This window comes from Phyllobates terribilis, unplaced genomic scaffold (assembly GCF_046119375.1).
Source record: "Phyllobates terribilis strain yellow unplaced genomic scaffold, ASM4611937v1 Scaffold_1__5_contigs__length_1240528914, whole genome shotgun sequence".
Lineage (NCBI taxonomy): Eukaryota > Metazoa > Chordata > Amphibia > Anura > Dendrobatidae > Phyllobates > Phyllobates terribilis.
In genome coordinates this window covers 389,037,425-389,181,603 of record NW_027362761.1, presented here as the reverse complement: position 1 = coordinate 389,181,603, position 144,179 = coordinate 389,037,425, and positions in this window count along the sequence as shown.

Here is a 144,179-nt window from a genome sequence, read left to right as displayed (position 1 = left end):
AGTAATTCGGTCAAGAAGTGGGAGCGAGAAGATGTGGCTGTTGCTTGTGGCACATTTTCACCTTGGCCACGGCCCCGTCTTCTGCACGCACCATCACCAGAACGTCCAGTTCCACGTCCCTTGCCACGCGCCTTGCCCATTGTAAAGGAAGTAAAATAGGTTACACTCGCACTATCAATGGAAAAAGGGTAATAAAAAGTAGATTAGAACCGTGGAAGAGGAAAACCACAGTTCTATTTCTCTGGCCTACACCCGACTCTTTTAAACAATCCGAACAATCAGGGAGAAACTATTACTGTTTTTCTTTACGGAAAAAATAACAAAAGCAGGATAATAGAGATTTTTTACCGTGGAACAGCAAAACCACAGTTGTAATTTACTGGTGTATACCAGACTCTTTTAAATATATATATTTGCGGCTGAACAGTGAGCGACACACTCAAACTGTTTTTTTTTACATACAAATGGCCCAAAAGTGGATAATACAGAGGTTTGAACTGTGGAACTGTAAAACCACACTTCTGTTTCTCTGGCCTACGCCAGACTCTTTTCAACACATATATTTGTGTCTGAAAAATCAGGGAGACACTATTCGTTTTTTTTTTACGGCAAAAAATGCCAAAAGCAGGATAATAGAGATTTTTTACCGTGGAACAGCAAAACTACAGTTATCATCTACTGGTGTACCAGACTTTTTTAAATATATGTATTTGCGGCTGAACAGTGAGCGACACACTCAAACTGTGTTTTTTTAGATACAAATGGCCCAAAAGTGGATAATACAGAGGTTTTAACTGTGGAACAGCAAAACCACACTTCTGTTTCTCTGGCCTACAACAGACTATTTTCAACAGATATACAGTGGTGGCCAAAAGTATTGGCACCCCTGCAATTCTGTCAGATAATACTCAGTTTCTTCCTGAAAATGATTGCAATCACAAATTCTTTGTCTTATTATCTTCATTTAATTTGCTTGCAAGGAACAAACACAAAAGAGAATGAAGCAAAAATCAAATCATTGATCATTTCACACAAAACTCCAAAAATGGGCCAGACAAAAGTATTGGCACCCTCAGCCTAATACTTGGTTGCACAACCTTTAGCCAAAATAACTGCGAACAACCGCTTCCGGTAACCATCAATGAGTTTCTTACAATGCTCTGCTGGAATTGTAGACCATTCTTCTTTGGCAAACTGCTCCAGGTCCCTGATATTTGAAGGGTGCCTTCTCCAAACTGCCATTTTGAGATCTCTCCACAGGTGTTCTATGGGATTCAGGTCTGGACTCATTGCTGGCCATCTTAGAAGTCTCCAGTGCTTTCTCTCAAACCATTTTATAGTGCTTTTGGAAGTGTGTTTTGGGTCATTGTCCTCCTGGAAGACCCATGACCTCTGAGGGAGACCCAGCTTTCTCACACTGGGCCCTACATTTTGCTGCAAAATTTTTTGGTAGTCTTCAGACTTCATAATGCCATGCACACGGTCAAGCAGTCCAGTGCCAGAGGCAGCAAAGCAACCCCAAAACATCAGGGAACCTCCGCTATGTTTGACTGTAGGGACCGTGTTCTTTTCTTTGAATGCCTCTTTTTTTTTCCTGTACACTCTATGTTGATGCTTTTTCCCAAAAAGTTCTACTTTTGTCTCATCTGACCAGAGAACATTCTTCCAAAACATTTTAGGCTCTCAGATAAGTTTTGGCAAACTCCAGCCTGGCTTTTTTATGTCTTGGGGTAAGAAGTGGGGTCTTCCTGGGTATCCTACCATACAGTCCCTTTTCATTCAGACGCCGACGGACAGTACGGGTTGACACTGTTGTACCCTCGGACTGCAGGGCAGCTTGAACTTGTTTGGATGTTAGTCGAGGTTCTTTATCCACCATCCGCACAATCTTGCGTTGAAATCTCTCGTCAATTTTTCTTTTCCGTCCACATCTAGGGAGGTTAGCCACCGTGCCATGGGCTTTAAACTTCTTGATGACACTGCGCACGGAAGACACAGGAACATTCAGGTCTTTGGAGATGGACTTGTAGCCTTGAGATTGCTCATGCTTCCTCACAATTTGGTTTCTCAAGTCCTCAGACAGTTCTTTGGTCTTCTTTCTTTTCTCCATGCTCAATGTGGTACACACAAGGACACAGGACAGAGGTTAAGTCAACTTTAATCCATGTTAACTGGCTGCAAGTGTGTTTTAGTTATTGCCAACACCTGTTAGGTGCCACAGGTAAGTTACAGGTGCTGTTAATTACACGAATTAGAGAAGCATCACATGATTTTTCAAACAGTGCCAATACTTTTGTCCACACCCTTTTTTAGGTTTGGTGAGGAATTATATCCAATTTGGCATTAGGACAATTCTTTTTGTGTTTTTTCATTGAAGACAAATTAAATGAAGATAATAATACCAAAGAATTTGTGATTGCAATCATTTTCAGGAAGAAACTGAGTATTATCTGACAGAATTGCAGGGGTGCCAATACTTTTGGCCACCACTGTATTTGTGTCTGAAAAATCAGGGAGACACTATTATTTTTTTTTTTACGGCAAAAAATGCCAAAAGCAGGATAATAGAGATTTTTTACCGTGGAACAGCAAAACCACAGTTATAATTTACTGGTGTACCAGACTTTTTTAAATATATATATTTGCGGCTGAGCAGTGAGCGGCACACTCAAACTGTTTTTTTTTAGATACAAATGGCCCAAAAGTGGATAATACAGAGGTTTAAACCGTGGAACTACAAAACCACACTTCTGTTTCTCTGGCCTACACCAGACTATTTTCAACAGATATATTTGTGTCTGAACTGTCACAGACACACTTTTGTTTGGGGGGGGGAGGGGGATACCAAAAGGTTAATAAGACGGGTATTTGTACAGTGTGAAGGAGGAAAAAAAAAGAGGATTTAGATGAAAAAAAAGGATTTTTCCTGGCCCCCGAGACCTGGAGCTAAGTCCAGCAATTTCAGCAACAGGAGCACACAGGACTGTAATGCCGCGTTTGCTGGTATAACCACTGCGTCTCCAATACAGTCTGCCTGCCTGCCTGCCTGATATCTGGGATGGATATTAGTCCTGAGAAGGACTGTTTGTTTGATCTGGCAGCCTTTACAGACCCTACACTAACTATTTTGCAGGATATATCTCTCCCTAAATCAGCAGTGCTGTCCCTACACTGTCTGATCCCAGCCGTGTGTGTCCAAGATGGCGGCGCCCGGTTTTAAATACTCGAGGTGACGTAGTGCGGCCAGCCAGCCAATGTAATGCCCACAACCAACATGGCCTTACAGTGACTGGCTGGCAATCCCTGCATGTTCATTGGCTCTGTAAAGAGCGCCAAACATGCAGGGCGGAGACCCGAGCTCCAGCCCGAGTAACCCGGAAATGCTCGGTGCTCGCCGACCATCCCGAGTAGCGTGATGCTCGGGCGAGTACTGAGCAGTGTCGAGCATGTTCGCTCAACACTAGTGGGCACCCTTGTGCCCTGGATGTAGGAGTTTTCCTGTAATGGATTTTTCTGTTAAATCTGGACCTTTGGTAAAGTTATTTAGGTTTTTGTCATTCACGATTGTCAGGTAGTGATATGTCGGGGGAATTATTTCTTTAGGAGACCATGTTGTACCCTGAATCTAAATTTATCTCTACGCACCTTCCCTTTTTCACAAGCATGGTTCCAATGTTTATCCTAAGGAGTAATTGTGTATAATATCTTCTGTCCCATTCTATATGTATCACTCAGGCACTGCTGTAAAGGAGGAGTGGCTGGTTCCAGGTAAAAAAGGTTTATTGAACTACACGGTTCAGGAACGATCATCAGATATAACAAACAGGATGTCATTCCCGACCCACATGCCGGACGGAAATGCCATAGCAATTACATCAAGGGCATTAACCCCTTATTTGCCGGGATAAATTATCCAATACGATATCTCACAGAATTATACTCCACTACAGGAAGGAGCTATCGCATATACATAGACACGTATTGGTGAGATATCTATATGGAATAGCTGGTCCCTTTTGTGGGGTATAATTCTGATGTAATTTCATGTACGACCGGCATATGGGTCGGGAATTACATCCTGTTTGTTATACTGTACCTGATGAAGGGAGTGGACCGTCCATGAAATACGCAGTTCAATAAACCTTGTTTTCCTGGCCTCGTCCTCTCCTCCTTCACGGCAGCGCCCAAGTGATATCACACTTTCTTCTTGGTTCTAGTCATGGTTCCGTGCTGAAGCATTATAACTGGCGATCGGTGCACAAGCCTACGTGGAATCTTAGCTATTTCTAGTGTTGTGCCTGATTCAGGAATGAAATCCTAAATTGTATGCTAGGTAATTGAAATTGGTTCACTCAAGGAGCGCTGTGTTCTTTTCTTTGCTGCATTCTATATGCATGATACTGTATTAGGGCTTTCACGCTTATTCCAACTGCCCTCCTTTTTCTTATCTTTTGTTAATGCATATTCTCACCTGTATTTTACAGTATATGTGGTAGTTTTGTTCTGATTTAAACTTTCATTTAATAAAGTTTTGTAATAGGTCATAGTAGCTGTTTATCATTCATAGAGGTATTATTGTATATTTGTAGGTTATAGATGACGTACCCACATAGTAACATTTCCACTTGCCAATATGGAGCCTATAAGTCTAAAATATAAGTATTATTGGGGAACCAGAACTTACAAGGAACGTCTGTTTTCCTTTTCCAAAAAAGTTCTGCCTTTCCTATGGGCTATATCAGGAGTCCTGGGAATGTGACTTAACTGCAATACCAGAGACAGCCTGTGTACAATGGTGTTGCTGTTTCTGAAAAAAACAAAAACAGGAGACTGTTTTGTCTAATCTCATGCAATCACTTTATCAGAAGGAATTTTCATTATGAGTAACGGATTAATCCGTAACAACTAGTGTTGAGCGAACATGCTCGACACTGCTCGGTACTCGCCCGAGCATCGCGCTACTCGGGATGGTCGGCGAGCACCGAGCATTTCCGGGTTACTCGGGCGGGAGCTCGGGTCTCCGCCCTGAATGTTTGGCTCTCTTTACAGAGCCAATGAACATGCAGGGATTGCCAACCAGTCACTGTAATGCCGCAGCTATGTTGTTTGTGGGCATTACAGTGATTGGCTGGCCGCACAGCGTCACCTCGAGTATTTAAAACCGGGCGCCGCCATCTTGGACACAGTCGCTCCGGATCAGACAGTGTAGGGACAGCGCTGCTGATTTAGGGAGAGATATATCCTGCGAAATAGTTAGTGTAGGGTCTGTAAAGGCTGCCGAAACAAACAAACAGTCCTTCTCAGGACTAATATCCATCCCAGATATCAGGCAGGCAGGCAGGCTGTATAGGAGACGCAGTGGTTATACCAGCAAACGCTGCATTACAGTCCTGTGTGCTCCTGTTGCTGAAATTGCTTGACTTAGCTCCAGGTCTCGGGGGCCAGGAAAAATCCATTTTTTTTCATCTAAATCCTCTTTTTTTTTTTCTCCTTCACACTGTACAAATACCCATCTTATTAACCTTTTGGTGCCCCCCCCCCAAAAAAAAAGGTTGTCTCTGATTTTTCAGACACAAATATATCTGTTGAAAATAGTCTGGTGTAGGTCAGAGAAACAGAAGTGTGGTATATTATAACTGTGCTTTTGCTGTTCCACGGTAAAAAATCTCTATTATCCTGCTTTTGGCATTTTTTGCTGTAAAAAAAAAACTAATAGTGTCTCCCTGAGTTTTCAGACACAAATATATCTGTTGAAAATAGTGTGGTGTAGGCCAGAGAAACAGAAGTGTGGTTTTGCAGTTCCACGGTTCAAACCTCTGTATTATCCACTTTTGGCCGTTTGTATCTAAAAAAAACCAGTTTGAGTGTGTCGCTCACTGTTCAGCCGCAAACATATATATTTAAAAAAGTCTGGTATACAACAGTAAATTATAAATGTGGTTTTGTTGTTCCATGGTAAAAAATCTCTATTATCCTGCTTTTGGCATCTTTTGCCGTAAAAAAAAAAAAGATTGTCTCCTGAATGTTCAGAAACAAATATATCTGTTGAAAATAGTCTGGTGTAGGCCCGAGAAATACAAGTGTGGTTTTGCAGTTCCACGGGTCAAATCTCTGTATTATCCTGCTTTTTTGCAATTTTTGCCGTAAAGAAAAACAGTAGTGTCTCCTGATTGTTCAGACACAAATATATCTGTTGAAAATAGTCTGGTGTAGGCCCGAGAAATACAAGTGTGGTTTTGCAGTTCCACGGGTCAAATCTCTGTATTATCCTTCTTTTTTGCATTTTTTGCCGTAAAGAAAACAGTAGTGTCTCCTGATTGTTCAGACACAAATATATCTGTTGAAAATAGTCTGGTGTATGCCCGAGAAATAAAGTGTGGTTTTGCAGTTCCACGGGTCAAATCTCTGTATTATCCTGCTTTTTTGCATTTTTTGCCGTAAAGAAAAACAGTAGTGTCTCCTGATTGTTCAGACACAAATATATCTGTTGAAAATAGTCTGGTGTATGCCCGAGAAATAAAAGTGTGGTTTTGCAGTTCCACGGGTCAAATCTCTGTATTATCCTGCTTTTTTGCATTTTTTGCCGTAAAGAAAAACAGTAGTGTCTCCTGATTGTTCAGACACAAATATATCTGTTGAAAATAGTCTGGTGTAAGCCCAAGAAATACAAGTGTGGTTTTGCAGTTCCACGGGTCAAATCTCTGTATTATCCTGCTTTTTTGCATTTTTTGCCGTAAAGAAAAACAGTAGTGTCTCCTGATTGTTCAGACACAAATATATCTGTTGAAAATAGTCTGGTGTAGGCCCAAGAAATACAAGTGTGGATTTGCAGTTCCACGGGTCAAATCTCTGTATTATCCTGCTTTTTTGCATTTTTTGCCGTAAAGAAAAACAGTAGTGTCTCCTGATTGTTCAGACACAAATATATCTGTTGAAAATAGCCTGGTGTAGGCCCGAGAAATACAAGTGTGGTTTTGCAGTTCTACTGGTCAAATCTCTGTATTATCCTGTTTTTTTGCATTTTTTGCCGTAAAGAAAAACAGTAGTGTCTCCTGATTGTTCAGACACAAGCATATCGGTTGAAAATAGTCTGGTGTAGGCCCGAGAAATACAAGTGTGGTTTTGCAGTTCCACGGGTCAAATCTCTGTATTATCCTGCTTTTTTGCATTTTTTGCCATAAAGAAAAACAGTAGTGTCTCCTGAATGTTCAGACACAAATATATCTGTTGAAAATAGTCTGGTGTAGGCCCGAGAAATGCAAGTGTGGTTTTGCAGTTCCACGGGTGAAACCTCTGTTTTATCCTGCTCTTTTCCATTTTTTGCTGTAAAAAAACAGTAGTGTCTCCTGATTGTTCAGACACAAGTATATCTGTTGAAAATAGTCTGGTGTAGGCCCGAGAAATATAAGTGTGGTTTTCTAGTTCCACGGGTCAAATCTCTGTATTATCCTGCTTTTTCGCATTTTTTGCCGTAAATAAAAACAGTATTGTCTTCTGATTGTTCAGACACAAATATATCTGTTGAAAATAGTCTGGTGTAGGCTCGAGAATTACAAGTGTGGTTTTGCAGTTCCACGGGTCAAATCTCTGTATTATCCTGCTTTTTTGCATTTTTTGCCATAAAGAAAAACAGTAGTGTCTCCTGATTGTTCATACACAAACATATCTGTTGAAAATAGTCTGGTGTAGGCCCGAGAAATACAAGTGTGGTTTTGCAGTTCCACGGGTAAAATCTCTGTATTATCCTGCTTTTTTGCATTTTTTGCCGTAAAGAAAAACAGTAGTGTCTCCTGATTGTTCAGACACAAATATATCTGTTGAAAATAGTCTGGTGTAGGCCCAAGAAATACAAGTGTGGTTTTGCAGTTCCACGGGTCAAATCTCTGTATTATCCTGCTTTTTTGCATTTTTTGCCGTAAAGAAAAACACTAGTGTCTCCTGATTGTTCAGACACAAATATATCTGTTGAAAATAGTCTGGTGTAGGCCCAAGAAATACAAGTGTGGTTTTGCAGTTCCACGGGTCAAATCTCTGTATTATCCTGCTTTTTTGAATTTTTTGCCATAAAGAAAAACAGTAGTGTCTCCTGATTGTTCAGACACAAATATATCTGTTGAAAATAGCCTGGTGTAGGCCCGAGAAATACAAGTGTGGTTTTGCAGTTCTACGGGTCAAATCTCTGTATTATCCTGTTTTTTTGCATTTTTTGCCGTAAAGAAAAACAGTAGTGTCTCCTGATTGTTCAGACACAAGCATATCGGTTGAAAATAGTCTGGTGTAGGCCCGAGAAATACAAGTGTCGTTTTGCAGTTCCACGGGTCAAATCTCTGTATTATCCTCCTTTTTTGCATTTTTTGCCATAAAGAAAAACAGTAGTGTCTCCTGAATGTTCAGACACAAATATATCTGTTGAAAATAGTCTGGTGTAGGCCCGAGAAATGCAAGTGTGGTTTTGCAGTTCCACGGGTCAAACCTCTGTTTTATCCTGCTCTTTTGCATTTTTTGCTGTAAAAAAAACAGTAGTGTCTCCTGATTGTTCAGACACAAATATATCTGTTGAAAATAGTCTGGTGTAGGCCTGAGAAATATAAGTGTGGTTTTGCAGTTCCACGGGTCAAATCTCTGTATTATCCTGCTTTTTTGCATTTTTTGCCATAAAGAAAAACAGTAGTGTCTCCTGATTGTTCATACACAAACATATCTGTTGAAAATAGTCTGGTGTAGGCCCGAGAAATACAAGTGTGGTTTTGCAGTTCCACGGGTAAAATCTCTGTATTATCCTGCTTTTTTGCATTTTTTGCCGTAAAGAGAAACAGTAGTGTCTCCTGATTGTTCAGACTCAAATATGTCTGTTGAAAATAGTCTGGTGTAGGCCCGAGAAATACAAGTGAGGTTTTGCAGTTCCACGGGTCAAATCTCTGTATTATCCTGCTTTTTTGCATTTTTTGCCGTAAAGAAAAACAGTAGTGTCTCCTGATTGTTCAGACACAAATATATCTGTTAAAAATAGTCTGGTGTAGGCCTGAGAAATACAAGTGTGGTTTTGCAGTTCCACGGATAAAATCTCTGTATTATCCTGCTTTTTTGTATTTTTTGTCGTAAAGAAAAACAGTAGTGTCTCCTGATTGTTCAGACACAAATATATCTGTTGAAAATAGTCTGGTGTAGGCCCGAGAAATACAAGTGAGGTTTTGCAGTTCCACGGGTCAAATCTCTGTATTATCCTGCTTTTTTGCATTTTTTGCCGTAAAGAAAAAGAGTAGTGTCTCCTGATTGTTCAGACACAAATATATCTGTTGAAAATAGTCTGGTGTAGGCCTGAGAAATACAAGTGTTGTTTTGCAGTTCCACGGGTCAAATCTCTGTATTATCCTGCTTTTTTGCATTTTTTGCCGTAAAGAAAAACAGTAGTGTCTCCTGATTGTTCAGACACAAATATATCTGTTGAAAATAGTCTGGTGTAGGCTCGAGAAATACAAGTGTGGTTTTGCATTTCCACGGGTCAAACCTGTATTATCCACTTTTGGGCCATTTTTACCTAAAAAAAAACAGTTTGAGTGTGCCGCTCACTGTTCAGGCACAAATATATCTATTTAAAATTTTCTGGTATACCCCAGTAAACAATAACTGTGGTTTTGCCATTCCACGGTAAAAATCTCTATTATTCAGCTTTTGGTATTTTTTCCGTAAGGAAAAACAGTAATAGTTTCTCCCTAATTGCTCAGATTGTTTAAAAGAGTCGGGTGTAGGCCAGAGAAATAGAACTGTGGTTTTCCTCTTCCACGGTTCTAATCTACTTTTTATTACCCTTTTTCCATTGATAGTGCGAGTGTAACCTATTTTACTTCCTTTACAATGGGCAAGGCGCATGGCAAGGGACGTGTAACTGGACGTTCTAGTGATGGTGCGTGCAGAGGACGGGGCCGTGGCCAAGGTGAAAATGTGCCACAACCAACAGCCACATCTTCTCGCTCCTACTTCTTGACCAAATTACTAGGGAAGAACAGTAAAACACCAGTATTGCGAACTGATCAGTGTGAACAGGTTATTAATTGGATAGCAGATAATACTTCTAGTTACCTGGGCACCACCACCTCCGGTCTGTATTCCACACGGTCAAATCTTAGTAGCCGTGAGTCTCGACCGCATACTCCTCCTCACCCTGATGCTCCTTCCTCCAACCATGCCGAGTGTCGTCAGACAGCAACTGATCCCACACTTGGACACTCTGAAGATCTGTTCACTGGTCCATTTCCAGATTTGTGCCCCTCGCCTGCTCCGCTTGAAGTGGTGGAAGAGGAGATCCCATGTAGCAATGCCCAAATATTTGAACAGCCACGGCCACAGGAAGTCGACGCTGGCAATTTGTCACAAGAGGTGGACGATGACGAGACACAATTGCCAGGAAGTGAGGAGAAGGATCGTGGTGCGCAAGTGGAAGAGGAGGAGGTGGTGGATGATCTAGTAACTGACCCAACGTGGCAGGAGGACATGCAGAGCGAGGCCAGCAGCATACAGGGTTAGGGAGGCAGAGTACCCCAACAGGCAGGAAGAAGCAGTGTGGTGGCCGCACACAGAAGGCGGGCAACAGTTCCCCATAACACCAACACGAGGGACGTTGCCAGTACAACCTGTAGGTCTTCCAGAGTCTGGAATTTTTTTAAAGACTCTGCTGATAACCCCAAAAAGGCCATTTGTACCACCTGCCATGCCAGCATCAGCAGGGGTTACAAAACTACCAGCCTGAGCACCACCAGCATGATCAGGCACATTGCAGCAAAGCACGCAACTTTGTGGGGCGAACCCCAGGGTCCACGACCAGTGTCAGCGGGTGTCACCACTGCTTCTTCCACTGTTGTGCGTGCAATAGAACCTCCTGTTGTGTGTGCAAGACAATCCTCTGTCCATACTGCATGCAAATATGCCACCACCTCTCAGTCTTCACTTGTTATGGCAGTTTCTCAAGAAACAGCATCAACGTCCACGTCCCACCGCAGTGTTCAATTGTCCATATCCCAGACCTTTGAACGAAAGCGGAAATTTGCAGCTAACGCCCCACAGGCCTCAGTCCTAAATTCGCATATTTCACGACTGCTTGCGTTGGAAATGCTGCCTTTTAGGCTGGTGGAGATGGAATCCTTCCGCAACCTTATGGCGGCGGCCGTCCCTCGGTACTCGGTCCCCAGCCGACACTATTTTGCCGGGTGTGCCATAGTGGAAGCCGGGACCCCGTCGGACCATGGGACGGAACACATCCTCCCCACACCGAGGATTGCGGGCCCTATGTCAGTCAGAGATGCCCCCACAGTGTACAGCTCCTGCGCATCATCCTCCTCCTCCTCATGTTCAGCCTCCATCTCAGATATCACCACATCAGTAACAAGCTGGAAGCACTGCAGTACTGCCTCCACCAAGCGGCAACAGGCTGTGCTGAAATTCATAAGCTTAGGTGAGGAACCTCACACTGCTTGTGAGTTGTGGGCAGCTGTGAAAGAGCAGGCAGATCTGTGGCTGAGACCGCTGAACCTACATCCAGGCATGGTCATGTGTGACAATGGCCGTAAGCTGGTGGCGGCTCTTAGGCGAGGCGAGATCACACATGTACCATGCCTGGCTCATGTGCTTAACCTCGTGGTTCAGCTTTTTCTTAAATCGTACCCCAAGTTGCCAGATCTGCTCGTCAAAGTACGCCACCTGTCAGCTCATTTTCGCAAGTTGGCTACAGCTTCCGCCGCCCTTGCTGTGTTGCAGCAGCGTTTGCAGCTTCCGTCTCACCGACTGGTGTGTGATGTCCCCACACATTGGAACTCTACCCTCCACATGTTGTAAAGGATTTGTGAGCAGAAGAGAGCAGTTGTGGAGTACCAGCTAAAACAAGGCCGTCGATATTCAGGTCAGACTCCACACATAAGAGCTCAGGAGTCTGACATTTTGTACCATCTTGACAAACTTTGAGGAGTTCACCAAGATGGTGAGTGGCGATGACGCCATAATTAGTGTCAGCATTCCACTTGTTTGCCTTTTGCAATGCTCTCTGCAGATAATTAAAGAGGAGGCATTGCAGCCAGAGTATGATGAGATGGATCAAGAAGCTGTAGCGGTCGATTACACACAGCCCAGCCTCATCTCATCCCAATGTGCATTGGGGGACAATGAGGGAGAGGAGGAGGAAGAACAGGAGCTTGTATCATGCGCTGAAGAACGTAGTACCTGTACAACAGTCATACCTTTGGTTCAGCGTGGGTGGCCTGAGGACAGGGGGGGAGGAGGAGGAGGAGGAGAGCATAGTCAGTCATCATCTTGGTGAGGACACGGAAGTCTTGCCCATTACCACTCTGGCACGCATGGCTGACTTTATGTTATGCTGCCTTAACCGTGGCCCTCGCGTTGTCAAAATGTTGGGTGACAGTCATTACTGGTTGGTGACACTTTTAGACCCCCACTACAAGGAGAACTTTCACTCTCTTATTCCTGAGGTGGAGAGGTCTACAAAAATGGGGCAGTACCAGAAGGCCCTTGCTGCAGAACTGTTAAAAAAATTCCCATCTGAACACGCTAGCGGCAGAGGTCACAGTTCGTTGCCCAACCAAGGCGTACATGCGAGAGAGATGCAACTCCAATCCAGCAGAGGCAGGGGAACACTGTCAACGTTCTTGGACAGTTTTCTCAGACCCTCCCTTCGGACAGACACTGAGGCGCGGCGTATTCTCACAAGGAGTGGAAAGTTTCAAAAGATGTTGAGGGAGTACCTTGCCGACCGTACCAGCGTCCTCCGTGGTTCCTCTGTGCCTTTTAATTATTGGGTATCCAAGCTGGACACTTGGAATGAACTCGCTCTGTACGCCTTGGAGGTCCTGGCCTGCCCTGCCGCTAGCGTGTTATCGGAGCGTGTTTTTAGTGCCGCTGGGGGGAATTATAACTGATATGCACACTCGCCTGTCAACTGACAATGCTGACAAGCTGACCCTTATCAAAATGAACAAGGAATGGATTGGGCCAGACTTCTCATCACCACCAAATGACAGCAGAGTAACATAAAGTCAAATCCACTGTGTTATTTTGGGAGGTGTATTCACATGCACCGCTTCACACCCACACATGGGTATACGCTTCCTCATTTCAGCTATTTTATGTTCTTCTCCTTATCCTCAGCCTCCACCACCACTATACCACCAGGGTGACCGTAGTCTGTGTTGCCATTATTGACAGTTAATCCGTCCTTATTTTTGTCAGTTTTTGCTTGAAAGGCATAAGCATAGACTGTAGGAGACCCACTCCCCAATAATGGGAATAATATTTTTAAGATGCTGTACTGTATGGCTCTTGTAAGGGGCATTAAAAGCGTCTTGTTAAGCTACTGTGACCTCCACCACTTTTCCGAGGGGCATTAAAACCGACTTGTTAAGCTACTGTGACCTCCACCACTTTTCCGAGGGGCATTAAAAGCGTCTTTTTAAGCTACTGGGACCTCCACCACTTTTCCGAGGGGCATTAAAATCATCTTGTTAAGCTACTGGGACCTGCACGTCTCTTCTGAGGGGCATTAAAAGCATCGCGTTAAACCACTCTGAACTCCACAGCTCTTCCAAGGGGCATTGAAATGTTGTTTTTTATTAACTCTAACCTCCACGACTCTTCAAACGGGCATTGCATTTCCTCCTAATTTTTTGGCAGCTTTTGCTTGGAAGGCATAAGCAAATAGTATGGGAGACCCACTCCCCAATAATGGGAATAATGTTTGTAATATGCTGTACCGCATGGCTCTTTTAAGGGGCATTGCAAGTTCCTCCGTCCTAATTTTTGGCAGCTTTTGCTTGGAAAGCATAAGCAAAGACTATGGGAGACACACTCCCCAATAATGGGAATAATGTTTGTAATATGCTGTATTGCATGGCTCTTGTAAGGGGCATTGCAAGTTCCTCCATCCTAATTTTGGGCAGCTTTTGCTTGGAAGGCATAAGCAATGACTATGGGGTACACACTCCCCAATAATGGGAATAATGTTTGTAATATGCTGTACTGCATGGCTCTTGTAAGGGGCATTGCAAATTCCTCCCTCCTAATTTTTGGCAGCTTTTGCTTGGAAGGTATTATCAAAAACTATGGGAGACCCACTCCCCAATAATGGGATTAATGTTTGTAATATGCTGTACTGCTTGGCTCTTTTAAGGGGCATTGCAAGTTCCTCCATCTTAATTTTTGGCAGCTTTTGCTTGGAAGGCATAAGCAAAGACTATGGGAGACACACTCCCCAATAATGGTAATAATGTTTGTAATATGCTGTATTGCATGGCTCTTGTAAGGGGCATTACAAGTTCCTCCATCCTAATTTTTGGCAGCTTTTGCTTGGAAGGCATAAGCAAAGACTATGGGGTACACACTCCCCAATAATGGGAATAATGTTTGTAATATGGTGTACTGCATGGCTCTTGTAAGGGGCATTGCAAGTTCCTCCGTCCTAATTTTTGGCATCTTTTGCTTGGAAGGCATAAGCAAATACTATGGGAGACCCACTCCCCAATAATGGGAATAATGTTTGTAATATACTGTACTGCATGGCTCTTGTAAGGGGCATTGCGAGTTTCTCCGTCCTAATTTTTGGCAGCTTTTGCTTGGAAGGCATAAGCAAAGACTATGGGAGACACACTCCCCAATAATGGGAATAATGTTTGTAATATGCTGTATTGCATGGCTCTTGTAAGGAGCATTGCAAGTTCCTCCGTCCTAATTTTTTGCAGCTTTTGCTTGGAAGGCATAAGCAAAGACTATGGGAGACACACTCCCCAATAATGGGAATAATGTTTTCAAGATGCTGTACTGTATGGCTCTTGTAAGGGGCATTAAAACCGTCCTGTTAAGCTACTGCGACCTCCACCACTTTTCCGAGGGGCATTAAAACCGTCTTGTTAAGCTACTGTGACCTCCACCACTTTTCCGAGGAGCCTTAAAACCATCTTGTTAAGCTACTGGGACCTACACCACTTTTCCGAGGGGCATTAAAACCATCTTGTTAAGCTACTGGGACCTCCACGTCTCTTCTGAGGGGCATTAAAAGCGTCTTGTTAAGCTACTGTGACCTTCACCACTTTTCCAAGGAGCATTAAATGCGTCTTGTTAAGCTACTAGGACCTCCACCACTTTTCCCAGGGGCATTAAGAGCGTCTTGTTAAGCTACTGTGACCTCCACCACTTTTCCAAGGGGCATTAAAAGCGTCTTGTTAAGCTACTGGGACCACCACCACTTTTCCAAGGGGCATTAAAACCGTCTTGTTAACTACTGGGACCCCCACGTCTCTTCTGAGGGGCATTAAAAGCGTCTTGTTGAGCTACTGTGACCTCCACCACTTTTCCGAGGGGCATTAAAAGCGTCTTGTTAAGCTACTGGGACCTCCACCACTTTTCCGAGGGGCATTAAAACCGTCTTGCTAAGCTACTGGGACCTCCACGTCTCTTCTGAGGGGCATTAAAAGCGTCTTGTTAAACCATTCTGAACTCCACAGCTCCTCCAAGGGGCATTGAAATGTTGCTTTTAATTAACTCTAACCTCCACGACTCTTTGAACGGGCATTGCATTTCCTCCTAATTTTTGGCAGCTTTTGCTTGGAAGGCATAAGCAAATACTATGGGAGACCCACTCCCCAATAATGGGAATAATGTTTGTAATATGCTGTACTGCATGGCTCTTGTAAGGGGCATTGCAAGTTCCTCCGTCCTAATTTTTGGCAGCTTTTGCTTGGAAGGCATAAGCAAAGACTATGGGAGACACACTCCCCAATAATGGGAATAATGTTTTCAGGTGCTGTACTGTATGGTTCTTGTAAGGGGCATTAAAACCATCTTGTTAAGCTACTGGGACCTACACCACTTTTCCGAGGGGCATTAAAACCATCTTGTTAAGCTACTGGGACCTCCACGTCTCTTCTGAGGGGCATTAAAAGTGTCTTGTTAAGCTACTGTGACCTTCACCACTTTTCCGAGGAGCATTAAATGCGTCTTGTTAAGCTACTAGGACCTCCACCACTTTTTCCAGGGGCATTAAAAGCGTCTTGTTAAGCTACTGTGACCTCCACCACTTTTCCAAGGGGCATTAAAAGCGTCTTGTTAAGCTACTGTGACCTCCACGTCTCTTCAAAGGGGCATTAAAAGCGTCTTCTTAAGCCACTCTGAACTCCACAGCTCTTCCAAGGGGCATTGAAATGTTGTTTTTAATTACCTCTAACCTCCACGACTCTTCCAACGGGCATTGCATTTCCTCCTAATTTTAGTCAGCTTTTGCTTTTCAATGGAAAGGTGAAAACTAAGGGAGTCCCACTCCCCAATAATGGGTAGAAGGTTTTTAGTACGCTGTAATCCACGTCTGTTTCAAGGGGCATTGCAGTTCCTCATAATTTTTGGAAAGCCTTCCATTCACTGCTTAGGCCTACAGTGTACAGGAGACCCAGTTGCTATAAATGGAAAAAACGGTTTAGTTAAGGCCCTCTGACCTCCATGTCATTTCCAAGGGGCATTGGAGTGCCTCAAAATTTTTGGAAGGTATTGCGCTCACTGTATGCCCTATAACTGTGTAGCCGAACCGCTCCTTTTGGTACAGAAACATATCCTACAAGACATATGTGGTTGACTGGCCTAATATTGATGTGAATGGTCCCTGTTCCTCCTGCTCTTTCTCCTTTGCCACTACCTCATCCATCATTTATCACCTGAAGCTTTGTTTTAACGGGAGTCATAGAACTGGCATAGTAGCAGGAAAACATCCAGCAATCCTCGGAGGAGGTAGGATATGCGCCAAAATGCTGACCATCTCAGGCCTAGCTGCTACTACATACATGCGCTTGCATTCCAAGAAAACAAACTAGATGCTAACTTCTATCATCATCATCATGCTCCTCACCTTGGCACTCTCAACTCCCCTGATGGAGAAGCCAGGGTACACCGGAGGAGTCTGGTTCTCTGGTGGGCTCATCCAATGCTGCCCTAAAGCAGGCCGGGCTAAGAAAAGTGTGTGGGGGAAAGTTGACTGGAGAAATAGGGGTGGCTGGGGACCGTTTATGGACACCCGGCTGCCCCCAGGCGGCTGGGGACCGTGTGTGGACACCCGGCCGTCGGGCGTCTGGGGATCGAGTATGGACACCCGGCCACCCCCTGGGGGCTGGGGACCGAGTGTGGACACCCGGCCGCTGGGCGGCTGGGGACTGAGTATGGATACCAGGCCGCCAACGCAGCCATGACGTGGTGGCCAGATTCCGCCTCCACATGCCTAAAAGGCCCAATTTCAAGTGCAAGCATGCAGTATGGTATTGCAGCCTGGGGGTGGGTGGGTGGCAGGCTGCATACTTGTGCTTGCATTGCACGGAATGGGAGAGGTACAGTTGAACACTGCCCTGGGACAAGGACTTGAACGGGGATCGTTGCAAGTCTGCAACGACAGGTGCAGGGTGGGAGCCATCTTCGCATGTACCATGAACAGGGGTTTGGCATGCACACACTACAGCGGAAAAGGCTGTCCTTCCCACTAAACGCACTGGGGAGGGCACAGGTAATGTTTTGGTATGCACGCTTAATCTTATGTATAAGGCACACTGGGACAAATAGGGGCGGCTGGGGACTGAGTATGGATACCTCGCTGCCGAAGCAGCCATGAGGTAGTGTCCAGCTTTGGCCTCCTCCAAACTAAAAGGCCCCATTTCAAGTGCAAGCTAGCAGTATGGAATTGCAGCCTGGGGGTGGGTGGGTGGCAGGCTGCACACTTACGCTTGCATTAAAAGAAAACAAAGCAGATGCTAACTTCTATCATCATCATCATGCTCCTCACCTTGGCACTCTCAACTCACCTGATGGAGAAGCCAGGGCCCACCGGAGGAGTCTGGTTCTCTGGTGGGCTCGTCTAATGCTGCCCTAAAGCAGGCCGGGCTAAGAAAAGTGTGTGGGGGGAAGTTGACAGGAGAAATAGGGGTGGCTGGGGACCGTTTATGGACATCCGGCTGCCCCCAGCTGGCTGGGGACTGTGTGCGGACACCCGGCCGCCGGGCGGCTGGGGACTGAGTATGGATACCAGGCCCCCAACGCAGCCATGACGTGGTGGCCAGATTCCACCTCCACATGCCAAAAAGGCCCAATTTCAAGTGCAATCAAGCAGTATGGTATTGCAGCCTGGGGGTGGGTGGGTGGTTGGCTGCATATTTGCGCTTTCATTGCAAGGAATGGGGGAGGTACAATTGAACACTGCCCTGGGACAAGAACTTGCACGGGGATAGTTGCAAGTCTGCATCTTCTGATGCGGCAAGGATGACTTCTGAAGGGCACACTTTTAGGCAGTGACCTGGGTGTCAGAGATGCTTCAAGGGATCTTCCCCATGCTGTTCCCATGTCTTTTCAGCACTGTATGCATGTGTCACACAGCACATGTCCAGATAAGGTTGTAAAATGTTAAAATGACATTTCCCGGTGAATGCATTTGTCACGGTTGAAAGCAATACAAAAGTGCAAAAACGCATAAAAAATGTTACTTGTGAACATAGCCCAAGGTGTGGAGGAGTATTTTTTCGGAGGGGGTCTTTATTTTACCTTATACACAAGTCTTTACCCTGGAAAGGAACTTCCTTAACATATTTCACAGGAAAGCAGTTTCAGTTTCGTTTTTGAACGTTTTATTGTGAGCCCTTAAAAGTGGCTTAATACCTCTGACAACGTTGTTGACAGCAGTGACCTGTGGGTCAGAGATGCTTCCTTGGGAGATCCCCATGCTGTCCCCATGTCATTTGAGCACTGTCTCTATCGTTTTGGGCACTTGTTAGGCTTTTAAATGACTGCCGGGGGTGCCGCCGCAAAAATGCTCGGGTCTCCCATAGACTAACATTGGGCTCATTGCTCGGGTCGAGCACCCGAGTATCACTGCAAGCTCCGCCCGAGCTTCGAGCACCCGAGCATTTTAGTGCTCGGTCAACACTAGTAACAACCATTCCAAAAGATGCACAGAAAAATATACTTTTCTTATAAAATGATATTTTTAAGAAATGCCATATGAATGGAGTGAAAATTGTATTGCTTTCTACATTAAAGTAGCTCCTTCTTCTAACTCCAGCATAAACTATGTAAAACTGATGGTAAACTATTGAGTGAAATCATATTACAGTGTGACCTTTTCTTTACAAGGCAGGAATGGGATAATAGTTATCCTTCATTTTTTCAGATTTACACTTCTGTGCAGGAAACTTGTCATTATTCTGACGTGGGTTCGACACAAATACCTCATGGGAATGTGGCGGCCTATGTGTGGCTAATTGCACACACTGAGATAGCTTTTAGAGATCCCCACTGAACTGTAATACATTTTTGACAGTATGTTTCTCATTACCTTTTTGGAAAACACATGGCTGTACAATGAATTTCTGTATTTATTCCCACACGCCATAGGATAAACACATTGCAGCTTAGCCATTATTATTATGCAGTTGTGTATAGGACTACAACTTTTTCAATCTGTAAAGTCTCTTATTCCTAATAACATAGAGCTTAGCTTGCCTTTAAACTCACAGTAAATTAAATATATCAATCCCACCATATGTGGTAGGATTGAAAAAAGATTTGCACTGTTTTTTTCCTACATTTCCAGTAGACCTCACAATATACTAATGTTCATTTATTAAAATTCAGAACTGTAATGGAGCCGAGAGCAGGGTCAGCATCAGCAACAGGCAAGTGCTGGGGCTCACTACTACTCAGATTTCTATTTTCAGCTTCTGCCACACATGTACGATGGATGTGTGCAGTGCATGTATGGAGTGGGGTAAGGTGTGCCGTGGGGTGTGCTGATGGCATTGCCATGGCCAACAAATGCCTAGTGAATGTCCCTGTTTTTGCCATGTTTGTACATCTATGAAGCCTAGCCCGTGTCTGTGCTTCATAGATTGGTAATTTTACAATACACTGCAGTATTAGTGTATTATATAAGTAATCAAAGGATCGCAGGTTCAAGACTGATAAAAAAAAGCGTAAAAAAAACAAAAATATTTAAAAAATAAATAAGACATATTTTGTTTTATGGCACAAATAACTATCTAAACAAAGGCAAATATTAGCAAGAATATCACACTACATAGTGATTGATAACACCAGCATATGGTTGCTGAATAAAAACCAATCTGCAAATTCCAGCTATACAGTGGCGTTATAGTGGTAGACACCAGCTCTACAGCTCTAGTAAAGTAATGTAGTAATGCAGTACAATAAAATCCTATGACTGAAAGATGATGCCTTCTTTTATTGTAGTCACTCACTTTTGTCGTTTTTTCCACTTGCAATAAAAGGGGTGATCTAAAATGAATATTGATTTTCATCCTACATGCTTCTGTATTTAGTTTAATAATACAATAGTTTTCTAACGTGTTTTAACAAAAAAGTGAGAGGTGAAGAAGAAATTGTTCAGCTCCACAATGGGGGAAAATAGTTTATTCAGTGGAAGAGTACAAAAATAGTTATATACTAGGTACAATTAAAATGTGCAAGGAAAAAATAAAATTAAAAACATTGTATCAATGCTTTTCTGGTGCAATAGCACCCGTAATCATTTAAGTGGGTGAGCTGGATTTTCTTTTTATATTTAATTAAAAAGCTCCTACCCTGCCCTCTATAATCTATGTGCTTTATGGAAATTTTTAATCTATTTTTATTTCACTTTCAGAATACCCAGAACATACTGGGATACTCAAACGGGACATCATCAGGGGGGCAAAGGCTGTGGTCACTGCCAAATCCTCTGTCCCCACCCTGAAACGAAGCATCATCAGTGACATCCGTTTAAAGGCTGGGCTACTCCCTGCTGTACTGATCATGCATCGGTTGTCAATTCCAACATATGCTCAGTACAAGCTCCAATCTTCTCAGTGCAGAGAGAGTGCACTTCCTCACTGGCTCAAATGAGAAGTGACAAGCCGGCAAGAGAGTGCACTGTCAGTGTGCATTGTAAAGAGATAACCCAGTGAGCAGGGAGAACAGAGACAATCCCCGTCCTCAAAAGTAACATCCAGTATAATTATTAGTACATCTCCTGTTTACACAGGATAATGTGTTATCGATAACCGTAATTTTAATGCTGAGAAGAACAATCCAATCATCCAACAAACTGGCATTTTGTTAGTACATAGTTTATATAAACATACTAGCAATCACCCTAACAAACACTTTTTTCCAATTATTAACTCGTTAAAGTGGACCTTTAGTTGTAACTCTGTAGAGTTTGTGGTCCAGATATCTTTGGCTCCTCACTTTTCCAGCACCTTCCCATCTATTATTTAGCTGAACAAACTCCACATCCTGCTGCTACCACTAAACCTGTGCGGGCTGCTGTTACATTTGCCCCTATTGCTGTAACTGCTTTGTTGTAGAATGCCTTGAAATACTGTACTTAGTAAATAAAGTTGCCATAACTATAATTACCTCTAAAAATTTTAGACCAAAAAAGTACCATTCTAGTAGCATATACTGTAGATAGTGACCAAATTGTACCCATGACAGTACTGGGGATTCAGATAGTTATAGTGCACCAATCAGTAAAAGAGTCATTGTTGATTTTGATTTTTCTCACTATATCCACAAAGATAGCGCCAGATATATCCACCAACACCAATTAATACTCCTTTTATTACACCGAACAGTAATAGTGCCCTATTTATGATCCCATACAGCAATTGTCCCTTTTCAGAAAGCACAAAGTAATAATGTCCCCTTAATGACAACAGAATAAAAATTAGCTCTTTCTGATCCATTTAAAGTAATAATGTCCCCCTGTGCTCCCTAAAAAGTAATAATACCCCTGAGTGCCCTTTGATGGTAAAAATGTCCTCTTAAAGAAAAAAGAATGCAAATAAGGCTTCCTTCACAAGTCCGTATAAAACACGTACGTGAAAAACTGGTACCGGTGTCATCAATGTTTTCCATCAGTGTGTCCGCTTTGGTCCGGTATGGATAAAGAAATAATTAAACTGCAAAGCTTCTCCTACTCTTTGCAATGTTAAACACGAACGTCACACTGATGCCATCCGTGTGCTGTATGTGTTTTTCACGGATCCATGGGCTTGTATTGGCTCTTGTCGTCTGTGCGGCCGGTAATAAACAGACATGTCACCAAGTGGTTTGCACGGACACACGGTCCATGTAAAAACACAGAGAAATTCATAGCAGCATAGGTTATAATGGGTATGTATGGCATCCATGAAAAAGATGGATACCACACGTACAGCAAACATGTGAAGGAAGCCTAAAATGTAGTTATGCATGGCAACATGGGCTCCACACACAATAAAAATTTCCACTTGACACCTACTCCTCCCTTCCAATTGTTACACCTATAAACAAATAATGTGGTAGATATACAGGATGCCACTGCACCATGTCCAATGTCATATCAATATCATTATCGATATCAAAACAATCTTTGTATTCCATATCCATGAGAATAATATATAGAGTAAAATATAGGCAACATTATGAACAGCAAGAGACCTTTCTTAAGTTAAAGGGGTTGTCCGGTCCAAATCACACTCTGTGTGACTGCTAACTTATGAATCCCCCTCCTAGCACATGCACTGTGCACTGCGGAGATTCACCGGTTTCTGACCCAGGACTGGAGGGTATCACTGAGTTATACATACTCCCGGCCAGTGGGCATGGCCTTGTTCCATACTCTTGTATGGAGCGAGGCATTGCCATTTAGTTGGCCATTCTCACTCGATGGCCGTGTCACTAGACAGGACGCGGCCTCACTCCATACAAGGGTATGGAGTGAGGCCATGCCCACTAGACGGTCCCTAGCCGGGAGTATGTATAAGGCATACATACCCTCCAGTTCCGGGTCAGAAACCGGCGAATCCCCGCAGTGCACAGTGCATGTGCTTGGGGGATTCATAATTCTGCAGTCAGCCAGAGTGACTGCAGACTTATCAATTTAGACCGGAAAACCCCTTTTGAAGGCTTGAGAAAAGCCACTTGCTGGCCAAATTGTTGTCCATTTTTCACTCAATGTAATCTGATACTGATGTAATCTTATGACAACTTGTTATATATAATAAAACTAGGGTATGTTTAGCATAGATAAGCAGATCTGAAAGTAACATTAATACACAGTACAAATAGAAGAATTTCTACTACGGTGTAAGCAGCAAATTATACTGGTTCCAACAAACTTTCAACCAGTTTGAGAATAACCAGCTCTTTGACAAAACCATTTTATATAGGTCAACATACTGTATGTGACCCATGGATCCCATCTTTTAATCGAACTTGCTTTCTCATGTAAAAGTAGATTATGGAGTTACTCTTTATTAAAATTTATATTCACCTTTTATTTAATTTAGAAGTCATTCACCATCCTCTTCAATATTTAAACTATGGCTTATACAAGCTGCCAAAAAATTATAAGAAATTAAATGGGTCCAACTAAAAAGAAAATATCTTTGTGTTTAAAGCTGAAATATATACAACATACTCAAAAGCTGTCAAATGTCCACAGATGTCCTCCTGTCTGCAGTCCTGGGTCTCTGCTATTTGACAGCACAGGGCTGTATAGGTTTTAATTCTAGGAAAAACTGAATAGAAAAGAGGAAGAAAAGAAACCATAATAAGATGGATGGAATCCTGAAGAATTAAACAGGAAGCGAGAAATTTGGGCCAAATATTATTCATAAGGTCATGTGAAGAAGTCAACCTTGATTAAATGTCACTTTTTAATAATAATAATATGCTTGCTCCTTTTCGCTGAATGGGTGTTTTGCCTGCCATGTGATAAAGTGACATTATTTTGCTTAAGAAAATCTATATATTTAAAATACATCCTCAAATCAAACACTCCACATTTTCTTATTGCTGCTATTTTGTTATTATGTTCTAGTTCTTTTATATCTGTAATGTATTTAACTTTCTGAATTGAAAAGATGCCAAAAAACAAGTGTAGATTACAAGATTTGACTGCATAGCCCTCCAAAAGACTGCATAACAGGAAGAAATACCATCCTAATACTACACAGATGTGCTGTGCATTCTTGCAAATCTTAGGACAAAAGAGGAAATGCTAGTTACATCCCCCTCTGAGTCTTGGGTGAAAAAAATATCATGTACTTCTATAAAAGCTGCATGTGAACACAATAAAGAGAATTGTAAATGTGAGCCTCCAGAAGAGTGCTTTCCCTACTAAGTTATCACAATACAGTTTACATTCAGTTTAGTGGGCATAACTAAAGTAATTTTATAAAAGCCCATGGTCCTTTTTGGACCTTTCAGGCAGGTGCAGAGTGGATCTGCTATGAAACCCGCTTGAAATAACACTATCAAGAGGCTCAAAATAATGAACTCATACAAATTCATGTAAAAAAAGACTTGTTGTTCACATGTTGAAGCTTTTGAGTGTCTTTTAAAGGGAATCTATCAGTGAGATCAGTCGTCCTAAGCCATCTACTGTATATGGGCATGTAGATCATAGGAAATTGAATAAAATGATACCTTGATATCTGCGATCTGATGTTATACTCTAGAGAAATCTATGTTTTTCTCAAAATGTAAATAAGCTATTAAGATCTATGAGCCGGACACTGGTCTCCCTGACAATCTGCCTCCAGAGCTTATTTTAAATGAAAGAGGGCGTTACCTGAGTGAGACATGTAATAACTGACAGTCTGCTCTCCTAGTCTACATGTCTCACACTGGTAACACCCCCTTTCATTTTTAATAAGCTCTAGAGGCAGATTCTCATGCACATCAGTGTCTGGCCCATAGTTCTGGACAGCTCATTTACATATGAAGAAAAACATGGATTTCTCAGGAATAAGACATCATGTTGCAGATATAAAGATATTCAGCTTCCTTTGACTTGCATGCCAATATAGACAGCTTAGCAGAATTGACCCTAAAGCCCCCGTCTCACATAGCGAGATCGCTAGCGAGATCGCTGCTGTGTCACGGTTTTGGTGACGCAACAGCGACCTCACCAGCGATGTCGCTATGTGTGACACTTTGCAGCGATCAGGCCCCTGCTGTGAGGTCGCTGATCGCTGCAAAGTGTCCTGGACCATTTTTTGGTCGTTGGCCTCCCGCTGGCCAGCACACATCGCTGTGTGTGACCAGCGGGACCAACGATCAGGCTGGTATCCATGGTAAACATCGGGTTACTAGGGGCACGCACGCACTTAGTAACCCGCTGTTTACCATGGATACCACTCTGCTACGGTGCACGGGAGGTTACCGTTCACCTCCCTACTCTGTGGTGGAAACCCCACTTTAAGGGGTTAAAGGATGCATTCATCAGCTACAGATTTTATTTTCAGGGATATGTATGCAACAATCTGGCTAATAAATTTAATATCTTTAAATAAATTAATGGATGAAAGATAAGTCAGAATCAGATTTCCCATGCCCATTTTTTTTGCATGCCCATATAGATGGTTTAGGAGGGTTGATCCTACCGACAGAATATTTTTAACCCCTTTACCCCGAGGGTGGTTAGCACGGTGATGACCAGGCAAATTTTTACAATTCTGACCACTTTATGAGGTAATAACTAGTGTTGAGCCACCCCCGTAGTGTTCGAGTTCGGTTCGGTTCGTCGAACACCCGCATGTTCGCCAAACTGTTCATCGAACTGTTCGTCGAACACCTTCGAACACCGCTAAAACCAATGGCAGGTAAACAAAAACACATAGAAACACATAGAAAACACATAGAAAACACTTCAAAGGTGTCCAAAAACTGACAAACTGCTCAGAAGACACAACTAACACATGGAAAAGTGACAAGTACATATAGTCATGCGAAAAGAAAAGAGGTGGAGGAGTAAAAGGAGGGGGAGACACAGATATAGGCATGCCATGCCCTTCTAAGATGAAAAAAGTGCAAAGCCGACACGGCCAGTCCGTTTCTGCCTGTATGACCTCCGTGTCGCCGGGTTTGTGCCAGAGCCGCGGTGGACCCTGACGGCCAGCCCCCCTCTCCCAATACTGGTGCCTGTCCGCTGGTGGGTCGAGCGAGCCCCCCTGCCGTGGAGGCAGGTCTAATATTTTTAATTTAAATTGTCTCTCTAATTTGAATGAGTACACTTTAAATCCTTTTATAAGGATCTATTGGAGGGCAAGTCTGATGCCACACCCACGGTAATTCCGGGGCGTGGTCTGTGCTGTCGGCGTAAGGAGTGGTGGTGTGGAGCTCTGGTGTGTTTCCAGTTCCAGAGGACGCTTGTTTCCTGCCCCTCTTTCCCCAGAGAGGGGTAGGTTTCCCGGGGGGACCCGGGCCTGCCCCCACCCCGGTTGATACTAGCGGAGGTCAGACCGCACCATGGAGCCACTGGAGGGGACTGTCCGGAGATCAGGAAGGCTAGCAGTGGCCTCGACCCCAGGGGAGAAAGTGCCATCTCACCCCTACAGTGAAGGGAGCACCCTGGGAGAGTCACAGGAGAGGAGAGAGGAGGTGTCGTGGGCTTCCCAGTCCCCAGGGGAGTCAGCGGCTACCTTCACTACCCGAGTGACGGACACGCTACGGAAGCGTGAGGAAGTAAAGGCATCCTTGGTGAAGCTGAAGGAACAACTTCGCCAGGCCCGGACCAGCTATAACAGTGCCTCTAAAGGCAATCGTCATGTCACGTTAGGGAAGCTAAACTTTGTAAAGGCCAAAATTTTAGAGGCAGAGGCCCTCTTGGTGGACATAGAGAAAAACGCGGGCCCTTTCCAGGAAAAATTCCGGAATGACAGATGTTTTTCTAAGCAAGGAGAGGAAGATCGTTTCATGGGTAGGAGAGGGTTAACCCTGGAGGAAGAGGATGAGGATGGTGAGGAGGGGGAGGGGAGTGTCCAGTGCGGTGCCCCACAGGCCAGCGCCCAATCCCAGCCCAGTGACCAGTCTGGAGCCCCACCCAGTGCCTCATGTGGGGGGGGAAGTGGGCGGAGCCTCACCTCCGGCGAGTTCTCCGGCAGTCCAGGAAGCGTGGTGCACAGCAGCATGGAAGTCCCAGTGAACCAGCAAAGAAAACAATCAGGGAGAATCAAGACGGGATCTGATTCCTCAGGAGAAGAATCATCTGGTGAATCTGGCTGCCTCCTGACGGCGATCAGGCATTTGGAGTCCCTAGTGAGCCTGCAGCACTTTAATTTTGGTGACGAGAAGCCAGGTCCGGAGGAGGAGAGGAAGAGCAAGTCGGGGAAAAAGAGTAAGAAGAAGGCGCAGGAGGTGGTGAGTTTCAAATTTGTAGGCATTCCTGGTTTACCTTGTATGCCGGTGGTGGCTCCCACCTCCTGCGTAACCCCCATTGGTCAGGATTGCCCGAGCCCGTCAGTGGCTCCGGTGCCTATGACAGGTAGGGAGAGTAAAGGAGGGAGTAGAAGGTGCAGGACTAGGGCCCCTGCGGGCGACAGCAGGGGTCAGAGTGCTGCGGTACTGGCAGGTGTGCCGGACATCTTAAGTAAAGAGGAGTACCCCTCTCTGCCCTGTACCCCGAAGGCGCCGGCTAAAACCGGAGCGGCGGGGGGCGGGGTGGGGGGGCGGAGTCTCCCACGGAAGTCGCAGCCTGTGGTGTTTACTGGTCATGCTGCTGCGGCGGAGGGGCAGCGGGTTCACGTGAATGCAGCTCCGGCGGGGCCGGTGGAGGTGTACCCGTCACTGTCTGAGTCCCATGTGGGGTTGAATGAGGTCGGGTCTGTGGAAAGAGCGGAGGGGGCGGGGCATAGCGGGACGCCACTGAAGGGGCGGGGCTTAGGCTCCTCTCAGCTCAAAAGTGGTGTTATAATAACAGAAAATAGCAGGGAACTGTATGGTGATGGGCTAAAGAATGTGTCACGGGATAAACAGGCTTCAGTGCCGGCCAGTGAAGCTGAGGGGCGGAGCAAAGGGGGAAGGGGCGGGCACTTTGGCGGGCTGATGCCTGTAGTGCTCGTATCCCCAATCCTCCCAAGGCGGAACCCCAGTGAAGCTAAGGCGGCAGTGCTTGTGCAGTCTGACATGGCGGAGGGAGGAGCGGGTAAAGGTGCTGCTGTGAAGGGTGGAAGCCCGGGGTCAGCCCAGAAAGCTCCTCCCAGTGATGCTGGTGGGAAAATATATGTGAACAGAAATGCGGGGGATGGGAAAAATTCAAATAATAGGAATAATGTTACGGAAATGGAATGTGCTCCACCTGTCCTGGCAGGAGTGAGTGTGGTGAATGAGGAGGATGGGTCTATGGAGGTTGTAAACTCCGGGCCGGGTTCTGGACCAGGGGATGGTAGGGAGAGCACTAATGCAGTAAGTGGTAATGCAAGTGTTAGTGCAAATGGTGCAGGAGTGAAGGAGGCTGGGGCGAATAGTGTTGGATTGAAAGGGGTGAATGGTGCTGGCTCCACTGCACCCCCGGCAGTGGCAGGGTCCCGTACTCAGGGTCTGAGTTATGCGGGGGCTGCTGGGGGTGGAGTTTCGTCCCTGTCGGGTGGACCTGGGGGAGTGGTTTTACAGCGGCATCTCCTGGAGGCTCTGGCAAGGGGCTAGAAAGCCATCACCATAGGGGATAAGGTAGTGGATGTGTCGGGTATGGCAGTCTTCCAAAAGAAAGAGGCAGAGAGAGTGACATGGTCTCTGCCAACAGCGGGGCGAGGTGGTGGCCGTAGGAATGTAGCCCGGCTCAGGTGGTCGAGCAGTGAAGCGTGTCCTTCCAGAGAGAAGGTAGCAGAGCTCCTGCTTGGGGCGGGCTTTCAGGCAAATGACATCTATGCCCTGATTCATCCCTACGGCACCACCTATTTTGATGTCAACTTTGTGAGACCGGAGGGCCTGGAGCTCTTCTGGTCTTATTATGAGCAGACTCAGGATCGCCCCGAGTGGCGGGGGCTGGTGGCAGAGGCAATCTCCCGTCAGAATGGTGTGAAGAAGGTGACCGTACTTACAGGAAACGAGTCACTTTCTGGGGTGGACATAATGACGTGGATTAGTCGTTATGGTGAAGTGGTCCAGCCCCCCAAAAAGAATATGGACAAATACGGCATCTGGTCTGGCGCCTGGACCTTCATGGTCAAATTGAAGGTTTCAGGACATGTTGTTTCTCACATCCCCACCTCGGCATACCTGGGAAGAGACTGAATCCTGATTTTCTACCAGGGGCAGCCGAAGGTTTGTCACAGGTGTGGCAGTGCCTCACACTTTAGCGCAGGGTGTAAGGAGGTTAAGTGCGCGATGTGTGGAGGGTTGGGACATCTTGCAGCATCCTGTGACAAGGTTCGGTGTAACCTGTGTGATGGTTTAGGCCATCCTTTCAGTCGTTGCCCGCTGGCCTATGCCAATACAGCCTTGATCCCGGTGGAGTCAGATAAGGAGGAGGAGGGGGTGACTGCTTCTGCCGGGGAAGGGTCTAGTGGAGGTATGGGTGGTAAGGGACCGGTGAAGAGCAGGGTTTTGGCACCATCAAAACAGAGGAGGCAAGAGCAGCGCCAGAAGAACAGGGAGGGGGGACAGGGTGTGATGTCCTTCCCCCCGGACCCTGGTCCGAGGGCACCTGCAGCTGAGGTCCCGGCGGGCACGCTGAAGGAGGAAGTCAGGAGGCTGGTAAGGGAGGGAAAGAAGGAGGAAGCCGCAGGTCCTCAATCTTCATCCAGTGACAGTGTGGGTGAGGAAGAGGAAGGGTGGCAAACGAAAAAGAAAAAGACCAGTGGCAGGGGCCGGAGGAGAGCAAGAGGGTTTCCCCAAGGCCAGCCCCTGGAGTGGGATCCTTTGGAGATGCCCGTGCTAGGCCAGGTGTCCAAGGAAGGTCCATCTACCTTACCCCTGATGGATCTTGCCAATCGATACGGTGCTTTAGGTGGCCTTCCCTCCTCTTCGGTGGATGAGGGGGAAGGGGCGGGAGTGGTACCGGGTGCCGAAGGCGGGAAGACCAGGGTTTCGGGGGATGCCCGGCCGCCTGCATCAGGGGCAATAGAGAAGCCCTCGGTGGGGGGGGTCACTTCAGGGCCCCCTGATAGGGACGAAGGAGGGATGGCTGGAAGTGTGTCTGAGAGTGTGGTTGTAAATAGGAAAGATGTACCTGGGGAAAAAGAAAGTACCTGGGGAAAAAAGTGGTGAAGAGGAGGGAAAAACTGAGAAAGGTAAAGAGGAGATGGACCAGACGGTGAGCCTGAAGCGACTAAATTCGTCATCAGAGGGCGAACACACTGGAGGGCAAGGGGGTGGGAAAAAGTTTGCTGTCGAACCCAATCACCCATGATGGCGGCACTCACCCCGTTGACGCTGGCTACCATTAATGTGGCCAGCATAAAGTCTGATGCGGCTAGATTCACGGCCTTTAATTTTTTCAGCCATCTTGATGCTGATATTTTGTTTTTGCAGGAGACCAGGCTAGCAGACCTGGCTTCGTTGCAGAAGGCAAAGAGGGAGTGGACTTATGGGCCGTCCCACTGGTCTCTTGCGGCCGAGCCGTATAGCGGGGTGACGGTCCTTTTTAAGACCGCAGAGGTAACATGCCGACGGGTTATTGAGTTAGAAATGGGGAGGTGCTTGATCCTGGATGTGCTCATGAAGGGACAAGAGCTCCGGCTAATTAATATCTACGGTCCCCAGTCCAAGTGGGACCGGAAAAGTCTCTTTATGAGGATTAAACCTTTTCTGTTTTGTAGCCGACAGGTGGTCTTTGGAGGGGATTTCAACAATGTCTCGAGACCCCAGGACAGAGGAGGTTCCAGAGACCGGTTGGCTTATGACAGCGTCGCCTTAAATAGTATAGTGAGTGAAGCGCGCCTGGTGGATGCCCACATCCGGAATTCACAGGGCCACGTGGGATTCACCTATTTTAGGGGTAGTCAGTGTAGGTCTAGGATAGATAGGTTTTATTTAAAGGAGGAGGCCATCTCCTCACCGATGTCGGTGGTGGAGGTGGAATTCTCCGACCACTGTCTGATTATGTTTTCTTTGAATGTCACAGAGACCCCGCCGGATGGGAAGAGGCTTATGGAAGCTGAATTCGTCACTCCTTGAGGAAGCAGCTGTGAGATGGTCTTTTGAGGACTTTTTTCAAGGCCAGGTACCGTTACTGGGCTTATGTAACACTAAGTCAGAGTGGTGGGAGATATTCAAGCATCGGGTAGGGAGGTTCTTCCGCCGGCATTCCAACCTCAGAAGCCTGAACAGGGAACGCCTGTACCAGAGTCTGAGGAGGAAACTCGAGCAGCTTGTCTTGACTGGAGGTGACCGTGAGGAAATCTCCAGGGTGAAAACCTTGCTTAAGAGATGTCAGTATGATAGGCACACGTCCTTAGTTTTTGAGAGGGATTTCGGGAAGTACCGCTCATCCGACCCCTACAGGAACTGTAGGATGTCAGTGAACTGTAAGGTGGTGGTAGGTCTGAAGGACAGTACGGGCTCCCTGATAAGGTCCAGATTGGGGATCCTGGAGGTCGTCAGATCTTTCTACTCGCATCTCTTGGGAAGGAAGGAACTAGATCGGGATAGGATGTCGGCTTTCCTGGCCGAAACGATTCCTGAGCCAGGGGTAGACCCCTCACTTGACGTTTTGGTGGTATCGATCAAAGAAGAGGAAGTGAGACTGGTCATTGATGGGCTCCGGCTCAAAAAATCGCCAGGTCCGGATGGCTTAACATCTGAGTTTTACAAAACTTTTAAGGACCTCTTGGTCCCCTTGTTGACTCAGGTTTTCAATGAGTGCCTTTCCTTGGGTGCTCTCCCGAGATCAATGAGGAAGTCGGCTTTGATCATTCTATCAAAGGGTAAGGATCCATCTTGCATTGAGAACTGGAGGCCCATATCGCTTCTCAATGTGGACAGAAAGATTCTGGCTAAGGTGCTTTTCAACAGGCTGGTGGTATGTGCACCAGGGCTCCTTTCGGGGTCCCAGCACTGCAGTGTTCCCGGTCGAAGCACTTTTAGTGCTGTTCTTGGTGTCCGAGAGGCCATGGAGCAGGGTAGGGCAGGACTCTGGAAGGGGTTTTTGCTGTCTTTGGATCAGGCTAAAGCTTTTGACCGGGTTGATCATGTCTACCTCTGGTCCACTCTTCTGAGATACGGCCTACCGGGGGGGTTTGTGGACTGGCTGAAAACTTTGTATAGTGGGGCAGAAAGTTTCCCACTTGTGAATGGTTGGGTTGGAGAGGCCTTCGGAGTTGGCTCCGGTGTCCACCAGGGATGTCCTCTTAGCCCCCTGCTTTATGTGTTTGCGATTGATCCCTTCGTAAGGAGGGTGGATTGTGGACCATTGGCGGGGGTGGGGATGAACTGGGTGGGCGAGCAGGAAGCCACTCTGAAGGTGGTGACCTACGCTGATGACGTCTCCATTTTTATCTCCTCGAAAGAGGAGGTGGAGTGGGTGATGGCTGAAGTGGAAGGTTTCTCTGAGGCATCAGGGTCCAAAGTCAACCAAGACAAGTGTGCGAGTCTCTGGCTGGGGGGAGGAGACCCGGATTTTAGTCTCCCGGACACTCTTCCAGAACCTCAAGAGTATGCTAAAGTCCTAGGCATTGATTTTGGCCAGGGTGATTACCCGGAAAAAAATTGGGAAAGTAGGCTGAAAGGTGCCGCTCAAAGAGTGGACCAATGGAAGGGTTGGAATTTAACCCTGAGGGAGAGGGTGAGCCTGTGCAAAGGTTTCCTGCTTCCTTTATTGATCTACCTGGGCAGCGTATGCATCTTACCAGAGTCCCTCTGGACACGGGTTTACAGCCTGTTCTTCCAACTATTTTGGGGGAATAGACTGAACCTAGTCAAGCGAGAGGTTACTTACCGTACGAGGAGACTAGGGGGGTTAAATATGGTCAACCCCGTGGTGTTTCTTGTAAACACCTTCTTGAAGGTAAACATGGCAAACCTCTGGAAAGAGAGGGCTCCTCCGTGGGTATCCTCCTGTAGGGAGTGGTTTCGGCCTTTTTTCCAGGAATGGGAGACAGGGGGTCGTGTGAAGGACCTTCGTACGCCACACGGGTATCTCCCGGCTTATGTTACCCCGGTCTTGAAAGTGATACGCCGGTGGGGCCTGGGGATGTGGGAGATAAGGACTCTCACGAGGAGGCTCCTTGATGAGAGGATTCTGTCAACTGATTTCCGGAAACCATTGGCCCTCAAAGATTGCCCAAGTCGGGATCTGTAGGTTGGGTTACGTTTATTGAATTCCAAACGGATCCCCGAGAAGTTTTGGGACTTGACTTGGCGCTGCTTTCAGGGTAAGCTGTATGTGAGGGGCAACCTGAAGTACAGGAACTCCGATGACAGGGACTGTCCTCGTGAGAGTTGTGCTGGCACGCTGGAAAGCATGGAGCACTTCCTGCTTCATTGCCCCTTTAATACAGAGGTGTACAACCGGGTGGGCGCTTCCAGGAGTTGGCCTAGGCTGGTGGGTTTCTCCTATGCGGAGTGGGCCTATGGGGCATTCAGAGACCTTGGTGGACGGGACCAGACTACACTTTTTTTAGTTAGTATAGTGGTGAGGTATTTCACGTGGAATGCACGATGTTTAGTTTCGACGGGCAGTAAAATCCTCCCAGTAGACGAAGTCTGTAGTAACATCTTGGGTGACCTGGTAAAGGTACGCTCCCTGGAGTATGAACGGTTGGGTGCACTGAGGGCCTCTCGTCTTTGGAGAGGTTTCTCCTTTAGGGTGCCCTAGTCCTGTAGTACTCCAGCCTCCCCTGGTGGTGGGCTAACTTTTCTCACCCTAGCTTTTTGTTTTGAGAAATGGGATAGACGATAAGGTTTACAAGCACTGATCTTGAGCATTATGGTTATGTGCCTATATATGTGTAATTTTCAGGTGGGGAAACTAGGGGTTCCAGTTAGGTGGGGAGGGATGGGATGAGGGGGGTTATTTTTGGTTTTCTTTTTCTTTTGGTGTCATAAGTACTGGTCGGACTAAGCCCGGGCCCCATCTGGGGAAAACATTGGGGTCTGATCCAAGCTGAGAAAACTTTCTTGAACTTGGTGGCTTGTTGGATCAGGGGTGGTGGGTGCAGTGTTTTAGTTAGGTTAGTGGGGTTAAAAAAAAAAAAAATTATAATAATATGTATATATAGTAATAATGGTATCATGTTGTGTATGTATATACTATGAAAAGTAAATTTTGGTGTATATAATAATAAGGTTTCTTTAGAAGTATCAGTGGGTATAGTTGTGGTATGGAAGTGGCAGTGGAGCCGGTTGTTTGGGCTAGTAGTGTATCTGTGAATGTAGCGCAGGGCAGGTGGGCTTGAGTTTCTGGTCCTTGTAAGACTCATGAGTTGTGTTTTCTTGTATTGTTTTATAATTTTATAATAAAAATAGAGTTCCAGCTCCAGTAGTGTCCACTAAAGCTGCTGCAGTTAAAAAGCTTTTATAAGGATCGAGCTTGGCGGCCCACCGCATTGCGTCCTACCGCCAGTCCCAGCCCCTGTGCCTTGGGGTGCCTCCCGATGCTCTTCACTGAGTGTCCCGGGGGCCCGAAGCATTTCCTTTGAAAAAATTAAGTGTCCAAACTACAGGTGGTGTAGCTTGCTTAAGAGCTGGGATAATCGGCTGACTAGCAGACACTGCTACAAGGCACAAAGTATTTCATGGGCTAGATGCAGTTAAAAATTTGTAATTAGATAATCTCGGATGCTGAGAAAGCATTCCATAGAGTCTCCTGGCACGCCATATATTATTCTCTTAAAAAGCTTGGGGTAGGGGTCTAGGGGACCCTTTTATAGCCAAAATCACGCGCCTGTATCGCAATACGTCACCTAGGCTGAAGGTAAATGAAACATTTTCATTACCTTTCATAATCACCAATGGGACAAGGCAGGGATGTCCTCTGTCCCCTCTCTTATACATCCTAGTGACGGAGCACCTGCTCTCATCAATTCGCCATAACCCCAATATTAGGTGGATTGAGGTGGGAGGCACTGAGTACAAGTGCTCTGCATTTGCTGATGATGTCCTAGTATATATCACTCAATCACATATATCCATCCCTGCTGTTATGGCTGAAATAGATCACTTTGTTACATGGTCAAATTTTAAAATCAATGCAGCGAAGTCTGAGGCCCTCGATGTCTCCCTCCCCAAATCCATACAGGATTCCATCCAGTCCAACTTTCCCTTTGCCTGGCCCTCACAGGGTATCAAATACTTAGGAATTTTTATTCATAGAGACCTCTCCCGTCTATGTTATCTTAATTTTGGGCCCTTTATTGAACAACTCCATACAGATCACGGTTGGCAAGTTAGAACTGTAAGATTCACTACGTGAACCACTGGTGTTTTGTGGAAAAGCACATGTACACTGTGTTCCAAATTATTATGCAAAAAGTGTTTAGGAGTGATAAGGGAAGAATTTGTTTGTTTGTCAGTTAAACTCATTGATGGTGATGTGTGTCAGGGCTCTTTATATCACTGTAAGCAATTGCAGACACCTGTGCTAATTAGTTTGGCAGGTGTGTCCAATGAAAGGCAAGACTACTTAAGAAGGCTGTCCCACATTATTAAGCAGCCTACATTTTCTGCCAAAATGGGAAAGAAAAAGGATGTGTCGGCTGCTGAGAAGCAACAAATTGTGGAGTGTTTAGGTCAAGGCATGACTACAATCAACATTGCCAAGACACTTTATCCTGATCATCGCACAATCAAGAAGTATGTAGCTGATTCACAGTACACACGTGTGCGTGCTGATAAGGGAAAATTGAGGACTCTTTCCTACAGGCAATTACGTCAGGTTAAAAGAGCAGCCGCAAAAAGCCTTGTCATAGCAGCAGACAAGTTTTTGAAGCTGCTGGTGCCTCCAACGTCCCCCGAACAACAAGATGCAGAGTCATTCAGAGGTTTGCAGCTGTGCGTAAGCCATCCTGTCGACCTCCTCTATCCACTACACACAAGCAGAAACGGCTCCAGTGGGCCAAACAATACATGAAGACTGACTTCAAAACTGTTTTGTTCACCGATGAGTGCCGTGCAATGCTCGATGGTCCAGATGGATGGAGTGGAGGATGGCTGGTTGATGGACACCCCATGCAAACACGGCTACGGCGCCAACAAGGAGGAGGTGGAGTAATGTTTTGGGCTGGAATCATGGGGAGAGAGATTGTCGGCCCCTTTAGGATCCCTGAAGGGGTAAAGATGAACTCCATAATGTATGTGGAGTTTCTCAAACAGCACTTCCTGCCATGGTTCAAGAAGAAGAACCGTGTATTCCGCAGAAAGATCATTTTCATGCATGATAATGCACGGTCTCATGCTGCACATAACACATCTGCATCTCTGGCTGATATGGGCAGAACCTCTGGAGCATCATCAAAAGGAGTGTCTATGATGGCGGGAGGCAGTTCACATCTAAGCAACAGCTCTGTGAGGGTATTCTGTCCTCATGCAAAACAATTGAAGCAGAAACCATCCAAAACCTGACAAATTCAATGGACGAGAGAGTTCAGAAGCTCCTTTCGAACAAGGGGTCCTATGTGCAAATGTAACATCACCTAGAATAAAGTTTTGAGTTGAAAACTGTTTGATTTCAGTTTCTAATAACCTGCTAATGCTTATAATTTAAAAAATGACCATTTTTTGTTCTTTATTAAAATGAAAAGGTTGATTGAAGAGTGTGGGGGATCTAAGAGTGTGGCAACCCAGTAGTCAGGATTATTTCGAATTCTGACAATCTGAGGGTCATGTTGCAGGTAGTGCAGCAAAAAGGCACTCATGTGTCTTGCGCATGTAGGAGCCCCAAATTTATTTTCCGGGCTAGATGCAGCTAAAAATTATTATTAATTTGAAAGCTGGTGGAGCTTAGTATAGATGACCTAATAGAATCAGTACTGCAAACCGCTACAAGGCCCAAATTATTTTTCAGCCAAGATACAGATAAACATGATTAGTAATTTTAAATCTGGTGGAGTTTAGTATAGATGGCCTAATAGAATCAGTACTGCACACTGCTACAAGGCCCAGATTATTTTCCAGCCAAGATACAGATAAACATGATTAGTAATTTTAAATCTGGTGGAGTTTAGTATAGATGGCCTAATAGAATCAGTACTGCACACTGCTACAAGGCCGAAATTATTTTCCAGCCAAGAAACAGATAGACATGATTAGTAATTTGAAAGCTTAAAACGGTTGGTGAGGTGATTTTAACAAATCATCAAGCTTTTACTCTCCCCAGGATGACACAGGGGTAGAAAAGTCGTTTCGGATCCATGATTTGTTCATCTTTATGAACGTGAGTCTGTCTACATTATCAGTGGAGAGCTGCGTGCACTTATCTGTCAGCACACCACCAGCAGCGCTGAACACACGTTCAGACAGAACGCTGGCTGCGGGGCATGACAATATCTCCAAGGCGTAAGTGGCGAGCTCCGGCCATTTATCCAGATTGGAAGCCCAAAAAGAGCAAGGGTCCAGTGACACAGTCATGGGTTCAATGTTTACTTGGAGATACTCCTGTTCCATCGTCTCTAGGCGTTGACTATGTGTCAGACTTCTTGTCTCCTGTGGCCTTGCAAAGGATGGGCTAAAAAAGTGGTGAATTGATTCCGCAAAATTGATGTTACCAGCAGATACTGTGTTTCTGTTACGTTTTGAGTGCTGAACCCTTGACTGTCCCACGGTTGGCAAGTTGGAACTGTGAGATTCACTACGTGCACCACTAGTGTTTTGGGGAAAAGCACATGTAAAATTCTGCTACAGTCTCTGCTGATACTCCTGCATGCATGCATCTCTTTCTATGGCAGGAATAATTTCTGCAAATTTACTTTTGTACCGGGGATCTAACAGTGTGGCAACCCAGTAGTCAGGATTATTTCTAATTCTCACAATTCGAGGGTCATGTTGCAGGTAGTGCAGCAAGAAGGCACTCATGTGTCTTACGCATCCAAGTCCCTGTTGTGTTGGTGGCGAGGTAACAATCATGCTTCCTTCCTCTGCCCTCTCCCCCCAACCTCACACAACAGAAATGTGATCAAGGTCTCCCTTATCTGATGAGTCTTCCATCAGTTCGTCCTCCACTTCTTCCTTGGCTCCTGCACCTTCCTCACTAGTTTGGCTGCTACCATGCGCCCTGGTAAAACCATCTCCCCCACCCTCACATGCCTGCCGCCTTGGTGCTGCCGACCGTCTGGACCTTGCAGATGTTAGCCCTTCCGCATACAACTCCTCCTCCTCTACTTCCTCCACCTCCCCTTGTGCCACCACCTGACTCCGAATTCTGTTTATTGTGTGCTCCAGCATGTAAATCACTGGAATAGTCATGCTGATAATGGCATCGTCAGCACTAAACATCTTCGTCGCCATTTCAAAACTGTGCAGAAGGGTGCATAGGTCCCTGATCTGAGACCACTCCTCCAGCATGATTTGCCCCACCTCTGGATCTCGTTGGCCCAGGCTATACGTCAGAACGTATTGCGCCAGGGCTTTTCGGCGCTGCCACAGTTGCTGCAACATGTGCAGAGTTGAATTCCACTGGGTAGGCACGTCACATTTTAGCCGGTGAAGTGGCAGGCCCAACGACTTCTGTAGAGATGTAAGTCGCTGAGCTGCGGGATGCGAACGGCGGAAGTGAGTACACAGTGACCGTGCCCTCTGCAGAAGGCCATCTAGTCCGGGATAGTGGGCTAAAAATTGCTGGACAACCAGGTTCAACACGTGAGCCATACAAGGCACGTGTGTGACATTGCCACTGCGAAGGGCCGCACCCAGGTTTGCAGCATTGTCGCACACAGCCTTTCCTGGTTTCAGGTCCAGTGGAGACAACCATTCATGAAACTGGTTCTCCAGAGCTGACCAAAACTCCTCAGCAGTGTGACTCACATTTCCCAGACATTTCAAGGTAAAAACCACCTGATGACTTTGAGCCCAGCTGCCAGCATAGTAAGGAGGTGTGCAGGATCCCTTCTGCGCAGTTAGAAAGCTTGTGGCATGACCAAACAGGCTTTGGGTGCAGGTGGAGGACCGAGAGGAGGTTGAGGAGGCAGAAGCAGTGGAGGAACTTCGAGATAAAGAGGATTGACGCACAACTCGTGGGGACGGCAAGACTTGGACAGCAGCCCCTTGTCCTGCTGTCACCATAGTTACCCAGTGCCCAGTCAGCGACATGTAACGCCCCTGTCCATGCCTACTCGTCCAAGTGTCTGTGGTGAAATGCACCCTGTCACACACAGAGTTTCTCAAAGAAGCGGTGATGTTGTGTGCGACATGCTGGTGGAGCGCAGGCACACCTTTCTTTGAGAAGTAGTGCCGACTGGGCATCTGGTACTGGGGCACTGCGATGGACATAAGGTCTCGAAAATCCTCTGTGTCCACCAGGCGGAAAGGCAGCATTTCTGTAGCCAAGAGCTTGTAGATGGTGAAATTCAACCTCTTAGCTTTCTCATGGCTAGGAGGAAATGGTCTTTTACTTGTCCACATCTGAGGGACCGAGGTCTGGCTTAGACGGGGCTGAGAAGGGTGTCCCCGGCAAAATGCCAGTCTGTGAGGAAGATGCAGGTGGACATGTTAGGTTGCCTTGATCCAACGGTGGTGCTATCGATGTCGGACAGTGTTGAACACCAGCTGGTGTTTCCACCTCCAAAGAAAATGATGACCTGCCAATCACGCTGACTTTTGCGGGTAAAGAGGTGGCAGGTCTGCGTCCCAAAACAGGTGTGACTGCTGTTCCCCCAGTCACAGAGGATGAAGAGGCCGCGGGTGCACAAGATGTGGCAGACGGTGGTTGGCCCGGCCGGCTAGGCCGCATTGTGGCACAGTGAGCTTCCCACTGCAACATATGCTTCATATCCATGTGCCAGTTCATGCATGAAGTACTCAAACTATGTATTTTTTGGCCTCCACTTAGCTTTTGCTGACAAATGTTACAGATAACACAAGTTGGGTCATCTTTATCGATCTGAAAAAATGAACAGGCTATGCAAGGCTTAGCACCCATGCGACCTGTAGAGCCTCCACGACTTTTGGTCAGAGGCAGAGTTGTGTTTGAGGATTCAGTTGTTGACGTGCTTCCAGTACTACGTCTCTGTCCAGGAAGGCGCAACCTGACCTCGTCGTCACTAGCATCCTCCTCCACCTCCTCTGCTGACCTCATCTCTTCGCTGACTGTGGGTTGACAGTAAGTGGGATCTCCACGCTCGTCATCATCACCGTGTGTGTTATCACACCCATCGTCCTCAGAGCCAACCTCTTCCTGCCCTGACAAAAAACTCAAGTTGTCACTCCAATCAGGTATTTGAGTCTCATCATCATCTTCCTCATTGTCTCCACCAACAGGAGTTACAGTTTGGGAACAAGGGCCTACATTATGGTCAGAACCTTCTGCGCCTGGTCCTGGATCCGACTCAAAGATTCTGGGCATCAGTGCAGATCATTTCCTCGTCTGGATTCACAGAAGCTCTGGAGCCAACCTCTGATTCCCAAGCTATAGTATGAGTAAACAGCTCTGCAGACTCAACCATCTGTTCTACCTCATACTCAGACAGGCAGTTGGAGACTTGGGAGCTGTGAGGAAGCAAGTGCGATTGGGGTGACACCTCTGAGGACTGGAGTATTTGTGATGTTGAAGTTGAGGTGGAGGAGAGCCCACTTAAAGGAGCACTTGATATCCGTTGAAGCACCTGCTGCTTTTGTGCCTCATCTGGAATTCGTAGCGATTGACATGGCCGTAAGAAAGGGATCTTATCACATTGTCCGCTAAAAGAAGTAGACATCTTAGTTTGGCTGGAAGATGGTCTTTCTTCTGTAGATGTTACTGTTGCTTTAACACCTACCCCACGGACACAAACTTTTTTTCCCTTCCCAACACTCCTATTCCCCTTTCCACCAGCAGCAGGCATTTTTCCACTCATTTTGGTGGTTAACTAATTGACAAATCTGGAGTTGTTTGCACAAAAAACAATGGAGCTGAGTGGCCAAACTGTGGTATTAGCCCAAAAGTACTGCCTGGGTTAGATGCAGTAAAACAATTTAATTACATACACAGGTGGTGGAGGTTAGTATAGATGGACTAATAGAACAAATCCCACACACTGCTACAAGCCCAAGCCAAATATTTTTTCAGAGCTAGATGCAGATAAAAATTATTTTGAATTTGCAACCTGGTGGAGGTTACTATAGATGGACTAATAGAATGATGCTATGCCCAAAAGGTTTTACTTGGCTAGGTGCAGTAAAAAAAATTGTATTCTATACACAGGTGGTGTAGCTTGCAACACAGAAAGGCTACTCCACTGACTAACACACACTGCAAGAGGCCAAAAAGGATTTGCTTAGCTAGATTTAGCCAAATGCTGTGAAAAAAACTTGCACAGCACTGGCACAGACCTGCCTGGCAAAAAGTGATAAGAACTGATGTAACCTAGCCCTCAAAAGGACTGCAATTACAATTAGTCTTTACTCCCAACCTATCTATTTAAGAGCACAGAACTGCCTGATAAAAGTGATAGGAACTGATGTAACCTAGCCCTCAAAAGGACTGCAATTACAATTAGTCTTTACTCCCAACCTATCTATTTAAGAGCAAAGATCAGCCTGATAAAAGTAATAGGAACTAATGTAACCTAGTCCTCAAAAGGACTGCAATCACAACTATTCCCTACTCCCCAGCTATCTGTAGATTTGTGCGAAAATTGGCTTGAAATTAACACTCAAAGTATAGCGCACACAGCAACAGCGGTGTCGTCTAACACACAGCTGTAGCAGTGAGAAAATGGTGGCTACGTGGAAAATGGCTGGGTCTTATAGGGCAAGGACATGTGACATACACTGCCAATGACACATGCCCTTGCTTGTGTGAAAAAAAGCAGTTCGCTCCGTGTGTGCGCTGCTGATATGCTGACAGATTGCACCTCCCCACTGTAAATGCGAGAAAGAGAAAAAAAAATGGAGATCTTCATTATTTATGCAGAGATCCATCCCCTGCCCCTCCCCCCGCCCCGCTGTACACTCAAACTCTGTATTAACATTAATTTTCAGCATTACTGAGAAAAAATCCAGTTATGATTTTGGTGCACGAACAGTTATCGGACATAACCTCGAACAGCCGAATTTTTTTCAAATTGTTCGTGTTCGCCGAACGGCTCGAACACCGCCCAAAACAGCTCGAATTTGAGATTGGCGAACAGTTCGAGTCGAACACCGCTCAGTAATAACTCTGGAATGCTTCAACGGATAACCCTGATTCTGAGATTGTTTTTTTGTGACATTGTGCTTCAAGTTAGTGGTAAAAATTTTTCAATATGACTTGCATTTATTTGTGAAAAAATGGAAATTTGGTGAAAATTTTGAAAATTTTGCAATTCTCAAACTTTCAATTTTCATGCCCTGAAATAAGAGAGATATATCACACAAAATAGTTAAGAAATAACCTTTCCCACATGTCTACTTTACATCAGAACAATTTTGGAACCAACATTTTTTTGTTAGGAAGTTATGAGGGTTAAAAGTTGACCAGCGATTTTTCATTTTTCCAACCAAATTTACAAAACCATTTTTTTAGTGACCACTAGTGATGAGCGAGCACTAAAATGCTCGGTTACTCGTTGCTCGGGTCGTGCAAATTGGAAAACTCAGGTGCTCGACCCAAGCAACAAGCCCAATGTAAGTCTATGGGAAACTCGAGCATTTTTCAGGCTGCTCCCCCCGGCGGTCTGCAGAGGGCCTAAAAATTGCCCAAGTCGATGGGAACAGTACTCAAATGACATGGGAACAGCATAGGAAAGTCCCCTGGAAGCATTTCTGCCTCCCAGGTCACTGCTGTCAACAACGTTGTCAGAGTATTACGCCACTTTTACGGACTCACAATAAAACATACAAAAACGAAACCAAAATGGATTTTCCTGGGAAATATGTTAAGGAACATCCTTTCCAGGGTAATGACTTGAATATAAGGCAAAATAAATAACCAAAACCAAAACTGCTCCTCCACACCTTGGGCTATGTTAACACGTAGTGTTTTTGATGCGTTTTTGCACTTTTGCATTGCTTTCAACAAAGACAAATGCATTCACTGGTAAATGTCATTTTAACATTTTATAATCTTATCTGGCCATGTGGTGTTTGACACATCATCAGACACATGCATACAGTGCTGAAAAGACTGGGAACAGCATGGGGAAGACCTCTGGAAGCATTTCTGACTCCCAGGTCACTGCCTAAAAGTGTGCCGATCATAAGTGATCATTGGCGCATGCGAAGATGCCTCCCGCCATGCACCTGTCGTTGCAGACTTGCAACAATCACCGTCCACGTCCTTGTCCCAGTGCAGCGTTCAGTTGTCCCTACCTCATTCCTTGGAATGCAAGCGCAAGTATGCAGACAGCCACCCACCCACCCACAGGCTGCAATACTATACTGCCAAATTTTTGACAGCTGCTTGCACTTGAAATATGGCCTTTTAGGCTCGTGGAGGCGGAAGCTTTTCATAACCTCATGCCGGCGGCGGCCAGGTGTCCATACTCAGTCCCCAGCAGCCACTGTTTCTCCCGATGTCGTCTCTGCCTTCCACAAGCACGGGTCCCACAACATTACTCATACCCTCCCCAGTGCACTTACTGAGAAGGACCACCTAACCACAAACACGTGGACAAGTGAATGTGGCCAGGGACGGTACGGAGCCAGTCCACAGCTTTTTTTGCTGAGTTGTATTTCACCACAGCCATATTCTTTAGCTTGGTGAAAGGACTTGGGAAACCATATCTACCCAGCTGTCATTTCTCCCAGGAAGTCCTCTAAAGCTGCTTTCACTTGAAATGTGGCCTTTTAGGCTCGTGGAGGTGGAAGCTTTTCACAACCTCATGCCGGCGGCGGCCAGGTGTCCATACTTGGTCCCCAGCCGCCACTATTTCTCCTGGTATCGTCTCCGCCTTCCACAAGCACGGGTCCCACAACATTACCCGTGCCCTCCCCAGTGCACTTACTGGGAAGGACCGCCTAACCACAAACACGTGGACAAGTGAATGTGGCCAGCGATTGTACGGAGTCAGCCCACAGATTTTTTTTGCTGAGAGTTGTATTTAGCTCGGTGAAAGGACTGGCATAGAGGGAAATCGTATCTACCCTGGGTGTCATTTCTCCCAGGAAGTCCTCTAATGCAGCTTGTTGCAGAAGCAATGGCAGCCCATCCAACATCAACTCGCACTTATCGGTGGTGCTTTGACACACAAACATCTTTCTTTGCGCATTTAATTTCTTGAATGGAGAGTTGGACAATGGCCTGATCTGCAATGCGGTTTAAGAAATAACATGCATAAGCATGTCCGATCCACATTTAAAAAGCAGCCATATAGTGTCCGGGAACCTTCCCCCACACTTTTCTTAGCCAGGGCTGCTTCTCGGCAGGGTTGGACGGGCCCATCAGAGAATCGGAGACTCCTCCGGTGGGCCCTGGCTTCTCCTTCAGGAGAGTTTATAGTGCCGAGGTGAGGCCATGATGATGATAGAGGCCACCATCTGCTTAGTTTTCTGTTACTTGGAATGCAAGCGCAAGTATGCAGCCACCCACTCACGGGCCGCAACACTAAACTGCCAGATTTCTGGGCAGCCGCTTGGACTTGAAATATGGCCTTTTAGGCTCGTGGAGGCGGAAGCTTTTCACAACCTCATGCCAGCGGCGGCCGGGTGTCCATACTCGGTCCACAGCCACCATTGTTTCTCCCGGTATCGTCTCCGCCTTCCACAAGCACAGGTCCCACAACATTACCCATGCCCTCCAGAGTGCACTTACTGGGAAGGACCGCCTAACCACAAACACGTGGACAAGTGAATGTGGCCAGCGATTGTACGGAGTCAGCCCACAGATTTTTTTTGCTGAGAGTTGTATTTAGCTCGGTGAAAGGACTGGCATAGAGGGAAATCGTATCTACCCTGGGTGTCATTTCTCCCAGGAAGTCCTCTAATGCAGCTTGTTGCAGAAGCAATGGCAGCCCATCCAACATCAACTCGCACTTGTCGGTGGTGCTTTGACACACAAACATCTTTCTTTGCGCATTTAATTTCTTGAATGGAGAGTTGGACAATGGCCTGATCTGCAATGCGGTTTAAGAAATAACATGCATAAGCATGTCCGATCCACATTTAAAAAGCAGCCATATAGTGTCCGGGAACCTTCCCCCACACTTTTCTTAGCCAGGGCTGATTCTCGGCAGGGTTGGACGGGCCCATCAGAGAATCGGAGACTCCTCCGGTGGGCCCTGGCTTCTCCTTCAGGAGAGTTTATAGTGCCGAGGTGAGGCCATGATGATGATAGAGGCCACCATCTGCTTAGTTTTCTGTTACTTGGAATGCAAGCACAAGTATGCAGCCACCCACCCACGGGCCGCAACACTAAACTGCCAGATTTATGGGCAGCCGCTTGCACTTGAAATATGGCCTTTTAGACTCGTGGAGGCGGAAGCTTTTCACAACCTCATGCCGGCGGCGGCCGGGTGTCCATACTCGGTCCACAGCCACCATTGTTTCTCCCGGTATCGTCTTCGCCTTCCACAAGCACAGGTCCCACAACATTACCCGTGCCCTCCCCAGTGCACTTACTGGGAAGGACCGCCTAACCACAAACACGTGGACAGGTGAATGTGGCCAGGGACGGTACGGAGCCAGTCCACAGCTTTCTTTGCTGAGAGTTGTATTTAGCTCGGTGAAAGGACTGGCATAGAGGGAAACCATATCTACCCTGGGTGTCATTTCTCCCAGGAAGTCCTCTAATGCAGCTTGTTTCAGAAGCAATGGCAGCCCATCCAACATCAACTCGCACTTGTCGGTGGTGCTTTGACACACAAACATCTTTCTTTGCGCATTTATTTTCATGAATACAGAGTTGGACAAATGGCCTTATCTGCAAAGCGGTTTAAGAAATAACATGAATAAGCATTAGTGTTGAGTGAACATGCTCGACACTGCTCGGTACTCGCCTGAGCATCACGCTACTCGTGATGTTCGTCGAGCACCGAGCATTTCCGGGTTACTCGGGCGGGAGCTCGGGTCTCCGCCCTGCATGTTTGGTGCTCTTTACAGTGCCAATGAACATGCAGGGATTGCCAGCCAGTCACTGTAATGCCGCAGCCATGTTGGTTGTGGGCATTACATTGATTGGCTGGCCGCACAGCGTCACCTCGAGTATTTAAAACCGGGCGCCGCCATCTTGGACACAGACGACTGGGATCAGACAGTGTAGGGACAGCGCTGCTGATTTAGGGAGAGATATATACTGCAAAATAGTTAGTGTAGGGTCTGTAAAGGCTGCCAGACCAAACAAACAGTCCTTCTCAGGACTAATATCCATCCCAAATATCAGGCAGGCAGGCAGGCTGTATAGGAGACTCAGTGGTTATACCAGCAAACGCTGCATACAGTCCTGTGTGCTCCTGTTGCTGGACTTAGCCCCAGGTCTCGGGGGCCAGGAAAAATACTTTTTTTTTTCATCTAAATCCTCTTTTTTTTTTTTTCCTCCTTCACACTGTACAAATACACATCTTATAAACCTTTTTGTTCCCCCCCAAAAAAAAACAAACAAAAAAAACTGTGTCTGTGACAGTTCAGACACAAATATATTTTTTTAAAAGAGTATGGTGTAGGCAAGAGAAATAGAAGTGTGGTTTTGCAGTTCGACGGTTCAAACCTCTGTATTATCCACTTTTGGGCCATTTTTACCTAAAAAAAAAACAGTTTGAGTGTGTCGCTCAGTGTTCAGCCGCAAATATATCTATTTAAAAAAAGTCTGGTATGCACCAGTAAATTATAACTGTGGTTTTGCCGTTCCACGGTGAAAAATCTCTATTATCCTGCTTTTGGCATTTTTTGCCGTAAAGAAAAACCGTAATAGTGTCTCCTGATTGTTCAGACACCAATATATCTGTTTAAAATAGTCTGGTGTAGGCCCCAGAAATAGAACTGTGGTTTTGCAGTTCCTCTGTAAAAAATCTCTATTATCCAGCTTTTGGTGTTTTTTCCGTAAAGAAAAACAGTAATAGTGTCTCCTGATTGTTCAGACAAAAATGTATCTGTTTAAAAGAGTCTGGTATACACCAGTAAATTATACCTGTGGTTTTGCCATTCCACGGTGAAAAAATCTCTATTATCCTGCTTTTGGCATTTTTTGCCGTAAAGAAAAACAGTAATAGTGTCTCCTGATTGTTCAGACACCAATACAGTTATATGAAAAAGTTTGGGCACCCCTATTAATCTTAAGCTTAATGTTTTCTTAAAATTGGTGTTTTTGCAACAGCTATTTCAGTTTGATATATGTATTAACTGTTGGACACAGTAATGTTTCTGCCTTGAAATGAGGTTTATTGTACTAACAGAAAATGTGCAATCTGCATTCAAACAAAATTTGACAGGTGCATAAGTATGGGCACCCTTATCATTTTCTTGTTTTAAATACTCCTACCTACTTTTTACTGACTTACTAAAGCACTTTTTTTGGTTTTGTAACCTCATTGAGCTTTGAACTTCATAGCCAGGTGTATGCAATCATGAGAAAAGCTACTTAAAGTGGCCACTTGCAAGTTGTTCTCCTGTTTGAATCTCCTCTGAAGAGTCGCATCATGGGCTCCTCAAAACAACTGTCAAATGATCTGAAAACAAAGATTATTCAACATAGTTGTTTAGAGGAAGGATACAAAAAGCTGTCTCAGAGATTTAACCTGTCAGTTTCCACTGTGAGGAACATAGTAAGGAAATGGAAGAACACAGGGACAGTTCTTGTTAAGGCCAGTAGTGGCAGGCCAAGAAAAACATCAGAAAGGCAGAGAAGAAGAATGGTGAGATCAGTCAAGGACAATCCTCAGACCACCTCCAGAGAGCTGCAGCATCAACATGCTGCAGATGGTGTCACTGTGCATCGGTCAACTATACAACGCACTTTGCACAAGGAGAAGCTGTATCGGAGAGTGATGCGAAAGAAGCCGTTTCTGCAAGCACACCACAAACAGAGTCGGCTGAGGTATGCAAAAGCACATTTGGAGAAGCCAATTTCTTTTTGGAAGAAGGTCCTGTGGACTGATGAAACCAAGATTGAGTTGTTTGGTCATACAAAAAGGCGTTATGCATGGCGTCAAAAAAACACAGCATTCCAAGAAAAACACTTGCTACCCACAGTAAAATTTGGTGGAGGTTCCATCATGCTTTGGGGCTGTGTGGCCAATGCCGGCACCAGGAATCTTGTTAAAGTTGAGGGACGAATGGATTGCACTCAGTATCAGCAGATTCTTGACAATAATGTTCAAGAATCAGTGATAAAGTTGAAGTTACGCAGGGGATGGATCTTTCAGCAAGACAATGATCCAAAACACCGCTCCAAATCTACTCAGCCATTCATGCAGAGGAACAATTACAATGTTCTGGAATGGCCATCCCATTCCCCAGACCTGAATATCATTGAACATCTGTGGGATCATTTGAAGATGGCTGTCCATGCTCGGCGACCAAACTTAACTGAACTGGAATTGTTTTGTAAAGAGGAATGGTCAAAAATACCTTCATCCAGGATCCAGGAACTCATTAAAAGCTACAGGAAGCGACTAGAGGCTGATATTTTTGCAAAAGGAGGATCTACTAAATATTAATGTCACTTTTCTGGTGAGGTGCCCATACTTATGCACCTGTCAAATTTAGTTTGAATGCAGATTGCACATTTTCTGTTAGTACAATAAACCTCATTTCTAGGCAGAAACATTACTGTGTCCAACAGTTATTACATATATCAAATTGAAATAGCTTTTGCAAAAACACCAATTTTTATACAACAATAAGCTTAAGATTAATAGGGGTGCCCAAACTTTTTCATATAATTGTATATCTGTTTAAAATAGTCTGGTGTAGGCCCGAGAAATAGAACTGTGGTTTTGAAATTCCACGGTAAAAAATCTCTATTATCCAGCTTTTGGTATTTTTTTCGTAAAGAAAAACAGTAATAGTGTCTCCTGATTGTTCAGACACAAATATATTTGTTGAAAATAGTCTGGTGTAGGCCCGAGAAAGAGAAGTGTGGTTTTGCAGTTCCAAGTGTCAAATCTCTGTATTATCCTGCTTTTGGCATTTTTTGCCGTAAAGAAAAACAGTAATAGTGTCTCCTGATTGTTCAGACACAAATATATCTGTTGAAAATAGTCTGGTGTAGGCCCGAGAAATAGAACTGTGGTTTTGCAGTTCCACGGTAAAAAATCTCTATTATCCTGCTTTTGGTATTTTTTCCGTAAAGAAAAACAGTAATAGTGTCTCCTGATTGTTCAGACACAAATATATCTGTTTAAAAGAGTCTGGTATACACCAGTAAATTATAACTGTGGTTTTGCCGTTCCACGGTAAAAAATCTCTATTATCCAGCTTTTGATATTTTTTCCGTAAAGCAAAACAGTAATAGTGTCTCCTGATTGTTCAGACACCAATACATCTGTTTAAAAGAATCTGGCATACACCAGTAAATTATAACTGTGGTTTTGCCGTTCCACGGTAAAAAAAATCTATATTATCCTGCTTTTCGCATTTTTTGCCGTAAAGAAAAACAGTAATAGTGTCTCCTGATTGTTCAGACACCAATATATCTGTTTAAAAGAGTCTGGTATACACCATTAAATTATAACTGTGGTTTTGCCGTTCCACAGTGAAAAATCTCTATTATCCTGCTTTTGGCATTTTTTGCCGTAAAGAAAAACGGTAATAGTGTCCCCTGATTGTTCAGACACAAATATATCTGTTCAAAGAGTCTGGTATACACCAGTAAATTATACCTGTGGTTTTGCCTTTCCACGGTGAAAAATCTCTATTATCCTGTTTTTGGCATTTTTTGCCGTAAGGAAAAACAGTAATAGTGTCTCCTGATTGTTCAGACACAAATATATCTGTTTAAAAGAGTCTGGCATGCGCCAGGAAATTATAACTGTGGTTTTGCAGTTCCAAGGTAAAAAATCTCTATTATCCAGCTTTTGGTATTTTTTCCGTAAAGAAAAACAGTAATAGTGTCTCCTGATTGTTCAGACACCAATATATCTGTTTAAAATATTCTGGTGTAGGCCCGAGAAATAGAACTGTGGTTTTGAAGTTCCACGGTAAAAAATCTCTTTTATCCAGCTTTTGGTATTTTTCCATAAAAAAAAACAGTAATAGAGTCTCCTGATTGTTCCGACACAAATATATTTGTTGAAAATAGTCTGGTGTAGGCCTGAGAAATAGAACTGTGGTTTTGCAGCTCCACGGGTCAAATCTCTGTATTATCCTGCTTTTGGCATTTTTTTCCATAAAGAAAAACAGTAATAGTGTCTCCTGATTGTTCAGACACAAATATATCTGTTTAAAAGAGTCTGGCATACACCAGTAAATTATGACTGTGGTTTTGCCGTTACACTGTAAAAAATCTCTATTATCCAGCTTTTGGTATTTTTTCCATAAAGAAGAACAGTAATAGTGTCTCCTGATTGTTCAGACACAAATATATCTGTTTAAAATAGTCTGGTGTAGGCCCGAGAAACACAACTGTGGTTTTGCAGTTCCACGGTAAAAAATCTCTATTATCCAGCTTTTGGTGTTTTTTCCGTAAAGAAAAACAGTAATAGTGTCTCCTGATTGTTCAGACACAAATATAGCTGTTTAAAAGAGTCTGGTATACACCAGTAAATTATACCTGTGGTTTTGCCGATCCACGGTGAAAAATCTCTATTATCCTGCTTTTGGCATTTTTTGCCATAAAGAAAAACAGTAATAGTGTCTCCTGATTGTTCAGACACCAATACATCTCTTTAAAAGAATCTGGCATACACCAGTAAATTATAACTGTGGTTTTGCCGTTCCACGGTAAAAAAAATCTCTATTATCCAGCTTTTCGCATTTTTTGCCGTAAAGAAAAACAGTAATAGTGTCTCCTGATTGTTCAGACACAAATATATCTGTTCAAAATAGTCTGGTATACACCAGTAAATTATAACTGTGGTTTTGCCGTCCCACTGTAAAAAATCTCTATTATCCAAATTTTTGTATTTTTCGTAAACAAAAACAGTAATAGTGTCTCCTGATTGTTCAGACACCAATATATCTGTTTAAAAGAGTCTGGTAAACACCAGTAAATTATAACTGTGGTTTTGCCGTTCCACGGTGAAATATCTCTATTATCCTGCTTTTGGCATTTTTTGCCGCAAAGAAAAACAATAATAGTGTCTCCTGATTGTTCAGACACAAATATATCTGTTAAAAATAGTCTGGTGTAGGCCCAAAAAATAGAACAGTGATTTTGCAGTTCCACGGGTCAAATCTCTGTATTATCCTGCTTTTGGCATTTTTTGCCGTAAAGAAAAACAGTAATAGTGTCTCCTGATTGTTCAGACACAAATATATCTGTTGAAAATAGTCTGGTGTAGGCCCGAGAAACAGAACTGTGGTTTTGCAGTTGCACGGTAAAAATCTCTATTATCCAGCTTTTGGTGTTTTTTCTATAAAGAAAAACAGTAATAGTGTCTCCTGATATTTCAAACACAAATATAGCTGTTTAAAAGAGTCTGGTATGCACCAGTAAATTATACCTGTGGTTTTGCCGTTCCACGGTGAAAAATCTCTATTATCCTGCTTTTGCCATTTTTTGTCATAAAGAAAAACAGTAATAGTGTCTCCTGATTGTTCAGACACAAATATATCTGTTGAAAATAGTCTGGTATACACCAGTAAATTATAACTGTGGTTTTGCCGTTCCACGGTAAAAAAATCTCTATTATCCTGCTTTTCGCATTTTTTGCCGTAAAGAAAAACAGTAATAGTGTCTCCTGATTGTTCAGACACAAATATATCTGTTGAAAATAGTCTGGTATGCACCAGCAAATTATAACTGTGGTTTTGCCGTCCCACTGTAAAAAATCTCTATTATCCAAATTTTGGTATTTTTTCCGTAAAGTAAAACAGTAATAGTGTCTCCTGATTGTTCAGACACAAATATATCTGTTAAAAATAGTCTGGTGTAGGCCCGAGAAATAGAATTGTGATTTTGCAGTTCCACGGGTCAAATCTCTGTATTATCCTGCTTTTGGCATTTTTTGCCGTAAAGAAAAACAGTAATAGTGTCTCCTGATTGTTCAGACACAAATATATCTGTTGAAAATAGTCTGGTATACACCAGTAAATTATAACTGTGGTTTTGCCGTCCCACTGTAAAAAATCTCTATTATCCAAATTTTGGTATTTTTTCCGTAAATAAAAACAGTAATAGTGTCTCCTGATTGTTCAGACACCAATACATCTGTTTAAAAGAATCTGGCAAATACCAGTAAATTATAACTGTGGTTTTGCCGTTCCACGGTAAAAAAATCTCTATTATTCTGCTTTTCGCATTTTTTGCCGTAAAGAAAAACAGTAATAGTGACTCCTGATTGTTCAGACACAAATATATCTGTTGAAAATAGTCTGGTATACACCAGTAAATTATAACTGTGGTTTTGCCGTCCCACTGTAAAAAATCTCTATTATCCAAATTTTGGTATTTTTTCCGTAAATAAAAACAGTAATAGTGTCTCCTGATTGTTCAGACACCAATATATCTGTTTAAAAGAGTCTGGTATACACCAGTAAATTATAACTGTGGTTTGGCCATTCCACGGTGAAAAATCTCTATTATCCTGCTTTTGGCATTTTTTGCCGTAAAGAAAAACAGTAATAGTGTCTCCTGATTGTTCAGACACAAATATATCTGTTAAAAATAGTCTGGTGTAGGCCCGAGAAATAGAACTGTGATTTTGCAGTTCCATGGGTCAAATCTCTGTATTATCCTGCTTTTGGCATTTTTCGCCGTAAAGAAAAACAGTAATAGTGTCTCCTGATTGTTCAGACACAAATATATCTGTTGAAAATAGTCTGGTGTAGGCCCGAGAAATAGAACTGTGGTTTTGCAGTTCCACGGTAAAAAATCTCTATTATCCAGCTTTTCGTGTTTTTTCCATGAAGAAAAACAGTAATAGTGTCTCCTGATTGTTCAGACACAAATATATCTGTTGAAAATAGTCTGTTATACACCAGTAAATTATAACTGTGGTTTTGCCGTCCCACTGTAAAAAATCTCTATTATCCAAATTTTGGTATTTTTTCCGTAAAGAAAAACAGTAATAGTGTCTCCTGATTGTTCAGACACAAATATATCTGTTGAAAATAGTCTGGTATACACCAGTAAATTATAACTGTTTTGCCGTCCCACTGTAAAAAATCTCTATTATCCAAATTTTGGTATTTTTTCCATAAAGAAAAACAGTAATAGTGTCTCCTGATTGTTCAGACACCAATATATCTGTTTAAAAGAGTCTGGTATACACCAGTAAATTATAACTGTGGTTTTTCCGTTCCACGGTGAAAAATCTCTATTATCCTGCTTTTGGCATTTTTTGCCGTAAGGAAAAACAGTAATAGAGTCTCCTGATTGTTCAGACACAAATATATCTGTTTAAAAGAGTCTGGCATGCACCAGTAAATTATAACTGTGGTTTTGCCGTTCCACGGTAAAAAATCTCTATTATCCAACTTTTGGTATTTTTTCCATAAAGAAAAACAGTAATAGTGTCTCCTGATTGTTCAGACACCAATATATCTGTTTAAAATAGTCTGTTGTAGGCCCCAGAAATAGAACTGTGATTTTGCAGTTCCACGGGTCAAATCTTTATATTATCCTGCTTTTGGCATTTTTTGACGTAAAGAAAATCAGTAATAGTGTCTCCTGATTGTTCAGACACAAATATATCTGTTTAAAAGAGTCTGGTATACACCATAACTGTGGTTTTGCCATCCCATGGTAAAAAATCTCTATTATCCAGCTTTTGGTATTTTTTCCGTAAAGAAAAACAGTAATAGTGTCTCCTGATTGTTCAGACACCAATATATCTGTTTAAAATAGTCTGGTGTAGGCCCGAGAAATAGAACTGTGGTTTTGCAGTTCCACGGTAAAAAATCTCTATTATCCAGTTTTGGTGTTTTTTCCGTAAAGAAAAACAGTAATAGTGTCTCCTGATTGTTCAGACACAAATATATCTGTTTAAAAGAGTCTGGCATACTCCAATAAATTATACCTGTGGTTTTGCCATTCCACCGTGAAAAATCTCTATTATCCTGCTTTTGGCATTTTTTGCCGTAAAGAAAAACAGTAATAGTGTCTCCTGATTGTTCAGACACAAATATATCTGTTAAAAATAGTCTGGCCTAGGCCCGAGAAATAGAAATGTGATTTTGCAGTTCCACGGGTCAAATCTCTGTATTATCCTGCTTTTGTCATTTTTTGCCTTAAAGAAAAACAGTAATAGTGTCTCCTGATTGTTCAGACACAAATATATCTGTTTAAAAGAGTCTGGTATACACCATAACTGTGGTTTTGCAGTTCCACGGTAAAAAATTTCTATTATCCAGCATTTGGTATTTTTTCGGTAAAGAAAAACAGTAATAGTGTCTCCTGATTGTTCAGACACAAATATATTTGTTGAAAATAGTCTGGTGTAGGCCCGAGAAATAGAACTGTGGTTTTGCAGTTCCACGGGTCAAATCTCTGTATTATCCTGCTTTTGGCCTTTTTCTTTCCGTAAAGAAAAACAGTAATAGTGTCTCCTGATTGTTCAGACACAAATATATCTGATGAAAATAGTCTGGTGTAGGCCCGAGAAATAGAACTGTGGTTGTGCAGTTCCACGGTAAAAAATCTCTATTATCCAGCTTTTGGTGTTTTTTCTATAAAGAAAAACAGTAATATTGTCTCCTGTTTGTTCAGACACAAATATATCTGTTAAAAATAGTCTGGTGAAGGCCAGAGAAATACAAAAGTGGTTTTGCAGTTCCACGGTTCAAACCTCTGTATTATCCACTTTTGGGCCATTTTTACCTAAAAAAAGCTGTTTGAGTGTGTCGCTCACTGTTCAGCCGCAAATATATTTATTTAAAATTGTCTGGTATACCCCAGCAAACAGTAACTGTGGTTTTGCCATTCCACTGTAAAAAATCTCTATTATTCAGCTTTTGGTATTTTTTCCATAAAGAAAATCAGTAATAGTTTCTCCCTGATTGTTCAGATTGTTTTAAAGAGTCGGGTGTAGGCCAGAGAAATAGAACTGTGGTTTTCCTCTTCTACGGTTCTAATCTACTTTTTATTACCCTTTTTCCATTGATAGTGCGAGTGTAAGCTATTTTACTTCCATTACAATGGGCAAGGCACGTGGCAAGGGACATGGAACTGGACGTTCTGGTGATGGTGCGTGCAGAGGACGGGGCCGTGGCCAAGCTGAAAATGTGCCACAACCAACAGCCACATCTTCTCGCTCCCATTTCTTGACCGAATTACTAGGGAAACACAGAACAACACCAGTATTGCGAACTGATCAGTGTGAACAGGTTATTAATTGGATAGCAGATAATACTTCCAGTTACCTGGGCACCACCACCTCCGGTCTGTCTTCCACATGGTCAAATCTTAGTAGCCGTGAGTCTCAACCACATACTCCTCCTCACTCTGATGCTCCTTCCTCCCACTATGCCGTGTGTCATCAGACAGCAACTGATCCCACACTTGGACACTCTGAAGAGCTGTTCACTGGTCCATTTCCAGATTTGTGCCACTCGCCTGCTCCACTTGAAGTGGTGGAAGAGGAGATCCCATGTAGCGATGCGCAAATATTTGAACAGCCACGGCCACAGGAAGTCGACGCTGGCAATTTTTCACAAGAGGTGGACGATGACGAAACACAATTGCCAGGAAGTGAGGAGGAGGATCGTGGTGCGCAAGTGGAAGAGGAGGAGGTGGTGGATGATCTAGTAACTGACCCAACGTGACAGGAGGACATGCAGAGTGAGGCCAGCAGCACACAGGGTGAGGGAGGCAGAGTACCCCAACAGGCAGGAAGAAGCAGTGTGGTGGCCGCACACAGAAGGCAGGCAACAGTTCCCCGTAACACCAACACGAGGGACGCTGCCAGTACAACCGGTAGGTCTTCCAGAGTCTGGAATTTTTTTAAAGACTCTGCTGATAACCCCAAAATGGCCATTTGTACCACCTGCCATGCCAGCATCAGCAGGGGTGACAAAACTACGAGCCTGACGACCACCAGCATGATCAGGCAAATAATAGCAAAGCACCTGACTTTGTGGGGTGAACCCCAGGGTACACGACCAGTGTCAGCGGGTGTCACCACTGCTTCTTCCGCTGTTGTGCGTGCAAGGCAATCCCCTGTCCATACTGCATGCAAAGATGCCCCCTCCTCTCAGTCTTCACTTGTTATGGCAGTTTCTCAAGAAACAGCATCAACATCCACGTCCCACTGCAGCGTTTAATTGTCCATATCCCAGACCTTTGAATGAAAGCGGAAATTCGCAGCCAACGCCCCACAAGCCACAGGCCTAAATTCGCACACATCACGACTGCTTGCATTGGAAATGCTGCCTTTTAGGCTGGTGGAGACGGAATCCTTCCGCAACCTTATGGCGGTGGCCATCCCTCGGTACTCGGTCCCCAGCCGACACTATTTTGCCCGGTGTGCCATCCCCGCACTACACAAGCACGTGTCCCAAAACATCTGCCATGCCCTCCACAATGCAGTTACTGGGAGAGTCCACCTGACAACGGACAGGTGGACAAGTGCTTGTCACCAGGGACGGTACATCTCCCTGACGGCACACTGGGTAAACATAGTGGAAGCCGGGACGGAACACATCCTCCCCACACCGAGGATTGCGGGCCCTATGTGAGTCAAAGTTTCCCCCACAGTGTACAGCTCCTGCGCCTCTTCCTCCTCCTCATGTTCTGCCTCCATCTCAGATATCACCCTATCAGTTACAAGCTGGAAGCACTGCAGTACTGCCAAGCGGCAACAGGCTGTGCTGAAACTCATAAGCTTAGGTGAGAAACCTCACACTGCTTGTGAGTTGTGGACAGCTGTGAAAGAGCAGGCAGATCTGTGGCTGAGATCGCTGAACCTACATCCAGGCATGGTCGTGTGTGACAATGGCCATAACCTGGTGGCGGCCTTGAGGCGAGGCGAGATCACACACGTACCATGCCTGGCTCATGTGCTTAACCTCGTGGTTCAGCGGTTTCTTAAATCGTACCCCGAGTTGCCAGATCTGCTCGTCAAAGTACGCCGCCTGTCAGCTCATTTTCGCAAGTCGGCTACAGCTTCCGCCGCACTTGCTGTGTTGCAGCAGCGTTTGCAGCTTCCGTCACACCGACTGGTGTGTGATGTCCCCACACGTTGGAACTCTACCCTCCACATGTTGCAAAGGATTTGTGAGCAGAAGAGAGCAGTTGTGGAGTACCAACTGCAGCAAGGCCGTCGATATTCAGGTCAGACTCCACACATAAGACCTCAGGAGTGTACCTGGATGTCTGACATATGTACCATCTTGACAAACTTTGAGGAGTCCACCAAGATGGTGAGTGGCGATGACGCCATCATTATCGTCAGCATTCCACTTGTCTGTCTATTGCAATGCTCTCTGCAGAGAATTAAAGAGGAGGCATTCCAGCCAGTGTATGATGAGATGGATCAAGAAGCCGTAGCGGTCGATTACACACAGCCCAGCCTCATCTCATCTCTCATCCCAACGTGCATTGGGGGACAATTAGGGAGAGGAGGAGGAGGAGGAGGAAGAACAGGAGCTTGTATCATGCGCCGTAGACAGTAGTACCTGTACAACTGTCATACCGTCGGTTCAGCGTGGGTGGCCTGAGGACAGGGGGGAGGAGTAGGAGGAGGAGGAGAGCATGGTCAGTCGTCATCTTGGTGAGGACACGGAAGTCTTGCCCGTTACCAGTCTGGCACGCATGGCTGATTTTATGTTACGCAGCCTTAACCGTGACCCTCGCATTGTCAAAATATTGGGTGACAGTCATTACTGGTTAGTGACACTTTTAGACCCCTGCTACAAGGAGAACTTTCACTCTCTTATTCCTGAGGTGGAGAGGTCTACAAAAATGGGGCAGTACCAGAAGGCCCTTGCTGCAGAACTGTTAAAAAAATTCCCATCTGAACACGCTAGTGGCAGAAAACACAGTTCGTTTCCCAACCAAGGTGTACATGCGAGAGGGACGCAACTCCAATCCAGCAGAGGCAGGGGAACAGTGTCAACGTTCTGGGACAGTTTTCTCAGACCCTCCCTTCGGACAACCCTGAGGCGCGGGGTACTCTCACAAGGAGTGGAAAGTTTCAAAAGATGGTGAGGGAGTACCTTGCCGACCATACCAGTGTCCTCCGTGATTCCTCTGTGCCTTTTAATTATTGGGTATCCAAGCTGGACACTTGGAATGAACTCGCTCTGTACGCCTTGGAGGTCCTGGCCTGCCCTGCCGCTAGATTGTTATCGGAGCGTGTTTTTAGTGCTGCTGGGGGAATTATAACTGATAAGCGCACTCGCCTGTCAACTGACAATGCTGACAAGCTGACCCTTATCAAAATGAACAAGGGCTGGATTTGGCCAGACTTCTCATCACCACCAAATGACAGCAGAGTAACATAAAGTCAAATCCACTGTGTTATTTTGGGAAGTGTATTCACATGCACCGCTTCACACCCACACATGGGTATACGCTTCCTCATTTCGGCTGTTTTATGTTCTTCTCCTTATCCTCAGCCTCCACCACCACTATACCACTAGGGTGACCGTGGTCCGTGTTGCCATTATTGAAAGTTCCTCTGTCCTTAGATTTGTCAGCTTTTGCTTGGAAGGAATAAGCAAAGACTGTGGGAGACCCACTCCCCAACAATGGGAATAATATTTTTAAGATGCTGTACTCTATGACTCTTGTAAGGGGCATTAAAACCTTGTTAAGCTACAGCGACCTCCACCACTTCTCCAAGGGGCATTAAAACCGTCTTGTTAAGCTACTGCGACCCCCACGTCTCTTCCGAGGGGCATTAAAACCGTCTTGTTAAGCTACTGTTACCTCCACCACTTTACCAAGTGGCATTCAAACCGTCTTGTTAAGCTACTGTGACCTCCTCCACTTTTCCACGGGGCATTAAAACCGTCTTGTTAAGCTACTGCTTCCTCCACGTCTCTTCCGAGGGGCATTAAAACTAGTGTTGAGCCACCCCCGTAGTGTTCGAGTTCGGTTAGGTTCGTCGAACACCCGTATGTTCGCCGAACTGTTCGTCGAACTGTTCGTCGAACACCTTCGAACACCGTTAAAACCAATGGCAGGCAAACAAAAACACATAGGAACACATAGAAAACACATAGAAAACACTTCAAAGGTGTACAAAAGCTGACAAACTGCTCAAAAGACACAACTACCACTTGGAAATGTGACAAGTACATATAGTCATGCGAAAAGAAAAGATGTGGAGGAGTAAAAGGAGGGGGAGACACAGATATAGGCATGTCATGCCCTTCTAAAACCAAAAAAGTGTTAAGCCGACACGGCCAGTCCGGTCCTGCCCGTGCGACCTCCGTGTCACCGGGTTTGTGCCAGAGCTGCGGTGGACCCTGACGGCCAGCCCCCCTCTCCCAATACTGGTGCCTGTTTGCTGGTGGGTCGAGCGAGCCCCCCTGTGGTGGAGGCAGGTCTAAGCTTTTTATTTTAAATTGTCTCTCTAATTTGAATGAGTACACTTTAAATCCTTTTACAAGGATCTATTGGAGGGCAAGTCTGATGCCAGCAGCCGCTGGAATTCCAGCTCCAGTAGCTTCCACTAAAGCTGCTGCAGTTAAAATGTCCGAAGCATTTCCTTTGAAAAAATTAAGTGTCCAAACTACAGGTGGTGTAGCTTGCTTAACAGCTGGGATAATCCGCTGACTAGCAAACATTGCTACTAGGCACAAAGTATTTCCTGGGCTAGATGCAGTTAAAAAATTGTAATTAGATAATCTCGTTGGATGCTGAGAAAGCATTCCATAGAGTCTCCTGGCACGCCATATATTATTCTGTTAAAAAGCTTGGAGTAGGGGTCTAGGGGATCATTATATAGCCAAAATCACGGCCCTGTATCGCATTACGTCACGTAGGCTGAAGATAAATGGAACATTTTCATCACCTTTCATAATCACCAATGGGACAAAGCAGGGATGTCCTCTGTCCCCTCTCTTATACAGTACATCCTTGTGACGGAGCACCTGCTCTCATCAATTCGCCATAACCCCAATATTAGGTGGATTGAGGTGGGAGGCACCGAGTACAAGTGCTCTGCATTTGCTGATGATGTCCTAGTATATATCACTCAATCACATATATCCATCCCTTCTGTTATGGTTGAAATAGATCACTTTGTTACATGGTCAAATTTTAAAATCAATGCAGCGAAGTCTGAGGCCCTCGATGTCTCCCTCCCCAAATCCATACAGGATTCCATCCAGTCCAACTTTCCCTTTGCCTGGCCCTCACAGGGTATCAAATACTTAGGAATTCGTATTCATAGAGACCTCTCCCGTCTATGTTATCTTAATTTTGGGCCCTTTATTGAACAACTCCATACAGACCACGGTTGGCAAGTTAGAACTGTAAGATTCACTACATGAACCACTGGTGTTTTGTGGAAAAGCACATTTACACTGTGTTCCAAATTATTATGCAAAAAGTGTTTAGGAGTGATAAGGTAAGAATTTTTTTGTTTGTCAGTTAAACTCATTGATGGTGATGTGTGTCAGGGCTCTTTATATCACTGTAAGCAATTGCAGACACCTGTGCTAATTAGTTTGGCTGGTGTGTCCAATGAAAGGCAAGACTACTTAAGAAGGCTGTCTCACATTATTAAGCAGCCTACATTTTCTGCCAAAATGGGAAAGAAAAAGGATGTGTCGGCTGCTGAGAAGCAACAAATTGTGGAGTGTTTAGGTCAAGGCATGACTACAATCAACATTGCCAAGACACTTCATCCTGATCATCGCACAATCAAGAAGTATGTAGCTGATTCACAGTACACACGTGTGCGTGCTGATAAGGGAAAATTGAGGACTCTTTCCTACAGGCAATTACGTCAGGTTAAAAGAGCAGCCGCAAAAAAGCCTTGTCATAGCAGCAGACAAGTTTTTGAAGCTGCTGGTGCCTCCAACGTCCCCCGAACAACAAGATGCAGGGTCCTTCAGAGGTTTGCGGCTGTGCAAAAGCCATCCTGTCGACCTCCTCTATCCACTGCACACAAGCAGAAACGGCTCCAGTGGGCCAAGCAATACATGAAGACTGACTTCAAAACTGTTTTGTTCACCGATGAGTGCCGTGAAACGCTCGATGGTCCAGATGGATGGAGTGGAGGATGGCTGGTTGATGGACACCCCATGCAAACACGGCTACGGCGCCAACAAGGAGGAGGTGGAGTAATGTTTTGGGCAGGAATCATGGTGAGAGAGATTGTCGGCCCCTTTAGGATCCCAGAAGGGGTAAAGATGAACTCCATAATGTATGTGGAGTTTCTCAAACAGCACTTCCTGCCATGGTTCAAGAAGAAGAACCGTGCATTCCACAGCAAGATCATTTTCATGCATGATAATGCACGGTCTCATGCTGCACATAACACATCTGCATCTCTGGCTGATATGGGCATAAAAGGGGACAAACTTATGGTGTGACCCCCATGCTCCCCTGACCTCTACCCCATTCAGAACCTCTGGAGCATCATCAAAAGGAGTGTCTATGGCAGTTCACATCTAAGCAACAGCTCTGGGAGGGTATTCTGTCCTCATGCAAAACAATTGAAGCAGAAACCATCCAAAACCTGACAAATTCAATGGACGAGAGAGTTCAGAAGCTCCTTTCGAACAAGGGGTCCTATGTGAAAATGTAACATCACCTAGAATAAAGTTTTGAGTTGAGAACTGTTTGATTTCAGTTTCTAATAACCTGCTAATGCTTATAATTTCAAAAATGACCATCTTTTTGGTCTTTATTAAAATGAAAAGGTTGATCGAAGAGTGTGGGGGATCTAAGAGTGTGGCAACCCAGTAGTCAGGATTATTTCGAATTCTGACAATCTGAGGGTCATGTTGCAGGTAGTGCAGAAAGAAGGCACTCATGTGTCTTGCGCATGTAAGAGCCCCAAAATTATTTTCCGGGCTAGATGTAGCTAAAAATTATTATTAATTTGAAAGCTGGTGGAGCTTAGTATAGATGGCGTAATAGAATCAGTACTGCAAACTGCTACAAGGCCCAAATTATTTTTCAGCCAAGATACGGATAAACATGATTAGTAATTTTAAATCTGGTGGAGTTTAGTATAGATGGCCTAATATGATCAGTACTGCAAACTGCTACAAGGCCCAAATTATTTTCCAGCCAAGATACAGATAAACATGATTAATAATTTTAAATCTGGTGGAGTTTAGTATAGATGGCCTAAAAGAATCAGTACTGCAAACTGCTGCAAGGCCCAAATTATTTTCCAGCCAAGAAACAGATAAACATGATTAGTAATTTTAAATCTGGTGGAGTTTAGTATAGATGGCCTAATAGAATTAGTACTGCTAACTGCTACAATGCCCAAATTATTTTCCAGCCAAGATACAGATAAACATGATTAATAATTTTAAATCCGCTGGAGTTTAGTATAGATGGCCTAATAGAATCAGTACTGCAAACTGCTACAAGGCCCAAATTATTTTCCAGCCAAGATACAGATAAACATGATTAGTAATTTTAAATCTGGTGGAGTTTAGTATAGATGGCCTAATAGAATCAGTACTGCAAACTGCTACAAGGCCCAAATTATTTTCCAGCCAAGATACAGATAAACATGATTAGTAATTTTAAATCTGGTGGAGTTTAGTATAGATGGCCTAATAGAATCAGTACTGCACACTGCTACAAGGCCCAAATTATTTTCCAGCCAAGATACAGATAAACATGATTAGTTATTTGGAAGCTTAAAATAGTTGGTGAGGTGATTTTAACAAATCATCAAGCTTTTACTCTCCCCAGGATGACACAGGGGTAGAAAAGTCCTTTCGGATCCCTGATTTGTTCATCTTTATGAACGTGAGTCTGTCTACATTATCAGTGGAGAGCCGCGTGCGCTTATCTGTCAGCACACCACCAGCAGCGCTGAACACACGTTCAGACAGAATACTGGCTGCGGGGCATGGCAAGATCTCCAAGGCATAAGTGGCTAGCTTCGGCCATTTATCCAGATTGGAAGCCCAAAAAGAGCAAGGGTCCAGTGACACAGTAATGGCTTCAATGTTTACTTGGAGATACTCCTGTACCATCGTCTCTAGGCGTTGACTATGTGTCAGACTTCGTGTCTCCTGTGGCCTTGCAAAGGATGGGCTAAAAAAGTGGTGAAATGATTCCACAAAATTGATGTTACCAGCAGATACTGTGTTTCTGTTACGTTTTGAGTGCTGAACACTCGACAGTCCCACGGTTGGCAAGTTGGAACTGTGAGATTCACTACGTGCACCACTGGTGTTTTGTGGAAAAGCACATGTAAGATTCTGCAACAGTCTCTGCTGATACTCCTGCATGCGTGCATCCCTTTCTATGGCAGGAATAATTTCTGCAAATTTCCTTTTGTACCGGGGATCTAACAGTGTGGCAACCCAGTAGTCAGGATTATTTCTAATTCTCACAATTCGAGGGCCATGTTGCAGGTAGTGCAGCAAGAAGGCACTCATGTGTCTTGCGCATCCAGGGGCACCAATTCCCTGTTGTGTTGGTGGCGAGGTAACAATCATGCTTCCTTCCTCTGCCCTCTCCCCCCAACCTCGCACAACAGAAATGTGATCAAGGTCTCCTTCATCTGATGAGTGTTCCATCAGTTCGTCCTCCACTTCTTCCTGGGCTCCTGCACCTTCCTCACTAGTTTGGCTGCTACCATGCGCCCTGGTAAAACCATCTCCCCCACCCTCACATGCCTGCCGCCTTGGTGCTGCTGACCGTCTGGACCTTGCAGATGTTAGCCCTTCCGCATACAACTCCTCCTCCTCTACTTCCTCCACCTCCTCTTGTGCCACCACCTGACTCCGAATTCTGTTTAACATGTGCTCCAGCATGTAAATCACCGGAATAGTCATGCTGATAATGGCATCGTCAGCACTAAACATCTTCGTCTCCATTTCAAAACTGTGCAGAAGGGTGCATAGGTCCCTGATCTGAGACCACTCCTCCAGCGTTATTTGCCCCACCTCTGGATCTCGTTGGTCCAGGCTATACGTCAGAACGTATTGCACCAGGGCTTGTCGGTGCTGCCACAGTCGCTGCAACATGTGCAGAGTTGAATTCCACCAGGTAGGCACATCGCATTTTAGCCGGTGAAGTGGCAGGCCCAACAACTTCTGTAGAGATGTAAGTCGCTGAGCTGCGGGATGCGAACGGCGGAAGTGAGCACACAGCGACCGTGCCCTCTGCAGAAGGCCATCTAGTCCGGGATAGTGGGCTAAAAATTGCTGGACAACCAGGTTCAACACGTGAGCCATACAAGGCACGTGTGTGACATTGCCCCGGCGAAGGGCCGCACCCAGGTTTGCAGCATTGTCGCATACGGCCTTCCCTGGTTTCAGGTCCAGTGGAGACAACCATTCATGAAACTGGTTCTCCAGGGCTGACCACAACTGCTCAGCTGTGTGAATCACATTTCCCAGATATTTCAAAGTAAAAACCGCCTGATGACGTTGAGCCCTTCTGCCAGCATAGTAAGGAGGTGTGCAGGATCCCTTCTGCGCAGTTAGAAAGCTTGTGGCATGACCAGACAGGCTTTGGGTGCAGGTGGAGGACCGAGAGGAGGTTGAGGAGGCAGAAGCAGTGGAGGAACTTCAAGATAAAGAGGATTGACGCACAACTCGTGGGGACGGCAAGAATTGGACAGCAGCCCCTTGTCCTGCTGTCACCAGTGCCCAGTCAGCGACATGTAACGCCCCTGTCCATGCCTACTCATCCAAGTGTCTGTGGTGAAATGCACCCTGTCACACACAGTGTTTCTCAAAGAAGTGGTGATGTTGTGTGCGACATGCTGGTGGAGCGCAGGCACACCTTTCTTTGAGAAGTAGTGCCGCCTGGGCATCTGGTACTGGGGCACTGCGATGGAAATAAGGTCTCGAAAATCCTCTGTGTCCACCAGGCGGAATGGCAGCATTTCTGTAGCCAAGAGCTTGCAGATGGTGAAATTCAACCTCTTAGCTTTCTCATGGCTAGGAGGAAATGGTCTTTTACTTGTCCACATCTGAGGGACCGATTGCAGGCTGTTGTGCTTAGACTGGGATGAGAAGGGTGTCCCCGGCAAAATGCCGGTCTGTGAGGAAGATGCAGGCGGACATGTTAGGTTGCCTTGATCCAAAGGTGGTGCTATCGATGTCGGACAGCGCTCAACACCAGCTGGTGTTTCCACCTCCAAAGAAAATGATGACCTGCCAATCACACTGGCTGTTGCGGGTAAAGAGGTGGCATGTCTGTGTCCCAAAACAGGTGTGACTGCTGTAGGAAAAACCCCACTAGGAATTTAAAGACACATAGAGCTGGGCCACAGTAGCAAGGTACGACATGTTCCCATTAGAAAGGAGAGGGTCTGCTATACAGTTACAGGGTATGCAGTGAGTCCAATGGCTGACCAATTTTAGGAAAAACCCCACTAAGAATTTAAAGACACTCAGAGCAGGGCCACAGTAACAAGTATGACATGTTCCCATTAGAAAGGAGAGGGTCTGCTATACAGTTATAGGGTATGCAGTGAGTCCAACGGCTGACCAATTTTAGGAAAAACCCCACTAAGAATTTAAAGACACATAGAGCAGGGCCACAGTAATGAAAAATCCCCATTAAAAAGGAGAGAGTCTCCCATAGTGTTGGGCTATGCAGTGAATGCAAGGGCTGCCAAAAATTTGGAGGTACTTCAATGCCCCTTGGAAGAGATGTGGAGGAGGGCCTCATAAACAAATGTTCCCATTTGAAAGGAGCGGGCCTCCTATACTTGCAATGCCCATGCACTAAGTGTATGGGCTGACAAACATTTGCGGTTTCGCTCTGCTCAGCCTTGTCCACCGCGTCTGCGGTTTCGCTCTGCTCAGCCTTGTCCACCGCGTCTGCGGTTTCGCTCTGCTCAGCCTTGTCCACCGCGTCTGCGGTTTCTCTCTGCTCAGCCTTCTCCACCGCGTCTGCGGTTTCGCTCTGCTCAGCCTTGTCCACCGCGTCTGCGGTTTCGCTCTGCTCCGCCTTATCTACCGCGTCTGCGGTTTCGCTTTACTCTGTTTACCGCATCTGTGGCTCTGAACTCGTCTCCCAGTCTGTACTGGACCCTACCCAGCCTGCGCTCTAGTCTGCCTGTTCCTGTATTCCCTGGTGTGGGTCAACAGCCGTGTCCGGAGTCTGACCTGGAGTAGACCCTGGTCCCTCTGCTCGGCTCCTCCCTGGTGCACTGGCGTCGTATGCCGTCGTGTGACCTTGGTCGGATCGGGCAGATACTTAGTTACGCCCCTCCAGGCACTCTCCGGTTCATGGCACAGTGGAACCACTAAACACGCACACGCCAGTGTGCAATACAGCATGCTCAGGCCATGGTTCCCGTTGAGCCCCACGGCCTTCGCTCTCTGAGACGTTTTTCAGCTAATACGTGCATCTAAAAGAAATTTATTTATTTATTTATTTTATTTTATTTTTTTGCTACCAGCTGAGCTCCAGACGAATTACGCACCCATCCAGATTGATCTATCTGCACTTGTTCCTGCGGATCCGCCACGGTACTATGGGGATCCAAGACTGAGTCGTGCATTTGTGGAGCAATGCTTGCTACACTTCAAGTTCTACCCTCTTTGTTTTCCCACCGACCGGGTTAAGGTGGGATTTATGATGTCTAACCTAGCGGGTGATGCCTTGGAATGTATCAACCCCCTATGGGAAACACAGGATCCTATCCTCCTGGACCTTCAGGCCTTCCTGGTGGCCTTTCTAATGGTCTTCGATGACCCTAACCCGGAGGCTCCTGCTGAAGCTTCACTTTCCAATATCCCGGAGCAGCCCCGATGGGTAATGTGTGTGAGTAGTGCACTAGTCCTCCTGCCCGAAGAGACTACTGCCCACCCAGAATCCACACAGGATGACTACGCTCACCGGAATACTTCTCCCAACCTCAAGAGGCAGTCCAGACGTGCTAGGCGTAGAGGCAAGCCGTCACGCCAGGGTCTGTCCTCCCAAAGACCTCCTGACCCCAACCTTGAAGTCCCTGCTGAAGCTTCACTTCCCAGTATCCCGGAGCAGCCCCGACGGGTAATGGGCGTGGGTAGCGCACCAGTTCTCCTGCCCGAAGAGACTGCTGCCCACCCAGAATTCACACAGGAGGACTTCCTGCACCCGGTATCTGATACTTCACCCACTTTAACCGGTGAGCCTGTCCAAGGGTACTCCGAAGCAGTTATTACCTCCGAGTCTCTACACCCCTCTGACCAGGCGGAGGACCTCCAGTTGCCTCCTGAACCCTTCGGGGTGCTACCTGGTAGCAAATGGACAGAGACTTTCCTATACTCTGCACCTGATACCTCGCCCGCTTCGTCCAGTGAGTCCGACCTAGCATACACCGAAGCAGAGGTTACCCCCGAGTCTCTACACCCCTCCGACCAGGCGGAGGACCTCCTGTTGTCTTCTGAACCCTTCGGGGTGCTAACTGGTATTGAATGGACAGAGACTTTCCTATACTCTGCATCTGATACCTCGCCCGCTTCGTCCAGTGAGTCCGACCTAGTGTACTCCAAATCAGAGGTTACCCCCAAGTCTCTACACCCCTCCGACCAGGCAGAGGACCTCCTGTTGTCTCCTGAACCCTTCGGGGTGCTACCTGGTAGCGAATGGACAGAGACTTTCCTATACTCTGCACCAGATACCTCGCCCGCTTCATCCAGTGAGTCCGACCTAGTGTACTCTGAAGCAGAGGTTACCCCCGAGTCTCTACACCCCTCCGACCAGGCGGAGGACCTCCAGTTGTCTCCTGAACCCTTCAGGTTGCTACCTGGTAGCGAATGGACAGAGACTTTCCTATACTCGGTACCTGATGCCTCGCCTGCTTCGTCCAGTGAGTCCGACCTAGTGTACTCCGAAGCAGAGGATACCCCCGAGTCTCTACACCCCTCTGACCTGGCGGAGCACCTCCAGTTGTCTCCTGAACCCTTCGGGGTGCTACCTGGTAGCGAATGGACAGAGACTTTCCTATACTCTGTACCTGATACCTCGCCCGCTTCGTCCAATGAGTCTGACCTAGTGTACTCCGAAGCAGAGGTTACCCCCGAGTCTCTGCACTCTTCCAACCCGGCGTAGGACCTCCAGTTGTTTCCTGAATCCTCCGGGGTACCACCAGATAACAAAGGGACAGTGACTTTTCTACACCTTGTACCTGATACCTCGCCTATTTCTTCCTGTGAGCTTGACAAGATGTACACCGAAGCAGAGGTTACCCCCGAGTCTCTGCACCCCTCCAACTCGATGGAGGACTTCCAGTTGTCTCCTGAACCCTCTGGGGTGCTACTTGATAATGAGTGGAGAGAGACTTCCTTGTGTGCTCTTCCTGGTATTCCCTCCGTTTCGTCTGGTGCTGAGGATGGCTGGATAGGAGGTAGCATCCTAGCTACCCAGATGAGACCAGTTTTTCCTGCGGACAGTAGAAGTAATCTCCTTGAAGAGAAGGATTGGCCCTCAAATTCCCTGCGGAAGATTCTGGCAGGCCTGAAGAAGAGGGGGCATAAGGGGAGGGTACTGTAACATACCTGGCGGCGTCCTTGCATAGTGGTCCATCTCCCATTGTGCAAGAGCGCGCACTTGATCTCCAGTCCAGACTGCCACTCTTCTGCAAACACACCCCTAATGCGTCCTCAGCCTATTGCTGTCTGTCACCTGGTATTTAACCCAGCTCCTCCCTGGAATCCATGCCTGAGCATCTTGTTCTCTCAGTTGGCTTCTGGTCGCTGACATGCCAGGTCCTGTCTATGTTTCCTGCCTTACGGTATCAGTTCCCTTGTCTGAACTGTGTCCTGTCTGTGCACTCTAGCCAGCTGTCTCTCTGCCTTCCTGGAGGCTGTGTTTCCAGGCCTGTCTGAACACGCTCCTAGCCTGTTTGTCTCGCCCCCTGGGGGCCGCATACCCAGACTCGCTCCTATATTTGTTGCAGTACAGTTCCTGTCTGAACTGCCTCCTAGTTTCCTACCTGTTTTGTCTTTATGTCCGTTTGTTCCCTTTTTCTGCAGTGTCTGAACCAGCACTTGGCTTTACCTAGGCTCGTTCCTGCATTTTGTTGCAGCAACTGTTCCTGTTTGAACTGTCTCCTAGTTTCTTACCTGTTTTGTCTTTATGTCCATTTTCTCCCTTTTTCTGAAGTCTGAACCAGCACTTGGCTTTACCTAGGCTCGCTCCTGCATTTTGTTGCAGTAACTGTTCTTGTCTGAACTGTCTCCTAGCTTCTTACCTGTTTTGTCTTTATGTCCGTTTGCTCCCTTTTTCTGTAGAGTCTGAACCTGCACCTAACTTCTACTCGTTGTCATTGTACTTCCGTTTGTGAGTTGGAGTCCTTTCGCTACTTCTTTGCAAGCACCTTGTGTGTATCTGGTTCTGCTTTTCTTTTCCAGTCTGTTCCGTGTGAACAGAGCCCTATCCTTTTTGATTTGTCTTTGTTTATCTCTTCGGCGATTTATCTCAGCCTTGTCCACCGCATCTGCAGTTTTGCTCTGCTCAGCCTTGTCCACCGCGTCTGCGGTTTCGCTCTGCTCAGCCTTGTCCACCGCGTCTGCGGTTTCGCTCTGCTCAGCCTTGTCCACCGCGTCTGCGGTTTCGCTCTGCTCAGCCTTGTCCACTGCGTCTGCAGTTTCGCTCTGCTCAGCCTTGTCCACCGCGTCTGCGGTTTCGCTCTGCTCAGCCTTGTCCACCGCGTCTGCGGTTTCGCTCTGCTCAGCCTTGTCCACCGCGTCTGCGGTTTCGCTCTGCTCAGCCTTGTCCACCGCGTCTGCGGTTTCGCTCTGCACAGCCTTGTCCACCACGTCTGCGGTTTCACTCTGCTCAGCCTTGTCTACCGCGTCTGCGGTTTCGCTTTACTCTGTTTGTTTACCACATCTGCGGCTCTGAACTCGTCTCCCAGTCTGTACTGGACCCTACCCAGCCTGCGCTCTAGTCTGCCTGTTCCTGTATTCCCTGGTGTGGGTCAACAGCCGTGTCCGGAGTCTGACCTGAAGTAGACCCTGGTCCCTCTGCTCGGTTCCTCCCTGGTGCACTGGCGTCGTATGCCGTCGTGTGACCTTGGTCGGATCGGGCAGATACTTAGTTACGCCCCTCCAGGCACTCTCCGGTTCATGGCACAGTGGAACCACTAAACACGCACACGCCAGTCAGTCCGGGCGTGTGCATTACAGTAAGTAGTTTGAACAGCAAACTGGTGTGAATTGCTTCACTGACACACTGAAGGAAATTTTTAATGGAGGCCAGAAATGGCAGTATTTTCGTACAACTTATATGTGATCCGTGTGACGGAGAAAACAGAGTTTTAAATACCTTGCCTGTAGGTAAGTAGTTTGAACAGCAAACTGCTGTGAATTGCTTCACTGACACAATAAAGGAAATTTTTAATGGAGGCCAGAAATGGCAGTATTTTCTGACAACGTATATGTGATCCGTGTGATGGAGAAAACAGAGTTTTGAATACCTGGCCTGTAGGTAAGTAGTTTGAACAGCAAACTGATGTGAATTGCTTCACTGACACACTAAAGGAAATTTTTAATTTAGGCCAGAAATGGCAGTATTTTCTGACAACGTATATGTGATCCGTGTGACGGAGAAAACAGAGTTTTGAATACCTGGCCTGTAGGTAAGTAGTTTGAACAGCAAACTGATGTGAATTGCTTCACTGACACACTAAAGGAAATTTTTAATGGAGGCCAGAAATGGCAGTATTTTCTGACAATGTATATGTGATCCGTGTGATGGAGAAAGCAAAGTTTTAAATACCTGGCCTGTCGGTTAATTAGTTTGAAGAGCAATCTGCTGTGAATTGCTTCACTGACACACTAAAGGAAATTTTTAATGGAGGCCAGAATAGCAGTATTTTCTGACAAATGTATATGTGATCCGTGTGACGGAAAAAACAGAGTTTTAAATACCTGGCCTGTAGGTAAGTAGTTTGAACAGCAAACTGCGGTGAATTGCTTCACTGACACACTAAAGGAAATTTTTAATGGAGACCAGAAATGGCAGTATTTTCTGACAACGTATATGTGATCCGTTTGATGGAGAAAACAAAGTTTTGAATAGCTGGATTTCTAGCGCTGTAATATGGAAAGGACCTGGCTGTATTCTGCAGTGTCAACAAGCAAATGGCGCATAAAAATGGTGTTCTCTGGATTGCTTTTTAAGCAAATAATGAGGATTAAGATCCAAAGAAAAGTATTCCTGGCCCCTGAGACCTAGGCCTTTGTATAGAAATATCTAACAGCAGCAGAAGGCAGAATTGGAGTGGAGCCTCTTGTGCTATATGCACTGCAGTCTGCTATATACCCTGCCTGTCTGCCTATATACACTGCCTGCCTGATATCTCTGCAGATGGATTAGTTAGTCCTCAAAAGGACTGTTTGTTAAGATGGATATGTGTAATGTACGTTTTTTCTCCCTATACTACCTAATACACAAGCAAATCTCTCCCTGACTCAGCAGCACCTCTCCCTGCACTGTCTGATTCCGGAGTGACTGTGACGAACATGGCGGCGCCAGGTCTGATACAGACCTGATGACGCTGTGCAGCCATCCAATCACTATAATGCCCACAACCAACATGGCTACGGCATTATTGTGAGTGGCAGGCAATTCCTGCATGTTGATTGGCGCTCTAAAGAGCGCCAAGCAGGCAGGGAAGGGACCCGAGCTCCCGCAGAGCAACCCTGGAAATACTCGCAGTGAGATGCTCGGGTGAGCATCTCACTACTCGGGCTGCTCAGCGAGCACCGAGCATTTTCGGGTTACTCGGGCGGGAGCTCGGGTCTCCGCCCTGCATGTTTGGCGCTTTTTACAGAGCCAATGAACATGCAGGGATTGCCAGCCAGTCAGTATAATGCCGCAGCCATGTTGGTTGTGGGTATTACAGTGATTGGCTGGCCTCACAGCGTCACCTCGAGTATTTAAAACCGGGCGCCGCCATCTTGGACACAGTCGCTCCGGATCAGACAGTGTAGGGAGAGTGCTGCTGAGCTAGGGAGAGATTTATACTGCGAAATAGGTAGTGTAGGGTCTCTAAAGCCTGCAAAATCAAACAAACAGTCCTTCTGAGGACTAATATCCATCCCAGATATCAGGCAGGCAAGCAGGCTGTATAGGAGATGCAGTGGTTATACCAGGGGTCTCAAACACCGGCCCGCGGGCCACATGCGGCCCCTCCGGCTGCTTCTTGCGGCCCTCAGGCACAGACCCCGTAACTATCGTGGCTCTCTCCAGCAGCCACCGACATCAGCGCTGTAATGCAGTGTATTGTCATGCAGAGACTGGCTCTCTGCACAGCAATACCAGTGTCAGCCGCCGGCCTATCAGAGGCCAGCAGCTGACCTCTGCGTCCCAGAGCAGCGGAGTATGACGTCACTGCAATGCGCAGATGTCAGCTGCTGGCCTCTGATAGGCTGGCGGCTGACAATGGTATTGCTGTGCAGAGAGCATTACAGCGCTGGTGTCCGCGGCTGCTGGAGAGAGCCGCGATCGTTGTGGGGTCTGTGCCTGCGAGCCACAGGTGCAGAAAGGACGCCGAGGGAATGGAGGACAGGTGAGAATCTTTTTTTTTTTCTCTGTCATGTGAAATACAGTACAGGGCACCTGTGCTCAGTATAGGGGGGGGGGCACTGTGCGCAGTATGGGGGGGACGGAGATGCTGAGCACTGTATGGGGGGGACGGGGACCCTGAGCGCTGTATGGGGGGGACGGGGACCCTGAGCGCTGTATGGGGGGATGGGGACCCTGAGCGCAGTATGGGGGGGACGGGGACCCTGAGCGCAGTATGGGGGGGGACCCTGAGCACATTTAGGGGGGGGACGGGGACCCTAAGCACAGTATTGGGGGGCGGGGACCCTGAGCACAGTACGGGGGGACGGGGACCCTGAGCGCAGTATGGGTGGACGGGTTCCCTGAGCGCAGTATGGGGGGGACGGGGACCCTGAGCGCTGTATGGGGGGACGGGGACCCTGAGTGCTTTATCGGAGGGACGGGGACCCTGAGCGCTGTATGGGGGGATGGGAATCCTGAGCGCAGTATGGGGGGAGGACGGGGACCCTGAGTGCAGTATGGGGGGGATGGGTACCCTGAGCGCAGTATGGAGGGACGGGGACCCTGAGTGCAGTATGGGGGGATGGGGACCCTGAGTGCAGTTTGGGGGGATGGGGATGGGGACCCTGAGTGCAGTATGGGGGGGACGAGGACCCTGAGCGCAGTATGGGGGGGACGGGGACCATGAGCACAGTATGGGGGGGACGGGGACCCTGTGCGCAGTATGGGGGGGTGGCCCTGTGCGCAGTATGGGGGGAACCTGGATGGGGGACATGTCTGCAACATGGGGAACTGGATGGGGGACATATCTGCAACATAAGGACCAGGATGGGGTACCATGTCTGCAATATGGGGGACCATGTCTGCAATATGGGGGACCTGGATGGGGGACCATGTCTGCAATATGGGGGACCTGGATGGGGGACCATGTCTGCAATATTGGGGACCTGGATGGGGGACCATATCTGCAATATGGGGACCATGTCTGCAATATGAAGACCATGTCTGCAATATGGGGGACCATGTCTGCAATATGGGGGACCATGTCTGCAATATGGGGGACCTGGATTGGAGACTATGTCTGCTGGATGGGGGACCTGGATGGGGGACCATGTCTGCAATATGGGGGACCTGGATGGGAGACCATGTCTGCAATATGGGGGACCTGGACTCGAGACAGTGTCTGCAATATGGGGGACCTGGATGGGAGTCCATGTCTGCAATATGGGGGACCTGGATGGGGGACCATGTCTGCAATATGGGGGACCTGGACGGGAGACCATGTCTGCAATATGGGGGACCTGGATGGGAGACCATGGCTGCAATATGGGGGACCCTGATGGGGGATCATGTCTGCAATATGGGGGACCTGGTTGGGGGAGCATGTCTGCAATAATGGGGGACCTGGATGGGAGACCGTGTCTGCAATATGTGGGACCTGGATGGCAGACCGTGTCTGCAATATGGGGGAGCAATATGGGGGACCTGGAGGGAAGACCATGTCTGCTATATGGGGGACCTAGAGTGGAGACCATGTCTGCAATATGGGGGACCTGGAGGGGAGACCATGTCTGCAATTTGGGGGACCTGGAGGGGAGACCATGTCTGCAATTTGGGGGACCTGGAGGGGAGACCATGTCTGCAATATGGGGGACCTGGAGGGGAGACCATGTCTGCATTATGGGGGACCTGGAGGGGTGACCATGTCTACAAGATGAGGACCAGTTCAAAAGGTATATAGAAAATAAAATGGTATCACTAAAAATGTCACTTTGTCATGCAAATAATGCAGCCAAATTAAATGTTTTTCCGTGTGCGGCCCATATGCCCAGCTGAGTTTGAGACCCCTGGTTATATCAACAAAGACTGCATTACAGTCCTGTGTGCTGCTGCTGCTCAAATTGCTAAACTTAGCCCCAGGTCTCAGGGGCCAGGAAAAATCCTTTTTTTTATTTTCATCTAAATCCTCTTTTTTTTTTTTCCTCAATCAGGCTGTACAAATACCCGTCTTATTAACCTTTTGGCATTCCCCCCCCCCCCTAAAAAAAAAAAATGAGTGTGTCTGAGAGTGTTCAGACACAAATATATCTGTTTAAAAGAGTCTGGTTTCAGCCAGATAACTAGAACTGTGGTGTTGCAGTTCCACTTTTCTCTCTGTATTATCCTCTTTTTTGCCTTTTTTCCATAAAAAAAACTGTTTGAGTGTCTCGCTGACTGTTCAGACACAAATATATCTATTTTAAAAAGTCTGGTATACGACTGGTGTGTGATGTCCCCACACGTTGGAACACTACCCTCCACATGTTGCAAAGGATTTGTGAGCAGAAGAGAGCAGTTGTGGAGTACCAGCTGCAACAAGGCCGTCGATATTCAGGTCAGACTCCACACATAAGACCTCAGGAGTGGACCTGGATGTCTGACATTTGTACCATCCAGACAAACGTTGAGGAGTCCACCAAGATGGTGAGTGGCGATGACGCCATTATTAGCGTCAGCATCCCACTTGTCTGTCTTTTGCAACGCTCTCTGCAGAGAATTAAAGAGGAGGCATTGCAGCCAGAGTATGATGAGATAGATCAAGAAGCTGTAGCGGGCAATTACACACAGCCCAGCCTCATCTCATCTCAATGTGCATTGGGGGACAATGAGGGAGAGGAGGAGGAGGAGGAGGAGGAACAGGAGCTGGTATCATGCGCTGTAGATGGTAGTACCTGTACAACTGTCATAACGTCGGTTCAGCGTGGGTGGCCTGAGGACAGGGGGGAGGAGGAGGAGGAGGAGGAGAGCATGGACAGTCGTCATCTTGGTGAGGACACGGAAGTCTTGCCAATTACCAGTCTGGCACGCATGGCTGACTTTATGTTACGCTGCCTTAACCGTGACCCTCGTGTTGTCAAAAAGTTGGGTGACAGTCATTACTGGTTGGTGACACTTTTAGACCCCCACTACAAGGAGAACTTTCACTCTCTTATTCCTGAGGTGGAGGGGTCTACAAAAATGGGGCAGTACCAGAAGGCCCTTGCTGCAGAACTGTTAAAAAATTCCCATCTGAACACGCTAGTGGCAGAGGTCACAGTTCGCTGCCCAACCAAGGCGTACAGGCGAGAGAGATGCAACTCCAATCCAGCACAGGCAGGGGAACAATGTCAACGTTCTGGGACAGTTTTCTGAGACCCGCCCAGCTTACAGGCCCTGAGGCGCGGGGTACTCTCACAAGGAGTGGAAAGTTTCAAAAGATGGTGAGGGAGTACCTTGCCGACCGTACCATCGTCCTCCGTGATTCCTCTGTGCCTTTTAATTATTGGGTATCCAAGCTGGACACTTGGAATGAACTCGCTCTGTACGCCTTGGAGGTCCTGGCCTGCCCTGCCGCTAGCGTGTTATCGGAGCGTGTTTTTAGTGCCGCTGGGGGAATTATAGCTGATAAGCGCACTCGCCTGTCAACTGACAATGCTGACAAGCTGACCCTTATCAAAATGAACAAGGGCTGGATTGGGCCAGACTTCTCATCACCACCAAATGACAGCAGAGTAACATAAAGTCAAATCCACTGTGTTATTTTGGGAGGTATATTCCCATGCACCGCTTCACACCCACACATGGGTATACGCTTCCTCATTTCGGCTGTTTTTTGCTCTTCTCCTTATCTTCAGCCTCCACCACCACTATACCACGAGGGTGACCGTGGTCCGTGTTTCCAGCATTGCAAGTTCCTCCGTCCTAATTTTTGGCAGCTTTTGCTTGGAAGGCTTAGGCAAAGACTATGGGAGACCCACTCCCCAATAATGGGAATAATGTTTTTAATATGCTGTACTGCATGGCTCTTGTAAGGGGCATTGCAAGTTCCTCCGTCCTAATTTTTGACAGCTTTTGCTTGGAAGGCATAGGCAAAGACTTTGGGAGACCCACTCCCCAATAATGGGAATAATGTTTTTAATATGCTGTACTGCATGGCTCTTGTAAGGGGCATTGCAAGTTCCTCCATCCTAATTTTTGGCAGCTTTTGCTTCGAAGGCATAGGCAAAGACTATGGGAGACCCACTCCCCAGTAATGGGAATAATGTTTTTAGTATGCTGTACTGCATGGCTCTTGTAAGGGGCATTAAAATCGTCTTGTTAAGCTACTGTGGCCTCCACGTCTCTACCAAGGGTCATTGATATTGTCTTTTTATTCCACTGGGACCTCCATGTCTCTTCCAAGGGGCATTGATATTGTCTTTTTATTCCACTGTGACCTCCACGTCTCTTCCAAAGGGCATTTAAACCATCTTGTTAAGCTACTGTGACCTCCACGTCTCTTCCAAGGGGCATTAAAACCGTCATGTTAAACCACTCTGAACTCCACGTCTCTTCCAAGGGGCATTAAAATCGTCTTGTTAAGCTACTGTGACCTCAACGTCTCTTCCAAGGGTCATTGATATTGTCTTTTTATTCCACTGGGGCCTCCACCACTCTTCCAAGGGGCATTGATATTGTCTTTTTATTCCACTGTAGCCTCCACCACTCTTCCAAGGGGCATTGATATTGTCTTTTTATTCCACTGGGACCTCCACCACTCTTCCAAGGGGCATTGATATTGTCATTTTATTCCACTGGAACCTCCACGTCTCTTTTAAGGGGCATTAAAACCGTCTTGTTAAGCTATTGTGACCTCCACGTCTCTTCCAAGGGACATTAAAACCATCTTGTTAAACCACTCTGAACTCCACAGCTCTTTCAAGTGGCATTGAAATGTTGTTTTTAATTACCTCTAACCTCTACGACTCTTCCAACGGACATTGCATTTCCTCCTAATTTTAGTCAGCTTTTGCTTTTCAATGCATAGGTGAACATTAAGGGAGACCCACTTCCCAATAATGGGTAGAAGGTTTTTAGTACGCTGTAATCCACGTCTGTTTCAAGGGGCATTGCAGTTCCTCATAAATTTTGGAAAGCCTTCCATTCACTGCTTAGTCCAACAGTGTATAGGAGACCCAGTTGCTATAAATGGAAAAAACAGTTTAGCTAAGACACTCTGGCCTCCATGTCACTTGCAAGGGGTATTGGAGTGCCTCAAAATTTTTGGTAGGCATTGCACTCGCTGTATGCCCTATAACTGTGTAGCCAAACCGCTCCTTGTGGTACAGAAACATATCCTACAAGACATGTGTGGTTGACTGGCCTGATATTGATGTGAATGGTCCCTGTTCCTACTGCTCTTTCTCCTTTGCCACCACCTCATCCATCATTCATCACCTGAAGCTTTGTTTTAACGGGAGTCATAGAACTGGGATAGTAGCAGGAAAACATCCAGCAATCCTCACAGGAGGTAGGATATGCGCCCAAACGCTGACCACCTCAGGCCTAGCCGCTACTACATACATGCGCTTGCATTCCAAGGAACAGAAAGCTAAGGAGATGGATGGCCTCATGATCATGAATAATTTACTCATTGTGTAGGAGGCCGACCACTGCTGCTGTCTACCTTCTGAACTTTGTGTTGAAGCCTGATTGACCCAGGACCCGCAATCCTCTATGTCTGGAGGACGTGTTGCATCCCAATGTCCAACTCTGTCCCGGCTTCCACAATATTAACCCAGTGTGAAGGCGTCAGTGAGATCGACCATCCATGGCCACATTCATTTGTCCACGTGTTTGTGGTTAGGCTGTCCTTCCCACTAAATGCACTGGGGAGGGCACAGGTAATTTTTTGGTATGCACGCTTGTGTATAAGGTGCACCGGGACAAATAAGGGCGGCTGGGGACCGTTTATGGACAACCGGCCGCCCCCAGGCAGCTGGGGATCGTGTGTGGGCACCCGGCCGTGGGGTGGCTGGGGACCAAGTATGGACACCCGGCCACCCCCTGGCGGCTGGGGACCAAGCGTGGACACCCGGCCGCTGGGCGTCTGGGGACTGAGTATGTATACCAGGCCGCCGACGCAGCCATAACGTGGTGGCCAGATGCAGCCTCCACATGCCTTAAAGGCCCAATTTCAAGTGCAAGCAAGCAAGCAGTATGGTATTGCAGCCTGGGGGTGGGTGGGTGGCAGGCTGCATACTTGTGCTTGCATTGCAAGGAATGGGGGAGGTACAACTGAATACTGCCCTGGGACAAGGACTTAAATGGGGATAGTTGCAAGTCTGCAATGACAGGTTCAGGGCGAGAGGCATCTTCGCATGTGCCATGAACAGGGGGTTGGCATGCACACACTACAGCGGAATAGGCTTTCCTTCCCACTAAATGCACTGGGGAGGGCACAGGTAATGTTTTTGTATTCGCGCTTGTGTATAAGACGCACCGGCGGCTGGGGACCGAGTATGGACACCTGGCCACCCCGTGGTGGCTGTGGACTGACTGTGGACACCAGGCCGCCGGGCGGCTGGGAACTGAGTATGGATACCAGGCCGCCAACGTAGCCATGACATGGTGGCCGGCGTCTGCCTCCACAAGCCTAAAAGGCCTCATTTCAAGTGCAAGCAAACTAGCAGTATCGTATTGCAGCCTGGGGGTGGGAGGGTGGCAGGCTGCACACTTACGCTTGCATTCCAAGAAAACAAAGCAGATGCTAACTTCTATCATCATCATTATGCTTCTCACCTTGGCACTCTCAACTCCCCTGATGGAGAAGCCAGTGCCCACTGGAGGAGTCTCTGGTTGTCTGGTGGGCTCTTCCAATGCTGCCCTAAAGCAGGCCAGGCTAAGAAAAGTGTGAGGAAGGTTCCAGGGACAAATAGAGGCGGCTGGGGACTGAGCATGGAAACCTCGCTGCCGACGCAGCCATGAGGTAGTGGCCAGCTTCGGCCTCCTCCAAACTAAAAGGCATCATTTCAAGTGCAAGCTAGCAGTATAGTATTGCAGCCTGCGGGTGGGTGGGTGCTTTCGAGCATATTTGCGCTTGCATTGCAAGGAATGGAGGAGGCACAATTGAACACTGTCCTGGGACAAGGACTTGCATGGGGCTAGTTGCAAGTCTTTATCTTCTGATGCGGCAAGGATTACTTCTGATGGGCACACTTTTAGGCAGTGACTTGGGTGTCGGAGATGCTTCCAGGGGTCTTCCCCAAGCTGTTCCATGTCTTTTCAGCACTGTATGCATGTGTCACACAGCACATGGCCAGATAAGGTTGTAAAAAGTTAAAATGGCATTTCCCGGTGAATGCATTTGTCACGGTTGAAAGCAATAGAAAAGTGCAAAAACGCATAAAAAATGCTACTTGTGAACATAGCCCAAGGTGTGGAGGAGTATTTTTGTTTTTGGTTATTTAGGCTATGTGCCCACGATGCAGAAATGCTCCGGATTTTTCCTGAGTGTTTCTGCATCTCCCCTGGCAGAAAAAACGCATGCGGATTGTACATGCGTTTTTCCTGCCATGGACATGCGGATGTGAAGCGTTCTTCACATGCATTTCCGCATGAGGGTTGACAAGTGCTTTCCAAGCGATTTTAGCATCACTTGGAAAGTGCTTGTCAACTTGGTCACACTATATAAATCCATGCAAACGGCATGGATTTATATAGTGTGACCTAAAGAATGGTTAACAATAAAAAAAATAAATCTATACTTACCTTCCGATGGCCCCCGCAGTCTTGCTTCGCTGCCTCCTGGCTGCCGGCAGATCGCGGTACACTGAAGGACCTGCCGACGTCAGCATCGCGTGACTCGTCACATGACTATGACGTCAGCGCAGGTCCTTCAGTCCATCGCTAGCTGCCGGCATGGGAGGACGAGCGCATCGGGGGCCATCAGAAGGTAGGTATAACATTTATTTTTCATTTTATTCTTTTTTTCACAGGTTCTATGGTACCCGGGTCCGGAGGAGAGTCTCCTGTCCTCCACACCTGCGTACCATCCACACATTGGAAAGCATGGAATGCGCTTCAACATATACAGGGATGCAGAATCCATGCGTTCCAATGCAAGTCAATGGCGGCGAAAACGCAGCGCTTCCGCAAAATAATTGGTAGTGCTGCATTTTTTTCCGCAATGATAATCCTCAGCGGAAATTTCCACAGCATGTGCACAGCACATGCGGATTATCATTGGGGAACATGGCAGGCCTTCTACCATGCGTTTTTTAAGCGTTTCTGCAGCATTTTTGCCGCTGGGGAAACGCTTAAAAACGCATCGTGGGCACACAGCCTTATTTTACCTTATACACAAGTCTTTACCCTGGAAAGGATGTTCCTTAACATATTTCACAGGAAAACAGTTTCAGTTTAGTTTTTGAACGTTTTATTGTGAGCCCGTAAAAGTTTCTTAATACCTTAATACCTTCTTGACAGCAGTGACCTGGGGGTCAGAAATGCTTCCCCATGCTGTCCCCATGTCATTTGAGCACTGTCACTATCGTTTTGGGCACTTTTTATGCTTTCTACAGACTGCCGGGGGTGCCGCCGCAAAAATGCTCTGGTCTCCCATAGACTAACATTGGGCTCGTTTGTCGAGTCGAACACCCGATTATCACGGTGAGCTCGGCCCGAGCTTCGAGAACCCGAGCATTTTAGTTCTCACTCAACTCTAGTGATGACCTAGTATGTTCTGTTAACCCTTTCGCGGAGTATTTACAGCGTGCTCGGGGGTTACGTTTTCGTCGTTCCGTGAACATGATTTGCGACTGTTTGACAGCTTTAATACATGTGAGGAATGTGTAAGAAATAGACATTCCTCAAATGTAATAAAGCTGTCAAACAGTTGCAAATTTTGCACCCGGGAGTAATTCAAACATATCACCGAGCAGCTGTAACTACTCGGTGCTCGCCCGAGCATACTCGGCGAAAGGGTTAACAAAACATACTCGCTCATCACTAGAGACCACATCACATTTGAAGTGACTTTGAGGGGCCTTTATGACAGAAAATACCCAAAAGTGGCACCATTCTAAAAAATGCACCCCTCAAGGTGCTCAAAACCACATTCAAGAAGTTTAAAATTTGCTTGAATAATTAGCGGACGCAATGTTGCGTTTGGAGAGCCTATGATGTGCCTAAACAGTGGAAACCGCCCACAAGTGACACCATTTTGGAAACTAGACCCCTCAGGAAACTTCTATAGATGTGTGGTGAGCACCCTGAAGCCCCCAGGTGCTTCACAGAAGTTTATAACATTGAGCCGTGAAAATAAAAAAATTTAACTTTTTCCACAAAAATGATGTTTTAGACCCCAATTTTTTTTATTTTCACAATGGTAAGAGGAGAATATGAACCCCAAAAACTTTTGTGCAATTTCTCCTGTGTACGCAGATACCCCATATGTGGGGAAATACACTGTTTGGGTGCATGGCAGGGTTCAGAAGGGAAGAAGCACTGACTTTTTGAACACAAAAATTGGCTGGAATTGAGAGTGGACGCCATGTTGCGTTTGGAGAGCCCTTGATGCACCTAAATAATAGAAATTCACCACAAATGACCCCATTTTGGAAACTAGACCCCTCAAGGTTTTTATCAAGGGGTATAGTGAACATTTTGAACCCAGAGGTACGACACAGAATTGGATAACATTAGGTCATCGTATTGAATAAGTTGTCATTAGTCTTGAGCGGCAGTGCTCGCTACTAGTGTTGAGCCACCCCCGTAGTGTTCGAGTTCGGTTCGGTTCGTCGAACACCCGTGTGTTTGCCGAACTGTTCGTTGAACTGTTCGTCGAACACCTTTGAACACCGTTAAAACCAATGGCTGGCAAACAAAAACACATAGAAACACATAGAAAACACCTTCAAAGGTGTCCAAAAGCTGACAAACTGCTCAGAAGACATAACTAACACATGGAAAAGTGACAAGTACATATAGTCATGCGAAAAGAAAAGAGGTGGAGGAGTAAAAGGAGGGGGAGACACAGATATAGGCATGTCATGCCCTTCTAAAATCCAAAAAGTGAGAAGCCGAAACGGCCAGTCCGTTCCTGCCCGTGCCACCTCCATGTCGCCGGGTTTGTGCCAGAGCCGCGGTGGACCCTGACGGCCAGCCCCCCTCTCCCAATACTGGTGCCTGTCCGCTGGTGGGTCGAGCGAACCCCCTGCCGTGGAGGCAGGTCTAAGCTTGTTAATTTAAATTGTTTCTCTAATTTGAATGAATACACTTTAAATCCTTACAAGGATCTATTGGAGGGCAAGTCTCATGCCAGAAGCGGCGTAATTCCAGCTCCAGTAGCGTCCACTAAAGCTGCTGCAGTTAAAAAGCTTTTATAAGAATCGAGATCGGCTGTCCACCGCTAGACATCCTACCTCCAGTCCCAGTCCCTATGCCTTGGGGTGCCTCCTGATGCTCTTCACTGAGTATCCCGTGGTCCAGAAGCATTTCCGTTGAAAAAATTAAGTGTCCAAACTACAGGTGGTGTAGCTTGTTTAAGAGCCGGGATAATCCGCTTACTAGCAGACACTGTTACTAGTCACAAAGTATTTCCTGGGCTAGATGCAGTTAAAAATGTGTAATTAGATACTCTCGTTGGATGCTGAGAAAGCATTCCATAGAGTCTCCTGGCACGCCACATATTATTCTCTTAAAAAGCTTGGGGTAGGGGTCTAGGGGACCCTTTTATAGCCAAAATCACGGCCCTGTATCGCAATACGTCACCTAGGCTGAAGATAAATGGAACTGTATTACCCTGAGGGCTCGGTTGCTACAGAGGTATTGCACCTCACCCAGAGGTGTGATATCTCACTCTCAGGTAAGGATGTAGTGTGGATCAGGACCCGACACCTGCATGCATTACACCACATTGCCGTGGGGCAGGGCGACCAATATCCCCCTGAGATGGGCACGACAGTCCCTGTCCCTGGCTGGAGTGGGGGGAGGGAACACTGAGGAAGGGGAACCCTGTAGTGCAGGAGTAGGGAGGAAGCAGTTCCTGGGTGCATTGAGAAGGGAGTATAAAAGGTGGGCACCATCTTAGTTCAGTGCAGAGAAGTCTGAGCAGAAGTGACAGGGAGCAGGGGCTCTGCATGAGCTCTGCTCTGGAGGCGGGCCTAATAACAGAGGCCCAGGCCTGGAAGAGGGAGAAGGAAGGAAGAGGAGCGGAGAAGGCTCCAGGAACGAGGAACGAAGGGATCTCAGGGATGCAGACGGGCGAGTCGCCACCACATGCCCGAATACACCTGCGTGGAGGGGTCAGGCCAAAGGGGGAGACCGGTCCCCGAAACTAGTGGAGGCGGGAAACGACCCTCAGCTAGAAACCGAAGGCTGTGACATTTTATGTGGCGCAGCCCCTCGCTACACCCGCTAGGAAGGCACCACATAGGGTCAGGGAAACTGGCGCCAAGTTTACCAAGAGGAGGCCCGAGGCAGCCGGACAGAAGGGTTGGTAAGAATGGACAGACGAAGGACACACAAAGTGGGTCCTGTGAAGCGCTCCAAAGTTTTCTGGGAGTTGTCTGAGCCCCTCACCTGGTGAGCACAGTACGACGTGGGTAGCCGTTACCTGCAGAAGTGGTCTGGGTAATAAGAACTGTGAGTAAAGGCCCTGGACTGCATCACTGACTCCGTGTCATTACTGCTGCTGCCCTGCACCATCACCCCCATCCTCCGCATACACTGCCCTGAGGCTATACTCCTCCCGTGGGGAGTTATGCTTCGCTCTGCTGCACCCACAACACCAGCCTCAGCGGTCTGACCTGCAGCGGCGGTTCACTCTGACCGCAATCCACGGGTGGCGTAGTCGGACGTTTAAACATCAAAACCACATAAATAGTTCCGCCACTGGTTTGACCGCCCTGAGCCACCGAACCGGGTCGCCGCCACGGAGACTACAACCACCAGCATCCACCAAAAAGAGTCCGGCTACAGGTGTCCCAAGGCCCAGGGGGCGCATCAGAACATTTTCATCACCTTTCATAGTCACCAATGGGACAAGGCAGGGATGTCCTCTGTCCCCTCTCTTATACATCCTAGTGACGGAGCACCTGCTCTCATCAATTCGCCATAACCCCAATATTAGGTGGATTGAGGTGGGAGGCACTGAGTACAAGTGCTCTCTATTTGCTGATGATGTCCTAGCATATATCACTCAATCACATATATCCATCCCTGCTGTTATGGCTGAAATAGATCACTTTGTTACATGGTCAAATTTTAAAATCAATGCAGCGAAGTCTGAGGCCCTCGATGTCTCCCTCCCCAAATCCATACAGGATTCCATCCAGTCCAACTTTCCCTTTGCCTGGCCCTCACAGGGTATCAAATACTTGGGAATTCCTATTCAAAGAGACCTCTCCCGTCTGTGTTATCTTAATTTTGGGCCCTTTATTGAACAACTCCATACAGACCACGGTTGGCAAGTTAGAACTGTAAGATTCACTACGTGAACCACTGGTGTTTTGTGGAAAAGCACATGTGCACTGTGTTCCAAATTATTATGCAAAAAGTGTTTAGGAGTGATAAGGGAAGAATTTGTTTGTTTGTCAGTTAAACTCATTGATGGTGATGTGTGTCAGGGCTCTTTATATCACTGTAAGCAATTGCAGACACCTGTGCTAATTAGTTTGGCCGGTGTGTCCAATGAAAGGCAAGACTACTTAAGAAGGCTGTCCCACATTATTAAGCAGCCTACATTTTCTGCCAAAATGGGAAAGAAAAAGGATGTGTCGGCTGCTGAGAAGCAACAAGTTGTGGAGTGTTTAGGTCAAGGCATGACTACAATCAACATTGTGCGATGATCAGGATGAAGTGTCTTGGCAATCAAGAAGTATGTAGCTGATTCACAGTACACACGTGTGCGTGTGCTGATAAGGGTAAATTGAGGACTCTTTCCTACAGGCAATTACGTCAGGTTAAAAGAGCAGCGGCAAAAAAGCCTTGTCATAGCAGCAGACAAGTTTTTGAAGCAGCTGGTGCCTCCAACGTCCCCCAAACAACAAGATGCAGGGTCCTTCAGAGGTTTGCAGCTGTGCGTACGCCATCCTGTCGACCTCCTCTATCCATTGCACACAAGCAGAAACGGCTCCAGTGGGCCAAACAATACATGAAGACTGATTTCAAAACTGTTTTGTTCACGGATGAGTGCCGTGCAACGCTCGATGGTCCAGATGGATGGAGTGGAGGATGGCTGGTTGATGGACACCCCACGCAAACACGGCTACAGCGCCAACAAGGAGGAGGTGGAGTAATGTTTTGGGCTGGAATCATGGGGAGAGAGATTGTCGGCCCCTTTAGGATCCCTGAAGGGGTAAAGATGAACTCCGTAATGTATGTGGAGTTTCTCAAACAGCACTTCTTGCCATGGTTCAAGAAGAAGAACCGTGTATTCCACAGCAAGGTGATTTTCATGCATGATAATGCACCGTCTCATGCTGCACATAACACATCTGCATCTCTGGCTGATATGGGCATAAAAGGGGACAAACTTATGGTGTGACCCCCATGCTCCCCTGACCACTACCCCATTCAGAACCTCTGGAGCATCATCAAAAGGAGTGTCTATGATGGCGGGAGGCAGTTCACATCTAAGCAACAGCTCTGGGAGGGTATTCTGTCCTCATGCAAAACAATTGAAGCAGAAACCATCCAAAACCTGACAAATTCAATGGACGAGAGAGTTCAGAAGCTCCTTTCGAACAAGGGGTCCTATGTGCAAATGTAACATCACCTAGAATAAAGTTTTGAGTTGAAAACTGTTTGATTTCAGTTTCTAATAACCTGCTAATGCTTATAATTTCAAAAATGACCATTTTTTTGGTCTTTATTAAAATGAAAAGGTTGATCGAAGAGTGTGGGGGATCTAAGAGTGTGGCAACCCAGTAGTCATGATTACTTCGAATTCTGACAATCTGAGGGTCATGTTGCAGGTAGTGCAGCAAGAAGGCACTGATGTGTCTTGCGCATCTCGGAGCCCCAAAATTATTTTCCGGGCTAGATGCAGCTAAAAATTATTATTAATTTTAAATCTGGTGGAGCTTAGTATAGATGGCCTAATAGAATCAGTACTGCACACTGCTACAAAGCCCAAATTATTTTCCAGCCAAGATACAGATAAACATGATTAGTCATTTTAAATCTGGTGGAGCTTAGTATAGATGGCCTAATAGAATCAGTGCTGCACACTGCTACAAAGCCCAAATTATTTTCCAGCCAAGATACAGATAAACATGATTAGTCATTTTAAATCTGGTGGAGCTTAGTATAGATGGCCTAATAGAATCAGTACTGCACACTGCTACAAAGCCCAAATTAATTTCCAGCCAAGATACAGATAAACCTGATTAGTAATTTGAAAGCTTAAAACGGTTGGTGAGGTGATTTTAACCAATCATCAAGCTTTTACTCTCCCCAGGATGACACAGAGGTAGGAAAGTCGTTTCGGATCCATGATTTGTTCATCTTTATGAACGTGAGTCTGTCTACATTATCAGTGGAGAGCCGCGTGCGCTTATCTGTCAGCACACCACCAGCAGAGCTGAACACACATTCAGACAGAACACTGGCTGGGGGGGATGACAAGATCTCCAAGACGTAAGTGGCTAGCTCCGGCCATTTATCCAGATTGGAAGCCCAAAAAGAGCAAGGGTCCAGTGACACAGTCATGGCTTCAATGTTTACTTGGAGATACTCCTGTACCATCGTCTCTAGGCATTGACTATGTGTCAGACTTCTTGTCTCCTGTGGCATTGCAAAGGATGGGCTAAAAAAGTGGTGAAATGATTCCTCAAAATTGATGTTACCAGCAGATACTGTGTTTCTGTTACGGTTTGAGTGCTGAACACTCGACGGTCCCACGGTTGGCAAGTTGGAACTGTGAGATTCACTACGTGCACCACTGATGTTTTGTGGAAAAGCACATGTAAGATTCTGCAACAGTCTCTGCTGATACTCCTGCATGCGTGCATCCCTTTCTATGGCAGGAATAATTTCTGCAAATTTACTTTTGTACCGGGGATCTAACAGTGTGGCAACCCAGTAGTCAGGATTATTTCTAATTCTCCCAATTCGAGGGTCATGTTGCAGGTAGTGCAGCAAGAAGGCACTCATGTGTGTTGCGCATCCAGGAGCACCAAGTCCCTGTTGTGTTGGTGGCGAGGTAACAATCATGCTTCCTTCCTCTGTCCTCTCCCCCCAACCTCGTACAACAGAAATGTGATCAAGGTCTCCCTCATCTGATGAGTCTTCCATCTGTTCGTCCTCCACTTCTTACTGGGCTCCTGCACCTTCCTCACTAGTTTGGTTGCTACCATGCGCCCTGGTAAAACCATCTCCCCCACCCTCACATGCCTGCCGCCTTGGTGCTGCTGACCGTCTGGACCTTGCAGATGTTAGCCCTTCCGCATACAACTCCTCCTCCTCTACTTCCTCCACCTCCTCTTGTGCCACCACCTGACTCCGAATTCTGTTTAACATGTGCTCCAGCATGTAAATCACCGGAATAGTCATGCTGATAATGGCATCGTCAGCACTAAACATCTTCGTCGCCATTTCAAAACTGTGCAGAAGGGTGCATAGGTCCCTGATCTGAGACCACTCCTCCAGCATGATTTGCCCCACCTCTGGATCTCGTTGGCCCAGGCTATATGTCAGAACGTATTGCACCAGGGCTTGTCGGTGCTGCCACAGCCGCTGCAACATGTGCAGAGTTGAATTCCACCGGGTAGGCACATCGCATTTTAGCCGGTGAAGTGGCAGGCCCAACGACTTCTGTAGAGATGTAAGTCGCAGAGCTGCGGGATGCGAACGGCGGAAGTGAGCACACAGCTACTGTGCCCTTTGCAGAAGGCCATCTAGTCCGGGATAGTGGGCTAAAAATTGCTGGACAACCAGGTTCAACACGTGAGCCATACAAGGCACGTGTGTGACATTGCCCCGGCGAAGGGCCGCACCCAGCTTTGCAGCATTGTCGCACACGGCCTTCCCTGGTTTCACGTCGAGTGGAGACAACCATTCATGAAATTGGTTCTCCAGAGCTGACCGCAACTCCTCAGCTGTGTGACTCACATTTCCCAGACATTTCAAAGTAAAAACCGCCTGATGACGTTGAGCCCTACTGCCAGCATAGTAAGGAGGTGTGCAAGATCCCTTCTGCGCAGTTAGAAAGCTTGTGGCATGACCAGACAGGCTTTGGGTGCAGGTGGAGGACCGAGAGAAGGTTGAGGAGGCAGAAGCAGTGGAGGAACTTCGAGATAAAGAGGATTGACGCACAACTCGTGGGGACGACAAGACTTGAACAGCAGCCCCTTGTCCTGCTGTCACCATAGTTACCCAGTGCCCAGTCAGCGACATGTAACGCCCCTGTCCATGCCTACTCGTCCAAGTGTCTGTGGTGAAATGCACCCTGTCACACACAGAGTTTCTCAAAGAAGCGGTGATGTTGTGTGCGACATGCTGGTGGAGCGCAGGCACACCTTTCTTTGAGAAGTAGTGCCGACTGGGCATCTGGTACTGGGGCACTGCGACGGACATAAGGTCTCGAAAATCCACTGTGTCCTCCAGGCGGAAAGGCAGCATTTCTGTAGCCAAGAGCTTGCAGATGGTGAAATTCAACCTCTTAGCTTTCTCATGGCTAGGAGGAAATCGTCTTTTACTTGTCCACATCTGAGGGACTGAGGGCTGGCTGTTGTGCTTAGACGGGGTTGATAAGGGTGTCCCCGGCAAACTGCCGGTCCGTGAGGAAGATGCAGGCGGACATGTTAGGTTGCCTTGATCCAAAGGCTCAACACTAGCTGGTGTTATCACCTCCAAAGAAAATGATGACCTGCCAATCACGCTGGCTGTTGCGGCTAAAGAGGTGGCAGGTCTGCGTCCCAAAACAGGTGTCCCCGCAGTCACAGAGGATGAAGAGGCCGCGGATGCAGAAGATGTGGCAGACGGTGGTTGGCCCGGCCGGCTAGGCCGCATTGTAGCACAGTGAGCTTCCCACTGCAACTTCTGCTTCATGTCCATGTGCCGGTTCATGCATGAAGTACTCAAACTATGTATTTTTTGGCCTCTACTTAGCTTTTGCTGACAAATGTTACAGATAACACGAGTTGGGTCATCTTTATCGATCTGAAAAAATGCCCAGGCTATGCAAGGCTTAGCACCCATGCGACCTGAAGAGCCATCACGACTTGTGGTGAGAGGTAGAGTTGTGTTTGAGGATGCAGTTGTTGACATGATTCCAGTACTACGTCTCTGTCCAGGAAGGCGCAACCTGACCTCGTCGTCACTAGCATTCTCCTCCACCTCCTCTGCTGACCTCATCTCTTGGCTGACTGTGGGTTGACAGTAAGTGGGATCTCCAACCTCATCATCATCACACTGTGTGTTATCACACCCGTCGTCCTCAGAGCCAACCTGTTCCTGCCCTGACAAAAAACTAAAGTTGTCGCTCCAATCAGGTATTTGAGTCTCATCATCGTCTTCCTCATTGTCTCCACCAACAGGAGTTACAGTTTGGGAATGAGGGTCTACATTATGGTCAGAACTTTCTGCTTCTGGTCCTGGATCCGACTCATAAAGATTCTGGGCATCAGTGCAGATCATTTCCTCGTCTGGATTCACAGAAGCGCTGGAGCCGACCTCTGGTTCCCAGGCTATAGTATGAGTAAACAGCTCTGCAGACTCAACCATCTGTTCTACCTCATACTCAGATGGGCAGCTGGAGATTTGGGAGCTGTGAGGAAGCAAGTGCGATTGGGGTGACAACTGGAGTATTTGTGATGTTGAAGTTGATGTGGCGGAGAGGCCACTTAAAGGAGCACTTGATATCCGTTGAAGCACCTGCTGTTTTTGTGCATCATCTGGAATTTGTAGCGATTGGCGTGGCCGTAAGAAAGGGATCTTATCACATTGTCCGCTAAAAGAAGTAGACATTTTAGTTTGGCTGGAAGATGGTCTTTCTTCTGCAGATGTTACTGTTGCTTTAACACCTACCCCACGGACACAACTTTTTTTCCCCTTTCCAACACGCCTATTTCCCTTTCCAGCAGCAGCAGGCCTTTTTCCACTCATTTTGGTGGTTAACTAATTCACAACTCTGGAGTTCTTTGCAGAAAAAAACAAAGGATGGGAACCGAGCAGAGATGAGTGGCCAAACTGTGGTATTAGGCCAAAACTATTGGATGGGTTAGATGCAGAATAAAATTATATTCATTTTGCAACCTGATGGAGGTCAGTATAGATGGACTAATAGACCAAGACCCACACACTGCTAGAAGCCCAAATATTTTTTCAGAGCTAGATGCAGATAAAAATTATTTTTAATTTGCAACCTGATGGAGGTCAGTATTGATGGACTAATAGACCAAGTCCCACACACTGCTATAAGCCCAAATATTTTTTCAGAGCTAGATGCAGAAAAAAATTATATTCAATTTGCAACCTGATGGAGGTAAGTATAGATGGACTAATAGACCAAGTCCCACACACTGCTAGAAGCCCAAATATTTTTTCAGAGTTAGATGCAGATAAAAATTATTTTTAATTTGCAACCTGATGGAGGTCAGTATAGATGGACTAATAGACCAAGTCCCACACACTGCTAGAAGCCCAAATATTTTTTCAGAGCTAGATGCAGATAAAAATTATTTTTAATTTGCATCCTGATGGAGGTCAGTATAGATGGACTAATAGACGAAGTCCCACACACTGCTAGAAGCCCAAATATTTTTTCAGAGCTAGATGCAGAAAAAAATTATATTGAATTTGCAACCTGATGGAGGTCAGTATAGATGGACTAATAGACCAAGTCCCACACACTGCTAGAAGCCCAAATATTTTTTCAGAGCTAGACGCAGATAAAAATTATTTTTACTTTGCAACCTGATGGAGGTCAGTATAGATGGACTAATAGAACAAGTCCCACACACTGCTAGAAGCACAAATATTTTTTCAGAGCTAGATGCAGATAAAAATGATATTCAATTTGCAACCTGATGGAGGTCAGTATAGATGGACTAGTAGAACAAGTCCCACACAGTGCTAGAAGCCCAAATATTTTTTCAGAACTAGATGCAGAAAAAAAATATATTCAATTTGCAACCTGATGGAGGTCAGTATAGATGGACTAATAGACCAAGTCTCACTCACTGCTAGAAGCCCAAATATTTTTTCAGAGCTAGATGCAGATAAAAATTATATTGAATTTGCAACCTGATGGAGGTCAGTATAGATGGACTAATAGACCAAGTCCCACACACTGCTAGAAGCCCAAATATTTTTTCAGAGCTAGATGCAGATAAAAATTAATTTAATTTGCAACCTGATGGAGGTCAGTATTGATGGACTAATAGACCAAGTCCCACACACTGCTAGAAGCCCAAATATTTTTTCAGAGCTAGGTGCAGATAACAATTATTTTTCATTTGCAACCTGATGGAGGTCAGTATAGATGGACTAATAGACCAAGTCCCACACACTGCTAGAAGCCCAAATATTTTTTCAGAGCTAGATGCAGGAAAAAAATATATTGAATTTGCAACCTGATGGAGGTCAGTATAGATGGACTAATAGAACGAGTCCCACACACTGCTAGAAGCCCAAATATTTTTTCAGAGCTAGATGCAGATTAAAATTATATTGAATTTGCAACCTGATGGAGGTCAGTATAGATGGACTAATAGACCAAGTCCCACACACTGCTAGAAGCCCAAATATTTTTTCAGAGCTATATGCAGAAAAAAGTTATACTCAATTTGCAACCTGGTGGAGGTCAGTATAGACGGACTAATAGAACAAGTCCCACACACTGCTAGAAGCCCAAATATTTTTTCAGAGCTAGATGCAGATAAAAATTATTTTTAATTTGCAACTTGATGGAGGTCAGTATTGATGGACTAATAGACTAAGTCCCACACACTGCTAGAAGCCCAAATATTTTTTCAGGGATAGATGCAGATAACAATTATTTTTCATTTGCAACCTGATGGAGGTCAGTATAGATGGACTAATAGACAAAGTCCCACACACTGCTAGATGCCCAAATATTTTTTCAGAGCTAGATGCAGATAAAAATTATTTTTAATTTGCAACCTGATGGAGGTCAGTATAGATGGACTAATAGACCAAGTCCCACACACTGCTAGAAGCCCAAATATTTTTTCAGAGCTCGATGCAGATAAAAATTATTTTTAATTTGCAACCTGATGGAGGTCAGTATAGATGGACTAATAGACCAATTCCCACACACTGCTAGAAGCCCAAATATTTTTTCAGAGCTAGATGCAGAAAAAAATTATATTGAATTTACAACCTGATGGAGGTCAGTATAGATGGACTAATAGACCAAGTCCCACACACTGCTAGAAGCCCAAATATTTTTTCAGAGCTAGATGCAGGAAAAAAATATATTGAATTTGCAACCTGATGGAGGTCAGTATAGATGGACTAATAGAACGAGTCCCACACACTGCTAGAAGCCCAAATATTTTTTCAGAGCTAGATGCAGATTAAAATTATATTGAATTTGCAACCTGATGGAGGTCAGTATAGATGGACTAATAGACCAAGTCCCACACACTGCTAGAAGCCCAAATATTTTTTCAGAGCTATATGCAGAAAAAAGTTATACTCAATTTGCAACCTGGTGGAGGTCAGTATAGACGGACTAATAGAACAAGTCCCACACACTGCTAGAAGCCCAAATATTTTTTCAGAGCTAGATGCAGATAAAAATTATTTTTAATTTGCAACTTGATGGAGGTCAGTATTGATGGACTAATAGACTAAGTCCCACACACTGCTAGAAGCCCAAATATTTTTTCAGGGATAGATGCAGATAACAATTATTTTTCATTTGCAACCTGATGGAGGTCAGTATAGATGGACTAATAGACAAAGTCCCACACACTGCTAGATGCCCAAATATTTTTTCAGAGCTAGATGCAGATAAAAATTATTTTTAATTTGCAACCTGATGGAGGTCAGTATAGATGGACTAATAGACCAAGTCCCACACACTGCTAGAAGCCCAAATATTTTTTCAGAGCTCGATGCAGATAAAAATTATTTTTAATTTGCAACCTGATGGAGGTCAGTATAGATGGACTAATAGACCAATTCCCACACACTGCTAGAAGCCCAAATATTTTTTCAGAGCTAGATGCAGAAAAAAATTATATTGAATTTACAACCTGATGGAGGTCAGTATAGATGGACTAATAGACCAAGTCCCACACACTGCTAGAAGCCCAAATATTTTTTCAGAGCTAGATGCAGATAAAAATTATTTTTAATTTGCAACCTGATGGAGGTCAGTATAGATTGTCTAATAGACCCAGTCCCACACACTGCTAGAAGCCCAAATATTTTTTCAGAGCAAGATGCAGAAAAAAATTATATTCAATTTGCAACCTGATGGAGGTCAGTATAGATGGACTAATAGAACAAGTCCCACACACTGCTAGAAGCCCAAATATTTTTTCAGAGCTAGATGCAGATAAAAATTATTTTTAAATTGCAACCTGATGGAGGTCAGTATAGATGGACTAATAGAACAAGTCCCACACACTGCTAGAAGCCCAAATATTTTTTCAGAACTAGATGCAGATAAAAATTATTTTTAATTTGCAACCTGGTGGAGGTCAGTATAGATGGACTAATAGACCAAGTCCCACACACTGCTAGAAGCCCAAATATTTTTTCAGAGCTAGATGCAGAAAAAAATTATATTCAATTTGCAACCTGATGAAGGTCAGTATAAATGGACTAATAGACCAAGTCCCACACACTGCTAGAAGTCCAAATATTTTTTCAGAGCTAGATGCAGATAAAAATTATTTTTCATTTGCAACCTGATGGAGGTCAGTATAGATGGACTAATAGACCAAATCCCACACACTGCTAGAAGCCCAAATATTTTTTCAGAGCTAGATGCAGATAAAAATTATTTTTAATTTGCAACCTGATGGAGGTCAGTATAGATGGACTAATAGACCAAGTCCCACACAATGCTAGAAGCCCACATATTTTTTCAGAGCTAGATGCAGATAAAAATTGTTTTTAATTTGCAACCTGATGGAGGTCAGTATAGAAGGACTAATAGACCAAGTCCCACACACTCTTAGAAGCTCAAATATTTTTTCAGAGCTAGATGCAGATAAAAATTATTTTTAATTTGCAACCTGATGGAGGTCAGTATAGATGGACTAATAGAACAAGTCCCACACACTGCTAGAAGCCCAAATATTTTTTCAGAGCTAGATGCAGAAAAAAAATGTATTGAATTTGCAACCTGATGGAGGTCAGTATAGATGGACTAATAGAACAAGTCCCACACACTGCTAGAAGCACAAATATTTTTTCAGAGCTAGATGCAGATAAAAATGATATTCAATTTGCAACCTGATGGAGGTCAGTATAGATGGACTAGTAGAACAAGTCCCACACAGTGCTAGAAGCCCAAATATTTTTTCAGAACTAGATGCAGAAAAAAATTATATTCAATTTGCAACCTGATGGAGGTCAGTATAGATGGACTAATAGAACAAGTCCCACACACTGCTAGAAGCCCAAATATTTTTTCAGAGCTAGATGCAGAAAAAAAATTATATTCAATTTGCAACCTGGTGGAGGTCAGTATAGATGGACTAATTGAACAAGTCCCAAACACTGCTAGAAGCCCAAATATTTTTTCAGAGCTAGATGCAGAAAAAAGTGATATGCAATTTGCAACCTGGTGGAGGTCAGTATAGACGGACTAATGGAACAAGTCCCACACACTGCTAGAAGCCCAAATATTTTTTCAGAGCTAGATGCAGATAAAAATTATTTTTAATTTGCAAGCTGGTGCAGGTCAGTATAGATGGACTAATAGAACAAGTCCCACACACTGCTAGAAGCCCAAATATTTTTTCAGAGCTAGATGCAGAAAAAAATTATATTCAATTTGCATCCTGATGGAGGTGAGTATAAATGGACTAATAGACCAAGTCCCACACACTGCTAGAAGCCCAAATATTTTTTCAGAGCTAGATGCAGATAAAAATTATTTTTAATTTGCAACCTGATGGAGGTCAGTATAGATGGACTAATAGACCAACTCCTACACACTGCTAGAAGCCCAAATATTTTTTCAGAGCTACATGCAGATAAAAATAATTTTTAATTTGCAACCTGATGGAGGTCAGTATAGATGGACTAATAGACCAAGTCCCACACACTGCTAGAAGCCCAAATATTTTTTCAGAGCTAGATGCAGATAAAAATTATTTTTAATTTGCAACCTGATGGAGGTCAGCATAGATGGACTAATAGACCAAGTCCCACACACTGCTAGAAGCCCAAATATTTTTTCAGAGCTAGATGCAGATAATAATTATATTGAATTTGCAACCTGATGGAGGTCAGTATATATGGACTAATAGACCAAGTCCCACACACTGCTAGAAGCCCAAATATTTTTTCAGAGCTATATGCAGAAAAAAGTTATACTCAATTTGCAACCTGATGGAGGTCAGTATAGATGGACTAATAGACCAAGTCCCACACACTGCTAGAACCCCAAATATTTTTTCAGAGCTAGATACAGATAAAAATTATTTTTAATTTGCAACCTGATGGAGGTCAGTATAGATGGACTAATAGACCAAGTCCCACACACTGCTAGAAGCCCAAATATTTTTTCAGAGCTAGATGCAGAAAAAAATTATATTGAATTTACAACCTCATGGAGGTCAGTATAGATGGATTAATACACCAAGTCCCACACACTGCTAGAAGCCCAAATATTTTTTCAGAGCTAGATGCAGATAAAAATTATTTTTAATTTGCAACCTGATGGAGGTCAGTATAGATGGACTAATAGACCAAGTCCCACACACTGCTAGAAGCCCAAATATTTTTTCAGAGCTAGATGCAGAAAAAAAATATATTCAATTTGCAACCTGATGGCGGTCAGTATAGATGTACTAATAGACCAAGTCCCACACACTGCTAGAAGCCCAAATATTTTTTCAGAGCTAGATGCAGATAAAAATTATTTTTAATTTGCAACCTGAGGAAGGTCAGTATTGATGGACTAATAGACCAAGTCCCACACACTGCTAGAAGCCCAAATATTTTTTCAGAGCTAGGTGCAGATAACAATTATTTTTCATTTGCAACCTGATGGAGGTCAGTATAGATGGACTAATAGACCAAGTCCCACACACTGCTAGAAGCCCAAATATTTTTTCAAAGCTAGATGCAGATAATAATTATATTGAATTTGCAACCTGATGGAGGTCAGTATATATGGACTAATAGACCAAGTCCCACACACTGCTAGAAGCCCAAATATTTTTTCAGAGCTAGATGCAGATAAAAATTATTTTTAATTTGCAACCTGATGGAGGTCAGTATAGATGGACTAATAGACCAAGTCCCACACACTGCTAGAAGCCCAAATATTTTTTCAGAGCTAGATGCAGATAAAAATGATATTCAATTTGCAACCTGATGGAGGTCAGTATAGATGGACTAATAGAACAAGTCCCACACACTGCTAGAAGCCCAAATATTTTTTCAGAGCTATATGCAGAAAAAAGTTATACTCAATTTGCAACCTGGTGGAGGTTAGTATAGACGGACTAATAGAACAAGTCCCACACACTGCTAGAAGCCCAAATATTTTTTCAGAGCTAGATGCAGATAAAAATTATTTTTAAATTGCAACCTGATGGAGGTCAGTACAGATGGACTAATAGAACAAGTCCCACACACTGCTAGAAGCCCAAATATTTTTTCAGAGCTAGATGCAGACAAAAATTATATTCAATTTGCAACCTGATGGAGGTCAGTATAGATGGACTAATAGAACAAGTCCCACACACTGCTAGAAGCCCAAATATTTTTTCAGAGCTAGATGCAGAAAAAAATTATATTCAATATGCAACCTGGTGGAGGTCAGTATAGATGGACTAATAGAACAAGTCCCACACACTGCTAGAAGCCCAAATATTTTTTCAGAGCTAGATGCAGATAAAAATTATTTTTAATTTGCAACCTGATGGAGGTCAGTATAGATGGACTAATAGACCAAGTCCCACACACTGCTAGAAGCCCAAATATTTTTTCAGAGCTAGATGCAGATAAAAATGATATTCAATTTGCAACCTGATGGAGGTCAGTATAGATGGACTAATAGAACAAGTCCCACACACTGCTAGAAGCCCAAATATTTTTTCAGAGCTAGATGCAGAAAAAAATTATATTCAATTTGCAACATGGTGGAGGTCAGTATAGATGGACTAATAGAACAAGTCCCAAACACTGCTAGAAGCCCAAATATTTTTTCAGAGCTAGATGCAGAAAAAAGTTATATGCAATTTGCAACCTGGTGGAGGTCAGTATAGACGGACTAATGGAACAAGTCCCACACACTGCTAGAAGCCCAAATATTTTTTCAGAGCTAGATGCAGAAAAAATATATATTCAATTTGCAACCTGATGGAGGTCAGTATAGATGGACTAATAGAACAATTCCCACACACTGCTAGAAGCCCAAAAATTTTTTCAGAGCTAGATGCAGATAAAAATAATTTTTAATTTGCAACCTGATGGAGGTCAGTATAGATGGACTAATAGAACAAGTCCCAATCACTGCTAGAAGCCCAAATATTTTTTCAGAACTAGATGCAGAAAAAAATTATATTCAATTTGCAACCTGATGGAGGTCAGTATAGATGGACTAATAGAACAAGTCCCAAACACTGCTAGAAGCCCAAATATTTTTTCAGAGCTAGATGCAGAAAAAAAATTATATTCAATTTGCAACCTGGTGGAGGTCAGTATAGATGGACTAATTGAACAAGTCCCAAACACTGCTAGAAGTCCAAATATTTTTTCAGAGCTAGATGCAGAAAAAAGTTATATGCAATTTGTAACCTGGTGGAGGTCAGTATAGACGGACTAATGGAACAAGTCCCACACACTGCTAGAAGCCCAAATATTTTTTCAGAGCTAGATGCAGATAAAAATTATTTTTAATTTGCAAGCTGGTGCAGGTCAGTATAGATGGACTAATAGAACAAGTCCCACACACTGCTAGAAGCCCAAATATTTTTTCAGAGCTAGATGCAGAAAAAAATTATATTCAATTTGCAACCTGATGGAGGTCAGTATAAATGGACTAATAGACCAAGTCCCACACACTGCTAGAAGCCCAAATATTTTTTCAGAGCTAGATGCAGATAAAAATTATTTTTAATTTGCAACCTGATGGAGGTCAGTATAGATGGACTAATAGACCAAGTCCTACACACTGCTAGAAGCCCAAATATTTTTTCAGAGCTACATGCAGATAAAAATTATTTTTAAATTGCAACCTGATGGAGGTCAGTACAGATGGACTAATAGAACAAGTCCCACACACTGCTAGAAGCCCAAATATTTTTTCAGAGCTAGATGCAGACAAAAATTATATTCAATTTGCAACCTGATGGAGGTCAGTATAGATGGACTAATAGAACAAGTCCCACACACTGCTAGAAGCCCAAATATTTTTTCAGAGCTAGATGCAGAAAAAAATTATATTCAATATGCAACCTGGTGGAGGTCAGTATAGATGGACTAATAGAACAAGTCCCACACACTGCTAGAAGCCCAAATATTTTTTCAGAGCTAGATGCAGATAAAAATTATTTTTAATTTGCAACCTGATGGAGGTCAGTATAGATGGACTAATAGACCAAGTCCCACACACTGCTAGAAGCCCAAATATTTTTTCAGAGCTAGATGCAGATAAAAATGATATTCAATTTGCAACCTGATGGAGGTCAGTATAGATGGACTAATAGAACAAGTCCCACACACTGCTAGAAGCCCAAATATTTTTTCAGAGCTAGATGCAGAAAAAAATTATATTCAATTTGCAACATGGTGGAGGTCAGTATAGATGGACTAATAGAACAAGTCCCAAACACTGCTAGAAGCCCAAATATTTTTTCAGAGCTAGATGCAGAAAAAAGTTATATGCAATTTGCAACCTGGTGGAGGTCAGTATAGACGGACTAATGGAACAAGTCCCACACACTGCTAGAAGCCCAAATATTTTTTCAGAGCTAGATGCAGAAAAAATATATATTCAATTTGCAACCTGATGGAGGTCAGTATAGATGGACTAATAGAACAATTCCCACACACTGCTAGAAGCCCAAAAATTTTTTCAGAGCTAGATGCAGATAAAAATAATTTTTAATTTGCAACCTGATGGAGGTCAGTATAGATGGACTAATAGAACAAGTCCCAATCACTGCTAGAAGCCCAAATATTTTTTCAGAACTAGATGCAGAAAAAAATTATATTCAATTTGCAACCTGATGGAGGTCAGTATAGATGGACTAATAGAACAAGTCCCAAACACTGCTAGAAGCCCAAATATTTTTTCAGAGCTAGATGCAGAAAAAAAATTATATTCAATTTGCAACCTGGTGGAGGTCAGTATAGATGGACTAATTGAACAAGTCCCAAACACTGCTAGAAGTCCAAATATTTTTTCAGAGCTAGATGCAGAAAAAAGTTATATGCAATTTGTAACCTGGTGGAGGTCAGTATAGACGGACTAATGGAACAAGTCCCACACACTGCTAGAAGCCCAAATATTTTTTCAGAGCTAGATGCAGATAAAAATTATTTTTAATTTGCAAGCTGGTGCAGGTCAGTATAGATGGACTAATAGAACAAGTCCCACACACTGCTAGAAGCCCAAATATTTTTTCAGAGCTAGATGCAGAAAAAAATTATATTCAATTTGCAACCTGATGGAGGTCAGTATAAATGGACTAATAGACCAAGTCCCACACACTGCTAGAAGCCCAAATATTTTTTCAGAGCTAGATGCAGATAAAAATTATTTTTAATTTGCAACCTGATGGAGGTCAGTATAGATGGACTAATAGACCAAGTCCTACACACTGCTAGAAGCCCAAATATTTTTTCAGAGCTACATGCAGATAAAAATAATTTTTAATTTGCAACCTGATGGAGGTCAGTATAGATGGACTAATAGACCAAGTCCCACACACTGCTAGAAGCCCAAATATTTTTTCAAAGCTAGATGCAGATAATAATTATATTGAATTTGCAACCTGATGGAGGTCAGTATATATGGACTAATAGACCAAGTCCCACACACTGCTAGAAGCCCAAATATTTTTTCAGAGCTATATGCCGAAAAAAGTTATACTCAATTTGCAACCAGGTGGAGGTCAGTATAGACGGACTAATAGAACAAGTCCCACACACTGCTAGAAGCCCAAATGTTTTTTCAGAGCTAGATGCAGATAAAAATTATTTTTAATTTGCAACCTGGTGGAGGTCAGTATAGATGGACTAATAGACCAAGTCCCACAAACTGCTAGAAGCCCAAATATTTTTTCAGAGCTAGATGCAGAAAAAAAATATATTCAATTTGCAACCTGATGGAGGTCAGTATAGATGGACTAATAGACCAAGTCTCACTCACTGCTAGAAGCCCAAATATTTTTTCAGAGCTAGATGCAGATAAAAATTATATTGAATTTGCAACCTGATGGAGGTCAGTATAGATGGACTAATAGACCAAGTCCCACACACTGCTAGAAGCCCAAATATTTTTTCAGAGCTAGATGCAGATAAAAATTAATTTAATTTGCAACCTGATGGAGGTCAGTATTGATGGACTAATAGACCAAGTCCCACACACTGCTAGAAGCCCAAATATTTTTTCAGAGCTAGGTGCAGATAACAATTATTTTTCATTTGCAACCTGATGGAGGTCAGTATAGATGGACTAATAGACCAAGTCCCACACACTGCTAGAAGCCCAAATATTTTTTCAGAGCTAGATGCAGGAAAAAAATATATTGAATTTGCAACCTGATGGAGGTCAGTATAGATGGACTAATAGAATGAGTCCCACACACTGCTAGAAGCCCAAATATTTTTTCAGAGCTAGATGCAGATTAAAATTATATTGAATTTGCAACCTGATGGAGGTCAGTATAGATGGACTAATAGACCAAGTCCCACACACTGCTAGAAGCCCAAATATTTTTTCAGAGCTATATGCAGAAAAAAGTTATACTCAATTTGCAACCTGGTGGAGGTCAGTATAGACGGACTAATAGAACAAGTCCCACACACTGCTAGAAGCCCAAATATTTTTTCAGAGCTAGATGCAGATAAAAATTATTTTTAATTTGCAACTTGATGGAGGTCAGTATTGATGGACTAATAGACTAAGTCCCACACACTGCTAGAAGCCCAAATATTTTTTCAGGGATAGATGCAGATAACAATTATTTTTCATTTGCAACCTGATGGAGGTCAGTATAGATGGACTAATAGACAAAGTCCCACACACTGCTAGATGCCCAAATATTTTTTCAGAGCTAGATGCAGATAAAAATTATTTTTAATTTGCAACCTGATGGAGGTCAGTATAGATGGACTAATAGACCAAGTCCCACACACTGCTAGAAGCCCAAATATTTTTTCAGAGCTCGATGCAGATAAAAATTATTTTTAATTTGCAACCTGATGGAGGTCAGTATAGATGGACTAATAGACCAATTCCCACACACTGCTAGAAGCCCAAATATTTTTTCAGAGCTAGATGCAGAAAAAAATTATATTGAATTTACAACCTGATGGAGGTCAGTATAGATGGACTAATAGACCAAGTCCCACACACTGCTAGAAGCCCAAATATTTTTTCAGAGCTAGATGCAGGAAAAAAATATATTGAATTTGCAACCTGATGGAGGTCAGTATAGATGGACTAATAGAACGAGTCCCACACACTGCTAGAAGCCCAAATATTTTTTCAGAGCTAGATGCAGATTAAAATTATATTGAATTTGCAACCTGATGGAGGTCAGTATAGATGGACTAATAGACCAAGTCCCACACACTGCTAGAAGCCCAAATATTTTTTCAGAGCTATATGCAGAAAAAAGTTATACTCAATTTGCAACCTGGTGGAGGTCAGTATAGACGGACTAATAGAACAAGTCCCACACACTGCTAGAAGCCCAAATATTTTTTCAGAGCTAGATGCAGATAAAAATTATTTTTAATTTGCAACTTGATGGAGGTCAGTATTGATGGACTAATAGACTAAGTCCCACACACTGCTAGAAGCCCAAATATTTTTTCAGGGATAGATGCAGATAACAATTATTTTTCATTTGCAACCTGATGGAGGTCAGTATAGATGGACTAATAGACAAAGTCCCACACACTGCTAGATGCCCAAATATTTTTTCAGAGCTAGATGCAGATAAAAATTATTTTTAATTTGCAACCTGATGGAGGTCAGTATAGATGGACTAATAGACCAAGTCCCACACACTGCTAGAAGCCCAAATATTTTTTCAGAGCTCGATGCAGATAAAAATTATTTTTAATTTGCAACCTGATGGAGGTCAGTATAGATGGACTAATAGACCAATTCCCACACACTGCTAGAAGCCCAAATATTTTTTCAGAGCTAGATGCAGAAAAAAATTATATTGAATTTACAACCTGATGGAGGTCAGTATAGATGGACTAATAGACCAAGTCCCACACACTGCTAGAAGCCCAAATATTTTTTCAGAGCTAGATGCAGATAAAAATTATTTTTAATTTGCAACCTGATGGAGGTCAGTATAGATTGTCTAATAGACCCAGTCCCACACACTGCTAGAAGCCCAAATATTTTTTCAGAGCAAGATGCAGAAAAAAATTATATTCAATTTGCAACCTGATGGAGGTCAGTATAGATGGACTAATAGAACAAGTCCCACACACTGCTAGAAGCCCAAATATTTTTTCAGAGCTAGATGCAGATAAAAATTATTTTTAATTTGCAACCTGAGGAAGGTCAGTATTGATGGACTAATAGACCAAGTCCCACACACTGCTAGAAGCCCAAATATTTTTTCAGAGCTAGGTGCAGATAACAATTATTTTTCATTTGCAACCTGATGGAGGTCAGTATAGATGGACTAATAGACCAAGTCCCACACACTGCTAGAAGTCCAAATATTTTTTCAAAGCTAGATGCAGATAATAATTATATTGAATTTGCAACCTGATGGAGGTCAGTATATATGGACTAATAGACCAAGTCCCACACACTGCTAGAAGCCCAAATATTTTTTCAGAGCTAGATGCAGATAAAAATTATTTTTAATTTGCAACCTGATGGAGGTCAGTATAGATGGACTAATAGACCAAGTCCCACACACTGCTAGAAGCCCAAATATTTTTTCAGAGCTAGATGCAGATAAAAATGATATTCAATTTGCAACCTGATGGAGGTCAGTATAGATGGACTAATAGAACAAGTCCCACACACTGCTAGAAGCCCAAATATTTTTTCAGAGCTATATGCAGATAAAAATTATTTTTAATTTGCAAGCTGGTGCAGGTCAGTATAGATGGACTAATAGAACAAGTCCCACACACTGCTAGAAGCCCAAATATTTTTTCAGAGCTAGATGCAGATAAAAATTATTTTTAAATTGCAACCTGATGGAGGTCAGTATAGATGGACTAATAGAACAAGTCCCACACACTGCTAGAAGCCCAAATATTTTTTCAGAGCTATATGCAGATAAAAATTATTTTTAATTTGCAAGCTGGTGCAGGTCAGTATAGATGGACTAATAGAACAAGTCCCACACACTGCTAGAAGCCCAAATATTTTTTCAGAGCTAGATGCAGATAAAAATTATTTTTAAATTGCAACCTGATGGAGGTCAGTATAGATGGACTAATAGAACAAGTCCCACACACTGCTAGAAGCCCAAATATTTTTTCAGAACTAGATGCAGAAAAAAATTATTTTTAATTTGCAACCTGGTGGAGGTCAGTATAGATGGACTAATAGACCAAGTCCCACACACTGCTAGAAGCCCAAATATTTTTTCAGAGCTAGATGCAGAAAAAAATTATATTCAATTTGCAACCTGATGAAGGTCAGTATAAATGGACTAATAGACCAAGTCCCACACACTGCTAGAAGTCCAAATATTTTTTCAGAGCTAGATGCAGATAAAAATTATTTTTCATTTGCAACCTGATGGAGGTCAGTATAGATGGACTAATAGACCAAATCCCACACACTGCTAGAAGCCCAAATATTTTTTCAGAGCTAGATGCAGATAAAAATTATTTTTAATTTGCAACCTGATGGAGGTCAGTATAGATGGACTAATAGACCAAGTCCCACACAATGCTAGAAGCCCACATATTTTTTCAGAGCTAGATGCAGATAAAAATTGTTTTTAATTTGCAACCTGATGGAGGTCAGTATAGAAGGACTAATAGACCAAGTCCCACACACTCTTAGAAGCTCAAATATTTTTTCAGAGCTAGATGCAGATAAAAATTATTTTTAATTTGCAACCTGATGGAGGTCAGTATAGATGGACTAATAGAACAAGTCCCACACACTGCTAGAAGCCCAAATATTTTTTCAGAGCTAGATGCAGAAAAAAAATGTATTGAATTTGCAACCTGATGGAGGTCAGTATAGATGGACTAATAGACCAAGTCCCACACACTGCTAGAAGCCCAAATATTTTTTCAGAGCTAGATGCAGAAAAAAGTTATATTCAATTTGCAACCTGGTGGAGGTCAGTATAGACGGACTAATAGAACAAGTCCCACACACTGCTAGAAGCCCAAATATTTTTTCAGAGCTAGATGCAGATAAAAATTATTTTTAATTTGCAACCTGGTGGAGGTCAGTATAGATGGACTAATAAACCAAGTCCCACACACTGCTAGAAGCCCAAATATTTTTTCAGAGCTAGATGCAGATAAAAATTATTTTTAATTTGCAACCTGATGGAGGTCAGTATAGATGGACTAATAGACCAAGTCCTACACACTGCTAGAAGCTCAAATGTTTTTTCAGAGCTAGATGCAGATAAAAATTGTTTTTAATTTGCAACCTGATGGAGGTCTGTATAGATGGACTAATAGACCAAGTCCCACACACTGCTAGAAGCCCAAATATTTTTCCAGAGCTAGATGCAGATAAAAATTATTTTTAATTTGCAACCTGATGGACGTCAGTATAGATGGACTAATAGACCAAGTCCCACACACTGCTAGAAGCCCAAATATTTTTTCAAAGCTAGATGCAGATAAAAATTATTTTTAATTTGCAACCTGATGAAGGTCAGTATAGATGGACTAATATACCAAGTCCCACACACTGCTAGAAGCCCAAATATTTTTTCAGAGCTAGATGCAGATAAAAATTATTTTTAATTTGCAACCTGATGGAGGTCAGTATAGATGGACTAATAGACCAAGTCCCACACACTGCTAGAAGCCCAAATATTTTTTCAGAGCTAGATGCAGATAAAAATTATTTTTAATTTGCAACCTGATGGAGGTCAGTATAGATGGACTAATAGACCAAGTCCCACACACTGCTAGAAGCCCAAATATTTTTTCAGAGCTAGATGAAGATAAAAATTATTTTTAATTTGCAACCTGATGGAGGTCAGTATAGATGGACTAATAGACCAAGTCCCATACACTGCTAGAAGCCCAAATATTTTTCAGAGCTAGATGCAGAAAAAAATTATATTGAATTTGCAACCTGATGGAGGTCAGTATAGATGGACTAATAGACCAAGTCCCACACACTGCTAGAAGCCCAAATATTTTTTCAGAGCTACATGCAGAAAAAAAGTTACATTCAATTTGCAACCTGGTGGAGGTCAGTATAGACGGACTAATAGAACAAGTCCCACACACTGCTAGAAGCCCAAATATTTTTTCAGAGCTAGATGCAGATAAAAATTATTTTTAATTTGCAACCTGGTGGAGGTCAGTATAGATGGACTAATAGACCAAGTCCCACACACTGCTAGAAGCCCAAATATTTTTTCAGAGCTAGATGCAGAAAAAAATTATATTCAATTTGCAACCTGATGGAGGTCAGTATAGATGGACTAATACACCAAGTCCCACACACTGCTAGAAGCCCAAATATTTTTTCAGAGCTAGATGCAGATAAATATAATTTTTAATTTGCAACCTGATAGAGGTCAGTATAGATGGACTAATAGACCAAGTCCCACACACTGCTAGAAGCCCAAATGTTTTTTCAGAGGTAGATGCAGATAAAAATTATTTTTAATTTGCAACCTGATGGAGGTCAGTATAGATGGACTAATAGACCAAGTCCCACACACTGTTAGAATCCCAAATATTTTTTCAGAGCTAGATGCAGATAAAAATTATTTTTAATTTATAACCTGATGGAGGTCAGTATAGATGGACTAATAGACCAAGTCCCACACACTGCTAGAAGCCCAAATATTTTTTCAGAGCTAGATGCAGATAAAAATTATTTTTAATTTGCAACCTGATGGAGGTCAGTATAGATGGACTAATAGACCAAGTCCCACACACTGCTAGAAGCCCAAATATTTTTTCAGAGCTAGATGCAGAAAAAAAATATATTGAATTTGCAACCTGATGGAGGTCAGTATAGATGGACTAATAGAACGAGTCCCACACACTGCTAGAAGCCCAAATATTTTTTCAGAGCTAGATGCAGAAGAAAATTATATTCAATTTGCAACCTGGTGAAGGTCAGTATAGATGGACTAATGGAACAAGTCCCACACACTGCTAGAAGCCCAAATATTTTTTCAGAGCTAGATACAGATAAAAATTATTTTTAATTCGCAACCTGATGGAGGTCAGTATAGATGGACTAATAAACCAAGTCCCACACACTGCTAGAAGCCCAAATTTTTTTTCAGAGCTAGATGCAGAAAAAAATTATATTCAATTTGCAACCTGATGGAGGTCAGTATAGATGGACTAATAGACCAAGTCCCACACACTGCTAGAAGCTCAAATATTTTTTCAGAGCTAGATGCAGATAAAAATTATTTTTCATTTGCAACCTGATGGAGGTCAGTATAGATGGACTAATAGACCAAGTCCCACACACTGCTAGAAGCCCAAATATTTTTTTAGAGCTAGATGCAGATAAAAATTATTTTTAATTTGCAACCTGCTGGAGGTCAGTATAGATGGACTAATAGACCAAGTCCCACACACTGCTAGAAGCCCACATATTTTTTCAGAGCTAGATGCAGATAAAAAATATTTTTAATTTGCAACCTGATGGAGGTCTGTATAGAAGGACTAATAGACCAAGTCCCACACACTGCTAGAAGCCCAAATATTTTTTCAGAGCTAGATGCAGATAAAAATTATTTTTAATTTGCAACCTGATGGAGGTCAGTATAGATGGACTAATAGAACAAGTCCCACACACTGCTAGAAGCACAAATATTTTTTCAGAGCTAGATGCAGAAAAAAATTATATTGAATTTGCAACCTGATGGAGGTCAGTATAGATGGACTAATAGACCAAGTCCCACACACTGCTAGAAGCCCCAATATTTTTTCAGAGCTAGATGCAGAAAAAAGTTACATTCAATTTGCAACCTGGTGGAGGTCAGTATAGATGGACTAATACACCAAGTCCCACACACTGCTAGAAGCCCACATATTTTTTCAGAGCTAGATGCAGAAAAAAAATATATTGAATTTGCAACCTGATGGAGGTCAGTATAGATGGACTAATAGAACGAGTCCCACACACTGCTAGAAGCCCAAATATTTTTTCAGAGCTAGATGCAGAAAAAAATTATATTCAATTTGCAACCTGGTGAAGGTCAGTATAGATGGACTAATAGAACAAGTCCCACACACTGCTAGAAGCCCAAATATTTTTTCAGAGCTAGATACAGATAAAAATTATTTTTAATTCGCAACCTGATGGAGGTCAGTATAGATGGACTAATAAACCAAGTCCCACACACTGCTAGAAGCCCAAATTTTTTTTCAGAGCTAGATGCAGAAAAAAATTATATTCAATTTGCAACCTGATGGAGATCAGTATAGATGGACTAATAGACCAAGTCCCACACACTGCTAGAAGCCCAAATATTTTTCAGAGCTAGATGCAGATAAAAATTATTTTTAATTTGCAACCTGATGGAGGTCAGTATAGATGGACTAATAGACCAAGTCCCACACACTGCTAGAAGTCCACATATTTTTTCAGAGCTAGATGCAGATAAAAATTATTTTTAATTTGCAACCTGATGGAGGTCAGTATAGATGGACTAATAGACCAAGTCCCACACACTGCTAGAAGCCCAAATATTTTTTCAGAGCTAGATGCAGATAAAAATTATTTTTAATTTGCAACCTGATGGAGGTCAGTATAGATGGACTAATAGACCAAGTCCCACACACTGCTAGAAGCCCAAATATTTTTTCAGAGCTAGATGCAGAAAAAAATTATATTCAATTTGCAACCTGATGGAGGTCAGTAAAGATGGACTAATAGACCAAGTCCCACACACTGCTAGAAGCCCAAATATTTTTCAGAGCTAGATGCAGATAAAAATTATTTTTAATTTGCAACCTGATGGAGGTCAGTAAAGATGGACTAATAGACCAAGTCCCACACACTGCTAGAAGTCCACATATTTTTTCAGAGATAGATGCAGATAAAAATTATTTTTAATTTGCAACCTGATGGAGGTCAGTATAGATGGACTAACAGAACAAGTCCCACACACTGCTAGAAGCCCAAATATTTTTTCAGAGCTAGATGCAGAAAAAAATTATATTCAATTTGCAACCTGATGGAGGTCAGTATAGATGGACTAATAGACCAAGTCCCACACACTGCTAGAAGCCCCAATATTTTTTCAGAGCTAAATGCATAAAAAAGTTATATTCAATTTGCAACCTGGTGGAGGTCAGTATAGATGGACTAATACACCAAGTCCCACACACTGCTAGAAGCCCACATATTTTTTCAGAGCTAGATGCAGAAAAAAAATATATTGAATTTGCAACCTGATGGAGGTCAGTATAGATGGACTAATAGAACGAGTCCCACACACTGCTAGAAGCCCAAATATTTTTTCAGAGCTAGATGCAGAAAAAAATTATAATTATATTCAATTTGCAACCTGGTGAAGGTCAGTATAGATGGACTAATAGAACAAGTCCCACACACTGCTAGAAGCCCAAATATTTTTTCAGAGCTAGATACAGATAAAAATTATTTTTAATTCGCAACCTGATGGAGGTCAGTATAGATGGACTAATAAACCAAGTCCCACACACTGCTAGAAGCCCAAATTTTTTTTCAAAGCTACATGCAGAAAAAAATTATATTCAATTTGCAACCTGATGGAGATCAGTATAGATGGACTAATAGACCAAGTCCCACACACTGCTAGAAGCCCAAATATTTTTCAGAGCTAGATGCAGATAAAAATTATTTTTAATTTGCAACCTGATGGAGGTCAGTATAGATGGACTAATAGACCAAGTCCCACACACTGCTAGAAGTCCACATATTTTTTCAGAGCTAGATGCAGATAAAAATTATTTTTAATTTGCAACCTGATGGAGGTCAGTATAGATGGACTAATAGACCAAGTCCCACACACTGCTAGAAGCCCAAATATTTTTTCAGAGCTAGATGCAGATAAAAATTATTTTTAATTTGCAACCTGATGGAGGTCAGTATAGATGGACTAATAGACCAAGTCCCACACACTGCTAGAAGCCCAAATATTTTTTCAGAGCTAGATGCAGAAAAAAATTATATTCAATTTGCAACCTGATGGAGGTCAGTAAAGATGGACTAATAGACCAAGTCCCACACACTGCTAGAAGCCCAAATATTTTTCAGAGCTAGATGCAGATAAAAATTATTTTTAATTTGCAACCTGATGGAGGTCAGTAAAGATTGACTAATAGACCAAGTCCCACACACTGCTAGAAGCCCACATATTTTTTCAGAGATAGATGCAGATAAAAATTATTTTTAATTTGCAACCTGATGGAGGTCAGTATAGATGGACTAACAGAACAAGTCCCACACACTGCTAGAAGCCCAAATATTTTTTCAGAGCTAGATGCAGAAAAAAATTATATTCAATTTGCAACCTGATGGAGGTCAGTATAGATGGACAAATAGATTGATGCTATGCCCAAAAGGTTTTACTTCACTAGGTGCAGTAAAAAAATTGGTATTCTATACACAGGTGGTGTAGCTTGCAACACAGATAGGTTACTCCACTGACTAACACACTCTGCAATAGGCCAAAAAGGATTAGCTTTGCTAGATTTAGCCAAATGCTGTGAAAAAAACTTGCACAGCACTGGCACAGACCTGCCTGGCAAAAACTGATAGGAACTGATGTAACTTAGTCCTGAAAAGGACTGCAATTACAATTAGTCTTTACTCCCAACCTATCTATTTAAGAGCACAGACCTGCCTGATAAAAGTCGTAGGAAATGCTGTAACCTAGTCCTTAAAAGGACTGCAATCACAACTATTCCCTACTCCCAAGCTATCTGTAGATTTGTGTGAAAATTGGCTTGAAATTAACAAGGTATTTTCGCACACAGCAACAGCGGTGCCGTCTAACACGCAGCTGCAGCAGTGAGAAAATGGTGGCGATGGGGAAAATGGCTGGGTCTTATAGGGCAAGGACATGTGACATACACTGCCAATGACACATGCCCTTGCTTGTGTGAAAAAAAGCACTTCGCTCCGTGTGTGCACTGCTGATAGGCTTACAGATTGCACCTCCCCACTGTAAATGCGGGAAAGAGAAAAAAAAATGGAGATCTTCATTATTCCTGCAGAGATCCATCCCCTGCCCCTCCCCCCGCCCCGCTGTACACTCAAACTGTGTATTAACATTAATTTTCATCATTACTGAGAAAAAATCCAGTTATGATTTTGGTGCACGAACAGTTATCGAACATAACCTCGAACAGCCAAATTTTTTTCAAATCGTTCGTGTTCGCCGAACGGCTCGAACACCGCCCAAAACAGCTCGAATTTGAGATTGGTGAACAGTTCGAGTCGAACAACGCTCATGTCTACTCGCTACTCGAGTTTGCATCGGGTACTCAGGTATGCACCATGCATCGAGTGTTCTCGAGTGACATGCTCGAGTCACCGCCCTGCATGTTTCATGGTTGTTAGACACCCAAAAAAAATGGGTGGCAGGCAATCCATGCAATGCTACTCGGGATGCAGCAGCAGCATCTCTATGCTATATAGAGCCTGTCAGCGCTGCATGCATTAGTTACTTTGATCACGCACTGCGCATGACCAAAATAACTTCTTGCCTCCTGGTGACCCAGATGTCGTCATGACGACATCGGGTCACCATGACAACATCCGGAACCCAGCTCAGACAGCGCGGGACACCGGAGAGGAGGTATCGGCCCTTATCTCCCCTTGCCCTCGGAATGCTGCGATCGACTTTGATCGCAGCATTTCAGGGGTTAATGTACCCGCAGCGCTGCTTGACTGCTCCTGGCACATAGTACCGAGTGTCAATTGTGACAATCAGCTGACACCCGGCGGCGATCTCCCCGCACCGCTTGTGTGCGGGCGCGATCGTAGCGTGCGTAATAGTACGTAGCTGGTCCATAATGCCCAGGGCGCAGCTACATACTATTACTGACCACGTCATAAAGGGGTTAAGTGCTTCAGGTTTCCAAAGACGCCAAGCAGTTCAAAAAAGTGACATGTCCATTACTCAGGCATCTTCTGCTGTTCTCTATAATTATAATACAAATCAATGGAAAGGCTCAAAGGGATGTTTTGTACGCATTTTTACTTCAAAAACTGCTAGCAGTTTCCTCATTATTGAATGGAGTTAAAAACAAACATCTGTAAAACGCTAGTAAAAAAAACACCGGAAGAAAGCTTAAAAAAATTACGCAGTTAAAAACATTAAAAAGCACTCTGGAAACAAACATGAATGCAGCAAAACTTAAGAGAAAAAGGGTAATTCTTGAAGCGTCTTCCACTTAAAAAAAGACGTTTTTGGCATCTGAAACAGATGTTGTGTGCACATAACATAACTTGTCTTCTCTTAAAATTACAAGGGTTAAATTTAAAAAAAAGAGTCTGTGTGTCCATGAGCTATTTTAGCTTCATGTAGTTAAAATGGTCTGGACTACAAAAATAAATGTTAGATGGGGATGGTGGCACTAAAATGGCTTGCACCAGACAGTATCCGTAGTACACCAATGAGAACAGGGGAAGATAAAAATATATATAAGGGGTATATTGGTGCGCTGCCAAAGACGTTAGTGAGGATGTGGAATAAGTACCTTTTACTTAGGCTCCAGATTGGAGCCTTCACCGCATCCTCAATAATGTCTAAACATTATCTTTAAATTTGTTTTTACAAAAAGAGATGTGACATGGAGCTCAATAGTGTTACGCTCGCGCCCGGACTGACTGGCGTGAGCGTGATTAGAGATCCCACTGGACCATGAACCGAGGAGTGCCTGGAGGGGCGTAACTAAGTATCAACCCGGTCCGACCAAGGTCGCATGGCGGCTCAGTCGACTCCGTGAACCATGAAGGAACCGAGCAGAGGGACCAGGTACTACTCCAGGTCAGACCCTGGTCACAGCTGTTGACCCACACCGGGGAATGCAGGAACAGGTAGGTGAGCTGGTATGCAGACATGTGGGTACTGGCAGGCATGGCTGGTATGACGGCAGGTGGGTACTTAGCAGGCACGGCTGGTATGAAGGCAGGTGGGTACTGGCAGGCACGGCTGGTATGCAGACAGGCGGGTGCTGACAGGCACAGCTGGAATGCAGACAGGCAGATACTGGCAGGTATGAACGCAGGCTGGATAGGGACAAGTACAGCCTGGGATACAGGAACAGAGCCGCAGGTGCGGTGGACTAGCAGAGCAAAACCGCAGGAGCGGTGAGCAATCAGAGCGGAGCAAAACCGCAGGTGTGGTGAACAAGAAGAGTGGAGCAAAACCGCAGGAGCGATGAACAAGCAGAGCCGAGCAAAACTGCAGGTGCGGTGAGCAAGCAGAGTGGAGCAAAACCGCAGGTGCGGTGAACAAGCAGAGCGGAGCAAAAAAGCAGGTGCGGTGAACAAGCAGAGCGGAGCAAAACCGCAGGTGCGGTAAACAAGCGGAGCAGAGCGGAACCGCCGGAGCTGTGAACATGCAGAGCAGAACAGAACCGCGGGTGCGGTAAACAAGTGGAGCAGAGCGGAACCGCCGGAGCGGTGAACAAGCAGAGCAGAACAGAACAGCAGATGTGGTAAACAAGCGAAGCAGAGCGGTGAACAAGCAGAGCAGAACAGAACCGCAGGTGCAGTGAACAAGCGGGAAGAGCGGAACCACCGGAGCGGTGAACAAGCCGAGCAGAACAGAGCAGAAGGTGAAGGCAGACAGGACAGGGCTCTGTTCACATGGAACAGACTGGAAAATACAGGAAGATGGTTAAAACACAGGAGGTAGATACGGAGGCAGGGAAAGGGGACAAGCAGAACCAGATACACACAAGGTACTTACAATGAAGTAGTGAGTGGACACAAAACTCACAAACAGAAGTACAGAGACAACGAGTTGGAGTTAGGTGCAGGTTCAGACACTGCAGGAAAAGGGAAGGTACGGACATAGAGAGAAACAAGTAACGGGCTAGGACACTGTTCAGACAGGAACTGAACCGGGAGCAAGATACAGGAACGAGCCTGGGAACTCAGCCCCCAGGGTGGCGGTAACAGACTAGAAGTCAGAGATACTGGTAGCGGCCCTGGGTACACAGCCCCCAGGGTGGCGGAAACAGGCAAGAAGTCAGAGATACAGGTAGTGGCCCTGGGTATTCAGCCCCCAGGGTGGCGGAAACAGACAAGAAGTCAGAGATACAGGTAGCGGGCTTGGGTACTCAGCCCCCAGGGTGGCAGAACAGACAAGATACAGGACAGGACCTGGCAACTCAGTTGCAAAAGAGAAACTGAATGAAAGTGCTGCACAGGCACCTCCTAGTGGGTGGAGGGGGTTTAAGTATCCAGTGACTCACAGCAATAGGCTGGGGACGCATTAGGATTGTGCACACAGTAGCTATAAGAAACAAGCAGAAAGCCGCGCCGACGCCCTAAGCAATCAGACAAGAGACATGGACACAGCAGGTACTGGAGCAAAGAGTGCAGCATGGACTGACAGGTAAGATTGCGGTCTTGCATGGTGGGAGGTGGTGCACCATGCAAGCACGCCGCCAGGGATGTTACAGTACCCCCCCTTTACGCCCCCTCTTCCTCCAGCCAGCAAGGATTTTCTGCAGAGAATTTGAAGGCCAATCCTTCTCCTCAACAAGATTTCCTCTTCTGTCCACTAGAGGGAACAAAGCTGGTCTCATCATCTTGGTAACTAGGATGCTTCCTTCCATCAGGCCATCCTCAGCAACAGATGAAGTGGGCGAGGTACCAGGAGCAGGACACAGGAAAGTCTCTCTCCACTTATTAATATCGGGTAGCACCCCAAAGGATTCACGGGACATCTGGAGATCCTCCACCGGGTTGGAGGGGTGCAGATACTCGGGGGAAACCACCGCCTTGACGTGCACTTTGCCAAGCTTACTGGATGAAGTGGGCGAAGTACCAGGTACACAGGTACAGGGTGCAGAAAAGTCTCGTTCCATTTGTTATCATCGGGAAGTACGCCAAAGGATTCACGGGACAACCGGAGGTCCTCCACCAGGTTGGAGGGGTGCAAAGACTCCGGGTTAACCACCGCTTTGACGTACACTTTGCCAAGCTTACTGGATGAAGTGGGCGAAGTACCAGGTACAGGGTGCAGAAAAGTCTCTCTCCATTTGTTATCAGGTAGCACCCCGGAGGATTCAGGAGACAACTGGAAGTCCTCCGCCTGGTTGGAGGGGTGCAGAGACTCGGGGGTAACCACCGCCTTGACGTACACTTTTGCCAGATTTGTTAGAGATGGAGGATCTTTGCTTAGGGACCAACCTCAGTCTGGTTTCTGAGATGACACGTCTGCGAGGCGGGGCAGTGCCTAAAGCCAGATCATTGGTACAATCGTCGAGACTGTGTGGGGACAATGCCTCTGCTTCCCTTCCTTCGGAGACTTCAGCGCACAGCGAGTCAGCGACTAGCAGATCTGGTGAAGAAGAAACTGCTGACTGTCCTGGAGATATGGGGAGTCGGGACTGAACACCCCTTGCACCTCAGCAGTCCCCCAGGAAACACCAAGCAGGATCTCCAGACCTGAGTGGGCACTAGATCTCTCGGCTCTGGATGACCTGTGTGTAAACCAGACAGCACCTGGAATGTGAACTTCTTCATGTGTAATGCTCCAATCTGGAGCTTAATTTGTACAGACATATTTTGACTGTTTCTGAGTAGGGCTTGTCCTTCCGCTGACAATGCCCAAACCGGCTTCTGGAGTTGTCGGACGGGAAACAAACACCAACTCTTCAAGGCTCTAAGCCTCAAACTTCCAGTTAATCCGAGGCCATCACTTGCCACGGAGACAGTCATGGTCATCTGTGGAGAGGAAACACTAATGCCAAGGGCAGCCTCTCCTACAGGCCTAATGTCTTGGGATTCTCCAACTTTCGCTGGACAAAGACCGTCAGGGGGTCCCAAACAACCGCAGTGGGACCGCAATCCGATTTTGTGACTGAGTTCTGGCCTCTGCTTTGCCTGATGGACATAGTCATCCTTCATGGATTCTGTGCGGAGAGCTGCCTCTACAGGCTGGGGAACAGGAGGTCTTTGGGAGGACAGAAGCTGGCGTGACGGTTTACCTCTACGCCTTGCACGTCTGGACTGCCTCTTGAGGTTGGGAAGGAAAATATTCTGTGGAGCATTGTCATCCTGAGTGGATTCTGTGTGGGCAACAGTCTCTTCAGGCTGGAGAACTGGTAGGCTACCTACACACATTACCCATCGGGGCTGCTCCGGGATACTGGGAAGGGAAGCTTTAGCAGAAGCCTCAGGGTTAGGGTCATCAAAGACCATTAGAAAGGCCACCAGGAAGGCCTGCAGGTCAAAGCCGATAGGATCCCATGCTTCCCATAGGGGGGTGATCCAATTCAAGGCATCACCCGCTAAATAGGACATAATGAATGCTACTTTCACCCGATCAGTGGGAAAATAGTGAGCATAGAATTTGAAATGCAGCATACATTGCTCCACAAACGCACGGCTTTGTTTTGGATCCCCATAGTACCGTGGTGGATCTGCAGGAACGAGTGCTGATAGCTCCAGATAGCAGAACAGAACCGCAGGTGCAGTGAACAAGCGGGAAGAGCGGAACCGCCGGAGCGGTGAACAAGCAGAGCATAACAGAGCAGAAGGTGAAGGTGAAGGCAGACAGGACAGGGCTCTGTTCACATGGAACAGACTGGAAAATACAGGAAGATGGTTAGAACACAGGAGGTAGATGCGGAGGCAGGGAAAGGGGACAAGCAGAACCAGATACACACAAGGTACTTACAATGAAGTAGCGAGTGGACACAAAACTCACAAACAGAAGTACAGAGACAACGAGATGGAGTTAGGTGCAGGTTCAGACACTGCAGGAAAAGGGAAGGTACGGACATAGAGAGAAACAAGTAACGGGCTAGGACACTGTTCAGACAGGAACTGAACCGGGAACAAGATACAGGAACGAGCCTGGGAACTCTGCCCCCAGGGTGGTGGTAACAAACTAGAAGTCAGAGATACAGGTAGTGGCCCTGGGTACACAGCCCCCAGGGTGGCGGAAACAGAGAAGAAGTCAGAGATACAGGTAGCGGCCCTGGGTACTCAGCTCCCAGGGTGGTGGAAACAGACAAGAAGTCAGAGATACAGGTAGCGGGCCTGGGTACTCAGCCCCCACGGTGGCAGAACAGACAAGATACAGGACAGGACCTGGCAACTCAGTTGCAAAAGACAAACTGAGTGAAAGTGTTGCTCAGGCACCTCCTACTGGGTGGAGGGGGTTTAAGTATCCAGTGACTCACAGCAATAGGCTGGGGACGCATTAGGACTGTGCATACAGTAGCTATAAGAAACAAGCAGAAAGCCGCGCCGACGCCCTAAGCAATCAGACAAGAGACATGGACACAGCAGGTACTGGAGCAATGAGTGCAGCATAGACTGACAGGTAAGATTGCGGTCTTGCATGGTGGGAGGTGGTGCACCATGCAAGCACGCCGCCAGGGATGTTACAAATAGTAGGTATCAGCATTTTGGGACTAGTACTAAAGCAAAGAAATCTTGGTAAATCTATACGGTTTGTTAGGGGATAGAGAGTCTGTAGTAAGAGGGAATGGCCTACCGTGACAAAGGCAGATGACAGGTCTAGGAGGAGGAGGACAGGGTAGTGTTGCTTGGATTTGGCAGCTAGTAGGTCATTGGTGACTTTAGTCAAAGCAGTTTCAGTGGAATGGTGCGGTCACAAGCCAGATTGTAAGCGATCAAAGAGGGAGGTGAAGGAGAGGTGTGAGGACAGTTGAAAATAGACGTGTTGATCCAGTAGTTTGGAGGCAAAGGGCAGAAGTGAGATGGGGCTATAGCTACTAGCTGATTGAGGTATGTTTGAATCATGAGGGGAAGACACCAGTTGTTAGTGACAGGTTGAAGAGGAGGGTTAGGCTTGGTATGAAGACTGTGGTATGGTTTGGAATGAGGTGGGATGGTGAGATGTAATTTGGAGAGAAAAGATGATCTTCCATGATGACAGAGAAGCTGGTTTTGGAGGAGGAGAGGAGTTAAGTAGTTACAGTATGAGGAGTGGCTGTTGGGACTTTAGGCAAAAGCTTTGCCCTACGTTGTAAATCTTGTGCTTGAAGAATGAGGCTAAGTCTTTAGCTGAGATGAGAGGAGAGGGAGGGGGAGCTGGTGGACAGAGGAGAGACTTGAAAGTACTGAACAGCTGTTTATGATTGTGAGACACGTATGATTTTAGAGATGAGAAGTAGGTTTGGTTTGCTGCAGTGAGAAATTGTGCAGCATTTTGAAAACTTCTATTACTGGACTCCACTCCCTTTCTTTGGCAGCTGCACAGTGGTACGCCTTGTAGATGAGGGCCAGTAAGAACATGTGCTCCAATAGATGACGCGCTGCATCAAGTGGCCTCTGCTCCTCTTCCTCCACCGTAACATCACACACAGTACAGTCCTCAGAGGTGGCACCTCAATTACTCTTGTTTTCACCCACGTCACAACTCTCCAACCGCCCAACTGACTTTGGGGAAGCACAGATTGTCGAGTCTGCAGAGCTGTTCACACATTTTATTCCGGGGCATCAGAGGTCTGATCCAAAGCATCACAGACTCAAGAGGGGGAAAGCATGTGTAGCGATGCCCAAAATTTTTTTCAGTTGATCTGGGCCACGGACGAAGTAGGGTTCGAGAAGAATCCAAACCCTCATCACCAGACGTTCACCCATGGGGGGTGGGCATGGATGGGTTGGAGAACGAAAAAAATACCCACCAGAACATGGAGAACTAAACTAATACACAACAGGGGTTGGAAAGCTAAACTACTAAACAGCTAGGCTTGGAAAACTAAACTACTACACAACAGGAGATAGATAACTAAACCACTAAACACCAGAAGATGGAGAACCAAAATAATAGACAACAGGGGTTGGAGAACTAAACTACTAGTGTTGAGCGAGCATGCTCGACACTGCTCGGTACTCGCCCGAGCATCTCACTACTCGGGATATTCGGCGAGCACCGAGCATTTCCGGGTTACTCGGGAGGGAGCTCGGGTCTCCGCCCTGCATGTTTGGCGCTCTTTACAGAGCCAATGAACATGCAGGGATTGCCAGCCAGTCACTGTAATGTAGCAGCCATGTTGGTTGTGGGCATTACAGTGATTGGTTGGCCGCACAGTGTCACCTCGAGTATTTAAAACCGGGCACCGCCATCATGGACACAGTCGCTCCGGATCAGACAGTGTAGGGAGAGCGCTGCTGAGCGAGGGAAAGATTTATACTGCGAAATAGGTAGTGTAGGGTCTCTAAAGGCTGCAAAATCAAACAAACAGTCCTTCTGAGGACTAATATCCATCCCAGATATCAGGCAGGCAGGCTGTATAGGAGACGCAGTGGTTATACCAACAAACACTGCATTACAGTCCTGTGTGCTGCTGCTGATCAAATTGCTAGACTTAGCCCCAGGTCTCAGGGTCCAGGAATAATCCTTCTTTTTTCATCTAAATCCTCATTTATTTTTTCCCTCAGTCAGACTGTACAAATACCCATCTTATTAACCTTTTGGTATTCCCCACCCCAAAAAAAAAAATTGAGTGTGTCTGTGAGTGTTCAGACACAAATATATCTGTTTAAAAGAGTCTGGTTTCGGCCAGATAACTGGAACTGTGGTTTTGCAGTTCCACGGTTCAAATCTCTGTATTATCCACTTTTTTGCCTTTTTTTCCATTAAAAAAAACTGTTTGAGTGTCTCACTGACTGTTCAGACACAAATATATCTGTTTAAAAGATTCTGGTGTAGGCTAGAGAAATATAACTGTGGTTTTCCTCTTCTAGGTTCAAATCTGGGTGTTATCCACCTTTTCGCCTTTTTTCCATAAAAAAAAAACAGTTTGAGTGTCTCGCTGACTGTTCAGACACAAATATATATGTTTAAAAGATTCTGGGGTAGGCCAGAGAGCTAGAACTGTGGTTTTCCTCTTCCACGGTTCTAATCTCCTTTTTATTACCCTTTTGCCATTGATAGTGCGAGTGTAAGCTATTTTACTTCATTTACAATGGGCAAGGGACGTGGAACTGGACGTTCTGGTGATGGTGCGTGCAGAGGATGGGGCAGTGGCCAAGGTGAAAATATGCCACAACCAACAGCCACATCTTCTCGCTTCCAGTTCTTGACCGAATTACTAGGGAAGCACACAACAACACCACTATTGCCAACTGATCAGTGTGAACAGGTTATTAATTGGATAGCAGATTAAGATAATACTTCCAGTCACCTGGGTACCACCACCTCCGGTCTGTCTTCCACACGGTCAAGTCTTAGCAGCCGTGAGTCTCGACCGCATACTCTTCCTCACCCTGATGCTCCTTCCTCCAACCATGCTGAGTGTCGTCAGACAGCAGCTGATCCCACAGTTGGACACTCTGAAGAGCTGTTCACTGGTCCATTTCCATATTTGTGCCCCTCACCTGCTCCGCTTGAAGTGGTGGAAGAGGAGATCCCATGTAGCGATGGCCAAATATTTGAACAGCCACGGCCACACGAAGGTGACGCTGGCAATTTGTCACAAGAGGTGGACGATGACGAGACACAATTGCCACGAAGTGAGGAGGAGGACCATGGTACGGAAGTGGAAGAGGAGGAGGAGGTGTATGATCTAGTAACTGACCCAACGTGGCAGGAGGACACGCAGAGCGAGGCCAGCAGCACACAGGGGGAGGGAGGCAGAGTACCCCAACAGGCAGGAAGAAGCAGTGTGGTGGCCGCAGACAGAAGGGGGTCAACCGTTCCCAGCAACACCAACACGAGGGACGTTGCCAGTACAACCTGTAGGTCTTCCAGAGTCTGGAATTTTTTTAAAGACTCTGCTGATAACCCCAAAAAGGCCATTTGTACCACCTGCCAGGCCAGCATCAGCAGGGGTGACAAAACTACCAGCCTGACCACCACCAGCATGATCAGGCACATGTCAGCAAAGCACCCGACTTTGTGGGGTGAACCCCAGGGTCCACGACCAGCGTCAGCGGGTGTCACTAGTGTTGAGCGAGCACTAAATTGCTCGGGTGCTCGAAGCTCGGGCTGAGCTCACCGTGATACTTGGGTGCTCGACCCGAGCAACGAGCCCAATGTTAGTCTATGGGAGACCCGAACATTTTTGCTGCGGCACCCCCGGCAGTCTGTAGAAAGCCTAAAAAGTGCCCAAAACGATAGTGACAGTGCTCAAATGACATGGGGACAGCATGGGGATCGCCCCAGGAAGCATTTCTGACCCAACAATGTGGTCAGAGGTATTAAGCCACTTTAACGGGCTCACAATAAAACGTTCAAAAATGAAATTGATACTGTTTTCCTGTGAAATATGTTAAGGAGCATCCTTTCCAGGGTAAAGACTTGTGTATAAGGTAAAATAAATGACCATAAACAAAAATACTCCTCCACACCTTGGGCTATGTTCACAAGTAGCATTTTTTATGTGTTTGTGCACTTTTGTATTGCTTTCAACCGTGGCAGGCTGGATGGTAGCAGAACGCCTGCGCTCCTCAGTGTCTCTGAAGGATGGCGCGCTGAATGGCAGTGTGCTGCTACCATCCAGCCTGCTATCTCAATACCATCCCAGCGTGGGAGAATTCTCCTGCTCAAGCGGTGACATCATTTGCTGGCACCGCATGCGCAGGAGAATTCTCCCACGCTGTCAGTGACGTGCATGAGGTGAGCTGAGTTCATTGGACATGAACTCGGCTCATCTGGATGCCTTCACAGCCTGACACTGAGGAGCTTCACTGAGGAGCTTCTCAGTGTCTGCGGCATGGCAAGCTGGATGGCAGCGTTCTGCTGCGATCCAGTCTGTCATGTCAATGCAGCAGAGCTGAAGCCCTCCTGGGAACCATGGTAAGCTAAGGATGAGGTTGGTTTATTATTTTACTTTTATTGCAAGTGATCGTTGGCTTCAGCTGGAATGGGCGTGAGGGTAAGTAGAGTTTAATTTAGAACATTAAAGAATTGTGTCTTTATTTCAATTAAAGGACTTTATTCTGGGTGTTTGTGTTTTTTTTTTAACTTTCACTATGGGGTTAGTAATAGGGGTGTCTTATAGACTCCTCTCCATTACTAACCTGGGCTTGATGTCAGCTGGCATTATAAGCTGACATCAACCCCAACCCTATTACCCCACTGCCACCGCTACAGGGCAGTGGGATGCGCCATTTCTGGGGCAGCTGACGGCTGGTGTTTCTAGCCTGGGAGGGGGCCAATATTCATGGCACCCTTCCTGGGCTATTAATATCAGCCCCCAGCTGTCTGCCTAGCCTTTGCTAGCTATTAAAATAGGGGGGACCCCACGTCATTTTTCTGGGGGGTTCCCCATTTTAATAGTAAAGGCTAGGTATTCAGCTGGGGGCTGATATTAGTAGCCTGGGAAGCTCCGTGGATATTATCCCCTTCCCAGGCTTCAAACATCTGCTCCAGCCGTCTGCTTAACCTCAGCTAGAGACTAAAATTATGGGGAACCCCATACCAATTTTTTTTTAAATAAATCCTTTATTTTAACACTAAATGACAAGTACAGTAACCAACACTGTCACTGTACTTATTATATACAGTACAGACCAAAAGTTTGGACACACCTTCTCATTTAAAGATTTTTCTGTATTTTCATAACTATGAAAATTGTTCATTCACACTGAAGGCATCAAAACTATGAATTAACACATGTGGAATTATATACTTAACAAAAAAGTGTGAAACAACTGAAAATATGTCTTATATTCTAGGTTCTTCAAAGAAGCCACTTTTTGCTTTGATGACTGCTTTGCACACTCTTGGCATTCTCTTGATGAGCTTCAAGAGGTAGTCACCGGAAATGGTCTTCCAACAATCTTGAAGGAGTTCCCAGAGATGCTTAGCACTTGTTGGCCCTTTTGCCTTCACTCTGCGGTCCAGCTCACCCCAAACCATCTCGATTGGGTTCAGGTCTGGTGACTGTGGAGGCCAGGTCATCTGGCGTAGCACCCCATCACTCTCCTTCTTGGTCAAATAACCCTTACACAGCCTGGAGGTGTGTTTGGGGTCATTGTACTGTTGAAAAATAAATGATGGTCCAACTAAACGCAAACCGGATGGAATAGCATGCCGCTGCAAGATGGTGTGGTAGCCATGCTGGTTCAGTATGCCTTCAATTTTGAATAAATCCCCATCAGTGTCACCAGCAAAGCACCCCCACACCATCACACCTCCTCCTCCATGCTTCACGGTGGGAACCAGGCATGTAGAGTCCATCCGTTCACCTTTTCTGCGTCGCACAAAGACACGGTGGTTGGAACCAAAGATCTCAAATTTGGACTCATCAGACCAAAGCACAGATTTCCACTGGTCTAATGTCCATTCCTTGTGTTCTTTAGCCCAAACAAGTCGCTTCTGCTTGTTGCCTGTCCTTAGCAGTGGTTTCCTAGCAGCTATTTTACCATGAAGGCCTGCTGCACAAAGTCTCCTCTTAACAGTTGTTGAAGAGATGTGTCTGCTGCTAGAACTCTGTGTGGCATTGACCTGGTCTCTAATCTGAGCTGCTGTTAACCTGCGATTTCTGAGGCTGGTGACTCGGATAAACTTATCCTCAGAAGCAGAGGTGACTCTTGGTCTTCCTTTCCTGGGGCAGTCCTCATGTGAGCCAGTTTCTTTGTAGCGCTTGATGGTTTTTGCAACTGCACTTGGGAATACTTTCAAAGCTTGCCGAATTTTTCGCACTGGCGGACTTTCATTTCTTAAAGTAATGATGGGCACTCGTTTTTCTTTACTTAGCTGCTTTTTTCTTGCCATAATACAAATTCTAACCGTCTATTCAGTAGGACTATCAGCTGTGTATCCACCTGACTTCTGCACAACACAACTGATGGTCCCAACCCCATTTATAAGGCAAGAAATCCCACTTATTAAACCTTACAGGGCACACCTGTGAAGTGAAAACCATTTCCAGTGACTACCACTTGAAGCTCATCAAGAGAATGCCAAGAGTGTGCAAAGCAGTCATCAAAGCAAAAGGTGGCTACTTGGAAGAACCTAGAATATAAGATATATTTTCAGTTGTTTCACACTTTTTTGTTAAGTATATAGTTCCACATGTGTTAATTCATAGTTTTGATGCCTTCAGTGTGAATGTACAATTTTCATAGTCATGAAAATACAGAAAAATCTTTAAATGAGAAGGTGTGTCCAAACTTTTGGTCTGCACTGTATGTGACTGACATGTTTCTATTAGTGTTGAGCGAGCATGCTCGACACTGCTCGGTACTCACCCAAGCATCTCACTACTCGTGATTAGAGATGAGCGTTGTTCTACTCGAACTGTTCGCCAATCTCAAATTCGAGCTGTTTTGGGCGGTGTTCGAGCCGGTCGGCGAACACGAACAATTTGAGAAAAATTCGGCTGTTCGAGGTTATGTTCGATAACTGTTCGTGCACCAAAATCATAACTGGATTTTTTCTCAGTAATGATGAAAATTAATGTTAATACGCAGTTTGAGTGTACAGCGGGGCGGGGGGAGGGGCAGGGGATGGATCTCTGCAGGAACAATGAAGATCTCCATTTTTTTTTCTCTTTCCCGCATTTGCAGTGGGGAGGTGCAATCTGTCAGCCTATCAGCAGCGCACACACGGAGCGAAGTGCTTTTTTTCACACAAGCAAGGGCATGTGTGATTGGCAGTGTATGTCACATGTCCTTGCCCTATAAGACCAAGCCATTTTCCCCGTCGCCACCATTTTCTCACTGCTGCAGCTGCGTGTTAGACGGCACCGCTGTTGCTGTGTGCGCTATACCTTGTTAATTTCAAGCCAATTTTCGCACAAATATACAGATAGCTTGGGAGTAGGGAATAGTTGTGATTGCAGTCCTTTTAAGGACTAGGTTACAGCATTTCCTACGACTTTTATCAGGCAGGTCTGTGCTCTTAAATAGATAGATTGTGGGAGTAAAGACTAATTGTAATTGGAGTCCTTTTCAGGACTAGGTTACATCAGTTCCTATCAGTTTTTGCCAGGCAGGTCTGTGCCAGTGCTGTGCAAGTTTTTTTCACAGCATTTGGCTGAATCTTGCAAAGCTAATCCTTTTTGGCCTATTGCAGAGTGTGTTAGTCAGTGGAGTAGCCTATCTGTGTTGCAAGATATACCACCTGTGTATAGAATACCAATTTTTTTACTGCACCTAGTGAAGTAAAATCTTTTGGGCATAGCATCATTCTATTAGTCCATCTATACTGACCTCCATCAGGTTGCAAACTGAATATAATTTTTTTCTGCATCTAGCTCTGAAAAAATATTTGGGCTTCTAGCGGTGTGTGGGACTTGGTCTATTAGTCCATCTATACTGACCTCCATCAGGTTGCAAATTAAAAATAATTTTTTTCTGCATCTAGCTCTGAAAAAATATTTGGGCTTCTAGCAGTGTGTGGGACTTGGTCTATTAGTCCATCTATACTGACCTCCATCAGGTTGCAAATTAAAAATAATTTTTTTCTGCATCTAGCTCTGAAAAAATATTTGGGCTTCTAGCAGTGTGTGGGACTTGGTCTATTAGTCCATCTATACTGACCTCCATCAGGTTGCAAATTAAAAATAATTTTTTTCTGCATCTAGCTCTGAAAAAATATTTGGGCTTCTAGCAGTGTGTGGGACTTGGTCTATTAGTCCATCTATACTGACCTCCATCAGGTTGCAAATTAAAAATAATTTTTTTCTGCATCTAGCTCTGAAAAAATATTTGGGCTTCTAGCAGTGTGTGGGACTTGGTCTATTAGTCCATCTATACTGACCTCCATCAGGTTGCAAATTGAATAAAAAAATTTTCTGCATCTAGCTCTGAAAAAATATTTGGGCTTCTAGCAGTGTGTGGGACTTGGTCTATTAGTCCATCTATACTGACCTCCATCAGGTTGCAAATTGAATAAAAAAATTTTCTGCATCTAGCTCTGAAAAAATATTTGGGCTTCTAGCGGTGTGTGGGACTTGGTCTATTAGTCCATCTATACTGACCTCCATCAGGTTGCAAATTAAAAATAATTTTTTTCTGCATCTAGCTCTGAAAAAATATTTGGGCTTCTAGCAGTGTGTGGGACTTGGTCTATTAGTCCATCTATACTGACCTCCATCAGGTTGCAAATTAAAAATAATTTTTTTCTGCATCTAGCTCTGAAAAAATATTTGGGCTTCTAGCAGTGTGTGGGACTTGGTCTATTAGTCCATCTATACTGACCTCCATCAGGTTGCAAATTAAAAATAATTTTTTTCTTCATTTATCTCTGAAAAAATATTTGGGCTTCTAGCAGCGTGTGGGACTTGTTCTATTAGTCCATCTATACTGACCTCCATCAGGTTGCAAATTAAAAATATTTTTTTCTGCATCTAGCTCTGAAAAAATATTTGGGCTTCTAGCAGTGTGTGGGACTTGGTCTATTAGTCCATCTATACTGAGCTCCATCAGGTTGCAAATTAAAAATATTTTTTTTCTGCATCTAGCTCTGAAAAAATATTTGGGCTTCTAGCAGTGTGTGGGACTTGGTCTATTAGTCCATCTATACTGACCTCCATCAGGTTGCAAATTAAAAATAATTTTTTTCTTCATTTATCTCTGAAAAAATATTTGGGCTTCTAGCAGCGTGTGGGACTTGTTCTATTAGTCCATCTATACTGACCTCCATCAGGTTGCAAATTAAAAATAATTTTTTTCTGCATCTAGCTCTGAAAAAATATTTGGGCTTCTAGCAGTGTGTGGGACTTGGTCTATTAGTCCATCTATACTGAGCTCCATCAGGTTGCAAATTAAAAATAATTTTTTTCTGCATCTAGCTCTGAAAAAATATTTGGGCTTCTAGCAGTGTGTGGGACTTGGTCTATTAGTCGGTCTATACTGACCTCCATCAGGTTGCAAATTAAAAATAATTTTTTTCTGCATCTAGCCCAGCCAATAGTTTTGGCCTAATACCACAGTTTGGCCACTCAGCTCTGCTCGGTTACCATCCATTGTTTTTTTGTGCAAACAACTCCAGAGTTGTGAATTAGTTAACCACCAAAATGAGTGGAAAAAGGCCTGCTGCTGGTGGAAAGGGGAATAGGCGTGTTGGGAAGGGGAAAAAAGGTTGTGTCCGTGGGGTAGGTGCAGAAGAAAGACCATCTTCCAGCCAAACTAAAATGTCTATTTCTTTTAGCGGACAATGTGATAAGATCCCTTTCTTACGGCCACGCCAATCGCTACAAATTCCAGATGAGGCACAAAAACAGCAGGTGCTTCAACTGATATCAAGTGCTCCTTTAAGTGGGCTCTCCTCCACATCAACTTCAACATCACAAATACTCCAGTCCTCAAAGGTGTCACCCAAATCGCACTTGCTTCCTCACAGCTCCCAAATCTCCAGCTGCCCGTCTGAGTATGAGGTAGAACAGATGGTTGAGTCTGCAGAGCTGTTTACTCATACTATAGCCTGGGAATCAGAGGTCGACTCCAGCGCTTCTGTGAATCCAGACGAGGAAATGATCTGCACTGATGCCCAGAATCTTTATGAGTCGGATCCAGGACCAGACGCAGAAGGTTCTGACCATAATGTAGACCCTCATTCCCAAACTGTAACTCCTGTTGGTGGAGACAATGAGGAAGACGATGATAAGACTCAAATACCTGATTGGAGCGACAACTTTAGTTTTTTGTCAGGGCAGGAACAGGTTGGCTCTGAGGACGACGGGTGTGATAACGCACAGGGTGATGATGATGAGGTCGGAGTTCCCACTTACTGTCAACCCACAGTCAGCCAAGAGATGAGGTCAGCAGAGGAGGTGGAGGAAGATGCTAGTGACGACGAGGTCAGGTTGCGCCTTCCTGGACAGAGACGTAGTACTGGAAGCACGTCAACAACTGCATCCTCAAACACAACTCTGCCTCTCACCACAAGTCGTGGTGGCTCTTCAGGTCGCATGGGTGCTAAGCCTTGCATAGCCTGGGCATTTTTTCAGATCGATAAAGATGACCCAACTCGTGTTATCTGTAACATTTGTCAGCAAAAGCTAAGTAGAGGCCAAAAAATACATAGTTTGAGTACTTCATGCATGAACCGGCACATGGACATGAAGCATAAGTTGCAGTGGGAAGCTCAGTGTGCTACAATGCGGCCTAGCCGGCCGGGCCAATCACCGTCTGCCATATCTTGTGCATCCGCGGCCTCTTCATCCTCTGTGACTGGGGGGACAGCAGTCACACCTGTTTTGGGGCGCAGACCTGCCACCTCTTTACCCGCAACAGCCAGCGTGATTGGCAGGTCATCATTTTCTTTGGAGGTGGTAACACCAGCTGGTGTTGAGCGCTGTCCGACATCGATAGCACCACCTTTGGATCAAGGCAACCTAACATGTCCGCCTGCATCTTCCTCACAGACCGGCAGTTTGCCGGGGACACCCTTATCAACCCCGTCTAAGCACAATAGCCAGCCCTCGGTCCCTCAGATGTGGACAAGTAAAAGACCATTTCCTCCTAGCCATGAGAAAGCTAAGAGGTTGAATTTCACCATCTGCAAGCTCTTGGCTACAGAAATGCTGCCTTTCCGCCTGGTGGACACAGAGGATTTTCGAGACCTTATGTCCGTCGCAGTGCCCCAGTACCAGATGCCCAGTCGGCACTACTTCTCAAAGAAAGGTGTGCCTGCGCTCCACCAGCATGTCGCACACAACATCACCGCTTCTTTGATAAACTCTGTGTGTGACAGGGTGCATTTCACCACAGACACTTGGACGAGTAGGCATGGACAGGGGCGTTACATGTCGCTGACTGGGCACTGGGTAACTATGGTGACAGCAGGACAAGGGGCTGCTGTCCAAGTCTTGCCGTCCCCACGAGTTGTGCGTCAATCCTCTTTATGTCAAAGTTCCTCCACTGCTTCTGCCTCCTCAACCTCCTCTCGGTCTTCCACCTGCACCCAAAGCCTGTCTGGTCATGCCACAAGCTTTCTAACTGCGCAGAAGGGATCCTGCACACCTCCTTACTATGCTGGCAGTAGGGCTCAACGTCATCAGGCGGTTTTTACATTGAAATGTCTGGGAAATGTGAGTCACACAGCTGAGGAGTTGTGGTCAGCTCTGGAGAACCAATTTCATGAATGGTTGTCTCCACTGGACCTGAAACCAGGGAAGGCCGTGTGCGACAATGCTGCAAACCTGGGTGCGGCCCTTCGCCGGGGCAATGTCACACACGTGCCTTGTATGGCTCACGTGTTGAACCTGGTTGTCCAGCAATTTTTAGCCCACTATCCCAGACTAGATGGCCTTCTGCAGAGGGCACGGTCGCTGTGTGCTCACTTCCGCCGTTCGCATCCCGCAGCTCAGCGACTTACATCTCTACAGAAGTCGTTGGGCCTGCCACTTCACCGGCTAAAATGCGATGTGCCTACCCGGTGGAATTCAACTCTGCACATGTTGCAGCGACTGTGGCAGCACCGACAAGCCCTGGTGCAATACGTTCTGACGTATAGCCTGGGCCAACGAGATTCAGAGGTGGGGCAAATCATGCTGGAGGAGTGGTCTCAGATAAGGAACCTATGCACCCTTCTGCACAGTTTTGAAATGGCGACGAAGATGTTTAGTGCTGACGATGCCATTATCAGCATGACTATTCCGGTGATTTACATGCTGGAGCACATGTTAAACAGAATTCGGAGTCAGGTGGTGGCACAAGAGGAGGTGGAGGAAGCAGAGGAGGAGGAGTTGTATGCGGAAGGGCTAACATCTGCAAGGTCCAGACGGTCGGCAGCACCAAGGCGGCAGGCATGTGAGGGTGGGGGAGATGGTTTTACCAGGGCGCATGGTAGCAGCCAAACTAGTGAGGAAGGTGCAGGAGCCCAGGAAGAAGTGGAGGACGAACTGATGGAAGACTCATCAGATGAGGGAGACCTTGATCACATTTCTGTTGTGCGAGGTTGGGGGGAGAGGACAGAGGAAGGAAGCATGATTGTTACCTCGCCACCAACACAACAGGGACTTGGTGCTCCTGGATGCGCAACACACATGAGTGCCTTCTTGCTGCACTACCTGCAACATGACCCTCGAATTGTGAGAATTAGAAATAATCCTGACTACTGGGTTGCCACACTGTTAGATCCCCGGTACAAAAGTAAATTTGCAGAAATTATTCCTGCCATAGAAAGGGATGCACGCATGCAGGAGTATCAGCAGAGACTGTTGCAGAATCTTACATGTGCTTTTCCACAAAATACCAGTGGTGCACGTAGTGAATCTCACAGTTCCAACTTGCCAACCGTGGGACCGTCAAGTGTTCAGCACTCAAACCGTAACAGAACCACAGTATCTGCTGGTAACATCAATTTTGCGGAATCATTTCACCACTTTTTTAGCCCATCCTTTGCAAGGCCACAGGAGACAAGAAGTCTGACACATAGTCAACGCCTAGAGACGATGGTACAGGAGTATCTCCAAGTAAACATTGAAGCCACGACTGTGTCACTGGACCCTTGCTCTTTTTGGGCTTCCAATCTGGATAAATGGCCGGAGCTAGCCACTTACGCCTTGGAGATCTTGTCATGCCCCGCAGCCAGCGTTCTGTCTGAACGTGTGTTCAGCGCTGCTGGTGGTGTGCTGACAGATAAGCGCACGCGGCTCTCCACTGATAATGTAGACAGACTCACGTTCATAAAGATGAACAAATCATGGATCCGAAACGACTTTTCTACCCCTGTGTCATCCTGGGGAGAGTAAAAGCTTGATGATTGGTTAAAATCACCCTACCAACCGTTTTAAGCTTTCAAATTACTAATCATGTTTATCTGTATCTTGACTGGAAAATAATTTGGGCTTTGTAGCAGTGTGCAGCACTGATCCTATTAGGCCATCTATAATAAGCTTCACCAGATTTAAAATTAAAAATAATTTTTAGCTGCATCTAGCCCGGAAAATAATTTTGGGGCTCCGAGATGCGCAAGACACATAAGTGCCTTCTTGCTGCACTACCTGCAGCATGACCCTCATATTGTCAGAATTCGAAGTAATCATGACTACTGGGTTGCCACACTCTTAGATCCCCCAAACTTTTCGATCAACCTTTTCATTTTAATAAAGACCAAAAAAATGGTCATTTTTGAAATTATAAGCATTAGCAGGTTGTTAGAAACTGAAATCAAACAGTTTTCAACTCAAAACTTTATTCTAGGTGATGTTACATTTTCACATAGGACCCCTTGTTCGAAAGGAGCTTCTGAACTCTCTCGTCCATTGAATTTGTCAGGTTTTGGATGGTTTCTGCTTCAATTGTTTTGCATGAGGACAGAATACCCTTCCAGAGCTGTTGCTTAGATGTGAACTGCCTCCCGCCATCATAGACACTCCTTTTAATGATGCTCCAAAGGTTCTGAATGGGGTAGAGGTCAGGGGAGCATGGGGGTCACACCATAAGTTTGTCCCCTTTTATGCCCATATCAGCCAGAGATGCAGATGTTTTATGTGCAGCATGAGATGGTGCATTATCATGCAGAAAAATGATCTTGCTGTGAAATACACGGTTCTTCTTCTTGAACCATGGCAGGAAGTGCTGTTTGAGAAAATCCACATACATTATGGAGTTCATCTTTAGCGCCTTCAGGGATCCTAAAGGGGCCGACAATCTCTCTCCCCATGATTCCAGCCCAAAACATTACTCCACCTCCTCCTTGTTGGCGCTGTAGCCGTGTTTGCGTGGGGTGTCCATCAACCAGCCATCCTCCACTCCATTCATCTGGACCATCGAGCGCTGCACGGCACTCATCCGTGAACAAAACAGTTTTGAAATCAGTCTTCATGTAATGTTTGGCCCACTGGAGCCGTTTCTGCTTGTGTGAAGTGGATAGAGGAGGTCGACAGGATGGCATATGCACAGCTGCAAACCTCTGAAGGACCCTGCATCTTGTTGTTCGGGGGACGTTGGAGGCACAAGCAGCTTCAAAAACTTGTCTGCTGCTATGACAAGGCTTTTTTGCCGCTGCTGTTTCAACCTGACGTAATTGCCTGTAGGAAAGAGTCCTCAATTTGCCCTTATCAGCACGCACACGTGTGTACTGTGAATCAGCTACATACTTCTTGATTGCCAAGACACTTCATCCTGATCATCGCACAATGTTGATTGTAGTCATGCCTTGACCTAAACACTCCACAATTTGTTGCTTCTCAGCAGCCGACACATCCTTTTTCTTTCCCATTTTGCCAGAAAATGTAGGCTGCTTAATAATGTGAGAGAGCCTTCTTAAGTAGTCTTGCCTTTCATTGGACACACCTGCCAAACTAATTAGCACAGGTGTCTGCAATTGCTTACAGTGATATAAAGAGCCCTGACACACATCACCATCAATGAGTTTAACTGACAAACAAACAAATTCTTCCCTTATCACTCCTAAACACTTTTTGCATAATAATTTGGAACGCGGTGTACATGTGCTTTTCCACAAAACACCAGTGGTTCACGTAGTGAATCTTACAGTTCTAACTTGCCAACCGTGGTCTGTATGGAATTGTTCAATAAAGGGCCCAAAATTAAGATAACATAGATGGGAGAGGTCTCTATGAATAGGAATTCCTAAGTATTTGATACCCTGTGAGGGCCAGGCAAAGGGAAAGTTGGACTGGATGGAATCCTATATGGATTTAGGGAGGGAGACATCGAGGGCCTCAGACTTCGCTGCATTGATTTTAAAATTTTACCATGTAACAAAGTGATCTATTTCAGCCATAACAGCAGGGATGGATATATGTGATTGAGTGATATATACTAGGACATCATCAGCAAATAGTGAGCACTTGTACTCGGTGCCTCCCACCTCAATCCACCTAATATTGGGGTTATGGCGAATTGATGAGAGCAGGTGCTCCGTCACTAGGATGTATAAGAGAGGGGACAGAGGACATCCCTGCCTTGTCCCATTGGTGATTGTGAAAGGTGATGAAAATGTTCTGACGCACCCCCTGGGCCTTGGGACACCCGGAGCCGGACCCTTTTTGGTGGATGCTGGTGGTTGTAGTCTTCGTGGCGGCGATCCGGTTCCGTGGCTCAGGGCGGTCAAACCAGTGGCGGAACTATTTATGTGGTTTTGATGTTTAAATGTCCGACTACGCCACCCGTGGATTGCGGTCAGAGTGAACCGCCGCTACAGGGCAGACCGCTAAGGCTGGTGTTGTGGGTGCAGCAGAGCGTAGCATAACTCCCCACGGGAGGAGTATAGCCTCAGGGCAGTGTATGCGGAGGATGGGGGTGATGGTGCAGGGCAGCAGCAGTAACGACACGGAGTCAGTGATGCAGTTCAGGGCCTTTACTCACAGTTCTTATTATCCAGACCACGTCTGCAGGTAACGGCTGCCCACGTCGTACTGTGCTCACCAGGTGAGGGGCTCAGACAACTCCCAGATAACTTTGGAGCACTTCACAGGACCCCCTTTGTGTGTCCTTTGTCTGGCCTTTCTTACCAACACTTCTGTCCGGCTGCCTCGGGCCTCCTCTTGGTAAACTTGGCGCCAGTTTCCCTGACCCTATGTGGTGCCTTCCTAGCGGGTGGAGCAAGGGGCTGCGCCACATAAAATGTCAGAGCCTCCGGTTTCTAGCTGAGGGTCGTTTCCTGCCTCCACTAGTTCGGGGACCGGTCTCCCCCTTTGGCCTGACCCCTCCACGCAGGTGGATTCGGGCGTGCGGTGGCGACTCGCCCGTCCGCACCCCTGGGATCCCTTCATTCCTCGTTCCTGGAGCCTTCTCCGCTCCTCTTCCTTCCTTCTCCCTCTTGCAGGCCTGGGCCTCTGTTACTAGGCCCGCCTCCGGAGCAGAGCTCATGCAGAGCCCCTGCTCCCTGCCACTTCTGCTCAGACTTCTCTGCACTGAACTAAGATGGTGCCCACCTTTTATACTCCCTTCTCAATGCACCCAGGAACTGCTTCCTCCCTGCTCCTGCACTGCAGGGTTCCCCTTCCTCAGTGTTCCCTCCCCCCACTCCAGCCAGGGACAGGGACTGTCGTGCCCATCTCAGGGGCATATTGGTCGCCCTGCCCCACGGCAATGTGGTGTAATGCATGCAGGTGTCGGGTCCTGATCCACACTCCATCCTTATCTGAGAGTGAGATATCACACCTCTGGGTGAGGTGCAATACGTCTGTAGCAACCGAGCCCTCGGTGCTACAGTTCCATTTATCTTCAGCCTAGGTGACGTATTGTGATACAGGGCTGTGATTTTGGCTATAAAAGGGTCCCCTAGACCCCTACCCCAAGCTTTTTAAGAGAATCATATATGGCGTGCCCGGAGACTCTATGGAATGCTTTCTCAGCATCCAACGAGAGTATCTACTTACAAATTTTTAACTGCATCTAGCCCAGGAAATACTTTGTGCCTAGTAGCAGTGTCTGCTAGTCAGCGGATTATCCCGGCTGTTAAGCAAGCTACACCACCTGTAGTTTGGACACTTAATTTTTTCAAAGGAAATGCTTCGGGACCACGGGATACTTAGTGAAGAGCATCAGGAGGCACCCCAAGGCATAGGGGCTGGGACTGGCACTAGGATGCCTTGCGGTGGACAGCCGAGCTCGATCCTTATAAAAGCTTTTTAACTGCAGCAGCTTTAGTGGACGCTACTGGAGCTGGAATTACGCGGCTGCTGGCATGAGACTTGCCCTCCAATAGATCCTTGTAAATGGATTTAAAGTGTATTCATTCAAATTAGAGGGACAATTTAAATTAAAAAGCTTAGAGCTGCCTCCACCACAGGGGGGCTCTCTCGACCCACCAGCGGACAGGCACCAGTATTGGGAGAGGGGGGCTGGCCGTCAGGGTTCACCGCGGCTCTGGCACAAACCCGGCGACACGGAGGTGGCACGGGCAGGAGCGGACTGGCCTTCTCACTTTTTGGATTTTAGAAGGGCATGACATGCCTATATCTGTGTCTCCCCCTCCTTTTACTCCTCCACCTCTTTTCTTTTCGCATGACTATATGTACTTGTCACTTTTCCATGTGTTAGTTGTGTCTTCTGAGCAGTTTGTCAGCTTTTGGACACCTTTGAAGGTGTTTTCTATGTGTTTCTATGTGTTTTTGTTTGCCTGCCATTGGTTTTAACGGTGTTCGAAGGTGTTCGACGAACAGTTCGACGAACAGTTCGGCGAACACACGGGTGTTCGACGAACCGAACCGAACTCGAACACTACGGGGGTGGCTCAACACTACTCGTGATGTTCGGTGAGCACCGAGCATTTTCGGGTTACTCGGGCGGGAGCTCGGGTCTCCACCCTGCATGTTTGGCGCTCTTTACAGAGCCAATGAACATGCAGGGATTGCCAGCCAGTCACTGTAATGCCCCAGCCATGTTGGTTGTGGGCATTACAGTGATTGGCTGGCCTCACAGCGTCACCTCGAGTATTTAAAACCGGGCACCGCCATCTTGGACACAGTCGCTCTGGATCAGACAGTGTATGGAGAGTGCTGCTGAGCTAGGGAGATATTTATACTGCGAAATAGGTAGTGTAGGGTCTCTAAAGCCTTCTAAATCAAACAAACAGTCCTTCTGAGGAGTAATATCCATCACAGATAGACAAGGACTTGCACGGGGATAGTTGCAAGTCTGCATCTTCTGATGCAGCAAGGATCACTTCTGATGGGCACACTTTTAGGCAGTGACCTGGGTGTCAGAGATGCTTCCAGTGGTCTTCCCCATGCTGTTCCCATGTCTTTTCAGCACTGTATGCATGTATCACACAGCACATGGCCAGATAAAGTTGTAAAATGTTAAAATGACATTTCCCGGTGAATGCATTTTGTCACGGTTGAAAGCAATGCAAAAGTGCAAAAACGCCTAAAAAATGCTACTTGTGAACATAGCCCAAGGTGTGGAGGAGTATTTTTGTTTTTGGTTATTTATTTTACCATATGCACAAGTCTTTACCCTGGAAAGGATGTCCCTTAACATATTTCACAGGAAAGCAGTTTCAGTTTCATTTTTGAACGTTTTATTGTGAGCCCGTAAAAGTGGCTTAATACCTCTGACCACGTTGTTGACAGCAGTGACCTGGGGGTCAGAAATGCTTCCTGGGGCGATCCCCATGCTGTCCCCATGTCATTTGAGCACTGTCGCTATCGTTTTGGGCACTTTTTAGACTTTCTACAGACTGCCGGGGGTGCCGCCGCAAAAATGCTCGGGTCTCCCTTAGACTAACATTGGGCTCGTTGCTCAGGTCGAGCACCCGAGTATCACGGTGAGCTCGGCCCGAGCTTCAAGCACCCGAGCATTTTAGTGCTCGCTCAACACAATAAACTACTAAACAGCTAAGGTTGGAGAATGAAACAAATACACACCAGGGGATGAAGAACTAAACCACTAGACACCAAGGTGTCACTAGACAGCAAGTGGTGGAATCCCCAAGGCTTGCGGAGCAAACCTCTGTATTTAACACTTCCTCCACTGCTTCTGCATTTTCCACCTCCTCTAGGGCCTCCACCTGCGCCCTCAACCTCTGCCTTAATGAGACACACGTTCCAACAGAGTAGAGAGAATCCCCCCCACCTCCGTACTGCGCAGCCAGGGCTCACCGCAATCAGGCAGTGTTAAAATTAATATGCCTTGGAGATCGCAGTCATATCGCTGAAGAATTGTGCACAACTCTCTAGGCCGAGCTTGAGCAATGGCTGTCTCCACTGAACCTGGAGCAAGGGAAGGCCATGTGCAATAACGGTGCAAACCTGGTGGCGGCCCTATGCCAGTGCAACCCCAGACACGTTCCTTGCATGGCTCGCATCAACCTGATGGTACAGCAATTTCTCCACTATCCCGGCCTGGATGCACTGCTGCAGAAACCACGGTCTCTGTGTTCTCACTCAAAACTATAAAAATTAGCAGGATCTTTAGTATAAAAGCCGTACTACTGGACAATGAGCAAACTCCTTCCTGATGATAGAGGTCACCATCTACTTAGTTTGCTGGTACTTTTCTGTGGGAATGAGCTTATCTCAAACCAGCCAGGAATATCCAGTGAATGGCGCGCCACAGTTTGGTATTTGCACCCGGTACCAGAAGCAAAGCCATCCACAATTTCCATACTTCAGGTATTTTATTTGTTAGACTGGCTGCCCAAACATTAAAGATACTGAGTGGCAGTAGGTGCAAGTTTCTCCAGCTTGACCTGTTTGTTATTGTTAGATATCAGAGGGAGAACATAACTGGGCTTTGCCAAGGTGCCATATTGCATATTAAGCCTTTTAGACCCTGCACTTGGGGCCTTACATTCTATGGGATGGTGGGGAAGGAGACAGTAGGTTGTGGAGTTGCATTAGCTCCGGTGGTGTTGCGGTGGCAGCGAGGCAATGGCAGGCTGTAGGCTGTCTTGAAGAGATGGGTTTTCAGGTTCTGTCTGAAGGATCTGAATGTGGTGGATAATCAGACGTATTGAGGCACAGAATTCCAGGGGATGCGGGATATTTGGTAAAAGTCTTGGGGGCGATTGGGTGAGGAACAAATAAGTGTGGAGGAGAGAAGGAGGTCTTGGGAGGACCGGTGATTACGTAAGGGAATATATAGGGAGATTAGTTCACAGATGTATGGAGGAGAAAGGTTATGGATGGCTTTGTGGGTCAGTGTTAGTAGCTTGAACTGGATACGCTGGGCAATTGGGAGCCAGTGAAGGGATCTTATAGATTGCAATCTTATAGCTTTCTGGAGACCTTCACACAGACTTTTCTTATCCAGGGCTGCTTCTCGACAGGGTTGGACGGGCTCACGAGAGAACCGGAGACTCCTCCGGTGGGCCCTGGCTTCTCCTTCAGAAGAGTTCATAGCGCAAACCTTACAGCTGCGATGAGGCTCTTGAGCGGGGGAGAAAGGTGGTCCCTCAGAATCAAATCCTCTGGTGGGCCCAATATTCTTCAGTCTTACACTGCTTCTCAGTGACAGTTGTATTTCACCTCAGCCATATTCTTTAGCTCAGTGAAAGGACTGGCATAGAGGAAAACCATATCTACTCCGGCTGTCATTTCTCCCAGGAAAGTCCTCTAATGCAGCTTGTTCCATAAGCAATGATAGCCTGTCCAACATCAGCTCACACTTCCAGGGGAACTTCGACACACAAAGATCTTTCTTTGCGCCTAGAACTTCATGACTACAGAGTTGGCCAATGGCCTGATCTGCAATGCAGCTTGAGAAATAACTTGCATAAGCAAAGCCACGGTTTAGGCCAGTCAAGGTCATCATTAAGCGAAACTCATACAGCTTTCCCACAGACTGAAAGAGGGGTATCAAGATTTCCAAGACAGCCAAGACGTCTCTGTCCTCTCCAAGAGGATGACTGTCCATGTACTCCTCATCCTCCTCCTCTTCATTATCACCCAATCCGTGTTGAGATGAGATGAGGCTGGGCTGTGTAGTATCACCCTGTATAGTTCCTTACTCTGCCTGCAATGCCTCCTCTTTAACAGTGAGCATTTCAGTAGACAGAAAAGCGGGTGGTAATGCTAATTATGGCGTCATCGCCACTCACCATCTTGGTGGAGTCCTCAGAGTTTTGGTGGACGGCACAGATGTCAGACATCCATGCCCACTGAACAGCTCTTATGTGCGGAGGCTGACCTGAATTCCGATGGGCGTGTTGAAGCTGGTACTCAACAACTGCCCTCTGCTGCTCATAAATCCTTCCCAACATCTTCAACGTTGACTTCCATTGTGTGGTGACATAGCACAACAGTCGGTGAGCTGGAAGCTGCAAACGCTGCTGAAGCACTGCCGGGGTGGCGGAAGCTGTAGGTGACTTTCTGAAATGGGCACAAACGTGTTGTACTTTCAGAAGCAGCTCTGGCAGATCTGGGTAGGTTTTAAGAAACCGCTGAACCACTAAGTTGAGCACATTTAGTGCTCTCTCATTACTAATGTGTACCCCTGTATGGAGAACAATATCAGCACCAAAGAATTAAAAGATGAAATATAGCCTGCTTTATATATCACGGTACTAAGAAAACCAATTTCGATTATATCTTGTGTACCCCTGTGACAACAATATCTGCACCAAATAATTCATTTCACTAGAGTAGAACTAGTATAATGGCGACCGACAACTCTTCTACTAAAGCCAACCCAGCAGATGGAGACCCAACCAGGAGTGTTCACATTTCAAAAAATTAGGGCCTAACACCACCAAAGTGGTATCAATTTCACCAGAGTAGAAGTAGATTAATGGTGACCAAAACCTCTACCACTACAGCCAAACCAGCAAATGGAGACCCAACCAGGACTGCTCACACTAAAAAAAACTAGTGCCGGACACCACCGGAGTGGCATCAATTTCAGTAAATTAGAAGTAGTATAATGGGGACAGACACCTCTTCCACTACAGCGAACCTCGTAGATGGAGACCCAACCAGGAGTGTTCACATTTCAAAAAATTAGGGCCTAACACCACCAAAGTGGTATCAATTTCACCAGAGTAGAAGCAGATTAATGGAGACCAAAACCTCTACCACTACAGCCAACCCAGCTAATGGAGACCCAACCAGGACTGTTCACACTAAAAAAACTAGTGCCGGACACCACCGGAGTGGCATCAATTTAAGTAAATTAGAAGTAGTACAATGGGGACAGACACCTCTTCCACTACAGCCAACCCAGTGGATGGAGATCCAATCAGGATTCTCCACATTTACAATAATTAGTGGCAGACACCAGCGAAGTGGCATCAATTTCACTACAGTAGAAATAGTAGAATTAGGAATGCCACCTCTTCCACTACAGCCAACCCAGCAGATGGAGACTCAATCAGGAGTGCACCATCCTGTCCAGTCGTTCACCACATGTCAGACTTGTACTCTGTTGTGCTGGTGCACAAGCTGGTCTAAGAATGTGTTTAAGGACTCACAGAAATTGCTTCTGCCACTTACACTACTGCTGCTGCTAATATTTTGGTGCTGCCGAATTGACGTGCTGGAGGTTGGAAGTGTAGAGCTGCGATGCACTCTGTGTGCCTCATTGCTGGCTTGGGGAAAACCCATTTTAACGCTGTGTAAAAGCGTGTTTTGATACTCCAGCATTCGTGGGTCCCTTTCCAGGGTGGGAAGCGTCTGGCAAAATTTACTCTTACAACGTGGATGTAACAGAGTGGCAACCCAGTAGTCAGCACTATTTCGAATCATAACTATACGGGGATCATGTTGCAGATAGTGCAGCAAGAAGGCACGCATATGTTGGCCTCTTTCCTGAGGTTCAAGCCCATTCTGTGTTGGTGGCTAGATAACTCTGATGCTTGTTTCCTCCATCCCCTCCAGCCAAACACGAACAGAGAAGGGATGATTATTCTCTTCATCGTCTGACTGTTGCTCGCCCATCACCTCTTCCTCTTCCATTTGTTCCTCGCCTCTTGCACCTTCACTAACAGTTTTTCTGCTATCACCAACCCCCCTTGATCACAGTGAACCATCCTCCCTTGGCACCCCGAGATGTGCCCTAGTGTATGACGTTAGTAACAGAAGAAAGTATATTTTTAGTGTGGATGAGGCCTGTATAACATAGGAGATGTTATGCACACGCCCGGACTGACTGGCGTGTGCGGGAGTAGTGGTTCCACTGGACCATGGACCAGAGAGTGCCTGGAGGGGCGTGACTAAGTATCTGGCCGATCCGACCAAGGTGGCACGACGGCATACGACGCCAGTGCACCAGGGAGAAACCGGGCAGAGGGACCAGGTGCTACTCCAGGTCAAACTCCGGACACGGGGGTTGACCCACACAGGGATTACTGGAACAGGCAGGCTAAGCTGGCACAGACTGGTGGATATAAGCAAACACGGCAGGTATGCAGACGGGTGGATATAGGCGAGTATGCAGGCAGGGAGGTACTGGCAGAAAGGACGGGCTGGAGCACAGAGAGGACAAGACCCAGTACAGACTGGGTCACAGAAACAGAACCGCAAATGCGGTAGCCAAACACAGCAGAGAGGGAACGCCCGAAGCGGTGGGCAAGAGCAGAGCAGGACGGGACTGCCGGAGCAGCGAGCACAAGCAGAGCAGGACAGGACTGCCGGAGCAGCGAGCAGATGCAGAGCAGGAACCGCAGGAGCGGCAAGCAAGGCAAGAGCAGAGTGGAAACCGCGAGAGCGGTAAACAAGGCTGGAGCAGAGCGGAAACCGCAGAGCGGCTAAGAAGGCCGCAGCAGAGTGGAAACCGCAGAGCGGCAAACAAGGCAGGAGCAGAGCGGAAACCGCAGAGCGGCTAAGAAGGCAGGAGCAGAGCAGAAACCGCAGAGCGGCAAACAAGGCAGGAGCAGAGCGGAAACCGCAGAGCGGCAAACAAGGCAGGAGCAGAGCAGAAACCGCAGAGTGGCAAACAAGGCAGGAGCAGAGCAGAAACCGCAAGAGCGGCAAGCAAGGCAGGGGCAGAGCGGAAACCGCAGAGCGATAAACAAGGCAGGAGCAGAGCGGAAACCGCAGAGCGGCAAACAAGGCAGGGGCAGAGTGGAAACCGCAGAGCGACAACCAAGGCAGGAGCAGAGCAGAAACCGCAAGCGGTAAACAAGGCAGGAGCGGAGCGGAAACCGCAGAGCGGCAAACAGGGCAGGGGCAGAGCGGAAACCACAGAGCGGTAAACAAGGCAGGGGCAGAGCGGAAACCGCAGAGCGGCAACCAAGGCAGGAGCAGAGCAGAAACCGCAAGCGGTAAACAAGGCAGGAGCGGAGCGGAAACCGCAGAGCGGCAAACGAGACAAGGCAAGGGGATAGGACTCTGTTCACAAAGAACAGACGGAGAAGGAAAGGCAGAACCAGAAGCACACACAGTACTTACAAAGAAGTAGCGAGCGTACACTAAATTCACAACAGAGGTACAGAGACGACGAGAAGGAATTTAGGAGCAAGTTCAGACTCTGCAGAAAGACGCAGAAAACAGACATAGAGGGAAAAGGGAGAAAAGGCTAAAGTAGAAACGAGGCACAGACAACTAGGAACAGAGGAACGGGAACAAATACTGCAAGGCTGGAACACAAACAGGACTCTGTTCAGACGGGAACAGATACCGCAAGGCACAGACAACTGGGAACAGAGGAACGGAAACAAATACAGCAAGGCTGGAACACAAACAGGACTCTGTTCAGACGGGAACAGATACCGCAAGGCACAGACAGGCAGATCTAGGAATACAGCCCCTAGAAGGCGAAAGAACAGGCTAGAAGCGTGTTCACAAGAACAGACCACAGTTCAGACTCAGAACTGGAGAACAGGCAGGAAAACAGGATAGGACCTGGCACTTCAGAGACAAAAAGCCAACTGACAGGACACAATGCTCAGGCGCCATCTTGAGGAAGAAGATGGTATAAATACCCAAAGATGGACAGCAATAGGCTGAAGGTGCAACAGGGGCGTGTCCGCAGCAGGTACAAGAAACAGGAAGTTCAGCGGGCGTCGCCCTATGCAGCCAAAACAGACAGACAGCATGGAGGGAAGCCAGAGAGACATTCTGGACTGGAGATCAAGTGCGCGCTCTTGCACAGTGGGAGATGGACCACCATGCAAGGACGCCGCCAGGTATGTTACAGGAGATATGCTACAAATAATTTAAAACTGAGATGTCCCCTACTGTATCACACTACTAACAGAAGAAAGTATTTTTTTAGCATGGATGAGGCTTGTATAACATACGAGATATTCTCCAAACTGTTTCATACTGAGATGTCCCCTGCTGTATAATGTTAGGAATCGAAGAAAGTATTTTTTTACTGTGGATGAGGCCTGTTTAACATACGAGATATTCTCCAAACGATTTCAAACTGAGATGTCCCCTGCTGTATAACATTAGGAATCAAATAAAGTATTTTTTACTGTGGATGAGGCCTGTATAACATAGAATATATGTTCCAAGATATTACAAACTCAGATCTAGCATGCTGTATCACGTTAGTCACAGCAAAAAATTTATTTTTTTATTCTGCATAAGCTCTGCATACAGCTGAATTTCACCGCCGCTAAAGGACTAGGGGGCTTATAGAAGAGTGTAACACGTTTTCGACAGAAAAAAATATTTTTTGGACTCTGGCTTTTAACAGAAAAAAATCAATTTTTTTTCTCTGAAAACAACTGAAGTTCAACGCCACTAAAGCAGTAGGTGGCTTTTAGCAGAGTGTATCACGTTTGCGACAGATAAAAATATTTTCTGTAGTCTGGCTAGCAACAGAAAAATTTTTTTTTTTTTGACTGTGCATACGCTGAATTTCACTCACAAAAATTGACAAAGTGGGCTGCTATAGCTTGCGCTATCACATTAGCAAATGAAAAAAAAGTGTTTTGTGCTCTGCACTGAGAAGCTCTGCAGAGTCAGCATACAGCTGAATTTCAACCCCACAAAATCAAAAGGTGGGCTACGAGGGCTTGTTTGCTTGCTTGCTGTATCACATTTGCAAAGTGAAAAAAGTAGATTGAAGGGATACTGGTGCACAGAGCAAAATAAAAGCAGTGCACAACACAGTTCTATGCCATGGGCCCTGCTGTTTTTGTCTGAACCTGAGTAATTGCACAAGAAAAATAAAAACTGCTGCAAGGTTGATTTCACAGGCACACAGCAGACTACTTATCTAAACTATCTGACTTGCAAACAACCACCTATCTATTTATCTAATATCTCTCATTAAACACTAGAACACTCAGCAGCAGCGTCTGTCAGCAGTGACATGCATAAAATGGCACTGAGGGTAACATGGGGGCTCTTTATATAGAGAAGACATGTGATTTCAGCAGCCAATGGTAGAAGCCCTTGTGTCTGGACAGTGTTAATGCTTCCTGCGCTCTGATTGGCTAGCCGCGCTTTGCTCACTTAAAGTTACAGGAAAAAAAAAAGAATACAAGCGCGCCACTCCTCTGACCAGTTTTGAGCTCTCCTCAGCCACTCCACTCATCACACACGTCCCCCCGCTCATCATACCCAAGCACTATGCTAGCCAAACTGTTAAAAACACTGTAGTTGCCTCGCAATCATTTTCCCACACTTATTAGCCGAACATTACAGATTTTCCCGAATTTAAGTAACAATGCTCGCCTTTCCAATCACGAATCCAAATGTGCCATATTCGTGTCGAATTTAACTTTTGAGATCGGATTTCGAATATATTTGCTCATCACTACTCATTAAGGCCTTCAGGTGTTAATGTGCATAATCAAAAAATCCATCCTGCCTCTTTCTGTAACAGAATTTTGTCAATATTGCCTCCTCTTTTGAGGGGCTTAACAATATCAATGAAAATTGC